Source organism: Orbilia oligospora (genome assembly GCF_000225545.1).
Source record: "Orbilia oligospora ATCC 24927 unplaced genomic scaffold scaffold00079, whole genome shotgun sequence".
NCBI classification, from domain to species: domain Eukaryota; kingdom Fungi; phylum Ascomycota; class Orbiliomycetes; order Orbiliales; family Orbiliaceae; genus Orbilia; species Orbilia oligospora.
Genome location: NW_011645636.1, coordinates 788,636 through 926,333, shown reverse-complemented (window position 1 = coordinate 926,333; position 137,698 = coordinate 788,636). Strand labels below are relative to the sequence as shown.

Below are 137,698 nucleotides of genomic sequence, written 5' to 3'. Positions count from 1 at the left end.
CTTCTCGGGCCTGCCTGATGCTCGCCAGATAGGACTGCTCGAATCTGAGGTCGGGAAGAGGGGGCAACGGACGATGTCGGAGAGATCGGTGGGTTTCGTGACCGGAGGAGTATAGGACTGAAGAGGATATCGAAGCTACTTCATCGGCCTCATCATCTTCCTCCTGATCGAGTTCATCGTGGAGCTCTCTTTCGTCGTCTTCCTCGGCTTCGACGGCGGAGTATTCGCTGTCGGTTAGAACCGTTTTCGAATCGGCAGCCGTGGATGGGGCAATTGCAGTTTCCGGCGTGTCGCCTTCTCGGATATGACCATCTATTAAAGCAGATTCAACTGCTAGGAAAGGGATATCAGACATCTTGGAAGATGTGACGGATGTTGGAAGGATAAAAGACGTGGTTATAACGAGCCGTGACTGTAGCCGGTGTGAGGTGGTGCAAGTGGTGTGGTTGGAAGGATGACGTTGGGAAAGCTTAAGCTGAGTTTCGGCTAATTCAAAACACCCCAAAGCTCTTCTTCTTCTCTCATACACTTAGGTTCAAAAACTTCAACCTTCTACAAGAACAACCTCTCGCGATTGTCACGACTATCACGATGACAAAATTCCGGCCTTGTATCGATATCCACGCTGGCGTGGTAAAGCAGATTGTAGGAGGCACATTATCAGACAAGGGCGATGCCGCTGCATCGTTAGTAACAAATCACACATCGGCGCACCCACCATCATATTTTTCGACCCTCTACAGAGAAAATGGGCTTACTGGGGCGCATGTTATCATGCTCGGCCCAAACTGTGAAATTGCTGCAAGAGAAGCATTGGATGCTTGGCCAGGTGGATTACAGGTCGGTGGAGGCATAAATATCAAGAATGCACAGCAATGGCTCGATTGGGGCGCGGAGAAGGTAGTGTGAGTTTCGTCGATTATTTTACTACTTTGATACATAAAAGTTGACCTGACAAAATGATATAGGTGGTCGTTACTTCGTATCTATTCCCGGATGCAAAATTCTCATTGGAAAGGCTGCAAGAGCTATCTTCCACTGTTGGCAAAGATAAGCTGGTGGTTGATGTGAGCTGTCGTCGGAGAGATGATAGGTGGTTCGTGGCTACCAATAAGTGGCAGACAATCACAGATACGGAGGTTACCAAAGGTACTTTACTCAAAGATTACGGTTACAATGGTGTAATAATTACTAAACTATTACTAGATACGTTGGACATGTTGTCAGAGTACTGTGCTGAGTTCTTGATTCACGCTGCAGATGTGGAAGGCCTCTGCAGAGGGATTGATGAAGAATTGGTGAAGGCTTTAGGCAACTGGAGTACAATTCCAACAACATATGCCGGGGGTGGGAAGGATATTGCAGACCTTACACTTGTGAAGGAGTTGAGTGCGGGGAAGGTTGATCTTACCTTTGGCAGTGCATTGGATATATTTGGAGGTGATAAGGTCAAGTTTGAGGATTGTGTCAAGTGGAGTTAGAGGTGCAGAAAGCCATCTCCGGGTCGTTAACGTTATAACACGATGACCGAAGACGGCTGAGAAGTAGATGGTGTAGTAAACTGCATAACACGGGAGGAGGCGGCAGGTGAATTTGCAAGCAGATATGGAGTCCAGGGAGGACGCAATACGGCCGTGAGATTCCGTGATGGTTCTTAGGACACTGATCCGAAAGGGCCCATGGCCATGGGTATCCAACAGAGCAGGGGACGAGGGGTAAAATTTTAGCGGCTACCTGCTCGTTTCGGAGCTAGATAGACAGATGTAGTAAACCCGGATATTTCCAGACAGAGAGAGGTGAAGTGAGGGTGTGTGTATAAGATATAAGATATCTTCCCATGCACGTAGAATGCACGCAGCCCGTATCTAACTGCATGAACAAAGGGTTATAAAAACTTCCCCAACGGCAAACCCCAGATCTAGACTACCTTCAAACATGCACCTACATGACTCTTTCGCATCCATTTTATTCCACGACCGAAATACCGGAAAAAGCCCGGTCGCCCGAGCGCCTCCTCGAGTTTGGCAAATAGTTCGCCCAGCCCGATATCGATACGATAGACTTTTGATTCCCATGATACTTTACGTAAGACGGTGGTACGATGGCCTCGTTGAGGCTTCACACGCCTTCGATGGTCTAGCCCTGTCCAGGCTAGCTTTCCCCACAGGTAGAGCTCCGGCATTGTGACTGGTTATCAGCGGCTTGCATGCATATGGCTGTCGCACATCGATTGGGTAATTGGGACACTTAGCTACTTCCTCTATCTCTGATTTACGCGATTCGGACGAGCCCCGGGACGATAACTAAGATTAAGTAAAAAGAATGTTGTTCTAAACCAGTTGGCAACCCTTTTAATTAAATTAAGTTAAGGTGAAGCTTATAAAAAAAGTGTCCGTCGTTTAACGTCCTCGGTGCGAAGTCGATAGCTTAGCTAGCTAGCTCGCAACGGTAAGCTTTTTGGTGCATGAATTGGCCCGCCGCACGTTTATGATAGTATACGTTGTATATATAAGATAACTTAGCTTCCCCGCAAAAATACAACAGACTTTGTACTTGTCCTCAAACCCTCCAAAACCTCCTCGTGGTCCATCGCAAGACTCATCTCCACTCTTATAAAAAAACATCCAATTGATACCCTTCCAAGATGCTATCCACTCTTCGCGGCTCCACCAGGGCCTTATCTCGCAAGGTTTCCATCCCAGTTACCACTAAAATCCAACAGGCTCGTCCAATTCACAACACAGTTCACAAGCATGCCGTCGCTGCAGCTGCTAAGGTCGCCGTCGACTCGGTCTCTTCATACGAGCCGTTCTTCCCAAATGAACCTACAAAGCCAAGTGTTAAGACCGAGATTCCCGGTCCGAAGTCTAAGGTTGCAATCACCGAGCTAGACGAGGTCTTTGATACTCGTAGCTTGAATATGATCTGTAACTATGAGAACAGCATTGGTAATTAGTATGTCGAGTCTATCAGATACGAGCTATACATAAACTTCATACTCAGACATACTAAAAGGAGATCTTATACATAGTGTCTCTGACCACGATCATAATGTCCTTCTCGACGTCTATGCCCAAATCGCCTCTATCCCAATCGGCTACAACAACCCCGCCCTCTCTGCCGTCGCTTCCTCTCCAGAAATGCTTACAGCCCTCATCAACCGCCCAGCACTCGGAAACTTCCCTCCAGCATCATGGACAAATACTCTCAAATCTGGAATTCTCTCGGTTGCTCCTAAGGGCCTGAACCAGGTTTTCACCGGCATGTCCGGCTCCGATGCCAACGAATGTGCCTACAAAGCCGCGTTTATGTACCACCGCCGCAGGGAGCGTGGCGAAGGTGCTCCATTCACCGAAGAGGAATTGAACTCTGCGATGAATAACCAAAAACCAGGTAGTCCTGAGTTAGCCATCATGTCGTTCAAAAAGGGATTCCACGGACGTCTATTTGGTTCATTGTCGACTACTCGTTCCAAGCCGATCCATAAAATCGATATTCCAAGTTTCAATTGGCCGCAGGCTCGGTTCCCACAATTGAAGTATCCGTTGGAAGAATTTGTGGCTGAGAATCAAGCCGAGGAGGCGGCTTGTATCGCAGAGGTTGAGGAGGTCCTTACGAAATGGCATTGTCCGGTTTCTGCGGTTGTTATCGAACCGATTCAGAGTGAAGGAGGAGATTTCCATGCTAGTCCGAAGTTCTTCCAGGATTTGAGGGCTGTTACACAGAAGCATAATGTTCTATTGATCGTCGATGAAGTTCAGACAGGTTAGTCTATGATATTCACGCTTCTTGCTTCTTAAAGTATGCGGAGAGTGTGTGTGTAAAACTAACAGGTATTCAAAAATCCCAAAAGGTGTCGGCGCAACCGGCAAGTTCTGGGCACACGACCACTGGAATCTCCAGAGCCCACCAGATATCGTTACCTTCTCCAAGAAGGCCCAAACAGCCGGTTATTACTTCGGAAATCCCCAGTTGAGACCAAACATGGCCTACCGACAGTTCAACACGTATGCATCTCACTACACCCCATATTCAGCAGAACAAAACTAATAGAGATCTCTAATACAGCTGGATGGGAGACCCAGCCCGCGTCCTCCTCTTCAACACCATCATCAAGGAAGTCGAAAGACTAAACCTCGTCCAAAACACCGCCGAAACTGGTGAATACCTTTACAACGGTCTAGCAGAGCTATCAAAGAGATACCCCGGTGAAATCCAAAACCTAAGAGGAAAGGGACAAGGGTAAGCAAACATCCAACTTAAAGACACAATACCTTTACTCAAATATGCTAAAATTATACAATGCAGCACATTTATCGCCTGGGACTCTCCACAGCGCGACGCATTCTTGAAGAAGATGAAGACCGTCGGTGTTAATATCGGTGGATCAGGCGAGAGTGCTGTCAGACTAAGACCGATGTTGATTTTCCAGAAGCATCATGGTAAGATCCTTTCCCCCTCTCTTCTTGAAGCTTGAAGTCATAATTGGATTATATACTGACATATGTGGATATAGCCGATATCTTGCTGGAATCGATTGAGAAAATTATTAAGGCGTAAAACCATAGACGGTGTGGCGATAGAATGGGCGTAGTTACCGGTGTATTTGTAGTTAAAAGTGCTTTGCTTACCTCGGAATGGATCGTTAAACGTAAAGTAATGTGAATCAGGCTTTATTTCTTCAGACCGGTATCATTGAACGTAGAATTGGACCATGTTGTATATATCGGTGCCCACATGTATAAGTAGGAAACATGAATTGATGAAGTCAATGAGCCAAACACTAGCACTGCCATCTAACCAGAATCAAAGGGAACCCCTTCGAGAATGCTACGATTAGGTACTTCTCTAAAAGCCAAAAACCAAAAAACCCGATCGCAAAGGTGCAGAACCACGCCCAAAATAAAAAACCAATAAGCTAACGTATCACCAGAGCGATGTATATAAATGCCCAAACTACAATATTCATATAAATCTCTCCTCTAGTCTCGGGGTCATCCAAATCCATACCCTCCACCCGAAAAAGTCAGCAGTATAGTCGCCAACAATACACTATTACCCAGTATCGATACGGATATTCCCCCTCTTCCTCATCCCCTCCGAAAGGGAACCCCGGTTTAGTCTTGTTTCGCTCTTCTCCTATTCCTCCTCATATTCCACAATTCATATGCGCTCGCTTCACCGCCACCATCTTCTCCTCGTCTTCTACTCCGAATTCTCCGATTACTAGTCCCACTAGCAGTAGCGGCCGTAGGATCGCTATCCACCGTTACCCCTCCAAACCCACGATCAAAACTTCTCCCACTACGACTCCAACCGTCATCCGTATCGATACCGGCTTCCTATAGCGCTATTCCTGGCTGGCGGGTATGTAACCAAGCCTGGCATCCACAGAACAGGAAGAAGAGCTAGATGGGATCAAGAAGAAAAAACAGAAATATTAGCCACCATTTCACAGTATTTAGGAGATTACGTATACTTGTGAAGGATAAAACATACAGCATAAACCCCAACAGCAGTAAATATTGTGCCTGCAGCGACCTGCGGATTCGGTGGGTCATCGGTCGTGCCAGCTACTACTTCATGCTCGGCTTTAAACAGCGCACCGATGACACTAAGGATGATGACAGCAAAGAGAGAAATAACGGTACTACAAATTCCAACATTTTGCTAGTTAGTATAGAGCTCCTACATCCAAAATCGCGGTAAACGAAGGTTTTTTTTTTTTTTTTTTTTTTTTTAAAAAAAAAAAAGAGTTGGAAAGTATGGTGGAGAATTGTAGGCGATCTGGCGAACTTAGGAATTCACGGAGGAGAGGGGTTCAAGGAAATAAAGTACCAGCTCCAGGCATTACCGGCAGATATTACCGGCTTCATCGTAAATGTGGATGTGAATGTAGTTTGGTATGTACGGGGTGTAGAAGATGTAGGGAGGTAAAAGTCCGCCGGTTTGATGTATTGGATTCGGAAGACCTTAGAAGTACCGATTTCGCGATGAGTAGGTATCAGGGGTCTTTCTATTCGTCGTTTCCTTTCGGAGGATATATACGTCCTGTTGTTTTTCGAAGCGTATACAACCAATTGGTCGAGGCTCCTGGTTGAAGAATTAGGAAATATGGAATTTCAATCTCGATAGCCGATCGATTGTGTGAAGATATGTATGAGATGAGGTTGAATGGCTGGGGATAATTGATGAGGACCAGTGTTGTGCTAACTATGCCGTAGGAACGCGCGCAAAAGCCATGATGACGACGTGCAACACATTTTCGGGCGATCCGCGAAATCCAACGGACAACTCAGTCTCGTAGCCAGTTGTCCACATTTTACAGATTTCTTTCATCTACGATTTCTACGTTTGATTTACGCTAGCATGCATAATAGATGAATGTTGTGTATCCATTTATATAGAACTATGTAAAGGAAATAAACTTAAAGAAAAGTAACCTATATCACATAAAAGAAAAAAAGTATAAAGTGAAGAACGAATGTAAAGAAGAAAAAAGGGGAAAAAGAATTCCATCTAGAGAAAGTATAAAAAGGGGGATAAGAAGAAATAACGGGTCCATGAGAAGAGTAAGAAAACGAAAAAAAGAACAAGCCGCATCCCAAAGTACTCATGATAAAAAGATGTGCTTGTCATGACAAAAGTAACCAGTATAATAAGAAATGCGAAAAAAGAATGGAGCAACTGGAAAAGGACAAGGAAATGGTATCAATGTAAGGGTTGACAATGATGAGAGATGATGGCGATGATGATAGTAATGGAATGGTCGCACAAATGCACCGAAAGATTTTCCTTCACCCAAAAGAAAAAAAAGTGATGACAAAAGATACTTTGACCATGGCGAAAAAAAGAGATATATAAAACTAAGAAAACCCCGAGGAATAATAGATGTTGCCTTCGCCTCCCAAAAAAAGAATTAACGGAAATAAAAAATAAAAATAAAAAAGGTGGTGCGCGAAACAAACTCATGAAGATAAAGAAAGGTCCGTGAACATCGTGATAGTAAATACAAACTTGTGCAAAATGGCGGATGCTTTTAAGTCTTCCATTTTAACTTTTTCTTTTCCCTTGTCGGATTTGTTTTACATCTGGGGTATCAGTTGCGCCATGTTAAGATTCAGAGACTGAGAAGAGTGCAAGTATTGGTCGAGAGGCTCAGAGGATTCATCGAGTGGTCCAATGCCGTCTTCCTCATTGTCTTCACCTTCGCCGCTAAGAGCGTCATAGGGCTCAACTGGGCCACCGTTCTCTGATCGTTCGTGGGTACGACGATGTCTGGAATACAGGTTAGTGTTGAAATTAACACAATGAGTACATGAGAATGTTACATACTGTGTGAGATTATCAGATCGCGAGAAAGCCTTGTTGCAGTGAGGGCAGACATATGGTCTTTCCTGAGTGTGAGTTCGAACGTGTCTCTTAAGATGTTCTAAACGCTTGAAGGTACGACCGCAGGATGGGATTGGGCACGAGTGCGACTTTTGCGGGTACGGCGACGGTTCGTAGGTGGCGGATCGGGCTCTTCGCATAACACTAATGTTGGGTCGGCTGAAAGAAGTGGCATCGAGCCCAACGCTTACGCCGCGGGGCATGGCCATGATTCCGTGTTGTTCTTGGAGGTACATAAGAGCATTGGGTGGAGCTGGGCTTCCTTCAAGCATGGACATTGGGGTGGCATGTCTAGAATGATGTTCGTAGTAGTCTCTCGGCTGCGGGGTACTCTGTTGCGGCTGTATCGACAGCGGGACGCCCTGGCTGTGGTCTTCTTGCGTTTCGTCAGCCTCAAGTGTGATTGTTTCAGTCGCAGCACGGGGTCGAGCTTCTGGACTAGCTTTTTTTGTGACTTCGTTTGACAAAGCACTCAAAGCAGCAGGGGTGGCGGAGGAACGCCTCCTACGTTGCTTGTAGGTAGGGGAACCCTCGATGACCGAGAAAACATTGTTGGCATAGCGAGGTGTAGCAGAAAACGCAGCGGCAACACCAGAAACAGTTGGAAGAGGCAACTGACCCATACCAGACATTGCGTTCTGACCGGTAGGATCGAGAGGTCCGTACATACCAGCAGCAGTCTCTGCGGACAAATATTGAGGTTCCGATACATTCACGAGTTGTTGGGGTGGGGTCACGGGTTCGTAGGAGACACCGCGCGCGCTGTAGTCTTCCACGGCGGACGATGCGAAGGAGGGAGCGGGTGAGTATTCGAGGTATTGAGGAACGGAGCTACCTCGCATAACTGCGCGATGGCCTGTGTTCATTGGCGGAGTCATGTGGTGAGGGTTCATCTGGTGGTTCATCTGGTGGTTCATTTGATGGTTGATTTGGTGGTTGATTTGGTGATTCATCTGGTGGCCCATCTGGTGGTTCATTTGGTTCATTGGATTCATCTGGATGGTTTGTCCGTCGTAGGTGACAAGATCTTCGTGCTTCTTCATTGGCATACCCATGTGGTATTCTTCTGGGAGAACCGGCATGACTTGATGGGGAATCATCGGTGGTGGCATGGTATCCATTGCGCGAACGACGGGGGAGATGGTGGCCGAGAATGGGATGGCGTGAGGATTAAATGAAGATGAATTAGTTTGCTGTGCCTTGGTGAGCTGTTCAAAAAGTGACTGCGAAGAGTCGTATTCGAAAGAAAGGGCAGGTTCTGCAACTGCAACCGTAGTAGCTTCTTGACCCATCTTCTCTCTCTTGAGATCTCTCTCAAGAGCATCAAGGAATAGACGATCATGAGGAACACTGTACCAGTAGAAGACCTTCTGCTTCTTCTGTGTCCTGATGCAGTTGTTCTTGTAGAGGAAGTCCAAGAATGGACTTTTGGGCTCCTCTAGCGAGGCATCTGTACCAGCCTTCAGATTCCGAAGGTCGGAGAAGATACCTTCTTCGAATTTCTTAGAGTTCTTGACAGGTCTTCCGAAAGCCTGGAATCTGAAGGATAGACACCTTACAATGTCGGTTCCCGAGATGTGGAAGAGATTGTTCCTAGATTGCATCACCAGTTAGCAACTAATCTAATCTAGGATTTCAAACTGATTTCCCCGCCGGATCGCGTGTAAGATACGTACCATAGAACGCAAGAAACGTATTCTCCGGTTGGAAGCAAGAACCTGCGGATATAGCTATCTTGGCCCCAGTCAACTGGCGCCGATATTAAAAAGTATTTCACTATACAAGTAAAAAATAAAAAAAGTCAGCGAACTGTCCAGATGGTTTTTTTTTTCCCGTAGTATAAAAGGTAATCGCTGTACATACAGTTGTCAACTTGCTGTAACTGGATCTGAGCATCATGTGGCAGTGCTTGCTGTGCTTCCGAGGAAAGCATAAAGGTCTCAGGCTTCTGAGGAGCCGAGAGGGCGTTGTGTGAATACATATTTGTGTGTGAAAGTGTGCGACCTCGAGTGGCCGGCTCTTCTATCTGTCGAATGGAATAATTAAAAGGAAATTAAAGGCCGTCGTCTTTCCGGTCTGTCGCCTTGGATCAAATCAATCAAGGAGATCTTGCTCACTGTCCCTATCAAGGGATTCTTTGTATGGTAGGAAATGTCGCACTGTAATCCAGACAGCGAGTATGTAAATTGAAGTGTTCGTAATTCGAATTTCGAGATATGAGCGGGACGATTGTCAGGTAGGCACGGGATGTTCTCGTGGGGTAGTTAAACCAGTCGGTATGCTCTTTGACCGCAAGCAGGAAGCGAAGAATGCGAAGTCTCGGGAATGTACAAACGCAGGCTGGCGATTCTCAAACGTCAAGAAGAATCGGGGAGGTGCGGGTAAAGAAATATAGATAAAGAAGAGATATATATGTTCCTGAAAGAGTGTGACTTGTTCTTTTCTAGATTCTTGTCGAGGGAAAAGAGTGTGAGGATATGTAAAAAAATAATAATAAGTTTCTCCTCTCTTTGTGACGGATGTTGAACGGGGGGGAATGAATAGGTCCAGAAATAGGTTTACTGTCTTTGTCGCAGGCTCGAACCTTTCTTATTCTTCTCTCTCGAGAAAGATTGGTGTCAGCTGATGATGAGGATGGTAAAATAAACTGGAAGACCCAGGCGATATCTCGATCGCGCTATTCTAATTCAACAAAAGATGCGGTTGATACACAAGAGGGGACGGAAGGCCAGCTCCCTTAACAAAAGGGCTTCTGAGGAATGTTGATTCTTTTTGTCGGAACGACGATGATATCAATCAGCTTTGTACACAAAGGCCTTGCCTCTGTTAGTACCCAAGGAGCGATGTGACGATATCTGCGACGTTGAAAGAAAGCAACGAAGCCTTTGATAGGACGGAAAGGAATGAAACAACTAAAAAGAGAAACGAGTGGAGGAGGGAGGAACGAGAACGAAGACGACGACAGACGACGGCAACACACAACAACGCTGAAGAAGAGAAGAAGAAGAAGAGAAGAGAAGAAAAAAAAAGAAGGGAAAGGAAGAGGTTGATATGATGGGGGGATGTGATGATTTTTAGGGGATCTGGACTTGCAGATTGCGATATTGCTCTTTCGAGGGTTATAGAGTAGTGGTAGTAAGAGGTATGTAATAATGTATGTGGTAGTGCGGCCTGCGCTGGGGCTTCGTCCCACTTTCCACAATCCAAATGAAAAACGAAAATGAACACCCGCAAAGCAATATTAACGTTTGTTAACTAACACTAACAAAGACCCGCCAGGAAATATGCCTGTAAGGTAGGATATGTGGGTGTGTGTCTGGGTCTTGGGAGCGAGGGAAAAGTAGAAGAGCGCCCGAGACAGACAACAGCTTGGGGACCGCGGACCAGGCAGGCCCTTCAGAGGATAACAGGTGCAAACAATTGGTCAACTGGCGTTTCGAGGAAAGGGATCCAGCCAATCCAATCCAATCCAAGCGGAGGGTAGGAGGGGTATTGGGGAAATTGTACGTGGGAAGGGAAAAAAAGAAGAGGTACGACACGGAAAAGGAGGGGAAGTGGGTATGGGTTAATTTGATATTACCACTGACTAGCCCGGCATCAATCTGCTAATAATGCAGTGTAATATTTGGGAAATAAGAAAGAGCTGCTCACTCACTCGACTAGTCTCTACTTTCCCCTTCTTCAGGCCGTGTCCTTTTAGTCGCCTGCTGCAAGACTGACTGTGTAATAGGTACTGGGGGGAAAGAAGAAGGGGCCGCCGAAGAACTCGCTGCTTGTAATGCTTGTAATGCTTGCCCGCTCGCTGGGAAACGAGTGCAAGCAAGCAAGCAAGGCGAGGGGCCTGCCTGTCGACCTGTTCCAAAGCGTTTGCTTTTTCTTAAGGGGTTTCATGAAGCTCTGCTTCAGAAAGGCAAGAAAAGCAAAGAACGAGGCCAGCAAAAATGGGACTAGTGAGAGTGGGGAAAAAAGGAAAACTTTCGAGTGGACATTGCATCTCTGCTGGATGGACCAGCCAGAATCAAGAAAGCTCAAGCGTTCTTTTGCGAAATGAAAAACCCGAGCAATGACCAAGCAGAGAATTAGTCCTCTGTGAATAATATGTGTGTGTGTGTGTGTGTGTATTTTTGGTATTTCTTGGATGGGATGGAGCGCTGCTGCCTGCACTTTGCAGCTTGTGCTGTGCTCAAGGGCCTTTTCCCCCCCAGTACAGCAGACCTTGGGGAAGATATTTGCCATGAAGACACATATTGGTAAAATGTCTTTCACTCCGTTATCGTGGCCAAATCCCCAGTTGGATATGTTCTGTAAGCGCAAAGAGATTCGATAGACGACAACAGAAATGTAAATGATGGCAAGAATGTGTGTGCGTGCGTGCATGTGTGTGTATTATTAGAACGTTGGTCCAACCGGCCATATCAGCCCGACGAATAAGGTCGAGAAAATAAACACCACAGCATTGCTCTGCTCTAGATCTGCCCTGCACCGTATGTACCATACATACATAGTACGGTAGGTATATACCTTGCATACTATGTATATACTTTGGGTGCATTGCGATACTAAATTGAATTGTTCTATGCGCCCGCGTAAAACCCTCGGCCAAGGCAAAGGTAAGATGCGTTGAGCCACACAGAGCAAAGCATGCTAATGGGCTCTGAATGAATGAATGGCCACGAATGACCATGAATGGATGAACCAGGCTTACCCCTCCCACACCACACCCTCGGTCCAGTCCAGGCCATGGCAAAAGCAGGGTAAAAAATGGAAACAAGGAAGAGGAAAGGAAGGGAAAAAGTTGCCAGGTGGGAGGGAATTCTAAAACGAAACAAAGCTCAAGCAAGAAACACCTGGTCGAAACTCATCTGGCGGTCGTCTCAGAAAATGCACCTCAACCTTCAAAAGTTGAGTCGGAACGTTGAAAATAAACGGGAGCTAAACATTCGCGATATAAAAACGAAAAAAATACAAATTGAAAGGGTTTTTCTTTCTTTGAGACTTACCTTTTTGATGGCTCCGAGTTTTTGATATGATGATGCTTTTATGATTGCAACGTTCCGCTTCGGCGATGGCGGCTGGTATTTAAAGACGCAGTAAAAAGAATTATTCCGTGAGAAAACGACAGATAGAAAGAAAGAGTCGCACAAGCTAGGAAAGCGTAGCAGGCTCGTATTCAATGCTCTTGTAAAATGTAAGTTTCAAGTCCATCTTCTGCTTCTTATTTCTCTTGTCTGTACCCATTGGAACTCGGGGGAAAGGACCTTACCTGTTGAAGCAAATTATATTATTCGTATTACTCCCGTGGAGTTTCGATGGCCAGCAAATCCAGAAACGTCCGATGGAGGGTTGGGTGGAGAAGTGGGTGAGGATTCAATGAGCGAGGGGGGGTAGTAGTAGTGTACGATCTTTTCAGCTAAGGGAACTGTTATATATACTCAAGAAGTATGTATCAAGTATGTATGCATGTAAGTAAGTATTTATTGCCTAGCTAGCTGATTAGCTGGTTAGCTCTATTGTCTGTAGTGTATACGTAGACGTTATGCGGAAGGTGCGTCTGATGTGTGATGTGTGATGTCTGGTGTTTGATGTTTGATGTTTGATGTTTTAACGATGGTGCACAGGAGAGAGAGCAATAAATCGAAATCCAAAAAAGGATGGGCGGGCGGGAGGAGGAAGAATAAGAGGAGGAAGAAATATACCAAAGAACGGTGAACGGTGACTGAGCGACCGGGCCCGTTGGTTGGTTGGCTGGTTGCTTGGTTAGTCCGGTTCGTAGTCTGGTATCTGGTTAGGCTGGTAGACGGGCTTAGCGAGAACTGAGTCCTTCGGGCTGCCAGGTACAGCGAGGAAGTAAGTACCTACTATTATAGTATACACTAGGTACTCGAGCTAGTACTATTGTATGTAAGTACTTATGGTAGAGATAGAAATAGAAATAAAAATAGTAGTAGAAGTAGAATCAGAAGTAGGATATAGGTTAAATTCTGGATTTAAATCCGATCTTGATGTATACCAACTAGCAAGACCAGCCAGCTAAAATGAATGACTAGTGCAAAAGGGAATGGAACGAGATATCCTGGAAAACAAATTTGTGAATCAGGGCATGGCACCAGCGGATGGCTGGCTGACTATCTATAAATCTATCTGATTACTTACTTACCGACTTACATACAAACCTGTGTATACATCTACCCCTCTGGTTAAAAATGGACATCCCCGGGTGTAGAGCGGTACCCTCTGGAAACATTTTTTAATTTTTCCTTATCAAGCTCAGGGAAGAGCTCCAAAGGTAGACGATAGATGCAGCCGCTATAGATCTAACTCTCCGCGTCTACATACCTCATTTTTTTGAGATAAATTGCATTATTACCTACAAAGCATGTATGCAAGTAAATATATTTGCATTTCTTTCTTCTAGAAGCTCTTCTCGAGGTCCTGTTTCAGCCTTAGTTCATGCTCTGATGAAGTGAATGTTGGCCTATGTGCTCCGTACAGTGTTTTTTTTATATAACTTTGCCCCCCCCATATTTCCCTGGAAAGATTGCTCCGAAGACCGTTTTGGAGATTCTATCCGTTCGGGTTGAGCCATTCGAATTCGTCGATGCTGAACTAGCTTCTTTCACGCTAAAAGCAGGGAAGCATCGTATCTTCAGCCTCAATTTACTCAACTTTTCGAACACACAAGCCACTCTACTAACTGTATTAGGGGTTAGTGTATTCATTAGCCACACTTACTTACCCATATTGGTCCTTAGTGCATCGCTTCTGCAGGTTAATAGACAAGGTCGGTAAGGCCGCAAAAACTCGAAGGCAATGCAACAGATGTTGGATATCAGTGACCCAGCCGTCGAATAAACCATACAATCGATTAGTATTCAGTCGGAACGTTCGCGTTCTCCTCGGATCTTCGTCATCGACAACTTAAAGAGGTCTCGGTAATGTACCTGTTAATCCATGCACATACCTTAATTTGGGTGCGGGATCATGCGGGTAGACAAGAGGGCAGATGACGCTTTGCATCTTTGCTCTCGACGAGTTTCAAGGTTTGATGAAACACACAGAGCAAATTTGCACAATGAAGTTGGCCAGCCTTCAGCTCAACTTTTCTTTCCGTTTCCCAACGGTATCGGCTGGTAAAATCGTAATTAACTATCATGTGCGTGAGTTCTAATGCAGCCATGGAGGTGTGGTTTTTTTTTTTTTTTTCAGTCAGTCAAGCATATCGCTTGTTTCCTCAAAAAGTTTGTCAAGGGGGGTGGAGCACGATCCAAAGTAGCCACCGCCAGCAGAGAGGGAGGTCAGCACCTGTCATGCATTCACCTTTTTCACCTTGAGTAAACGGACCTGAAGGACTCTGAAGTCTAGTCGACATACACTGAGTCCCCAAAATTCGAGGCTAGTAAACATGTTTTGGCCTGGGCACCTAAAGTCTAAAAGTCGATTTTTGACTAACATCAAATTAAACGTAGATGCCCTGAGGCTCCCATGTTTAAATATAAACCCATATGATAAAACACGCCTGAAATTCGAATTTTGGCTGGTCAATGCTGTTTAAGCACAAACCTCTAACATGGCTCCAAGACAGTCCATAGATCTGATTTACCCATCGCGCGATTGTTTCTATAGACGCAGGCAGCTAGTTACCGGCAATAAAACGTGGGACGGCATACGAACGGGGAGCTCACGGCTGAAGAGGGCATTATCTAGGGAAGGAGCTGGAGCTAGGCAATAATGTGGTCAGATGGCAATTTGGTATATACACAGTACTCGAGCTCGCTTGTACTGGCCATTCGGGAGGCTTCAGGCTGATAGGGAAAACCTTTATCGAGTTAGAACGAATATGATGCCGGCGAGTAGGCAGAGGTGATTTCGCCATCCACTGCTTCGTCCCAATTGAGATAAGTGATAGGATGGCTATTACGGTGCATGACGTCTAGGCCGGCTTTCTCGTGAGTTCTACGCCAACGGTCAATATTATGATATTCACACCCTCAGAAAAATGTTTCACTAATAATGTGATAGCAATCTTGGGGTTTTCCGATCCGCGATAGGTATGGTATATTCATTTTTAAGAATTCGTTATTGATAAAGAACATTGAATCTTTCATTTAATATTTCTGAACGCGGTAATAATAGGTCAGATGCAGACATATTTTGATACAGGCGCACGGTCTGGGTCTACAGCTAATTCATAGCTGAGATGTTTGGTGGTCAAGGCTGTGGAAGTTTTCCATGAAGTACGTAGCGAGTACGCCCAAGCTTTCTTGACGTCTCCAAAAGACGTCCGAACATCATTTAAGCCTGCACCGTTGTCTGAACCATGTTAATTTCTCTCAAACAAAGGCCTTCTTTTGTAGTAAATGTTTCAGCCTTTCGATCGAAACGTGAATCCCGTATATAGCCCCAAAGAGTCAAATGTGGCCGAGATTTTCAACCACGTGCCCCAGGATTTAATTCGTCTGCACAGACGGGAATCCGGCTAATATCAACTTACTGCAGCCCGCGGCCTGCATGGACGGCAGAGCGTAAACTCCATAGATTTTCCATAAGACTCTCGAAGCCAGCATGATCGCGCGATTTTGTCGTATATCCACATATTTGAAACATGCCTGTAAATGTATGTCAACGCCCACTCAAGATCCATTGTTGCAATGTGGATTACCATAGATGTATACAGGTACATAGTACATACACACATACATACTTGCTAATGCACTGCCTTCCTTATTCTACTAACACTCGGTTGTGGAAACATGCTTTTGGACCACTATCGATAGACGATCTTTAAATTAAGAAACCGGTTGGCGTCCCGCATCGTATTTCTCTATCAATTCCCCCGTTTGTGATTAGAATCGACAGTGGTTCGCCGGTGGCAACCCTTGACCAACGCCTTATTCCCAACCTGGCAGTTGTCGAATGTATCAGAATATCTGCCATGTGCGCCTCTGCTTCAGGTTCTCAGGAATACATCTGCGACAGCCGAATTATGCGAGATTATGGTTTTTTGATTCTTCATAAAAGGAATCCTGCTGGGCAGTTCGTTGACACCCGAAGGTATCAGAGTTTAATAATATCCTTAACTATTCGGATAACCTTTCTCGAACTGGAACAAGTATGCAAGCCCGACGTATGCCGGTGATAATATTGCGACAGACTTCAATTGCTCAAGCCAGCTTCGCCCGTGTTTTTGATGCCTGGCCGTTATTAGTGCTACAATTGGGCTTTTTAGAACCGTCGCTTTGTCTTCTCGGATCAGTCAAGTTATACATGCCGGTTGCTATAGATCATTGTTTTTTTCTTCCTATTTTTATCTTTAAAAGAACGCTGAAACGATGCTTGATCACTGACCGAAGGAATTTATATGAGCCGCACAAGGTGTAACTTGAGGCTTCGCGAACCCTTTTTCCGTTTAGTCACTGGATTCAACCTGCCACCCTAAGAAAGAAAAAAAAGTCGAACCTTTAATTTTAAAAAGTCACCGATTTCGGTCTGCTCCGCCGCTTTTGATCAGCGACCGACATTGCATTCTCTGCAATAACGAAGCTTACAGCGTCATGTAATGATACTTTGTCAATTAAGATCACGAGAGTTGGTAGTTTTAAACCCCCTTTTTTTTTGCAGCGGCAATCCAATTCCCTGTCCTCGATTATAATAAACATGTTTATCATGGGTAATAGTATCGTAGGCAGAATTCCCCGACCAAAACGGGTTCACGAAAACTCCGAAATTAAATTTCCCAACCCACGCAAACTTTAGAACCTTGCACCCTTTCCCGTGTTTACGAGATATCTTCAATTGATTTTTGGGGGGAGCTCACGGGGCACGGAAAGCTCCACTCCCTCCCCAGAGGACAGAATTGATTTTTTTTGAACTATTGTTCGCATTATCAACGAGCGACAGTTTTGTAATCTGTAACAAGCGCCAAGGGGGCCGGCCTTGCATGTAAACGACTATTACGTTTCAGAATCACACTTCGTCAGGACAACAACCACAGTGGGGTCTATTGATCTATGTAATTCTCAATACTTTCATCATTGTGGCGGACGTTTAACATAACGGAACATTTTCTTTTAAACGTTTTATCTCCACAAAATGTGGAAATTCTCATGGGGTTATCTCGTCATGAATGACAATCGATCTAGAATTCATGCCCAACCTCACGGATTGGACGCTGGACTTCCTACACTTATTGAATGTGAAACGTGAATACCAAAAAACTAACATGCCTATTCCTCGGCGGAACGAGCATTAAAGACCTATTAATCGACTAAGCTAGTATTCAAAAAAATCTTGACTTACAAACCAGAGAGTCCTTGTTCGGTAACAAGTCGGAGTTTCCTCGTTCGTAAAGTCTCCTTGCGTTGCCTCACTCAGTTTACAACCATCATCCATGTAGAAGTCCCATGATAGTTTTAATCAACCTGTGACTTCTAACAGAATAGTCCAGTCATATAAGCTTCGGTACCGAATGCATGGCTTGCCAACCTTCTTTTTGGCCACCGACCCCACTTCTTCCAAGCCCCCTAAACGTCAAGTGTATCATGTTTCTTCGGCTGGGCGTTTGAAACATCCAAAAGGCTTTTTTTCAATATCTTCGACAAGAAATAATCGAGCCGCTTTAGTTATCGTGTATCAACGGTGTTATTTTTCTACGATTGGTCGAATATTCGCATCGTTGGGCAAAAACGGCCGAGTTCTAGCCACAATACACCCCACATGCATGGCTCTCCCTGGTGAAGTTCCAACGGCTCATGGTGCTTGTCAACTAGTCTGTACAACGTAGGCGCGCCGTTTTGATTAAATTAAAACTAAAGGGTGACATTATACATTCGTCTTGCCGTGATAATGCCCATTGTTAACGGCTATTGGGTACTTTGTTCTACAAACCCGTCCACTCGTTCATGCAGGAAGCGCTTAAGTGATAAACATCGTTAATCGACGAATTGCCTTCTAAAGAGCCTTTGCAGGCCTGGTCTACGTATCTGAACGGGGTTCTTATCTGGTGGTTTCTATGGGGAGTCGACCAATAGAAGGTACCCCGCATATGGAGACAGACTGTGGAAGATACTAGAGGTACATACGTGTCGACATATCTATGCTCGCGCCCGGTATATCGATCCTCCTCCTCAGCGCGCGTTTCTAGCTTTTAGTCTTTTGAACGTCAATCTATTTAGGCGAGCGCTGCCAGTTTCAAAAATATTAATATTTGATCACCTGCTATGGTAAAACCGGGCAATCGACGATGTTTCCCCAGGGCACAAGGCAACCAAAAAGATCTAAGAACCGTGGAGAGACCTTTTTGCGAGATGCCAGTCATTCTCATAAATCTGTAACATCTCGCTTGAACTCCAGAAAAGACTATCATGAAACCTCGCTTTTCCAGGGAAGGAACAAAAATACTAGGGCCAACGAACGAGCGGGGACGTTAGAAAACTCCTATTATACCGACATTCGGGGAAATATTCGTAACGGGAAGAAATAAAATCATTGCGACTTGGACTGTGGAGAATCCGGCGTGCAGAGAGAAAGGGAAAAAAAGCTTGGACAACGAAGCATAAAAATCTTGAAACACCAAAGCTACCCACTCGTATCCCGCCCTCAACAGAAGTTCTTGAAACAAACCCAAGATAGGTCAATGCCGTGTCTCAACCGTCCCTATTAAGGTTGAATCGCGGTTGAGGCATTTCCTCTTTCGTGAGGGAACTCCGTCCGCAAGACCAAGAATCTTTTGAGTTTCCAGTTTCTATTCGGCGTAAGCTCTCCCGGCCCAGCTTTTCGGATTTAGCCTTTTGCAAAAGGGTCTTCTTTGTAATGCTGACACCTTCGAGACCCATTATCCGCCTCGACCTCAGGTTCGTTTCAGACATCTTATGTTTTAGATGTATTCCATAGATAGCAGCAATGTTCTCGTTGCCACGTCCTTCTGAGGAATCCATACATAGCAAGCCATTTGAGTCTTTACTAGAAGGTAGACTCATGACGTTGCATTCTTTGTATATGATACACATATGGTAACGAACATCTTAGCCAGCTTCGCCAATACTCGGAAGCTAGGCCCACCCCATCAGGAATAGATTGACCGCTTGAAGGGTCGCTCTGGACGGGTTCGCTTGTGTCCGATCAGATATGATCCAACTAAGGCGTTGACGAATCATGCCTTTATCCACCTGCTGATTCGAGTTTGCAGATTTGGGTGTGAGACGACCTTGGTAGAGATATATGAATATTAGCTATACAGTTCTAGAATACCAGAAAGGGGGGTGTGTTACAGAAAGAAGGGATCTTGTGCAACATACCATGATCATCAAATAGCTGACATATTAATGCAAGCGTGATACCAACCGACACGTTGTTCCCCGTTTGGCACGCAATGATAAGCGGTCGTGATGAGTCCGACGTAAGAAGCTCCCCCGCCCAACCCACCACTTCCACAAGTTTGGTTCGAAGCTGCTTGCTTCCTACCTTATTTGGAGGAATATACGTTCGATATTCAGGGCACCAACTTTTGTTGGCTTCTGCACGTCCTTCCAGAAACACACCGGATTCGTAACAAACTATAGCTGCTGCGACGGGTGTTTGAGCTTTCCTCAAAGCTTCGTATGTTACAAGATCGCATATCGCAAGTTTCTTGTGAACTTTGCTGAGGATAGATAGTCCCGTGAGATCGGTGGCGGGTGGGTTATTGCTATTGCTTCCCCCGGATTTGACAATTTCGTCGATAAGTTCCGGTAACTCAGCTTCTGGGGTCTGCAGCAACCTTTCTCGATTTCCCCAGTAGGTAACTGGTAGTAATCCTCTAGCCCACCCTTCATGATCATCCCCTGCACCTTGTATATATACGAAATTCTGCCCGAGCGCTCCCGAATCTCTTGGTTGTAACTCTTCTTTGAGATACCTGGATGCTGATAAGAGATAAACAGGGTTATATTCTTCCCCGATATATTTTATATCTGCAACATCTGTTTCCCGAGTAATCCAAACCGGTTTCATGGGTTTTCGTAACTGCGCTGCAAGCTTCTGCGTGTCGAGCTGCAGCTCTCGCAATTGTTTCGAAAACCCATCAATCAACTTTGAGATCTGTGCCCTTTCTGACGCGGAAACAGCGTTCTCTGGTAACTCGACTTTTGCGCCTTCCTCGGAGCTACCAGGGAAAAGCACGGAGTTCATAACTGCACACCAGATTGGAACAGTTTTACTCAGTGCGTCGGGAATAGATTTTCCTCTCCTTGTGCTGTCGACGATTATACAACCTCTGTTTTGTCCAATAAGCTCCAGAATCCCGAGATTTAGTCTTCTCAGACTAAAACTCCAACATCCAAAATGTCCGTCTGTGGATTTGAAGTAGCATGATCCTGCTTTCTGAGACGGCGGGACATACCAGCTTCCACATCGTTCATTCGCTACTATGGGAAGCCCTAGTGTCGAAGCAACAGATTGAACAAAGAGAGAATCCGAGTTAATAGAATGCAAACGATTTGAGATCGATAAGCGTGTGAATTTGCGGATTGTATTTGCGATCGAATTTATAGAAGGGTTAAAGAAATCATCCGAAATTTCTTCGGGCTGTAAATCTTGAATAGAGTTTACGTCCGTCTCTTCTTGGGAAGTTGAACCATGCTTTAAGGAATCGGTCTCTACGTCGTTGGCACCGGATTCCGGCAGGTTTGTTGGATTTTCCTCGTCGCTGTCATATTCAGAGGAAGAATCTTCGGCGGGTCTGCGAAAGAACGACATCCTTGTTGTATTTCCTGGAATTATGGTTCCACAAGAGGCTTAATCCGGCTTGTGAAAGGACTTCAGGTATTGGTCGAGTTCGTTTATGTCTCCAGGCTCTTTCAGTGTAACTAGCTTTACCAGAATTGAGATTCCTTGACTTTTTGATTGATGAAAGCCGTCTTTCGTTCGATTAACTAGTTAACCGGCGCGGCTACTATGCTTGTAGGTAAATGTAAAGAATATGTTCAAAAGCAAAGGAAAGTAACTAACGGTTAAAGAAATTATAAGCTTTTTAGTCAGGACTGTTGTATTTCTTAATTTATGGCGTTGGAGAAAGATCGGCTTTTGAGAAAAGAAAAGATCTGCGGGACCATCGTTGTGCCACCAACACAAAGAAAAGAGTTGAAAGATCGCCCATGCCTTTTCACCATCGACAACATTGCACCAAATCTATTCATCGTGATTGTGAGGTCAATATTTGACCAAATGAGCTAGTTTTGGGATCAATCGAACGGCGAAGATGATATCTACATTTAGTGAACTATGCTTGAGGACGGCTAGAATTTTGAAAATGAAAATAATCACGTGCATCGAAGGTGGAAATACCACACCAAATTAATCGCTTTTGTGTTGTGGGTTGGTCTCGTATTGTGGGTCATTAGCTGTTCTTTTTGCTGATATATGCAATAATGAAATTGAATTGTCACGGTAGAAACCGACGATGAGTTAGAGCTCATGTGTGAATATAATCCTTTTTTCTGGACAATAGGAGAAAAAACATGCACCCATTTAATATATTCCTCAAAAATACCATTGTTTTTTTTGTCTCACACCCAGCCCCATCCAGGAGAACTCTAGGGTGACACCTATGTTTTTAAGATTATATTTCTTACATATTCGTTCATTTGGTTACCCAGTTCTCTTTATATTATTATATTCATTCCCATTCGTGTCCGCTACTTGGGGATGTATTGTTAACGGCTGCTAAGCCGCTTAGGCTATACGTCAGACTAGTCATTGGATAATTGATATGTCGAGGATCTATACCCCCAAACTAAGCTTTTGTACAATGTATACAACAAGGTCTCCGAGCCTGTTCAATACGTTTTTGGGACATCTTCGTTGATATTTATGTCGTTGGTGTCATTGAACAGACTCTAATTGTATTTGAATGTTAAATTGGTAAATTCCGACATCTTAGGGTCCTTCTAATAGTTTTAACCGACGATATACTACTAATACGATGATCGATCATACAAACCGACGCCGCCATCTAGTACTCACTTGTTATTCCTTGGTTCTGGGATTATCGCGGCAATATATATTTATTCGACATCCAAAAAATCCTATTGTTTGTTTCTTGGGATCTCCTAGAAGTGTTCTGGATCATATAATGGGATGTAGCTACCGTTGAATGATTGTGCATATCCATATGTTCTGTTCCGGAATGCAAGGGGCTAGTTCCATTGTATAATATTATATATACGCCAATGTTGCTAAACGGTAAGATCGTCGAGGATGTAAGATTAATGCAAAAAGTTCATAACCTTGAGGTTTTATGGTAGCGATGCATTTGAGGGTAGCGACGGGTTGAAGTAGATTAGGGCTGGGGTTGTACCATGAAGTTAGGAAAAACGTCAATGATATGTATGGAGGGCTCATAAACATGTTGATATGGCCCCGCCGTTTGCACAACTAGTGTATCAGTATTAATATATTATGCGCCATTTTGCCCATGGGAGGTAGGTTTTATCGACGGAATGAATTTTCGGGCGACATCGGCAGGGATAGTTTTAAAGGGGGGCCTGGAAAAGTACCATGATGTCTGGGAAAGAGACCACATGATGTCAGTGTTTATTCGAAGAGTCGGAATATTCATAAATAGGTTGTCAGTGTGATATTGAGAAGTTCATGACCAGCCCTAATATTCTCGTATTGAATACCATGGTATCTTCGATGGTTCACCGCACCTTCTTTGAAGGCGTAAGGGTTCGAATATATAATCAATCCATTGTTACGACGTTTCGAGGCGTTCTTCTCTCCAGAAGGGCTCTTTTCTGAAGAATTTATCTCGGCGCACGGGCTCAACTAATTGATATATCTGGAAGGCTTTCTGTAGCAATGCCCAGTCTAAATCATCATCCGGGATTGGTTTGATATGCAAGTCCAATTGCAATATCCACCCAAGAATTTTTTAGGGTGGGGGTGGGTACGAGACAAGTCCAATATTCTAAAGTAGTATAGTTCTATAAAACTAGTCAAGCTAAAAGCACTTCTGTTAAAAGCATTTGTATATATGTCTTTATTCAGCATGTAACAAGGCTGACTCAGAATTAAGTTATGACTAAGATGAGCGGGTGCCCATCGTTTTGGGTCTCTGTCGTAGTTAACCAGCTTTGATATATTTATACATGTACATGTATTGAATGCGCAGCTATTTCATCGCAGGAATTCACAAATGGGGAGGTGTGCATGTGTGTACACGTGTGTAACCCCGATAACTATATCAGATCTTACTAGCATATAGACTTAAAAAATGGGTTTGATAGGTAGTCGTCGTCTAAACGTTTCGGTTATGCGGATGTTAGCGAAGACGAAGTCTCGAGCACTCAAGCGGATATCAATGTATGACTACAGCGCCTTTAAATCATGAAACGTGGTTTGCGAATCTAGCATTTTGCTCGCAGATTTGTAATATATTATGTGAATATATACTAATTAAACATATTTAAACACCACCGGTGCACCCATTCGTGAATTTTAATGGTCCTATAAACATGTCGACTCGCACCAATCATATAAGGTTTCTTCATCAGTTCATATTTCCTTTGTTGCCATATTTCGCGCAAAGGGTATTGTAATTGATATCCATGCATCCATCGTGTAACGGGCTGATTCGATGTATACGTATACGTAGTTTTATATCATTGTACATTTGTATTTTTACCAAAAGGTAGAGCGCCCATGCGGGGAGTTCTCGGTTAGAGACTAGACTCTATATATATCATGCGACCGAAGTCGTCCCGATCCACGTATTTTCTCTATACAAATAAGGTTATTTCTGGTGCAAACATCTCCAGAATGTCCATTTGGCGGGTTGGGAGGTCGAAATAGATATATGTCTATACTAATGTGAGAATTAGCATCAGGATTGCATACTGCGTGAGGCTGATATGGACTTTCACTATATAATACATTACTCGAGGAAGGAGATGGTATCTTGTATTAATATATATAGACTCTGGAATGGTCATAATTAATCTCGAGAAAGAAAACATATCGTCCCATTTTGCTTTTTTCTTTTTCTTTTATCTTTCTAGAAGTGATCATTTTATAAACGTGTTTTCAATTTTGTTTCGATACTAGTTTATAGCTGGTTTGGTCACCATTCTAACTGTGTTTCCAATATTCCAGCTTTGATTAAAGTTCGCACGTCCATAATATTGGTATCTGCGTAGGGTTTTCACGACTATTTATATAGAATCTAGTATTTTAAAATTAAGATGCCGACATGATAAATCTAGAAACGCACATTCCTCGATCTCGTTTTCCGTAAACACGAATAGGTTGCTAAGACTTATATGTCATCTGTACGCCGAAGACTGGGGGGAGGTAAAATCATATATTAGTATCGTGTTTCGTGATAACATGACTTTTGTTGAGTCTCCGTCTAAATAATATCATGTTCTTGTCTTTACTTGTCTCGAATATATATGTCCTGGTACTTTAAGCCAGTAAGTCAAATTTAGGTCCAATCGTATATCCTGATAACAAGAACCATCAATTCGACGTGTACGATGTCAGGGTCTTTGGGGGGGGGTTAATTATCAGCTTGATATATCTACGACAGCGGCAGCGAGGAAGAAAGGGTTCGGTGAATCATGAGAAGTTTTCCGAGAAGATATATTACTATATATTGTGATGTAACTCTAGTGTATCACATACCTTGTGTGTATGTATATGGCGCAAGTTTCTAACAGAAGCAAAATATATATAGCTACAATAATCATATTCTGAGACCATCTCTCTTATGATATTTTTGACTCATATTTACTAACACCAATTTCAAATTTGGTAGCCATGATACGGGTAACAACTAGCAACGTATTAAAATCGATAATGTACTGACAGAAATATGGTTGCTGCATTGATTTTGGCGACACATGTATCGTTTACCTATTCTTGGTGTGATCTTGATTACTCTATTTGGGAACGATGCCGGTCATATAGAAACAGTTTATAATTTAGTCTATTGAGCCCAACGATTCATGAAGGGGTTTCAGTTCTTCTTGTTATCTAGGCCTAATGTTTAGGCCATAGCCCCTTGTTCCAATTTGACGGATAGTCAGCTATGGTGGTTGTAATAATACTCCTGTTTAACGAGGCACCCCGTGGATTCTTATAGGTAAATATATATAAGAATACGGCGGCAAAGACACTTCTCGCCGAACCTGCGGTACATCGGTTTTTGGATGTCGTAGCTTCATAATGAAACCCCTTTCGCTTTGGTTCTATCGATATTGACCAACGAGGTACATTAATTGAAATCGAGACCGAAAGCGAGGTGAAGTTTCGAAGAAGGCACTGATATATATCTGATAAATTAAGCAAGCACAACATTTTATGGTAGTGCGGAACTCAAACCGCAATGTATTCCTACCCATGACCTGGTAAGACTCACCAGGCGGGTTTATTCTGTATATACTGGGAGGATCTTTCGACTTCGACGATTTCAGTTCCAAATAGTTAAGGTTACTATATATATGTACCTTTTTTTGATTAATAGGAGACCAGCTGCAGTGAAAATGTCGCTTTACCCGATTTTTCACGTACGTATGCTCGATATGACGGGATCAAACTTGATGTCGGTTTCCCAGCCGAGGGAGAAGAATATCATTATTTTCGACGGCGACCTTGTATCGATAGTCAACAGAGAGACGGGTCTAGCGGTTGCATACGTTTTCTTGTCAAAGATGTTAGTAAGGAAATACATATCTGGTATTTCGAACGCTTATGTTTTGATTGCTGTATTAGCCCAAAGGAATTACTTAGTATATATGTTTAAGGTCATGGAAATGAGACATTCCCTCTCAATATACAAATTAATAGATATAGTTAATATGGTAATCAATGGGCCACTAGGCGGTTAAAACCTCCTTTATATATTACCGTTATAGAGTAATAAATAGGGTAATCGATATCCACGGTGGGATTTAACATATACCCTGCTGTTTTTTTTTAGGGTTTATATCCATCGTCAGTCATCAGAAACACTAGGAGAGCTAGCTCCAGAACATGAAGTTCGATCTTAGGTATCGAAAAAAAGAAGTGGAGTTTGGGTTTCCCATTCAACTATTCCTATGTCGATGATTAAATAAGACATCGTTTTCAATTTTTTGTTCATTGCATTTCATCCGGATTAAACAATTTTCATTCATGAGGTGCACTGCGAGTTCGAAGGTGCATGTGTATAAATGTGATTTCCTGAGACATTTTCTTCGGGGTTTGACTTTATTAATATTCCCAGGTTTTAGGCCTAGCGATAGAATAATATTGATGTATCGCCAACCTCATAAGCAGAATGTGGTGCATGATATCCTTCTTAATTCCCGCCTAGGGGGTATGTATATGAGCTGGATGTATATATCCTACCATGAATTCTTGGCTAGATCTAGATCTAGAAGCTTCAGTATGCTAATATATGTATTCTATTATACATAATATGACGGCAACATACTCATAAGCGTATCATCCAATATATGCAAGCTTAAGCTTCAGAGGATGCCTATATATACACATACCGCAGCTTCTCCATCTGTGAGCAGTTTGTCGGAATTGAACTCTTGGGTATACTATATGGTAACCAATGTGTCATGTCATCTGATTAACCCAGGTCCAGTATATAGTAGCTAGCCTTAGAAGGAAGTACCCCTCTATATGCATGTATATAAAATTAATATCCGGTTGGATCATATTGTGATCGGCGAATAGCTTGAATTCAATGCCAACCTTATATATTTCCGACCGGTTCTTTGACATATGTATTGAAATCGAAACGGCTGTTCATTGGGTGTTAAACGAGAACTTGTCTGTCACTGTAAGGATGGCATCAACCTCCCTACGGTATCCCCCAAGTTACATTTTTGACTTTTTGGTAGCTTGGTAATGAAGTCTAGCTTATATATTATAGCGTCGGGAACCACCATCGTTTTCACCCTTCTTCCGTTTGATGGTGTTACACCCAGTGCTAAATATTGGAGGGTATAGTACTATGTATATATTATGTAGTCGACTAGCTCAGCTCCCGGTTTCATTAACGGTGCTTACGTTTGAATCCGCACTACTTGGTTCTAATGATCTGATCATTATTTTTGTACTGAAAGTAGTTTGTGCTTGTGATGAAATGCTCCAATCGTCTTTTCTCTCACTCAAATGTATTGCCAGTGGGTGAGGTAAACCGTCATCTGGAATCTTAACCTAGCTCCACCTAGAAAATTATATTTCATGAACTTCTAGATATTCGATATCGACTGCCAAAATGAGCCATTTGTGCTGTACGATCGAAAATATTAGTACTCATAAGAATACCATAATCTCATATATTCTAGACCTTCAAACCACCCTAATAATAAACATTCACTAAAAGGGTATATACTTATTTCAATTAATTCATCCACACTTTGGAATCCCCCCTAAAAATGTGTATAGAAAATGTAGAACCTCCACGGGATACACGCATTCTGCCCTTTATGCCTCCTATATATATATCTCCTGCTCCGTCATGACATTCGGTTAGCCTTTCTTTGTAAACGTATTCAACGAATGAAAGTATATTCTTCTTCAGGGGTATAGATATATATATTCGCGGTAGAAACGGAGCCATTTTTCTCAAGGAACATTTCTACCCGTGGCTTATATATGGTTTCATGTTGTTTGAGAAGCTAAACTTATAAGGCTGTACGCCATACTAAACCCTTCCTTCTTTCCACTATATGGCTATAGGTGGTCCGTAGAGATGTGTTCGATAACGAAATCTTCATCTAAGTCGCTTTCTTCGTTGCTAGATTCATTATTGTGTATTCAGCAGTCTTAGAGGATGGTGGGTATATAAAAGTTCGTCTTGGTGGCATTTCGGATGCTTGACTTCGAAATCTTACATAAAAATTGGTATTTCGGAAAATGTTACGGCTCATAGCCTGTAGAGGTTAGTTTATAGAGTAGGGGTGAAGGGGGGAGGAAGATGCATCTACGAGGGAGGAAGTGAAGGAAGAGAAGGAGGGAAGAAAGATGTTGAATGTTGAATGTGAATCTGTATTATTAAAATACATAAAAGAAGAAGAATTCAGACCACATGTGTGGAAGCTAGTAGCCTAGTATAGAAAGCCCTTATATCCACTCTAAGAACTGAAAGAAAAAAAAAAGAAAACGAGAAGAAAAAAAGGCGCCTGGTTATGCCCAGAAAGCTACAGAATCCTCCATTCCTTTCCACCTAGATGCATTTCTTTTTTATCTTCCTTCTCTTTCTTTCTTTCACTTTTTCATTATCATTATTCGGATTTTTTTGTTAGAAATGCTGGCTTCTTTACCACCCACGACCTTGAAGCTTCTGGGATTCCGGAAGGGATGAGACGGAAACACCGACCATGGCTTCTCCAAGGCCCTCAGAGACTTCAGCTAGAATCTGCGGGTTGTTGTAGTGCGTAACAGCCTATCACACGCTCAATCAGTAAACGCTCCATATAATTTCCCTCCCAAAATCAAATCCCTTATTTAAAAGGAAACGAGTAGAGAGTAAAAAAAAATGAACAATCATCTCCAAATCATCTTACCTGAACAATAGCCTTAGCCCTCTTTGCTGGGTCTCCACTTCTGAAGATACCACTTCCAACAAAGACACCATCACAGCCTAGCTGCATCATCAAAGCAGCGTCGGCTGGGGTAGCGACACCTCCAGCTGCGAAGTTGACGACTGGAAGACGACCAAGCTGGGCGGTTTTCTTGAGGAGGTCATAGGGAGCTCCGATTTCCTTGGCCATGACGTAGAGTTCTTCGTCCGAAAGGTTCTGGGCCTTCTTGATCTCGGAATTGAGAGTGCGCATGTGCTTTACCGCTTCGACGACGTCGCCGGTTCCGGCTTCACCTTTGGTACGGACTATTTTACTCCGTTAGTACGTCACACCTTCCCCAAATCTAGCCTCTTTGCTTCTATTGGGTAAAAAGTAGGAGGAATTGAAACATACTCATAGCAGCACCCTCGCTGATTCTTCTTAAAGCCTCACCAAGATTTCTGCATCCACAGACGAATGGAGCCTTGTAGCCATGTTTGGTGACATGGTGGACATTGTCTGCTGGGGTCAAGACCTCGGACTCGTCGATGAAATCAATTCCAATGGCATCGAGGATTTGACATTCGACAAAGTGACCAATACGAGCCTTGGCCATGACTGGGATTGTGACGGCTGCTTTGATACGCTTGATCATCCCTGGGTCAGACATACGGGAGACACCGCCCTCGATACGAATATCGGCTGGGATACGTTCCAATGCCCTATGAAGATGTTAGGTTTTTCCTTGATAAGAACGGTATTGGTGTTTAAATTTTCATTTGGGAGGGTAGGGACGTACATGACGGCCGAGGCACCGGCTTCTTCGGCGATGCGAGCTTGCTCTTCGGTTGTGACGTCCATGATGACACCGCCTGGGAGACTGTTAGTTATTCCATGGCAGTAGGGGAGGTGATTATGAAGAAGATGGTGGTTTAGATGCAGATGACGGTGGAGAGGGGCTGGTAGAGGATAGAGGGGACCTTACCTTTCAGCATACGAGCGAGAGCATCCTTGTTGGCGAAGGAGGTCGCATCTTGAGCAGTGGAGCCATTGGCGCCGTTGAGAGAGACGTGGGTCTCGACTGGAAGTTCGGTGGCCATTGTGATTGAAGGTTTTGATGAAGTGATGATGTACGAGAGAGTTGGTAGATGGTAGGTGGTAGGTGGGTTGGTGGTGGGTGGTAGGAAGAAAGGATAGAGTTTTTATTCTTTCCTTCGAGAAGGTTGTTAGCTTAGCTGGACGTTGCAGAGTTTTTGAGAGCGAAGAAAAAAAGGATGAATGGAAGGCAAGAAAAGAAAGAAGGAAGAAAAGATTGGGATGGAATCGATCACGCCACCGCTATCCAGCAGCAGAGGAGCATGCAGATGGAGATGCCAATTGGAGGAGGGAGCTAGAAGGGGGGGGTTATAATTACAGGAGGTTAGATTGGTGGTTGATGTTCGTGGGGTGGTCGTGAGTGAGTGAGTGCGGTGGATGAGGGATGAAAAGGACTGGTCGTGAAGTTAAGATATTTTTATACTCCGAGATAGCCTATTAATATTGCCCCTCGATCTATCAATCAATCGATGCAATCAATCAATCAATAAGTCAATCGATATCTATAAAATCCGGGGAATCCACTGTGACTCAGCAATACATCCGGTTCCGCAATCTAGTACTATATATTATAAATTCAAAATCTGGATAATAGTGAAGGATCCCTCCTTCTTATAGTCAAGTACCGTTATCTACTAGTTTTTTCCCCCCTTCTCGAACGTCGCATCTACCCGCCCCCCATGTATAAGCTCCCATAGTAATAATTTTTTTTTTTTACTCGATGAGGGCCGATGCTATATTGGACCAATGGCGCATTAGTCCAGAAAAAAAAAACCACCCCACCATGGCATGGCGGGGTCTTGTATTACCTAACGCTAAGCAGTGCTAACTCGAGCCACCCGACGGGGAATGTTTGCCTAGAAGTTTCTTTTCTTTTGGAACTCGAACAAAAAGATTTGGACTCACACAGGGTCTTAGCCGTCGATTGCCGGGTCGCAGCGATGTCGGGCACCTACATACAATAGCTAGTACTGCTCGTGCGCCCGTTTATTAACTTTCTTCACCATTCGGGGGAGCTCGAAGCCGCGGCTATTAATCTATCATATTATATCTTCTCATATCACATACATAGTACCTGTATCGTGGCAAGCTAAGTGTTGAGCTCAACTGTTTGTCATGTAAGTTACTTGAAGCAGTAGCACTAGTTAAAAGATTCTGTCTCGTGATTGGCGGCAGTGGATGGAAAGATCGGACGGAACCCGGGGAGTGGGTTTGGCCGGGTTCTGACTGGCCCATATGAATAGACGGACAGTGGTCGATATCTCGTAATATATATCACTTAGGTACTCCAACCGGTCTAGGGATGGATAATCGATCGAGTTGATCTAGCTCAAATAGGTTCATGTCGAATTTTATAAAGTGAACGGGAGGAAGAGAAAAGGGAAACTGCTGGTCATGGTCATGGTCATGGTCATGGTCATAATTAAATGGGTATCTAAATTATAAAGTAACAGACGAAAGGAAGGAGAAGCAACGGTGAAGAACATATAAAAAAAGGAAACAATTTGAAGTTTAAAATATTATCATTTCCTTATCGTGCCATATCAATTTTTCGTTTCCCCGTTGACTCCTAAAAAAACAAAAAGACAAAGACGACACACGAATAACAGTAAAAAGAGACAATTAGTAAGAAATAAACCCAGCCGGTTGATGCCCCTTTCCCCGTTCCCTAGAGTCCTGAGAAAAAAAGAAAGAAAAAAAAGAAGATACTGAGAAAGAGATAGTCCTTCGCCCGGAAGGTTATATCATCGCAGAAGAGGTGGTAATCGTTCTTGTTTTTGTTGGCGGAGGAAATGACTTAAAATGGAGAGTCATCGTCGGTTCGCTTCTTGGGAATTCTATTCTCCTGACCAGCGACCTGGGCGAATGCAGACTTGAGCAGCGTAGGCTTGGTTCTGTAGTACCAACTGTTAGCATTTCGTGTCACATAGAGGTTACTTAAGGAGCGTGAAAAGGAACGTACTTTCCAAACTGCTTCTTCTTCTGAGCAGCCAGCTTCTGCGAGCAAGGACTCATCATGTTATCAGTTGGCGAAGAGAATTTTTCGGCATTGGCCGCACTACAGACACTAAATTAGCCAATCCTTCTTTTGAATATATATATTTTTTATCACAACAAAGAAGGAACATACTGGTCAGCTAGCTTCTGCTGGAGCAGCTTTCGTTGGGCTTCAAGGTTATCTGCCGGTGTTCCTGCTAGCTGGTGGAGAGGTTCGACAACAGCTAGAGGAGATGCCTCTGATGTGCTTGGGATGAATGTGGATGGTTCGTCGATATCCATAGATGATGACATGTTTGTGTCTGCTGGGATTTCAGAAAGTGGTGTAGACATCTTGTAATTTTTTATTTTTTATTTCTCTGAATGGACTGCCTTTGTTTGAAATGGTATTGTATTGTATTGTAATGTATTGTTCAAGTATGGTATCGTAGGATATTGAGATGGAGATTGATTGATTGGATGTGGAGCGTGGAGTGAGGATGAAGATGGAAGACGAGCTTATAAATGATATTTCTCCGTTGGATGAGAAGACAAAATGACAGTGTCAACAAGAGAAAGAGAGAAAGAAAAAAAAGTTAGACGGTTTCCAAACCAACACGGACAGGGAAGCAGGGAGCTGCCTTGTAGCTACCTGGTAGATGATTCAGTATCTAGGGAAGCTGGGTTGAGGATGTGTATACACAGTGAGTGTGGTGGGTGTTGGTTGGCTGGCTGGGGGATCGTTGGCAGGGCAACCCTCAACGACTTTCTTTCCCTTCTGTTCTTTTTTCGGAGGTGGGACTGACTGGTCCTGTTCTGTACCTACATACTACTTGACATACATCATCTTTCCTCATACATAATCTCTCTATGTCGTCAAGGATCCACACCTTAACGGAGATGCCTCGGCTCTTTCTTTTTTATATTTTACTACACTATCTTTCGGAAGTTAATATATTGTTTATTGGTTACTGACTACTAAACCTTTAGGTCGGAAGTTCTTCCGTAGTTACGTTCTGCTTCACTATGATAGTTACTGCTACTAGAGCATGACCGACCCACCGACCGCGGAAGGGCCCTTGTTGCTACCGATGCGATGAGCTGCTGCTACTCACAATTATGTTACCCTTATACGACAGCTGTAGTAATACGGCTGTTCCCGGTGCATATGTGCATATTATATCGTTCGGCATCACCCATCCTTGAGCGTTGAACCGCTGGGCAACCACTTTACCGGCTAGCACGGCTGCTACTCAGTTGCCGACCGATGGGTATAGCTCCCCGTGAGCCCGTCTGGGCCAGCAGCTTGGAACTGTATAGGTCCTTTTTGTCGCATACGGGATGCCTTATACTCTTCACCTCGGGTTTTCAACTAGGTCCTTAACACCAGCTAGAAACGGCCTTGTTTCTAGGCCACTCAAGCCATCTTCGAAGTGTTTGGCGACCGGGGCTATTCCAAGCCGATGATTCGACAGTTGAATACTCGGACACTTGCGCGGGAATCTAATACGATAGCGATGTATTTAACATTCACGTTCGCATTCACGTTCACGTTCACGTACATATACATACGCCTACCACCTGTTCAACCGAAACTACGTTGTGTGTCTAGTATGACACTGGCTTTATTGCTGTCGATACTTGGTCTTGGTGCGAAGGATATTTGAAAGGACAAAAATCAAGAGATTCATCTGGACCGAAAGTCACCTAAGTCATAGACCGAGGGCGCGGACAGCTGTTATATCGTATCGATATCTATCCTATTGGCGCTGGGGTAGGATGAGGAGAAGGAGACCATCCGTATGCTCTCTGCACCCCGCTCTCAAAGACTAACCGACCTTTTTATCTGACAGTATCTTGATGATGAATCTCTTGTTGATCTATTGTATTATATCCTACAGATTATTCAATATATATTCTTTCATTCATTCTTTATAAAATCTTAGATGACCGACCGTGGTGGTTTTATTGATATCATGTAATCAACCAGCCAAGTCGACAGATATTGGGGGCACAAAGACAGGACAAAAGACGAGGTGTTGTGCTGCAGGTCGGTCAGGCAAGGGATCTGCCAGCCGGGGGCTTGGCATTAATCGTGGGCAAAAAAGTTGAAGCGAAAGCCCGCGCGAGATTCGATTTCCCATTCGAACGAACATTTCGTTTTTTTTGCTCTTCCCTTCGAACCAACCACCACACCCACCACATCATACTCACATACACAGGCTCTCCGCTGACATCGTCAACCTCCATACAGGTCCTCGTAACGGAGAAAAATAGGAGGAGAAGGAGGATCAGCTCGTCACCATTAGGGACTTGAGCTTCATTCTGGTTGAGAACGGGTCCGGTTGAGGTTAGTTGATTCGATTCGATTTGATTGTTAGGGGGGAGGAACATGTTTGTTCTGCTTTCTTGTGCTCGTTCGGGTGGCTAACAAAAGAGTTTCGGCGCAGTTCAGTTGTTTTTCTAAACCCCATTCCGAGCAAAAACAGACCTGCCAAAAGGCCGGCTGCTTGCTTCTCCCCGCTCGCTATCTTTGAATATTTTGAAATCGCGTCTAGAAAAAAAAAAGTCTCGTTCAGTCTTGGTTCTGGTCTGGTCTGGTCTCGGAAGGGTCCCCACCCTCAGGATCGATCCTTTATCTGGAGATAAATACTATTATCAATCGAACCAAAGCACAGACAGAAAGAAACAGAGTAAAAAGGGTGTGCTATAGCCGATTGCTGGTAGAGAACTTGATCGCTCTTTGTAGCCTCTTATTCTTCCACTGTCCGTCCATCCATCCATCCTTTAGTCCATCTGTCTCTCCATCGAGAGAGGGAGAGAGACAGAGTGAGGGAGAGGGAAAGAGAGACTCGTCGACTGATTTCGAGGTTTCGCCCTCCTGGTGTGGATTTTTCTTCTTAATTGTGCGGCATTCGCTACTCTTACTATCTCTCTTTCCGTTCTCTTATAATTTATCTTTTGGTTCCCTCGCCTCTTCTTTTTCTCTTGCTTCAATTCTGAATCTCTGGTGAGGACATCGTCGTTATTCTGGTTAACCTTGGGGGATATTTATCTCACCCTAAAAAAAGTCTCGCACACTCTCTTCAGCCTTTCCCCCTGCCCTTCGTTTCCCGCGAAAAACTTATCCGCCGTGCACGTCCACTACCATCGTATCCAACCTCCACTCGATTATCACAATAGGCCCATCTGCTAGACGGAGAGCTTCTGAAGAGGTGGATGCCAATATTTTGCTCTAAATCTTTGGTTTCGTGTTGCAATGAATGGATTCTCCCGGGGATTTGGTCTAGTGAACAACCTCCCCTAACGTCTGCTACTCTCCCTCTTTCATCTCACTTCTCACGCTTCTCGCCCACCCACCCACGCCTAAACACACCGCACAAAAAATTTTAAATCCAGCAACGACTCTTCCCACGACTTTTCCTCCACCTCCCATCTGCTCCAAACAAACAAACAACCACTACCTTTACATCTTACCTCCCATCACCATCATCACCATCATCATCATCACCGCTACAAACAAAACTAGAACCATCATCGACATCAGACACCATCAGATTTAACGCGCTACCAGAGTCTGCTGCTGCTTTCGACACCCTTCAATCACCTCCCCATTGATAGTGTCTCCTCTCTTGAGACTTTGCTTTAGATATCTTTATCCTGATTCTCCCATCGCATTGTTGCTCTGTTCCTTATCGTGGACTCGTCACGTAACGAACTTATTCTTTCTTCTCTCACCACTTTGCTCTCCCCAATACGAATACGTACATCTCTATCCCCATAATGACCTCTACGGAGGTCGTCCTGCCGAGTGGCTCGGCTTCCATCCCCATAACCACCTCCCAACCTCACACTATTCTAAAGAAAGGAGAATCGCCTCCTCCTCCATCTTCCTCCACACTCACACCTACACCCACACAGACAGAAGATAATGGTGAGAGCACCTCAAACGGCTTCAAGATGGAGGAATCCTCATCGCCTCTCTCCAATCCGTCACCACAGGAGGTTCCTCCTTCTACTAACCCTTCGTCTCCCCGAGACGCCAAACCCGATGTTCCCGACAACTCGGAAGGATTAAAGATGGAGCGATCCGAGTCATCTAGCACACCTCAGCCGCCGACACGCGGTGGTAGGAAACCGAAGAAAGCACGGCATATTGTGCTATACAACGACCTCCCTGACAAAACGGAGGAGGCCCAGGCTAAATTCCAGTTGATGGAGTACTGTACCTATCAGCCAAAGTCGCTAGCTGACTCGGGACAGGAAGAAGAATTAATGTCCTGCGATTGTCGTCCTGAATATGGTAAGTCCGAGATCTTTTCAAAGCTTTCTACCTCTGTTGCGACTGGCTAGGCGTGACCATAGTGCTGACGATGATTTCTCCTTACCAGATGATGGCGTGAACCATGCTTGTTCGCAAAACTGCATCAACGCCGAGACATTTGTGGAATGTGTTGACGGAGACTCTAACTGCGGCGGTCAATGTCAGAACCAGCGTTTCCAGAAAAGAGAATATGCCAACGTCTCGGTCATCCAAACGGAAATGAAGGGGTATGGCCTCCGGGCCAATACTTCCATGGAACCCGGGACCTTTATCTACGAATATGTCGGCGAAGTCATCGGCGAATCTCAATTTCGTAAACGTCGGGAACTGTACGGAAAGGAAGATATCAAACATTTCTACTTTATGAGCATTAAAGTCGGCGAATACATTGATGCGACGAAGAGAGGATGCTTGGCCAGGTTTTGCAATCACTCGTGTAACCCGAACTCCATGGTCGAGAAATGGGTTGTTGGCGGGAAGCTCCGAATGGGTATCTTTGCGAAGGTCAAGATCGAGGCTGGCGAGGAATTGACATTTGATTACAACGTTGACCGGTATGGTGCCGACCCCCAGAAGTGCTTCTGCGGAGAGCCGAATTGCATTGGGTACATTGGTGGGAAAACACAGACAGAAGCATCCACTAAGCTTCCAACGCTATACCTCGAGGCGCTCGGTCTTGACGACGACGACGCCTGGCTCACGGCTACTTCTCGAAAAGCACAGAAAAAGAAGAGGAATGACGATGGAGATTACATCTACAAGGCGAAGATCAGGGAGCTATCCCATGATGGTGTCCCCAAGGTCATGGGTACCCTCATGCAAGCGAGCAAACAATGGATCGTGGTTAAGTTACTCGATCGTATTGAAGCTGCTCAGGACCCGAAGGTCCTGCCGAGGGTACTCGAAATGCACGGTTACAAGATCTTCAACAAACTTCTAGGAGACTGGAGAACTGTCACAGAAGTTGTCCTTCCGATCTTGCAAATCATGCACAAATGGCCACGAATCACGAAGAACAAGATTAGCTCATCCAAGATTGAGGGCACGGTCAAAGAACTCGCGGAATCATCGTCACACCCGAAGGTTAAGGAACTTGCGGCGGAATTGGCAGAGTCATGGGGTGCTTTGGAGATGGGTTACAGAATCCCACGACGACAAAAGGATTCGAATGATTCGCCTAACCCTGAATTTGAAAGACGAAATCGCCGACGTAGTAGGTCGCGATCTCGATCGCCACCAGAGCAGGAGAAACCTGTCAACATTCCTACAGGACCGAGAAACTCCAAACCCCAGTTCATCCCGAAACCACGGTCATTCCCGAAGGATGCGCCAAAGGGACCTCGAATTCCGAATGTTCCTCTGCCGCCTGAGTGGAAGGTGTACAAGAACCCGAACGGCAAGACATACTATCACAATACGATCACCAATGCAACCCAATGGGACCACCCGGGCAAGAATACTCCCCCAACGCCATCCGCCCGAGCTCCAATTGTGCAGAAAAAGGATCCCAGGGTCACCGGCATTATCCAATCTATTGAGGATGAGGTTGTCAGAGAGACGGAAGAACGGAGGTTAATGAGAATAGCAGCTGCCCAACAGCAACAGCAACAGCCACCTACTCCGGAGGAACCCGTTGAGTCGGAGGAGGAGAGAGCCAAAAAGCTCCTCCATCATGAGAGGCGCGTCAAATTTGCGGTAAGTGAGGCGGTTTGTCCCTTCTTAGGGAATTTCGGCTAATGGAGTCTTAGTATTATACTATTGTCAAAGAGACGACAGCCATCTTCCTCCCGAAGATGGGGAAAGCTGAGATTAAAAAGCGGAATGAGGAGGTAGGTCAAATAGTTCCCGTTTGATGCTGTAAACAGTTGCTGATGCGAAAATCTAGATTACACGCCTATGTGCTCGGAAAGATATGAAGAAGACAGGGCTTAAGACGCCTATCGAACTCAGTAGTGAGAAACATAGGCAGATTCGAAAGTTCACGCAGGACTACATGCGCTCCCTGTGGAAGAAAATGAAGGCACACTACATAGCTAAGAAGGCTAAAGAGGCCGCCGCTAAGGGATCCAAGCTAGAGGGCGGGGCTGATAAGGACGCCACTGAATTGGACGCCGATAAAGAAATTGCGTCCGAATATCCTGGATTCGACCCCGACGCTGAATTCGACGCTGAGGCAGCCGTTGACGTCGATGAGACTCTGGCCGCCAAAGATGACGAGCCATCCCTTGAGCCTAGCCCCAACACAGGGCCCCTTTCGCCAAAGAGGAAACGTTCCGACAGTGAAGATGACGAGATCATCGCCAACGGAGCAGGCTCGCCGAAGCGCGGTCGCTTTAACGAGACGATCGTGCTTAGTAGTGCGCAACCGCCTCCACCGCCCCCTGGCTCTCCACCTCCTGTTACTCCGCTTCCGGCCTCCCCGACTGGTTCTACTCCGGTATCTGAATCCCGTTCCCCAAGACACAAGCGGGATGAAGATGAAGAACCGGTATCCATTGCCGATGAGAAACAGCCGCGCAAAAGAGCTCGTTCCATCCCTAAGAGCAGGTCGCCGTCCCCCCGGCCTGTTTCCAATCCGGCTGTCCAAACTACGGCATAGCCATCTTATCCTACGACTCTACGATGTACCGAGCGCCTGAGTGTTCGGAATGCCTTACGCCTTTGTTGTCTCCTGTGTTAATATATTATTCGACACATCACATTCCAGCTGAGAATTCGTCCCCACGATCGGATGAATAACAGCACCATTTTATTACACCGCGTATTACTCAAAATCTTTTTGTTTGTTTTAGCAGAGATACCATATGACATCCTCACCGATTCGGCGTTCTACGGAGCTGTTTTTGTCTTTCTATTTTTCTTATCAGCTTTTTGGCCGTTTCTAATTTCGAACCCTTTTTTTTTTTTTTTACTAAACAAGCAGCATCATGAACTGGAGTCTTTACCGCTTTTTAGGCGCCTCTTTTATTTTAAAAAACTGTTCATGACGGGGTTTCGGGGGCCTGTTATGCCCTTTCTTTATACGAAGCCCAGGCATAGCTAGAGGTGTCAGCCGTCTTTTTACTACTATTACTTTTTCTTAGTGTGTATTTTCTATTTTCTCTATTTTCTCTTCACCTGCTACATCCATCGTCTCTCTTTTTTGAAGACGAATAGGTAGATTTCCCCGACTACTCTCTGAAATATAGGAGGTAGTACTGCCCTAACTTTTACATTTTTCATAACTTCACTTTTACTTTTCTCTAATTAACAAGTCTACCTGTGTATAACCTTAACTTCACGAGAGAGATGAGAAGTTGTTTCTTCCTCTTCCTCTTCTCTATTATATCGATAATAAAGGATGATGTTTCAGAGCTTTATCCTAATTTTATATTTTTAAAGTGCACTTTTTATTGTTCATTGGGCCTTTTAGCCCATCCCGTTGCTTGTGTTCTTTTGATTTTGATGTTTTTATTCCCTCCACCCACCTAACCCATTTTCTTTGATGTTAAGATTGATGGGGGGTGGATGAAGGGATGGAGGGGGGTTATCGGGAAATAAGTGTATTGCTTAATTAGTATAGTAGATATCAAAGATGGGATGGAAAAAAAAGGTAAATATTGGTGTGGATATGGATATGGATATGGAATATAAATAAGATCCTTGATATGATGGCCAACTAGCTTTCTTCTCATTGTGTAGCCTTGTATAATAGACCTACCCAAGTAAATAACCCCCCCAATCTCCCCTAACTAATACGCAAACTCAACAACAACCCTCCAGGGACTCCCATCATCCATCGTCCTTTCCGCAGTCGGAATCCTTTCTCTAAATATCTTTAACACGGTATTTGCCACGAACACAGTCCCCAGGTCGTGTAAGATCTTGGATACGGTAGCTGATGTGTAAATTGTGAGGGTTTTTAAGTGTTCTAGGATTGTGGATTTTAGGTATGCTAAAAACCGCCAGTTTAGGGATTTTCGACGGGTGTCTATCTTTTTGAGGGTTAGGGAGGTTAGGGTTGGGAAGGAGGCTAGGAGGGGGAGGAGGAGCTGTGGGTTTGGTGTTTGTGTTAGTATGGTATGCATATATATGTGTTATTAAATGAGGGGTGGAGAGTATAAACGTACGGTCTCGATATTTAATTCATATGTTTCCAATACCTCAAGGTGAGATATTGATTTATAACTTGTTGGGGAGATATACTGCGGGAATAACCGCGGACATCCCTCCGTTACCGATAATCTTAGGGATTGTAATGATGGTAATATAAGTTTTGAAGACGTCCCCGTTATGACTGTTTGTTGAGGGTTTATGGGTATTGTGTGACCCGTTACTATGAATGATAAAGCTTTTATGGTGGATAAAGTCTTTGAAGGGAATATGATGGGGAGGGAAGATAGGAGCCATATCGGAGTTATAGGGCTTGGAGGTGCACGATGCCAGCGGGGGAGGTTTGATGGGTTGAAGGGGGTGAGGTGGAGGTCTAAGGATAGAGATTCTAGGGATGCTAGGGTTTGGGCTGCGGGTGATATTAGGGATTGGAGATGGGATTGGGATTCTGTGAATGTTTCTTGAGAGCGGAGGACTGTGAGGGTTAAGGAAAGGTGTTTTAGGGATGGTGAGGTGGTTAGGATTGTGGAGATTATGGAGATTAAGGTGGGGATTGGGAGGGGGGTTTGGAGGGTGTCAGTTAGAGAGAGGGTGGTTAGGGTGGGAAAATGGGGGGTTAAGGAGGTGATTAAGTCTGGGAGGGAGGTTGTGAATTTGTAAGGACCTTGGTAAGGGGGGGTGCTGGTTAGGAAGGTGCCGCGGGTGGTTTTTAGGGAGAGGAATCTTGGTTGGGAGGTATGTTAGCTATGTTTATTTCGGGCATGTTTATAGATACTTATAGATATATTTTTAAGCGTTTCTAGATGAAGAATTGGGGCTTAACATACTTAACCTCCTTCCCATGACTCTTATAAGCTTCCAAAGTCATCCATGCATTCGCAAGCATATCGTTGATCGTTTCGTTACTAAATCGAGGTAAAGTGATGACATGCCCCACTCCTTTTTGTAATTCTCGACGGTGGAGCTGTATATCACAGTTTGAGTATAGGTATTTTAATACTACGGCGTAGAAACGACGACAGACTGAGGCTAGTCTGGCTACGTCCCGGGGTTTGAAGGAACGAGAGGAGAGGACTTGGGTTAGGATTTGGAAGAGGAGTTCGGTTGGGAGGTGGGTTATTGTAGTAGACATTTTTTCAAAAAAAGAAATAGTTATTTAGATATTTGTATCTGTAAAAAAAATAGCCAATATCATTCCCAGGAAGGAAGATAGCTTTTGGCTTTTTGATAGAGAAATAATTGTAAATTAGGCTCGAGATAAAGTTGTAAGCATTGAGGATGGAGTTTGTGGTATTTTGGGAAATTCTGTGTTGTCGATGTTATCTGTGGTTACACCATGAAACCAGTTGGTAGTTTTATTTGTATTTGTAGATTACTAGGTGATACATTTCATTATATATATGGCATGGACTTGGGCTAGCTTCTGAAAGAGCCTCGGGATCAATATTATTATCTAACGTTATATGCAAGTTGTCGTTGGTCTGTAAGGTTTCGAGATGCCCCGCATTCGATCTGAAGCGATTTGCAAGGCAGAGAGATTTCGGAGCTGAGGAAATGCGGCATGCGAGGCTGTGATATCGCGGGTGCGTTTTTGGCCCACAGATAAGGGCCTTGGTATATCGCAGCATTGTATTCTTGTCGCACACCTTTTACGACTAACGACTTCATTACAAACGGTCGATTTTTTTTTAAAAGACTAGTCACAGGTATCCTTTACATCCCTTCATTCGTAAAAAATATTGTGCAATGTAAACCCCAACCGAAAGTTTGTTCCACAACCTCACATTCCTTGTTGAACACGAAAGCCAGTTTGATGGTCTCCGGTAGCATCGCCTTTAATCTTCGGAGATTATCGAATGATTGGCCGATATGTGATGCGATCTTTTCTACCATCGTCCTAACGGTTAAGTCGGGTGTTAAGTTTAATCTTTTGACGATAAAGGATGAGGGGGTGATATAGCCGTTAGCTTCGGTGAATGGGAATACCATTCCGATACTTGCAAGCGGAGATTCATATTTCCCGTCTTGTTCCAAGAAACAGGTTAAGAAGATATCGTTCCCGAAGAACCAGCCCGGCACGTCGTTTTGATGTCTTTCATCGGGACCGAATTTTTCATCTATTCTTTTTAAACGATATTGGACAGGTTCTTCTAGAAAAGGCGATAGAACTTTTTCGTCGAGGAATTTACATTCTGTTATATAAGGTGGCCCATCATTTAACATTTCTTCTCGCCATTCGTGAGTCTTTTTGTACCCGATTTCTCCGTACGGACCTACTTCGTAGTGGGTAACCCCCCACCCATTGGTCTGGACTACACATCGGAAATAGAATTCGGGGTATTGATTGGCTATGACGGGTCCTCCGAGGATTTGATGGATTGGAGGAATGTCATTGTACCTGCTTAGAGGGTAGCGAGTTTTTAGACATTGTTTTGAAGAGAGGATTTCTTGCCAGAGCGGGTGGGTTAGACTGGCTGATGCTTGGTCGAAGATTGGGAGGAATAGGAGGATTTTAGTTTGGAGGTCGGTTGGGAGAGATAATATTTTGGGGGAGTCAAGGTTAGAGGGCATTTTGTGTCGTTATTGGAGAGAGGGGTTGGTAGTTAAGTGGTAGATTGGTATGCATGCACGCTACTACTCTATGTAAGAGTTAATGAAATAACCTCGAGACTAGTGAATGAATGTCGAGGTTTATAATGATTTATCGAGGGGTATATATAATCTTAATCTGTATGTTGAAGGATAGATATAGCTATTGGCGATGCCAAGCATAAAGTGGAACCAACGGATTAGGCCAGGTCTGCTCTAATAGGTTTCTTATAGTTAGCTGGTGCTGCCGTGTCACACGCTGGAACATTATAAGGTGGGGCAAGGCTAGTAAAAATGGGCCCACCCTTAGCTTGGGTGCTTACCTGAACCACAGCTGGGAGCTTCTAAATTTATAAAAACCGGTGATCTAAAGCTGAAGCTTAACTCGTTGAACCCGTGAAGTGTCCCTGGGATGAGCTTTAACCCCGAGATCTTGAAATTCCACACTTCTTCCCCAGTCTTCCCCAAACCTCTCCAAGAAGTTGTCTCGTGGTTCATTTTCCAGGAACACGGAGTATAATATTACGGTTTTTATATTCATGATTAATGAAGCGATCTCAGGCATTAGATACTCGTTGAGTTTTAGGTCTTGGGGTTCCCTCTGGTTGAGGCGCAGAGTGTGGATATTTGGGAACATGCTTATAAGGATCTTTATCTATAATTTTCGAAGAGAGATTAGCCGGTGTGTCCTATTGCGAAACTAGGGCTCACAAGTATACGTATTTAGATCAACCACCAAGCTGATGGTACATAGGGGGAACATACAAATTGAATCTCACATTTAAACTGATCGGCGCCTGCAGAGTGGCGTTGGCCGTTAATATCTTCAAGATCCAATTCCTCAAGGCTTTTCCTATCAACGTTCGTAAATGCTAGGAAGACAAAAGGACTTTCTTTCTCAGCCGAAATTTTTAGATGACGAATCGCAGGTAGCTTAATTCTTCGGTTCAACCGATTGTGTTTCTCGACGAAGGCTACTTGCCTCACTGCGACATATTCTTCAATATCTTCGGCATCACCAGCATATATCCAGTTATTCGTAGGGTATTTGCGTGAGACGTTGAAATCAAGGCTTTTAAGCGTGTTTCCTTCGATTGGAAGGAGATATGCTAAGGCGTCGAGCAGCCATATTCCATGAAACGGTCGGATTCCGTATAGGCGTTGAACAAGGTGGACCTGTAAAGTCAAGGTTTGCAGCTTTACGGGAGAATTAGACATGGGGAGCATAGCCTCTATTTTTTTTGTCGTTAACGGTGGAAGAGCCAAATCCACCGCTAATTGGATTTTTAAGTGCTTTAGACTATGGCACGAAGATAGAATGTTAACGAGGGAGGGAAGAAGGCAATCGGGGTTGAACGAAGATTCCGCACGGTTAAGACTTTCGGAATAGGTATCTTGGAACTCGATATTTGTCAGGTTCGGGAAAAGCTCTGTGAATTGAATGGAAAATGCAGGTGTACATGGGCCGGTGGTGAGGTATTCATCTCTTGTGGGACGGTTGATTTCCGGGCCCCTTGGGCCTAGTGGGGTATCAATCGTAGAAAGAAGTTTTTCGAGGTGGGTAAATTTTAAATGACTAGAATTTTAAGTCATAAGGATCAAGTGAGCATTCGGCCTTCTTACATTCCAATCAAGCTAACAGTAGTATTGGGAATATACGCTGACGTCGAGAAAACTGCCAAAACATACTTGATACTCTCTCCATAGCCTCTGTGCAACTCCAATATATTTCTAGTAGTATTTGAAGATTTCAGGCCCTGGTATACCCCAAAGTGTAAAAAGCCAATAACATATCCTTCGAAGACAGCATGCGGATAGTAAGTATCGGTATCTAGCTTGTAGGTATACAGCCCGACATGACAGCGCAAACACCGAAAGCGGGTGATTATGGCATGGAAATGTCGGCAAGCAAGACTTAACCTGAGGGCTTCACATAAGTTAAATTGGTTATGGGTACGTGAGTACCTGTACATCAAGTTATAACCGAAAATTTGGGTGAGAATTTCTGTGGGAAGAGTAGAAAGATATAGGACTGTGCTAGATGTGTCATGCCTCCTTCTGCCGCGTCTGGGAGCGAGACTGGAAGTGTCTGTAATCGTAGGTTGTTCCGGGATTGAGGTGCACATTCTGCAATGCAATATTTTATGAAGCTCTGGTGAGAGTGTCCAATGTGTGGTATTTTTGATCGTTGGGTGTTGTCTCGTCGGTGGCTCGTGGATTCGAATGTAATATAGCTGCTATCTAGGTAGGTAGGTAGCTACCAAGTACATATGTAATAGGTACTCAAGATTGAATAAAGGCAAGAGTGGTGTTTAAGGGGACCTTTGGGGGCGGAATCTTGGTCCTATAGTAAACGCATGTATATATTTTTCTGATTGCTGAAGATTTACTATTGCATCTCCAACCAATCGCTGGTGCGATGCAGGCTGTTGGCCAGGCTTACCTGTGCAAGCTACTTGGGACTAGCTGGGAAACCGGTAGGCCTATAGGCCAGCATTTAAGCTACAAGCCGATAAAACGGAGAGCTTTGCCACGCACCTACAGAGGCTCCTCAAACTTTAGGATTTGTAAAAGTAATTTTCCCCCTCAAAAGGATTTAATGATAACATACACCTAGAGATTGTCACCACTAAGAGTTTCTGTGTAGTCTAGAACTAATGTCCACTAGTGCGGCTTTCGCTCCTGAGTTTATAATTGAACAATTTAGATATAGTCTAAGATTTATAAGTCTATCCGGTATATCCAAGGTTAAAACCTGAATACAACTCTCCAAGGCGCCGCAGTTATCTGAAACTCGCTTCGCTCATACACCAGTTTCTTCATGCTCTCCATGAACTCGGGACCTAAATCTTTCTCTATTTGCTCTCTAGTCGATTTCGTGTATGCGGTTACAGTTTTGAGTGTATATATCTCCCGTTTTATGTCGCGTATGAAGTGCCAGTTCACGCCCTCCCACAGTACGTCTAGTTTCATGATATTTATGGTCTTAAGGCGGGGGAACCGGGTGGTTAGAAAATTTATCAGCTATATATAATCAAATATTTTGTTAGTTTGGGTGGTTAAACAGTTAAAGAAATTACATTGGGTATCTATGGGTCTTACCTCTTCACGGGACACATGCGCCGCGTCTCTGATCTCCATTTCTTCAACATTTTCAAAACTCTCGCTGCTAAGGAACTCAGTGAGTATCGCGACGTTGTCCCCACGCGTTGAGAATTTGAGGCATCGGAGATTAGAAAAGTGGAATTTGCGATTTAGGGGGTTTAGGGATGTCGATTCATGAGAAGTTGTTGATATCGGGTCCGTGTATAAATTTCTGGGGTCAGGGCGTCCGGAAACTGTGAATGTGAAACTATTTATGGTGCCGAAAGAAGGCTGCAATAGCGGTGGTAGGGTCGAAAGAAGCCAATTGCCTATACCGAGGTCTTTGAATATCTGGGTGCCGACGGATAAATCAATGCTTACGGCCTGAAGCCTTGCAGCTGTGGCTGGAGGTGGTGGTTGTTCGTCTAAATATTTTTGCGACTCTACAAAGGTCTTTAACACTTCGGAATTTGAATGTGCAATATGTAAGTAGAGGTTTAGATTTTTTAGACCGGGTAAGGTGTTCAGAATGTTTTCGAGAGATCCGAGCATGTATTCTGCGGGTAGGGGGTCGTCGACCCGGTCATTTAGAGTGATGGTTTTGAGGTTTGGGAAAGCTGTCACGAAAGGTTGCGTGAACATTTGGCGGCCACCATCTCGGGACATGGAATCGAAATAACAGAAACCGAGGTCTCCAATGTATTTTGTTTCCCTTCGCATGGTTAAGATCCTACACAAAGCTGTTAGAATTCTTAAGTTATATTCAAAAGCAGGAAATAAAATGGTTCCTACTTAACATGTTTTCCATGGGCCTTGTAATTCTCAAATCTTTTTGAGGCAATTTTGTATCCAGTTCGAACATCGTCTCCAAACCCACGGAATTTGATAAGGCAGCTAGGGAGATCTCTCATCCAATAACACTGAAGTTGAATGTAACAGTGAGAGTACAAATGCCAAATCACGATATCATAAAATCGCCGGCAGACTGGGGCTAGCCGAACGGCGACCTGGGACTTGGATGTTTGGAAGCCGGGGCGAAGAGCTTCGTAAATGATTTTCGATAGGATTTCGTTTGGAAGAGTGAGGATCCCAGAGGTATTTTCGAAGTTTAACGTTTCCATTTTCGACATCAATCTTAATCAAGACGATTGCTTTGCCCAGTTAATCATTGATTTAATCCGAAATTAGTGTTTTCTGGCTGGTGCGCTGCTTGTAGCTTACCTTATCTGCTCTGTGTAACGCTGGTAGTATACAATGTTGGATTTCGAACGAGACTGTGTTGTCTGCCCGAATTTACGAGACCAGACCAGCTTACTTCTCTTGACCAGTTGCTCCAGCTTCGGGATGCTGACTTGTAGCTTTAGCAGAAGTTGGTATCGTTATACAGTCTATAGGTCTAAATGTACCTGAGAAATTACTTTTTGGAAGTTTCGAGAGGTAGTTCAATTTCTTGGAAGCTCTCGATGCATGCCAGGCTAGGCTATAGGTGTCATGAGCTTATGAGTTGGACTGAAGCTGTTTGATTGATCCTTCTCTGAGCTGGGCTCGATTTTATATATTCCATAAACTTGCAATCACCTAGAAAAATTTTGCGCTTTTGTCAGCGCCTAGGACTCGAGGCTGGAGTCTCCCCTCTTTTTTTTATTTTTTAATTAGTCACATACAATGCACGTGTGCGCAAAATGCTGACATGTAAGAAGTATCTATCGGACTGCCGATGTGGGTCTCAATACTGTAATAATATATACTATCCCCGTCGAGAACGAATTGGGAATCCAGTTCACGGAAAATTAGGAGGGATGCCAATCTGGCCAAGATTCACGGCAACCAACGGCCCATCTGGAGCTTACCTATGTATGAGTCTACCATCAATTAGCTTCCTTTCTATACCATTGGTTATATATAGTACCTAATAATATAATTAATGATACATTTATAAGTATCCGGCGATGAGACTTGCGGGTGATTTCTGATAGGTTAACGGGCTATGAGTAGAGTACATGTATATTGAATACCAGAACATTACGCCGTAAAGATCCAATACATGTATAAATATTGCGATCAGCTGGAGAAAATCAGTCGATTGAAGAGTATTAATTAGGTTAATTGAAGGTCATCGATTGGGGGGCACTGTACTGGCTGCAAAGTATCAGCCTGAGATTTTGAAATAATTTCAGACATGGCCTAGCTACACATATAAATATTTCTCTCTTCCCAATGCTATTATAAATTTATGTATATAGTCTTAGTGGCATAGATACAGCATCCGCTATACCTCTTGATAGTGTGATGTCTTGTATTTTACAATGGCAATAATGTCAAATTCAGTCTTTACGAGAAATGCATTGATGGGAGATCTAGAGTCTTGCGATGCTATTGAATGTAGATATCACTGGTGTATATCTGTAGATCATGATTTAGGCATTAGCATTTACCTCGGCCTCGAATCTACAAACTACACTTCCAAAGTATCATAAACTGTCTCAAAAAACTTTCTCTCCACACCGAAACTTCATCTCTAACCCACTACCCTTCAAATCTTTTGCCTCGTCCTAAAGAACTATATCACAATGCCATTACTAAGCTTGCCAAACGAGCTTTTGGAGGAAATCATTAAATATGCTCTTCACGATGACTTCGACTGCAAGAAAGTAGCTGCATTGAACCTAGTCTGCAAGCTCTTTCGTACCTTGACTATGAAAAATCTCTACAAGGAATGTCACATCCGATTCCACCAGGACCCTGCGTACCGAAACGAAGGGACATTTGGCCATGCTGCGATGTTCCATCGTTTTGGCGACGATCCAATCACGGGATTGAAAACAGCAAGACACAAGAACCAGCTGTTCAAAGAATATGGGGACTATGTTAAGTAAGTTCCCCTGAATCAAATCCTACGCTACTTCTCTATGGCGGGGTTTCAAGCCAAGCATCAATATGTATAGAATGATATTGAATCGAATGTACTAATTGCGGGTTTATCTATAAAGAGATCTCACCATCGCTCATTCAACCAATGCACGTATCGGAGGCCACCCAATTAATGCATGCAATTTGAACTACTCAGTTTTGGCAACTGTCTACTTGCCTACCATCTTAACTCCACTACTCGAATCTTTCACCAGTCTTACAAATCTCAAGTTTTCGACATCTGCGGTACAGCCTTCCACGCTCAAATCCCACGAAATGTTCTCAGTTATCGGTGACATTTTCAAGTTGTGTCATTCTCTCAAAGATCTGTCATTAGACTTGGACATTGATGAGTTTGCACCATACCAATTGAAACGGATGGTTCAAACCCCAGAAGATATTGACATTGAGACAAACGCCACTCTACCGTCGCTCCGAAACCTTAATCTAAAATTCCTTATTTCAACTAAAGATAGGGACGATCGTTATACAGAGAAAACTGGAGTCTGGATATTGACCTGGATGGCCATTCTAATGCCATTGTCCCACAGAATAGAGAAGTTCAAATACACCCACTATGAATACGTCAAACCATGGGGTCCCAATACCGTTACAGCTAGAAGTGTCCCAGAGGACATCAAAACGATCAACAAAATCGGTGTCAAACTCGCCCTCCCGAACTTGAGATTCCTGGCTCTCGACATGTTACCCCAAAACCGAAGAATGATCGAAGAGTACTTCTTACTGGGCAAAACTAACGTTGAAACATTGACACTCTCATTAACACAGAACTACACAGCTCAAGACGTAAGTATTTTCATATGGTCAAATATATTTTCAAAAGCTATTTTGCAATCACAATACTTCTATGCATATATTAAATGGGATATCACACTTAGATATATGCCATTGTATATCAGTATCCCAATTTGAAAACGCTCGAAATCAGGGATACTAAGGTGGGCAGCGACAAAGCGACGAGAAACGGAGTGACCTGGGAGTTTGTCACCAACACCAAGCGATTGTTTAGAAAATTGGTAGCCCTCGTTTTATATACGAACCAGACAGGAAGGGAGGTAAACGAGGCAATTGGGGAGGATTTTCGGAAAATCCACATCAAATCACTTAGATACTGGAAACGTGGCCAGCGTCTTCCGCATGAAGCTGAATTCAGGCTAGTCGTCAATTTTCATTAATTAGATATAATGCGGAATATAGGAATTTCAAACGAATGGAGATGAATGAGATTCTGTGACTTAGTAATGACATTGGCTGCCAGACGATCGATTTGAATGCCATATATATAAATACTGTTGTATTTTTGATGAGAAGTGCGTTGTTGAGCTATCCATTTTGGGAAGTACAACATGACAACCCTATCTTGGCGCTCCCAAGTGTTACCTGTTCGCGCCGTATTCTGGATATCTACTGCCATTTGCAAATATATATTTCCAAGTCCCAGAGCATAATTATTTCGCATAGTCTTTACGAATACCATCAGCGTAACGTCTACGCATGATTCGCTTTATTCCTTACCAGACCAATATCTCGTTATCTTGAATCGAACAACAGTGCCAATGCGATGCAACGTGAGTGGCAGCACCGAGAAGGCCGGCGCGGCCGGCCCACTATCGTGCATACTAGATTAGTCCAAAGGGTCTTCAGCCGCAAGCCACCAAATTGTCCGAGTGCGATATGTAGGTAACACGAAAATGAACAAGTTTCGGAGCCGACGTGTGCTCAGCCTTATAAAAAGCTTAAACGAGGGCGTCCTGGAATTTCGAAGGGTTGGCGTTTTTTCCTCTTTCCCCTTGGCCTTAATTGTCGTGATTCATTGGCTTTTTGGCTTTGAATCTTCTATAGATCTATCAATATTAATATTTTGATTATCCAAGGGATCATTCGTTTTCAAAATGCGGCTCTTCCTGTCTACTATCCTCCCTCTCTTCCTATTTCTCCTTTCGTTCGCAGATGCCAATGCTGTCCCCGGAGCCCCTAAACGTAGTAACTACTCAAAAACCCTAACGGTTACTAAAATCCTCCAGCTCCTGAAATGCCACCGCGCGTCGGCGTCGTTGTTTTGCTCGACCTATTTGCATTACAATGAGAGAACAACCAGGACGATTACAAAGACGTCGACGAAGACTAGAAATATAGGTAGGACGACGACTATTACGAAGACAATTACGAAGTCGGTTGTGGATTGTACTGTTACCGAGCCTTATTTTTATGATACTACGACGTTGTTCGTTGGGCCTGCTTCTACTCGTATGTATTCCATATTGTCCTTTTTTTGTTTTGAATGAGTGAGGAATTGACCGATACTAACTGATTTGTGTATTAATTTAGTCACCGAACTTCAGGTTGTGTCTACTGCGGTGTATGTTCTTCTCCCTTCACTCCTTGTCACAGTATATACCTAGGTATCTTTACATAGTCTAGACCTTTACTAAAATTTCTGAATAACAGTTCTCTCATCTTCGGGGGTCCCATAATTTCCGCAGAAGACAAGAAAAAAGTGAAAAGAAATCTAAAATACCCAAAACCAACCCTCTCCCACGCGTACCCATCTTCTCTGTCTAAGGCATGCTCCTCCCTCATCGGCCGCCCACCCCCTCGAAAGACAACCACCATAACAGTCAACAAATATATCAGCAAAATCACCACATATACAAGATTCAAAACCCAAGCTGTCACCGTATCTTCCTGCACGGACACCCAATTTTCATTGTTACTGGCCACGGAAACAGCTCCTTCCACTACAATTTTTAGCGAAGGGTTTAAAACCGTGACGGTGGCAACGCTTACTGAGACTATCGAATATTTCTGCTGGCCGTTGGGATTTGGATGTGCTGCTGTGCCGACGCCTTGTTGTCCGGGGGCTTGTGAGAGGGTTTCGGGTAGGGGGAATATTTGCGTGCCTACTGATCCAGCGGAGAAGGAGGCTTTTATCAGCAGTTTGCTGGCTGATAATTAGTTTCAATTCGATTGATTGGATTTTATAGAACGAGGATGTAGTTACGACGGCTACAGCGCCTTTCAAGGGGTATATATTAGGCGATTTAAGGATATAATGACCTAATTTATTATTAATTCATTGGACAATTATGCAACTGTACGGAGAGGCCCACGGTAGCGAGACTTTTTATATAATTATTACCATATCCAAACTACTTAAATACTTGTTTGGATATATATTAGGGGTAATTGTTGCCTAAGCTCAGGGTCGCACGAGAACTGACATTGTTCTTCGTCAATGCATGGTCATATGAACAGAAATGTGACCCTCTCGGTCCCGGATCTATGTATGAAATACCTAGCCAGGGTACCGGTGTATCAGGGACTATTATGATACTAGTAAACGCATCAATGGGTCGAGTGGTAGTACATTTAGTAAGATTGTGTCCGTTACAGCAAGGATCGGAATTCTCCGAGTTTGATCGAATACTAATGTGTATAGATTGGAAGTTGATAAATATAACTGCATCGGCGGTACTCATGTAGCTATAGTGCTCTTACTGTAGCACGGTGGTACTTAATATTAGGTTGGGTTTCCCTGGTTCGGAGATATATATTAATATGTATTATTGAGTACTTACACAATCAAAACGCCGAACTAACCTGTGCCTTCTGGACATTGCCCTTTGTAACTATCGTGATATCGGATACATATATACATATCCTAGAGAAAGCCATATACAACCCGCCCTACATAGTATACTCGAGCACAAGTACTCGATGTGACTGTGTTGCGGGCGACTTTGTAGCCGAAGTGAACTAAATATCCGGCACGAGGCTGCCCCGAAGACGTTTGAAACCGAGAGAAACAAGAAATTTAAATGGAAGTAAGCCGAACATGACGCTGGTCATCTGCGTACCTGCAGATTTGACGTATGAGGATTCAACAACAGAACTCGAGAGTGTATATATATATTTGGACTCGATCCATATGATGGGATATAAAAGGCTCATCGTTCCAGACTGCTTCTCTCGATCTTATATGATACTTGTTATAGCTTATCAGCGGGTATTAATTAATATTATTGTCTTGCAGCGGCATTTAACATATTCGACAGGGAACAACTCATCGCCGACACAGAACTTACATACCCGCAGATACGTGTTCCATCGTGCAGCTGCAGCATCGTCATCACCACCTCTATTTACATATCAGGATTTAATATCTGAAATCCTTTACCCGTGGTAGCTGCTGATTTTCTTATCTGGTTCTTGGTATCAAGCTCTAATTTAGACGGGCGGTGTGTATAAAAGAGCGGAAGGGTCCCCCGCGTGTGACCGAACGAGATAGCTTGGAAGTTAGCCCTGTCCTGTCCTGCCAGCCTGCTGCAGGCTGTTTGAGCAACCCACCCTTTCTTTCCTTATTTCTTCCTCTCTTTCTTCCTCTCCTGCCTTTCATCCCTCTGTCTCTGTCTCCTTCTTGCTCATCACGACAAAAGAAACCGGTTGGGAGAGACTGCAGGTGGTTTTTGTTTCTTCTCACGAATAACTAAGTACCTTCATCATCACATCGAAGTTCCGACTCGGCGACTGGCAAAATCCGGGGAGGGCTACTTGGGTTTCTGGGGTTGAAAAGTTAAGGAGCTCAGTCTGTCAGGCTAGCGTACGTCATAGAACAAACATGGCGACAAGAACGGATTCGGTCCCTCGGACCCCAAAAGAAGGTAGCTATTCACACGACCACAAAAATGAACCCCTTCTTGAGATATCATATATTCTAACAGGGAAGAAATAATAATGGTGTAGTTGGTGAACACTCCCGTCTTCTCTCTCCCGCTGCCAGCGAACGTCGATATGGCCGTTCCCTCACTATCCCCGAGGTCTCCAACCGTCGCCAACGAAGCTCCGTTTCCTCGTCCATGTCCCGTCGGTCCATGCGCGTTACACGTAGTTCCTGGTTCCTGATGCTATTAACCCTTAGCATCGGAGGTTTACAAATCGCCTGGTCGGTGGAATTGTCAAATGGTTCGCCATATTTGCTGTCCCTGGGAATTTCCAAGTCAATGTTGGCGTTAGTATGGGTTGCTGGGCCTGTTTCTGGAGCTTTAGTGCAGCCGTACGTTGGTATTCGGTCGGATAATTGTAGGATCCCTTGGGGAAAGCGAAAACCTTTCATGATTGGGGGTGGTGCGGCTACGATTGTTTCTTTGTTGATACTTGGATGGACGAAGGAGATTTGTGCGTGGATTGTGCCTAAGGGGAGCGATGCACTGCCGAAGGTTACGATCGGGTTGGCTGTATTGATGATTTATGTGCTAGATTTTGCCATAAATACAGGTACTTTCATCAAGTCACTATAAGTTATCGTGGGTGGGCGACTAATCAAAGGGGATGGCAATATAGTGCAAGCTGGTATTCGTGCATTCATCGTCGATAATGCACCACCTCATCAACAAGATGCAGCGAACGCATGGGCGGGACGGATGACGGGTATTGGAAATGTATTGGGTTATCTATCTGGTTATGTGAACCTACCGGAGATCATGCCGTGGTTCGGAAACACACAGTTCAAGGTCCTCTGCGTGATTGCATCCTTCGCACTAGGTGGTACCTTGGCTCTGAGCTGCGGGTTAATTATGGAACGAGATCCTAATGAGGATGGGTATGTCATTTATTCACTTTCCATACGGGATTGTTCGTTGGCTAACAGAGTGTAGGCCGGTTGATGAGAAGAAGAACAGTGTACTTGCGTTCTTCGGCCAAGTGCTTCATTCCGCAAAACGGTTGCCGCCACAGGTTAGAAAAGTTTGCGATACGCAGTTCTTTGCGTGGATTGGGTGGTTTCCGTTTTTGTTTTACAGTACTACGTATATTGGTGAGATTTGTAAGTATCTTTTCATTCGCTCTCTAGAAGTATGTGAGGACCGAAGCTAACGGCTTATATCTAGACGTCCGACCGTACTACGCAGCAAATCCAAACCTTGACCCCAAGGAAGAAGCCAAGCTCTGGGAGGAGGCCACACGAGTTGGGACCTTTGCTCTTCTTGTCTTTGCAGTCGTTGCACTCGTCTCCAATACCATTCTTCCAGTATTTATTCAGCCAGCTTTTAACCCGGCAAACGCAGAAGAAACCCCTGCAAAAGATCACCTAACCTTCCTCCGGATCCCTGGACTAACACTACGAAGACTCTGGTGTATATCACATATCATCTTTGCAGCCAGCATGTTGAGCACATTCTTTGTGAAAAACACCTGGGGTGCGACTGCACTGATTGCTGCTTGCGGTGTCCCCTGGGCTATAACCCTCTGGGCACCTTTCGCTCTAATCTCCTCAGACATCTCTAAGCGGGATGCCATCAAACGCGGAGTCCTCCGTAGTGCGACACCATCCATCCGATCTGGTGTACATGGAGATTATGAAGCAAGAGATGACTATGTAGATCAGGCGGGAATTATCCTAGGGCTTCACAATTTCTCGGTTGCGGCGCCACAGGTTATTGCGACAGTTTTGAGTAGCATTATATTCAAGGCGTTGCAGAAGCCGAGAGGGGCGGAAGGGGATGAGAGCATGGCCTGGGTTATGAGGTTTGGAGGAGTTGCGACGATCTTTGCGGCTGTGATGACTTTAAGACTGGCCGAAGAGGTGGATGAAGGATTGGAATTTGTGGATAGCGAGGAAGAAGAGGAAGAGGAAGATATCTGAGGTGTACATGGTATAGTATGATATGGTATCAAAACATGAGATGGAGGGGAATTGGGTACCCGTCGGGTTTGGCGATGTTACCGACTTCCTTAAACTTAACTTACTCAAAACATTTACCATTTCCTAAGTTAACTACTCAGTTATTTACTTGCATATATATGTTATACCGTCTATTGTTACATTGCGGGAGAATTGAAGGGTTTAAGATCGGATATACAGGTTTGTCGGTTTGGGCCGGTTGGAGTTTTTGTTAGCCTTGAAACACTACATGCGTTCACTCTATGTACTCTTTTACTACTACTATTGCGGCTTCTATTACTATTGGCTACCTAAATGCATTAAGTGTTTTTACCTCGAGATCCATTATTTGGTTTCATATTTCTGACAGGCTTGTATTTTAATGGCCCAAGTAAACGGTCGTGAAAATGGCGAGGTGATAAGATATTTTCGTAGATACAAGTTAGTAGCACTATATCGTGATTCGAGAATGACATACCAAAAAAGCACTCGGATCCATTTCACCCGTGCGGGTACGAGATACCTCTTCTATCGTGATACAGCAGTCCCAGCATATGTATAGTATCACTTATTATATATCTTCGAATGCAAAAGGCTGTCCGGGGTTATAATTAGCTTGCGCAATCAACCAAACGTAAACGTCGCCCGCCGCGTCGGCCAACATCCGCCAACACAACGTTTCCTTTACATAACACCTTTGCCAAAAACAACCTCCTGATCAGGACTCCAAGCTGCTTCGGATTCCCACCACTTATAACTCTCGATAACCAACGGCCATTCCATTCCACCCCTCTACCCCGCCGGATACAGCTATCAACCCCGTTTCGTTCGATGTTGACGATATAAACGAATCTTGTCGGCTACTCATTTTTTTCCCCGGTCTTTATATAATCCTGACGGCTCGGTGTTTCTAACGGTTTATTACGGCACAATAGCCGTGATCAGTGCTTTTTTGCGATGGGAGGGGCGGCCGAGACGTTAATTCTCGATATCCTACGTACGTAAGCACGGTACGGAATTTTTGATCTGGATATCAAAGTAGGTTGGACTAATTTTTATTTATCTGCGCGCATAGGGAAACGACAGGAAGAAGAACCGGATCAAAATGGTATTTACATTTCCTCCTCTACTCCCAAAATCCATCCACATACGTCATATCACCAAAACTAACAATTTCTTTTTTCCAACAAAAATATAGAAGGAACTAGTCCCGGACAATCTGAAATCAGTACATCATGGGCGCTCTTCATTCTCGTTGCTCTCCTGCTCGTGGCACTCTTTACGTCGTATTACCTCCAGTTGAAGAAGATTCAAGCGGTCCATGAAACTGTTATCAGTATATTCGCTGGGATGTTTGTGGGATTGATTATTAGGCTTAGTCCTGCGACGAATATTCAGAATACGGTGACTTTCGATCAGAAGTTCTTTTTCAATTTGATCTTGCCGCCGATTATTATGAACAGTGGGTACGAGTTGCATCAGGTGGGTTCTCTCTCTCTCTCTTTCTCTTTCAGAATTTTTGTATAGAGCTTGTGGTGGGAGATGCTAATGATGGGGGCATTGAAAAGGCGAACTTTTTCCGGAATTTAGGGACGATATTAACATTTGCGCTGGCGGGAACGTTCTTGTCGGCTGTTACACTCGGGTAGCTATCCTCGTCGATTTCTCCGGGTTTTAGGCGAAACCGTCCTAGCTAACTTTATATTAACCTAACTAGTATAATCCTCTACGTCTGGGCCTGGCTCGCTATCTCAATCGAAGGTCTCTCCGTCTCCTTTGTCGACGCAATCGCTGTGGGCGCTACTCTATCCGCCACCGACCCGGTCACCATTCTAGCTATCTTCAACACCTATAAAGTCGATCCAAAGCTGTACACGATCATCTTCGGCGAATCGATCCTAAACGATGCCGTCGCTATCGTTATGTTCGAAACCGCACAAGCGTTTCACGAAGAAAGTGCAGCTGCGAAGGTCAATCCGTTCAGCTTTATTAAAGGTGTTGGATGGTTCTTTATGATTTTCTTCTTCTCGCTTCTTATAGGGATCTTGGTCGGTGTGGGGACAGCATTGTTATTGAAATATACGTATATCCGACGATTTCCAAAGACCGAAACGTGTTTTATTCTCCTTGTCGCGTATGGGACCTATCTTTTCTCCACGGGGATCCACGCATCCGGTATCGTTTCGTTGTTATTCTGTGGGATAACATTGAAACATTACGCTTATTACAATATGTCACGAAGGACGCAGCTTGCGACGAAATACTTGTTCCAGGCGTTAGCCCAATTGGCCGAGAACTTTGTGTTTATTTACCTGGGGATCAGTCTTTTCACCGAATCGCATCAAGTGTGGAATCCGTTGTTTATTATCGTTACTTCCGTGGGAATCTGTGCGGCAAGATGGGTTGCTGTTTTCCCGTTGAGTAAGGGGATTAATTGGGTGATACGGTATAGAGCTTCGAGAAGGGGAAGGAATTCTTCGACGGTACCGGATGAGTTGCCTTATGCTTACCAGATGATGTTGTTCTGGGCGGGACTCAGGGGCGCTGTTGGGGTAGCTTTAGCGTCAGGGTTTCAAGGAGATAATGGCAACGCGCTTAGAGCTACGGTTCTTGTGGTGGTGGTTTTGACGGTGATTGTGTTTGGAGGGACGACGGCTAAGATGTTGGAGATTTTGGGGATTAGGACTGGAGTGGTGGAGGAGATTGATAGTGATGATGAGTTTGATATTCAGAATTCGAGTAGTTACTGGAAATACCAGAATGGAGGGGAGAGAGGGGAAAGAGGGGAAAGAGGGGGGAGTGGGGAAAGGAGTAGAGGGGTGCCGTTGGCGAACGTGGATCCGAGTGCTGATAGAGACGGTGGGAGGGGTAATGGAAGTGCGTTTGGAAGGGATGCTAGGAGTGTTTATGGAGCTGGTGGAAGTTCTGGAAGAACGGGGTCGAGAAGGGATTTGGGGAAAAGATCGAGGGATGGGAGTCAAGTTGATTTACTTTATGGGCATGGTGGTGGTGAGGAAGATGGGTATGATAGTGATATGAGTGATCTACCACCCATGGCGGCGAGGAGGGGGAGTAAAGCTTCTTCGCCGAATAATTTGGCGACACCGGTTGAAGGGGGTAGTAGGAGTTTGAGTCCTAGAGTTGGGGCTGGAGAGGGCAGCAGTACGACTGGAGGAGGCGGAGCGATGGTTAATCCGGTCAGTGCGCTTAGTCAGTTGGTCAGAGGGACTGTGGAGGATCAAGCAGAGTGGTTTAGACAGTTGGATGAAGGGTATATTAAGCCGCATTTGTTATTGGATAGTTCGAAGGGACATGATGGGGGCGGACCTGTTTAAAAGAACGACTTTTATGAGGAATTTGATAATGAGTCTTGAAGACCGGTTGCATGGGTATGAAACTACTATTCATCCGGTTTTGATTGTTTTGGTTTTTTTTGTTTGATTTGGATCTGGTATTCGGGATGTGTATTATCCTTTTCTTTTTTTTTTCTTTTCTCTTTTTATCATCATTGTTATGCATTTTATTCATGCATCGGTGGATAATTCTCTTTTTAGTTGTTATTCATGTTTATAGATTTGGATATTCTTTGTACATGCTTTTTATTTTTTTCTTCTCTTGCATTTCATTTCATTTTCATGAAGTAGTGCATCGGAGGCGGAGAATCATTGATCTAATAGAATAATATTCCAATTTGTTAGTTAGTAATCCTTGCATGCTACATAGTGCTTAGTGTATATAATTCACGAATCACGGAATTTATGAGGGTCATAAGTAGATTTAAAGATGATGACAGGCGTGAGCCCCAGGTTTGATTTTTTCTAGTTGTATATATAGTACATGAATCCTCTACCCTTCTAAATATCGTACAATCCCCATCCCACCAATACAACCCCTAGAAATGAATGCTTTTTTTTGTAGATTTTTAAACGCCCCGTTCATGAAGATAACTCCGTCCATATGCTTTTTTTTTGGTTTGTCGTATAGTACACCAAAGATTCCTCCTCCGTAATATTATCGTACACTTCTTTCCAAATTGACTCCCTGAGCCCATCTTGTGCATAAATGCTTCCTCAAAATCGTAGTAAACCCGGTTATCGTAAATAATAGCTAGCATCCATCGTCTCTATCGGTCGATAGTCGAGGCCATATGGAAATCTAGGCCTTAACACCTCCCATAACATTCCCGATAGCATCACCAATAGTAGCAACAACGCCACCATCCTGTCTGGCGCTCTCGACCTTAGCGGCACCGGATTCGGTCACAACGGTCACAACGCCGTTTTTGACGCCATCACCGATTTTTTGGCATTGTTCGGCTTGGAAGGCGCAGGCTACTCCAACGGCGGTGATGACTCCGGCTGTGATTCCGCCGTCTGGGATTGGAGCGGCGGTGATGAGGGTGGTGGAGGCGAGGAGGGAGAAGAGGATTGTGGTGAATTGCATTTTGAAGGGTGGTTTTTTTTGGTGGATACCGGTGTGGTTTTTTGGGGTTGAGAGAGAGTGGATGGTGAATCGAAGGATTCTGAAAGAGTGTATTTGAGGAAGTGAGTGAGTGAGTGAGTGTGGTGGAGATGATCGGTGGTGATGATGGTGGAGAGAAGTGGGATTGGAGTGGGTGGAGGGGAGATATTTATACATAATTGTTGAGGTTATGACGATAGTATAGGATACCGTTCCTTCTGTATTCTCGACTCTTTCTGGAAGGTCTCATTTTCTCATCTTCTTCATCTTCAGCTCCGCATGTTTTGGTTCAATTCTACGGAGTAATGGGGAAGGAAAAAAATCCTAACACTTCAATGTTTTTTTCATTTCCTCCGTCAAATTACGGAGAATATTGTTTTGACAAGAGAGATCAGAAACTTCGAAGCTTCCTTTCGAGTTTCTAGAAGTGTCATGGTGCGCCGTACTGAAAAAAACGTGGATGAGGGATACCGGTAACCGGCAGGCTGCCACGCGAGCTCTCTACCGAATTTTTTAAGCGGAGAGCGCCCTTTGTCGGATTCCATTTCTAGAAGGATGGGACAAGTTAGGTATCCGACATTGTGCATTATTCGGGAGAAACATCTTTGTCTTTTTTCTCCCTTTCCCTGGATTTTTACCTGTTCATGGTTTAACCTGGAGAAAACATCATTGGATGATTTGAAGCTGGAGGGATTGTAGAATTTTCTGTCTCCGCAGGTCTGTTTTACATGGAAATCTGTACGGCAGAGGAATGGAAAAGAGCTAGGTAGTTCTTGATCAGTGGTGTTGAAAATTTGTGGTTTTTGTTGCATTTTTTTAAGTAGTCTAAACCGTATTGGGCTTAGATACTTGCCGGAAAGGGTAGGTATGCAGGGTCTCGGCAAGTGTCAAGGGGCTGAAAGGTGCGATCCGGGGTTGTGGCGGAGGGTTTTTTGTGGAACAAGCGAATTTGGGATCTGGTACCTGGCCGGGCCTGACATTAAACCTTGCCCTTAATTGGACTAAGTACTCCATGTATGACGTCTGGGGGCGAGACTGAGCTGAACTTGTTGAAGTTTTTAGCTTTTATGGGTTCTTGAGCTCCGCGAGGTGGTGAAGTAAGGGACTGAACTGCATGTTATTGGTGGGAAAGGGAAATTAATGAAGGTTCGAAGGGCACAGTATCTTATTGATTTGAGGATAGTTATTAATGTAGTATCTCGCACGCGAGGGCACATTAATCTTCGCAATTTTTTTTAACTCGATGCGTTACGTAGGTTTCAATTAACTTCCAGAGCTCGAGAGGTTTGCTAGCATAGTGCATGCATTATGGTTGTACTGGTGGAAGTGCAGTATTTCAACAGAAAACTTACAACCCTTGAACTCCTCCAATTAATATATTTTCAATGGAAGATATTAAACTGCCAGTTAGTCCCGTTACAAGGAACCCTTGAGGACAGTGTGATTTTGAAAGTTATACTATTTATTATTATTATAAATATTTTCTAAGACTACATATCTCCTTCTGACACATTATCATATTACCACAGCTCGTCGATGCTCTCGGAAGCTTTAAGGGGAACAAGAACGGAAAAGAAAAGAAAAACAAAAAAGTAGTATAGAAGGATAGAAGACCCATAGGAGACTTTGTGTAGGCCTTAAAGGGCCAAGATGTATGTGCGTATTCGTAACCAAAACTTCAAATAGTGCATGTCTTTCGCAATTCGACTAGTCGCCAAGGTCTCCAAACTCGTTTGTTGAATTATATATCTATCAGTTGATAAATAAAGGATATCGTAAATAAAGGAAATCATTCTTGTTGGTTGATTTTTATCTTGAGAATTGGAGAAAGTCCGTTTTGGAGGCGATTGCGTTCTCCTAATACCATAAAAATGGCTAGGATGATTAACCGGCAAGTGTATCAGCCAGAGCGACGGGCACAGCACCGTTTTGCTCAACGGTCTTCTCCCTCTGGGCGCCAATGTCCTCGATCGCTTGTTTACCCGCGTCACCAACCGCTTTACATTCTTCAGGTAGCGCAGCACAGGCCAGTCCAGCGACTGTCGCTGCGGCTCCGAGCTGGGGTTCCGGTACCGGAGCAGCAGCGATGAAAGCGGTGAAAGAGAGAAGGGAGAGGATGATGGTGAATTGCATTTTGAGAGTTCTGTGGCGTTGAGATACCTCGGTTCTAGAGTATTCTAAGGAAGAGAAGAAAGTGGTGGGATTGAAAGTAGTGGTTTCGGGGTATAATATAGATGGGAGACTGAGCGGACGAGCACTTGACCAAATGATTGTAGTAAATAGGTGACTATGATTTTGATGATTGTGATGATAGTAGGGGAAAATATTCTACAGAAGGGCAGAGAAGAGATATTTATACACCATTAGTACATTCGAGACCAGGAAGGTATTAGATAAGGTAACGAGAATACTATCCTTGTTGATGCCCTGACTGCGAAGCTTAAACTATCATGATCGTTTCTCCCCTTTCCTCTCTCGAGGTCTCTAGAAAGAATTAGGCAGACAATGGTTATTGTATTTCCCAATCTACAAGCTCGCATCGCCTCGAAAGCAGGTGTGCAGGAGGTCATTGATCGCCCCGTTGCAATTTCGATATATATACATATTATATGTACGTACAAAAAACCTCTTCCTAACACTCGGCTGTCCCCGTCTGGCAGCCTTACCCGATATGAGATCCTTCCCGATTCTTAAACGAGGGATCTCTTTTGCGGGATCTAGGTAGTTCCCGAAGTCAGGGGAGACATTTGAGAGGTCGCCCTACCAAACCTTACATTGCATGATATTGCCGATATGTGTTACGTAAGCCGGCACCCATAAAGATTCTTCGAAAACCAACTGGAAAGAAAGCGGCAAACCAAAAGTTCTTTCTAAGTTCGAGGAAGTTTTGTAGGTAGCAGAATAGAAGTCAAAGGCTCCGCGTAGACTTTGAGCGCTATATACAGGTCATTTGGATCGTTGTGAACAATAGTGATCTATAAACTTCTAAAGCACGGCGGATAGCATCAATTTTCGTCTTTTAGACTAGCATTAATTATTCTTGTAGGGGCGTAGAGAATAAGCCAATCTATATACACATATGCACTTAAAACTACCGCTAGATTTATAGATAACGAGCGGAACTTATGGGATAATTATCACCACAATCTTTTTGTCATTTATTTGTCACCTTGGCTGTATGTCTGGGCTCTCTGTTATTTTGAAGGTTATGGACCAGCTTGAACTCCGCTGCACGTCTAGGACACCTAATTTCTATTTTTTTGAATTCTCCTTGGAAATTTGTGGTTTATACAAAAGTATGGTTTCGTTGTTTTGTCGTGTTTCTGTAGAAGGCACAAACTACATGTACACGACTCATATACTTAAGAAGTCTATATGCTCATGAGCTCACCGGAGATGAGATAGGATACTTCATGGCTTCTAGATGAGACCATTGAGATCACTGCTATACTATAATACGTTAAGATTTTAGGAAGAATTAGAGCCAAAAAGTGGGTGAAATAAGTCACATATAGGTGGTATGCTACAGTTGTATTTGCGTTCAAATATCGATAGCATAGGATAGTTTACTCCGCGTGTGCCAGGGTAAGACCACTTTAGACTGTGAATTGGTGAAACGGAGCCAACATCACTTAGCTATAGATGTAGAATTCTGTAATTGGTTTCTTTTGGAGAGTTTGGTAGTGTATAGTTCACCCCCCACAGATAACATTAGATTCAATTATAAAATTAAAGTACATCATATCTTTCCCAAAGAGTCCTCCAGATTTTATTATCTCAGGATGGAGGTTATATCGGCTTCATTGAGATACAGATAATTCCAATTGATAAAGAAAGACAACAAGAAGTAGAAAGGAAAAAAAGGATAAGGGTTGAGTAAAGAAACGATAAAACTATTAAATAGTTTAATGAGTTTGAAAGGACTGTATCAGAGTAAAGAGATCCTGATCCAAGGCTCGTGGCTTTTCCAAAAAGGGCCTCGGGGCCCTTTATTCCTTCTTCCAGCCTCCAGGGAAGAATCCACCTTTGCCAGTTCCGACGCTCCAACCACCATCGTCCTTAGCAGCGTCCCATTGGCGATGGCCAGACTCTTTGACACCCTCTTTGACCCCATCGCCAACCTTTTGGCATTGTTCGGCTTGGAAGGCGCAGCCTACTCCAACGACGGCTCCAGCTATAGCCCCAACAACAGGTTCGGGAACTGGGGCAGCAGCAATGAGAGTAGTAGAAGCGAAGATGGAAAGAATGATAGTAGTGAACTGCATTTTGAAAGATGGAATAGTCTTTTTTGGTGAGATACGAAGGAGTGTAAGGTGTAATTTAAATTTTCTTAAAGAAAGATAGTGGTAGAATCAAGAAGATTATTTGATTTTGTAAATGAGTGTAGGAAAGTTGGTTTGTGAGGTGGTGATGATTATGAAAAGAGCAGACTTATGATGGGATAGAGCGACGTATTTATAGACTGTTCGAACTGCCTGTTCTAGTAGTATATCAAAAACTATGAGCTGAAATTGGGGTGATGATATTATCTTCAGCGCCCTTACTCAAGGATATTATCTTTTCTATTCTATAGATGCTAACTTGAAATTTTGGAAGCAGGTTTAGGCGGCCTCTTAGATGTGGAAGAGCGAGGGGTTCTATAATGCATCGTTGTCTCTTACCCCCCTCGGGTTTGCAGAGGAGCTGGTGTGACTGGGGACGTATATCCAAACCCTTTCAAGACTTGAAGCCCTTCAATCTACTGGTTCATTCTAATTTCCACTATGTACCTAGGTACTTGATTACAGAAGAAAGTATCAATTGAGATTCGTTACTCCCTACGAATCAACGGAAGCCATGAGTTCTTGGGTCCGCCGCACTCCCTGCTATCAACTATGCCGCTTTCGGACATCTTTATACTTCGAATTCTTAAAAACACAAGGTTTTATCTTTGTACAGTAAGACGTCGACAATACAAATTCACCGGCTAGATATAGGATAGATATCGTGTGTTCGGGGAGATGCCCAGCGCAATAATTGTGATACATTGAATATCATATAACCAAACCCGGCCTTGAAAGTACGGGTAGGATATCATGTTCACATATGAATATGCGCATACCGAGTGGCCTCTCTATTTGGACCAACTGCATCTCGACCTCTCCTGGGCTTAGGATATCGGATCTCGTGTTGTACGAGCTTTAAGGTGTAGGCTACCCATGATACCTCCCGAGTCCGTTATAAATCTCTCAAGGAGAGCCCTCTAAGCTCCCTCGGCAATCTGATTCGATGGCAGTTAAGGAAGCTTTTCCCGACCGTATCGCAGCAAGGAGGGCCTTGAAGAATTGTCCCTGACGCCATGCATCGCACTCGGGGATATATATCGAAAGTCATAAGTTCGGATTTTTCCGTCGTTAACGTTCTGCTAATGTTTATTCAAAAGTGAGAAACAGTAAGAATAACAATATAGGATATTCTTTTATATGATCAATCAGAAGCTAGATTCTGGACTCCTAAACAAAAATCTGCCTCTATTCCACACCAAAATTAATATGCAAGAAAGTCAACGTCTTTCGTAGCCTCGATATCACGACTTCAGGGTAAAGTTTGGTTGTTTTGTTGTATTTTTTTTGATTTCTAGAGGGCTAAACTGGATGAGGTTTAGGTACCTACGGAAAAGGGTATGCAAGGGGGAGGCGGTCCGTAGCGAGGATCTTGTGGAACGAGCGATCGATTGGCTCAAGCCTTGCGCTGTAGGTTAAATTTACCTTAATGACTCTGCAACAAAGAAGCCAGGGACGGGGTTCATGGGTCTAATAGTTACAGAGGGAACCAATGAAGATATGTCATCTATGGAGAGGATCGGGGCATCGTGATCAAAATCGTTTTTGCAAAGGGCCTGGACAGAGCACATTTAGTGATATCACAAAACGGCCTGGCGAATTTACAATCAATCACAAAAGGGCCACAAGTTCTAGAAGTACCCTAGTACCCAATATTAATTTCTAAAGGCTAGTATCAGTGTAATCTATCCTTGAATCGCTCTTAGGTCTCTTCACTGGTAGGAAGATCTGAGAATCAAGCACACAAGATTATATCTAGAGCCGTGTTTCCCGTCAATGTCAACGGCATGTTCCGTTCGGTGCCCAACCTCGTTTTTATGACTTATCACGAAAGACTTCGCTGCCCTCCTAGCAAACTTAACTTGGAGGCCGGCCCAGGCGAAGATTTTACTAACCAATAATTTGATTTGCAGTTAGCTTTACATTTAACTTTTGCAGGGATCCAGCCTTTAGCCAATCTTCCAACTAGGAGATGATGCAGCTCTCAATATTAACATCTACTGATATATGTATACAACCCGATTTGACCCACCCCCAATGCATCAACCACTTTCCTTTCGGGTGGGTTTATAATTTAATGATTGGGATCCGAACTCTAGTTAATCCCGGGCCCATTATATATTATAAATGGTGTCTATGAAAACTCTGGAGCTTAATTTCACATCTAACTCTCAAGCTTGCTGTGTATACATGTACAAGAAGTTTTCCAAGTTCCTTGGGCTTTTAATACTCCGTACTTGAACTTTGACTGACCTAAAGAAGTGCTACAAAACTCGTCGCAGTCTTGGCACGCTCGATAAGCGAAGAAATTTTGAGGATGTATGTCGGGAATAATCAATAGACTCAAAATCATTAAATGATTGGTCGGGTGTTGGGCGCGTATTGCAAGGATTCAACCCTCAAAGTGCCGGCTTTGCGGCATGGTGGGGTAACCATAAGGCTCACGGTTTTGAGAGACGTAATATATATATGTATCTTGGGCTGAGACCCAACCGTCCAAGGACAGTTGTATACCTACAGCAAGTAGTTAACTGTAGCGAAAGATTTTCGCTGGCTCTATCGCGACATATCGAGTCGAACTTGTGGGGCCGCGGTGCGCGGCCTAGTTAATACTATACTATACAAGCACTTATATCAAGTGAACGATCAACCGGGGTTTCACTATATATAGCGGGCTAGTAGAAATGGCTTCGAAAGAGTATAACTCCTATGGCGACATTGCCGGCGACACCATTTTCATCGGCGATCAGAGTTTCCAAGCGGAAACCATTCATTTCGGTTCCTCAAGTAGGTTCAAGGCTCGACATTAATGCATTGCACTTCAAGCCCGAAAACTTGTCGTACCCAAGCTTAGAGACCCCGCAACCCGATAGTATAGAAGATTGATACTAACCATTTTTCCATGGATCCACCGAAACTTTTATAAAAATGTATAGACAAGAACAAATATCTAGAAGATCTATACTCCGCTGGGTGCGACCCATCCGCAATAAAGGAGCGATTAGCGGATGAAGCAGACCTTATCAACGAATCCTTAGCCTGGATTTTTCAGAATGAAACATTCAAGAGCTGGCTTGGGGGCGAGAGCCATCAGATCTTGCGTATCACTGCTGGGCCCGGAAAGGGGAAAACAATGACAATGATCGGAATAATCAACCACCTGGAGACTGCCATAACACCGGCGGTAGAATGCGAGATGTCTTACTTCCTATGCCTCGGGGAAGACGTCCGTCTTAGTAGCCCTGCGGAAATCATGAAGGCCTTGTTACATCAAATACTTACGAGGAAGTCAAACAAATACCTCAGACACCATCTTAGCGAGCCATACGACAAAAAGGGTTCCAAGATGTTTGAAGGTGCAAATGCGTATATATTCTTACGGAAGATCTTAATGGATATAATAATTGATAGTCACGCCGACAAATTTTATTTCCTCATCGACGGTCTGGACGAGTGTAAAAACCTCGACATCTTGCTGGAATTCATCAAAAACACAACTACATCTAGCAATAAGGTTTACTGGCTAGTAGCTAGTCGCAATTTGCCTCGTATTGAGGGGTTCTTTGACAACTTTGAACAAAAAGGCTACCCACAGCTCATAATCAGGTTCGAGGATTGTGATGAAGAAATAAACTTCGGTATAACGAAATACATTTTACGGGATGTGAACGCGTTAGACGATTACTACGACGAGGAGAGCAGGAACCGAATTTTCGAAGCTCTAAGCAACAGATCTAACGGAACATATTTGTGGATAAGATTTGCTTGTAAAGCACTAAAACTAAAACCAACTACTAGCATGGAGGAACTTGACAAAATCCCTACTGAACTAGCCAAGATATATGACAAAATAGTGGAAACCTTGAGCGGTGATAAAGATTGGGAGATCATGCTGTTAATCATTCATACAGCCACAGCGGCCTTACGCCCATTGAGACTAGACGAGATGATGGCCCTGATCAAATACGACTCAACAGTACTTGAGATTTCGGTATCAGGAATGCTGAGATTGATCAAAAGGCTCATTCAATGCAGCTCTTTTCTGACACTTCGGGATGGGTCGATACACTTTATACATCATACTGCGAGAGAACACTTTGAAAACCGATCTGAGGTACTATCAAGACACAAAATTCTCTACCAAAAATGTCTCCAGGTATTCCAGGAAAAGTTGGCGAACGGAATGGGTAGTGGAACTAGGGAGCCAGTAGGCTATCTGGAGTACGCTTGCTGTTATTGGGGCAGCCATTTTCTTCTGTATTTGAGATATAACACAGATAACTGGGGCGATGCCGAAAAAAAGGCAGCAAGGGAGCAGATATCAGTATTTCTCTGCCGCGATCTCCTCAACTGGGCCACAGCTCTTGGTGGGATTAAAAAGGTTGCGAAAGGGGTAGCTCAGCTGGCTGAATTTGAGGAGAACAGTTATTTTAACTTGGTAAGCACTTGCTTGTAAATGCATGGAAAGCTATAGTATTTTCCTACCTAGATCCACATCGATGAAGATGGTCCGAGCAGGGCTCGCAGAGACTAGATTCAACTGATCCTGACGCATCGATATTAAAAAGTTGACCGGGCATGACTTCTTACTAACCTTGGCCACCCAACCAGAAACTCGAAGATGCTGGTCTTACAAACAGAATATTGGAGGCTCGGGAATTCCTATCAGACCAACGATCACTTCTCGAGGAGGACCCCCTCTATATACACTCAGGTATTCTATTTAGCCCTGCAAACGGTGCAATCAAAGCAGCATATAAATCCAAGATCCCATCATGGGTCAAAAAGGAGCCTCGCACGACCTACTATCGGGACCAGTGTTTTCGCGTTTTCGAAGGATTCGAACTCGGCGTTGGAATGATCTCTCGATCTCCTGATGCATTGGCTCTTTCTCTCAATGCTGAAACCGTTGCAGTTGGGTTCAACGGATCGAAAAAACTGGATGACGAGGGGGGGTTTCTTCGCGAGACCATCCAAATATGGGATGTAGCTTTCGGGGCTTGTATGCTCTCAATCCAGTTCAGAGGTGATGAAATTGCTCACCGTTTACCAAGACAAGACTCCGATTTGCTCTTCAAAGGCATCGGTTTCACAGAGGATAGAAAAAAACTTGTCGTAATATCCAGGCAGTCTGATGAATCGACTGGCGAGCGTTACGAAGACATCTTTTCCCGGTTTGAAGTTGCTACTGGGAACCTGGAAATTTTATTTGCATTTCCAGCTGACAAAAAGCTTAAGACTCCAGAAAATAGATTAGGGGCTAAGCGGAGAAGTGCAACTCCTGCTTCTTTACTTCTGTCTCCGAATTGTCAGTACTGCGTGGGGTTCGACGCTGAGGGTCGAGACATTTTTATTTTCAAAACGGACGCCGAATTGAACCCGAATCCAATCTATCTTTCCCATGAACATCCTAATCGTATCGAACAAATTGTTTTTTCTCCAAATAGCGAGGTTTTCGCAACCATATCGAAGAATTTCGATGACCATAGCGAGAAAGCTCTTTCCCACTGCTCGAAGCTCTGCGCCGAAGTGCGAATTTGGGACGTACAGACGGCAGCTTTGAGACATACTATCAGACCCTTCTCGCGATACTACCTTCACATCTTATATCGTGTCTCTAAAACCAAGGTTTCGATGCATTTCTCTCAGGATGGAGGCCTTCTAGCGATTTTAGCCGCTAATAGTACGTTTGAGGAAGGGCGAGTTAACATGATCGAGATGTGGAAACCTTCTAGTGGCGAGTTTGTAGGTCCTATTTGCTTCAATGCAATAGTAGAAGAAGATAGTTTTTCTTTTCTGCGAAGCAACAGTATTTTCGTCTGTACGACGAGATCAAAAAACGGCAGGGTGCCCAAAACATGGATTTTTAATATTTGCACCGATGGTGAAAGCGGTGCTACCACTCTGCACGTGCATCAAGCCGTTCCGCAACGAACTTTTGCCGCACGGCTTTCCGACAACCATATTTTATGCCAATCGAAATCATACGATCAGGATTCTCAGAAGGAATCGAGCCATCGGTGGCTCATTTGGGACCTTGAAAATGATAATACTATCCATTGGACGATACCAGCAACAAGCCATCGATTGTTTGCTTTATCTGAAGCCAAAAATATTTTGGCAATAGCTTCTCAGAGTGGGCTTAGTCTATGGAATACGAAAGACTATCCCAAACCAATATCCTCAACCAGCACACGATGGGAATCAAAAACATACGATCCTCTAACTGATCTCTTTCAAAATCGATTGCCAAGTCCACGTCATATGGAAGAATACATACCCGTCTTCGAACCTGGCCCTGACGGAATCAATCAGAAAGGGACTAATGCTAGCCCTCTCGGTCTTAGAACCAACTTAATCAATTTAGATCTTTTTATTTTTAAGATCGGGGTGGCAGAATTTCTCCGCTGGCCAATAGTACAAATTTGCAACAAAATGATTTCTGAATATATCACCGGTAGCAAAAACGATACTCTTTTCGGAAAGCACGGTGCGATAGTCTCTGCGCACAATATCTCAAACGATCGGACCATAGCGGTCACAGCGGGAGAAGACATATGGATATGGGGCGTAGAGAATCAGGAACTCCAGCAAATTATACATCTCGAGGGCGACCGGTACGACAAGTTAAGCCAGCGGGCTACTTGTATTTCATTCTCTCGGGACGATCAGCTTTTGTTCGCGTGGTCTGAGGCTGTGAGTAAGTTTACAGGCAAATGCACACAAAACTTACATATTTATGACCTCCGTGAAACGCCAAGGGAGCCATCCGAGTCATGTCAGGGATGGCATTTCGAAATGCACGGTTATAATTCCCCTGTTACGGTAATGGCCATCTCACCAGACAATTCAACTATTATGTGCATGTATACAGAGGCGGGATCGGGGCCTGATTATGTCACTACCATTGGTAGCATCCGTCTGGAAAAGCTAGAATCACGCACACCCTCTCTATGGCGATACCTCCCTATCCAAACCTTCCAAAAGACCAGGATTATATTAAGTTTCGCCCATGACGTTTTTAGAATGTCATTAAAGCAGCGAGAGGCCCCCTTCGTCTTATGCCCGGGCTCTACAAAGGGAGTAGTGACTGCTTCATATTCTGAGGACGGTAGACTCTTGGCGTTTGCCGATGACGCCTGGGTATATTTATATGACGCGGAGGAAAATTTAATTTCTGGGGTCAGGGTCGGGGCTGATCTGAAAATTCATCGACTATCGATTTGTTCGGGAAATAGGTGCTTGAATGTGGGATATGTTAAATTTGGGCCCGCGGACCCGGGGAACAAGAGGATCCCGACACCGAGGAATGAGCAATATCCGATCCAGCGCTCGAGTTCTCCCTTGCGAGGGCTGCAGTTAAGAAAGTATCCTTTCAAGAGGGATATCGACGCGGTTTGCGATGACTCCCCGTTTCTTTACTTCCACGATCATTGGCTTTGGTTCGGCAGTCACAAAATTTTTTGGATTCCTCGCCCATATCGATCTGAAAAGTATTCTTGCACGTCGGATGGTCTTGTAACCGTAGGCTGTCCTAATGGGAATGTTTACCGCTTACAGTTGGATCTAAAGGCACTCGCTGCAGAACTACAGACGGGCAGGAGTGAGCTGAGGAAAGATTGGTTCTGCATCTGTCGACTACAAGAAAAAGAGAGAGCTGCCCCTAATACTGGTCTCATTGGTGGCAGAAGCCACGAAGTACACCCTGATACTGATTTTTTAAATGATTCCGATTATTATTTTTGCCGGCAAATGGAGTCAAAGATGAATTCGCGTGAGTTCTTAGCTTATGGCATGCCTGGAGAAAGGAGATACTTTCTGCAATTGCAGGGCAATATACTCTCTGATAACTACTTTCAATCTTAAGCACGGACCACGGCATGCTTACGATACAAACAACTACAGCGTAATGGTGGTATATTTAGATTTCAGCCTGGAGTACCGTTCAAGCTACTGCTTCGTGGCTTCGACCTTACGTAAAGTTAAATGAGATTAACAACGGCGAACCGTGGCGTTACTAGGATACCAGTATATATATGTGTACATGAATGCGCATTGGACATAATCGAAATAATTCTGTAAATAAGCTATTCAGACGGTAGTCCTAGAGCTATGCGCCCGTAAACTTGGATCAAACAATCCTGTGTATCTGGACAAAAAAGAACGTCATTTGTCCAGCTGTCGAGTATTAATATTGAGACTGGCCCATCCTAGTCTCGTTCCCAAGCCCAGGCCACATGCTCGAAACAGTACCAGCCATTGGAATACAACAAAAACTGCGTTGAAGTGTGATATTTCCAAAAACGGCCGAGCCGGTGTTACTTTCGATCAATTTGGCCCAGTTTAAGCCGACGGCGACTCCGTACCGAGGGGACGTACGTGAACATACATTCCCCAGGCTTCCGCCCCTCCCAAAAGAGACGTTAAAACGACGTGACGGTGGCCCGAGAATAGGTTAAATTATTAAATACTCCTTGCAAGTCCCGTCCCCGGATTTCACGTTCTCGATTTTGGTAACCTTCACGCCAATTCTTAAACTCGGCAGCTCGGTTGTTGAGATATAGTGTTAACTTAACCAAGGTTTGCGGGGACCCCCAATCAAGAGATCTTAATTAAAGACGCCGCAGTTTCCTGTTCTGGGGAGATATTTCTTGTTACATTTTTCTTTCTCTCTTTCCTAAGTTTCTTGATTATTGTATTTTTTCATACATCCTTATTATATTACCCTATATCACTTTTTTTTGCCATCGTTGTTTTGAAAGTGATCAGTTACAATGCCATACGAGATCCCAGCTATCGTTCAGGACCGCGTGTCCCCCCGTGCTAGGGAGTACCTCAAGAAGGTGAGTTCTACTTGTCGTATATCAACGATCATGATGTACAGGGATAGCTAACAGTAAGATGTATCCAGATCGAACACTTCGTCGAAACCGAATGTATCCCCGCCGACGAAGTCTACGAAGCCCAAGTCTCCAAAGAACCATCCCTCCGATGGAAATCATACCCACCAATCATCGATGAGCTCAAAAAGAAAGCACGAGCCCAGGGACTCTGGAATCTCTTCCTTTCCAAGACCCACTATTCTCAGGGAGCTGGGTTCACAAATCTCGAGTATGGCCTTATGGCTGAGATCTTGGGACGTTCTCATACTGGCTCTGAAGCTATGAATTGTTCTGCCCCTGATACGGGGAATATGGAGGTTCTGGCGAAGTATGGAAATGATGCGCAGAAGAAGCAGTGGCTTGAGCCTTTACTTGATGGAAAGATTAGAAGTGCATTTTTGATGACGGAGAGGTATGCGGCGAGTTCGGATGCTAAGAATATTGATATGAAGATGAGGATTGAGGGGGATACTATTGTTCTTAATGGAACTGTAAGTCATACTACTATCTTATCTGGAAAATTTATGGAAGTACTAACAGACGGCGATATATAGAAATGGTGGTCCTCCGGTGCCTGTGATCCCCGCTGTGCGGTTTATATCACCATGACCAAGACTGAGAATAACATCTCGACCGATGCATTCAAGCAACAATCCGTCGTTATTGTTCCAGCAAATACCCCCGGCATCACTGTTCTCCGCCCTCTCCACGTCTACGGATACGATGGTACTTACTCCCTTTCACATATCACAATAATATATTATGACATAATGCTAACAAATACCCCACAGACGCCCCACACGGCCACGCCGAAGTCCGCTTCGTCAACGTCCGTATCCCCAAATCCAACCTCGTCCTCGGCGAAGGCCGTGGTTTCGAAATCATCCAAGGTCGTTTGGGACCCGGTCGTATCCACCACTGCATGCGATCGATCGGTGCCGCCGAACGAGGACTAGACTACATGATCGCCCGAGTCAACGACCCCAGCCGTCGTACCTTCGGAAAACTCATCAGCGAACACGGAACAATCCGTACTTGGATCGCAGAATCTCGTATTCAAATCGATAGCTGTCGATTACTTGTCCTTAACGCTGCGGATAAGATTGATAGAAATGATGCCAAGGCTGCTTTGAAGGAGATCGCTATGGCGAAGATTGTAGTTCCTAGAACTGTTATTGATGTTTTGGATAAGGCTATTCAGGCTCACGGTGCCGGTGGTATCTGCCAGGATTTCCCGTTGGCGAGGATGTGGGCCGGTATTAGGACTTTGAGGATAGCTGATGGACCTGATGAGGTTCATCTTGCTCAGATGGGTAGGAATGAGAATAAGAGGGCGGCGGAGATTGTTAAGAGACATGAAGCACAGGAGAAGAGGAGAGAAGAGCTTTTCAGATTATATAAGATCGAAGGACGGTCGCAGTTGTAGATACAAACTACCTGCCATTCCCTTCGGTTTCCTATTTATTATATTTAAGTATTTTTTTTTAGTATTACACGATAGCTTGATAATAAAAAGGCTATCAAATTTGTCTGTATCATAGCAATCAATTAATTTCCCAACGGAGCGCAATCCAGTGCAATCATATCTGTATTTTGAAGCCGTAAAGTTTGGGGGTTGTGAAGCTTAAGCTATGCAGGCAAGTCTGCATTACCATGGCCTGGTGGAGCTGAGCTACCCCAGTCCAACTAGCCCCCAAACCCGCGTGGCCGTTTTAACCCGTCGCAACTTTTCCATTCGCCGACCCAAATTCAGCCGAACAAAATTTCTTTTCAAACAAACCACCACAAATATCATCGTCATCGTCACCATCACGACCATCAACCCCACCATCAATCAATCGCAAATATGCCGAAACGAAAGCGCTCCTCTCCATCCGACGCATCTGAGGCGGCGACGGCGGGTACATCTAAACCCTCAAATCAAGATGCCATAAATGCCATCTTCCGTGCAAACTTCGAATCCAAATTCGGGGCCATAAACATCGCTCCAGTCGCTCCAAAAGCTTCAGATACAGATGATACCTCATCATCATCATCGAAGAAGAGGAGGAACACTGGTAGTAAGCAGGATACAACAAATAATTCCTCCGAGGATGACAACGAAGATGACGACGACGACGACGAAAATGATTCAGACAACGATTCAGATTTAAACCTCGAAGGCAGCGACTCAGAAGCTCTCTCAGACGACGAGGATAACGATAACGACGATAACAATAACAAAGTAGAAGTAATAACCTACGACTTCTCCCGCCGCGGCCCCCCACCAACCGCAAAACCCTCCCACCGCTCCTTCATGTCCTCAAAACCGCCTTCCTCCACAGAATCATCATCAACCCGCCCGCAACCTTCCTCAAAACTCTCCAAATCCGAAGAAGCAGCCGAAGCCCTAAACCTCAAGAACGACGTCGCCCTGCGAAACCTCCTCGCCGAATCCCATCTTTTAGACTCAACCCTCTCCCACTCCACTGCCAAAAATCGTCATAAAGCGATTGAACAAAGAATCATAGCGCTTGGTGGTCAACCTCTAAAGCAAAAGGGAAATGTACCGATGGTCATACAGAAGGGTATGAAAGCCAAACAGAGGTTAACAGCGGAGAAGATTAAGAGAGAGGCGAAGGAGAATGGTGTGATAACGGATAAGGAGAGTAAACGGGCGAAGGAACGGAGGAAGAATACGGAACGACAGACCAGGAGGAAAGGTGAAGGGAGGGACGCGGGTGTGGGTCATTCTAAGATAGGGAAGTTTAGAGGTGGAGAGCTGAGGTTAAGCAGAAGGGACGTGGCGTCGATGAGGGCTTAATCATATTCACCTATATGCTCTAATGAGAGGATGGTATAAATAGAGAGGTACGGAGTGATGGCATTGAGTATTTTAAAAGCGACTTAAGCATTTATTACGTTTTTGATGTATATATCAGGTATATAGCTATTCTCATATAGATCTAGATTTACAAGATCCAGATCTAATACCCTAGAGCCTCCGAATCTTCAATTGATCGAGTCAAGAAAGCCGTAATACTTGCAACTGAAGGTATCTCCTAAAATTTTAAAACCTAGCCGGCTAAACACCCTTGTTAAAGGATAGCATCTCAAGTAAACTTGGCAGACTCGAGCTAACCAGATAAAGATCAAGAGATCTGTGTGTAACATCCTCAATCACAGTGGCTTGCATTGCATGCTTCTTCGTCTATGCAATGTGACTCCACAAGCCAGCTCAAGTACGTAAAAACTTTGCTCTGAATTCGCGAATCATTCTCAACCAAATTGCAAATCGCAAATTGCCCATGACACCCATCTGGCCAAAGGATTCATCCATTCAGAGATTTGAAACTTTTTCATAGACTAGCAAGCTTGGTAATTATAACATATCTCATAATCCACACCGCCGAACTATGCCATAAAAGAAACACCCACATACAAAGCATGCATGCGTATGCAAACAAAAACGAGTGTCCGTGTACAAAAAAGAACACACCCAAACGAAACGCCGCTGAAGATATTCCATATCAATACATATCTCATAAAAAGAACACAAGTCCTACTAAAGTACCTTCCTTTCTTTGTTCAATCATCAACAGTATTCGTACGTCTCTTTACCCTCGCCGACTTGAAATGCATCTTCCCATCCTTCAGATCCGTGGGATCAACTCCCTTCTCCAACGCCGCCACCAATTTCGCTTTCCTTCCCGTCAAAGCCTTTGTGTTCCCGCTAGCATGTTCCGTTCTCCCAGCTGCTACGTAGTGATAAGGAGTTTTGATATGCCCCCCAGCACCCATCGATTTGAAGAACTGCTTATCCAAGTTCTTCGATTTCGTACCCTTTTCTGCTGCAGGATTTAGTGGTACCATTTCATCGTCTAGAGATAATGTGGTAGTTGATAGGCTTCCGTCTTCGTTTAATTCCGATATCGAAGGCGATGCAGCGGCGGCAATTATCGCTTCCTTTCGTCGGGCGGGGAGTCTTTCAATATCGTACAATTCTTTATTGAACTCTGTCCCATCGATTTCTGGATCGGCGGGTGGCGGATGGCAGAATAGTAGTTTGCCGTTGACGTAGTCCTTGAGGATGAACCTTGCAGCACGGGATTCGTCCCAATTCCTTCCAGTACCGGTCTTTGTGAAACCTCTGGCTCGGGCGTATGCCATCAACATTTCTGCAGCGGTGGGGATACCGGTTCCACCTTCTTCTGGTGGTCGGACATTGATGTTTATACCGTAAAGACCTTCAAGATAGTGTTTTGGAATTCGTTGGGCGACTAATCCTGCCGGTCCTGTGAATTCTCGAAGTTGGTCGATGGGTAAGACGCCGTTACAAACTAAGTCTGCCTTTGTGGTTGCGAAATTTGGGAACACGAGACCTGGGCAATCGACCAGCATGACGGAAGGAGAAAGGTGGATTGTTTGGAAGTGCTTTGTTTTTCCAGGAGTGGAGGAGACGGAGACCTTTTTGGCACCGATAAGGGCGTTGATGGTGGAAGATTTACCGACATTGGGGTAGCCAACAAGTCCGACGTTGATTCTGCGGGATTGGGAGTCGGAGGCATCGGATGAAGTCGTGGCAGCAGCTGGAGCGTGAGAAAGGAAGATGGCTTCGAGTTCGTCGACAGTTATGATGCGGGTCCTAGGGTCCTCATCGACAACCGACATTTTCTGAGCAATGGCGACGAGGGATAGTTCTTCGTCTTCCTCAGCTCCATCTCCCAATACTTCCTTCTCTTTCTCCTGCCTCCCCTCCTCCTCCTCGCTCGATTCTTTCAGGTCCTCTGGTCCCTGTGGTAGCCTCTCTTGATCATCCTCCTCCTCATCTTCATAATCATCCTCACTATCCCCCTCCTCGTTGCTCTCCTTCGCCAACGCCGCCGAAAAGAATTTATAATCAACCCCTTCCTTATCAAAGTAGTCCGCCCACTGCAACCTCTGCTTCTGGGTCATCATATCCGCCTTATTAACCAACAATAAGTTCTTCTTATCATCATCAATCTCCTTCACATAATTTTCCAAATCCTCGCTTCTAAAATGTAACGGATTCCTAGCATCCACAATCTGCACCACCAAATCCGAACGTTCGATAACCCTCCACAGTTGCCTCCAAACCTCCAAATTCCGTTCAAATGGCGTAAGCAACAAATCATTATTCTCCGCCAATTCCGCCAACCCTCTCCTCCAATCTAGGAATGAATCTTTTTCCATTCTTTCAAGTTCTGCTGGGGTGGTACTTTCATCCCAATCTGGTCTTCTTGGGACGGTGAGTTTACCGGCATTAGCTTTATGTTTACTAAGCTTTTTCTTTTCTTCGTCGGCAGATAGTAGGTAAGGGTTTATCTGATCGCTATGGATGATTTTAATATTCATCTTTTCGGCCGTAAAGTCGGTGTCGGCGAGTTCGGCGGTGGAGAGGAATTCATCGAGGGCCTGTTGTTCGGTTATACTGCGCATTTTGACCCAGTCGGCTTCTTTATGGGTAGTTGTATACTATATTCCATACCATCATCCCCCCATTATGAATAGATTAGCAAATCTGTATCTCGCAGAAATATCGATTAAGTAGTAATAGTAATAATATCAGGGATAATTAGAAGAAGAAGAAGGTGGGAATATACCCTTTCACTGCCATCTCCATTCCTTCGTCGAGACCTAGCACCACCGCCACGGGAGGTTCTTGCCCCGCCAAACTTGTCGTTCATGAGGGTACGGCCCAAGCCCTCCATATTTTTGGCCTTTGGTAGACCCATCTTGACAAAAAGAAAAAGAAAATCCCCCGAGTACTATATTAATTTCCTTTGATATTAGGGTACTAACAAACCGATGAAAAAAAAAGGTATCGTTGGTAGCTTGATAATAACCGATGGTTGTGGTGGGGTGAGAAGAAGAGAAAGAAGAAGAGGTTCAGTTTATATGACGCAGAAAACAAAAAAAAAGTGGTGGCCCCGCAGAGTTTTTTTTTTTTTTTGCCCCGGCCAAGTGCGATTTCTAAGCTGGTTTCGACTCACAAATTCATCTCTCAAGACTTTCAACCTCAACCACTTACTCCACATATTGCTAATTACCAAGCAATCAACCCCATCGGACAAGGATAGTTCGCAATCATCGAGCTCGATAGTATCATATCCCCGTTATATCCGTCTTTTTTAAAGCTATACTTGCTATTCTTCAAGCTCCGTTGAGCTCTAAACAGTAAACCGTCAAAATGCCAAAGAAGAGATGGATGTAAGTGACCCGACTATAATATACATTTCCCGCCCACAAATCGATACAAACGGATAGCTGATGGTAATTGAAAAAAATGAAATAGTGACAAAAAATCCGCCCAAACATTCACTTTAGTCCATCGTTCCCAACAAGATCCCTTAATCCACGATGCCGACGCTTCGCAGATGGTCTTCAAGGAGATCGCTACTCCAAACGTCCCACTCCAACCAGTTCCACAATCATCACAACCCAGCACTTCCAAGTACAGGGGTGGTAGTTCGAACTTTTCTTCCGCTTCGTCAACTATTTCCACCGGTAGCAAGATAAAGAATATTTCGGATTTAGAGTCAGAATATGGATTTTCATCTAGAGCGAACGAAGGTGAAGCAGCGCTTTATGGAATCTACTATGATGATACGGAGTACGATTACATGCAGCATATGCGAGATATTGGTGCTTCCTCAGAAGCGGTATTTATCCCCGCTGAAACTCAAACAAAGCAGAAGAATAAAAAAGGGAAGGCACCAATAATCCCGGAGGAAGATGAAGAGGAGTTTAATGAAAAACATAAGGGGAAGAAAACATTAGAAGAGCTTTTGGAAGAAGATACGAATGCCAAGAATGGCGGACAGACCAAGAGGGTTCAGCTGCCGGAGGAAGTTCTACCTAGTGGCGGGTTTTTGAAGAGGAATTATCAGGATCAACAAGATGTGCCTGATGCCATTGCGGGGTTTAAACCGGATTTGGATCCAAGGTTGAGAGAAGTACTTGAGGCCTTGGAAGATGAAGCGTATGTTGAAGAGGAAGAGGATTTCTTTTCAGAGATCGCAAAGAGTGGAACGGTTGAGGAATTCGAGTTTGAAAGAAGTGCAGACTTCTTCGATGACGATGAGGGAGATGATGGGTGGGAGAGCGATGTTACCGAGAAAGCCTACCAGATCTCATCGACCAATGCTGCTAGAAGGGAAGTCGAAGTTGGCGACCTACCGGACCCAGAGATGGTGGGTGCTGACGAGACGGCAGTCGGAGCAGCAGAAGATAATGAAGATTGGCAAAGAGAGTTTGCAAAGTTCAAGAAAGATAAGAAGAAGCCGGCTTTCAGAGATGAAGGATTATCCAGCGTCGGTGGGAAGACAACAAGTACCGCCATGTCATTCGGAGGCGACGACCTAGCGTCGCTGGTTAGCTCATTTAACAACAGAAAACTCAAGAAGAAGGGTGTGCCCAGTTCGGCGAGGAGCATGACGTCTAGTTATTCTATGTCTAGTTCCGCATTGTTCAGAACAGAGGGCTTGACAACACTGGACGATCGGTTCGATAGAATTGAAGAAGAGTACGCAAGAGATGAAGAGGAAGACGATATGGTTTCACAATCTTCTGTCCTCTCGAACGCACCAGAAAGGCAGGACTTCAACAATATCCTCGACGAGTTCTTGGATAGCTACTCTACCGCTGGTAAGCGGAATCAAATAGTAAGAAGAGGGAAACAAGAGTCAGGAATGGAGCAGCTCGACGATATCGTAAGTTATCCCTTTTTCCCATTTACATATATTGGTGGACAGATGACTAACACCATTTGCGCACAAATAGAGGAAAGGACTGGGCAAGCCAAGACTCACATCTAGGTCCTAGTATCTACAAAATATCATTCTTCGATGATGACAGAAGTATAACGATTTTGGTTACGTGGTTGGGAAGGCGTATAAGGCGGGCAACTTGAGATACCATCTTTTCACCAAAAGTTCAGATGTAGCATTTATTTACTAGAATCCGATTGATAACCTACAAAATAAACAAGAAAAAAAAAGAGATCCTCCATTCATAACTGCTATACTAGACTAACTAGACTCTTTACCCCGGGTATCTCCGCATACACCTCATCGATATTGTAATCTTAAAATCAAGAACTAGTAGGTAAAACATATCGATCATCAAAAAGGAAATCAAAGACGTTAACTTCAAATCAAAAGTCGTGAACCAATTGCAAAAACGAGAAACGGAAAATGAAATATCATCCCACTCCCCTTAAACTTGTCCTTTAATACCTATATTTCCACTCATAATAATCGTCCAAACCAACATGTCTCATCCTATCCGTACTCTCCTCAATACTAATTGCAGCTTCCAACCCCCTCTTGTGAGCCTGAATATACTCCATCTCACTCTTAAACTCCCTTTCCTTAGCCGCCCGTTCATAATGTGCCTCCATATCCTTCAACTCCTGTTCCGCAACCAACAATTCCATTCTTTCCCTCTCTTCTCGAATCCTCTCCTTTTCACGTTGGAGATCCATTGCTGATTTTCTTGATGATGAATGTTGTTGTTGTGGTGGTGGGGAGAAGTATGTTGGCGAGGGTTTCAGATTGTAGATATCCCTATCCCTATCTCTATCCCGTTCTCGCTCCCGTTCTCGCTCTCTAAGCCTTTCTCTTTCTCTTTCGATTTTTTCCCTCTCTCTTATGCTTTCCCTCTCTCTTTCTCTATCCCTCTCCCTTCGCGGAGGGCTACTAGCCGGCGGCTTCATATACCCTCCCCTTTCCCTTCTAGGACTCTCAGGCGATGGCGACCGTCTATAACTCTTACTACTATAATCACTCCTATACCTCGAATACTCCGAAACCGGCGGCTGTTCATAAGCCGGCATACCCACACCACCTCTAGAAATATTCTCAGAACCCATCGAAGGAGCATATATCTTTGAAGAACTACCGAGTCCGCCGGCTGAACCGGCTCCATGGCTAGGTTTTCTCTTTGTTTCGGGTTGTGGTGGTATTGGTTGTTGAGGCTTTTGCGCTGCGCCGGAGGGTACTGCTGCGGATGCGGATGCGGATGCAGATGATGTTGGGGGTATTTCTTTGAATGAACGGATTTGACGGGCGAGACGGTCAAGTGGGATTTGGAGCTCTGATGCTAGATCTCGAAAGTTCCTTTCTACTTGTTTACGGTCGTCGATTGGCATTACGGGACGAGAGGTGCCGGGGACTAGGAGGCGGTATTTTTCTGTGATTGCGAAGAGGATGTTATGCGGCTATAACAATTGTCAGTCAGCGTACTTCGTTTTTATATATAAGATCCCTTTTTTTGATTAAAAGAGAAGATAAAGGAAGTATTATTATACGAACCCTATAGTCCCCCCTCGCGGCCCTCTCCAAGTAATTGACAAGAACGAATTTAATAAACCCGTTCCTGGTTAACATCGGCACAGTAGGTTTTCGATACGTCTTGAACGGATTATCCGTCACCGGCTGGACGATGACATATTGACATTCCATCGCATCGTAGATTTGCGGTAACACCCAGTCGATATTCTTCACAATGTGGCTGATATAATCTATATCCCTCTCAAAAGAAACGATATTAACTTTAATAATAAATCTAGGGGAGAGTTTCATAAAAGAGGTAAGAGAATACTAACCACCCTCCTTATCCGTCAAATCATCTTCATCTCTAAACACCACCCCATTCTCTTCAAACATACATCCCAAAAGTTTCATAAGTGTTATGTACCCCTTATAGGCTTTTTCGAAGGAATCGTGAAGCACATAAAGCGCTTCTAGGAATTCGAGGGCTGCGTCTGCTCCGGCGGAGAGATTGAAGGATTGGTAGCGTGCCATGATTCCATGATCGCCTGGGTCGGTTGGGTAATCGTCTACTTTTGGTGGCATCTTTCCTTCTTTCTTTATTTTACTTCCTTTTTATTTTATTTTTCTATTTTATTTAGTTTTTTTTTGCAAATTTGGTGTTTCTGTTCGAAGAGGAAGCGGTGAGGATCCGGATGAAAGAGAGAAAGCTTTCGGGTTGGGAATCTGCGTTGGCAAACGTGGTATTTCCCAGTGCTGTCTTCCCCTCGCTCGCCGGTGTCAATCGAATCGAATCACCGCCCTTGTTAAACGTCCTTAAGGAGCACAGTACAGCAGCAGGTAACCCAAACCACCGGGTACAATCCAAGCAACCGGCAAAAACAGATGTCCTTCTTCTCTAAAAAAGCCGATATCTATGTATATAAAAAAGAACCTTACTGACGAAACGTCCCGGGTCAGACGAAAAAAAAGAACTCAAAAGCTCGAGAGCTATACAATGAGAATAAAGGGTGGTGTCCTACCCTCGGAAAGAAAAACAAGAGGGAGAAACGCGAAAAGAAAAGATGGGGATTGAAAAGAAAAGAAAAGAAGAAAAAAATCCCGAACCTTAGCTGGCAAAATGTCCAAAAGTGCAGGAAAAGGCCTCAGTTAATTCCTATGCATTAAGAGGTATGGATGTATGGAGGTACTAACATCAGCAAGCTATCCGGCCATAGATATTACTGGGGTGGAGGGGGGGTTAGGTATATTAATATATGAGCTCGAGGGCTCATGTGGCCCCGCTGCGCCGCATGGTGGTTCATTCTAGCACTAATGGTTCCCCACCCTTTGTGGCGTCGAGGCTTGATCGATTGAGAGACCTGGCTCCATTCGGAAACTCCACGAGGTTTGTATTCCACGACTTCGATTGCATACATTTGTTTCGGGTGGAATTTGAATTGAATTGGGGGTTTTATCCGTCATTCGAGGATTCCGCTCGATATTCTCAAAGCTCGGAGAGCCACTATCATACAAGAAACGAACATCAAGTTTTCCAAAGTAAAAGAAAGGTTAGGTTGTAGTTAGTTAGTACACAAGCATTAGGAATACATCCAGTATAGCAGAAGTCTAAGTAGTTTTGGTCAGTATCATTCTTTTTTGTTCCCTGTAACCTCTTCATCTAGAACTCTTGAAAAGAAAAGAAAAAACTGAATCTGAAGAACCAACATACTTCGGAATGAAGCAGGGGCAGAAGTAGAAGGAGAGAAAACGAAAAACAAAAGAAACCCGATCCGAATACAAAAGTAAAATATCAACCAACGGCCAGTATTTCGTCTAGTAAAATACATGCATTGACGAGCGTAAAACAAAAAAAAACCAGAACGTAAGAAAACAAAAGGACATAGTAAAGGGCCCCAACATAAGGAGAAAGAGCCATGATGATATCGAAAAACAATAAAGCCGTATAAAGTGGAGAATAAGAAAAGCTTCACGGTATCCGGAGTGAAGCAGATTCAACGACAAAATCACATTACATCCCCATCTCGACATCCTCGTCAAGCGCACTCCCACTCACCCCGTCCGCCATTTCCATCCTCTCCTTTGCTGACTTCCTCCTATGGGATCTCGACGGCCCACCGGATTTCCCGCCACGTCCTCCTCTCTTACCACCTCTTGCACTGGTCGCGGCAGCAGAAACAGCGGGGGCGGGCGTGCTAGCTTCTGAGGGCTTGTTACTGTTATCATCAAAGTGCCCTTCGCCTATTTCAACCTCGTTAGCCTCTTCTCCTAGCCTAAATAAATATTTTCGCAACTCACCTTCGTGATACATCTCTTCCAAGCTCTCCAGCCCCGCCTTCTTTCTCTTCGCCCCCTTTCTTCCTTTACCCTTCGCCGCGTCTTCCGCCTCTCTTTGCTTCGCCCGGGCGTCCATCTGTTGCTCCAGAGTTTTTCCATCGCCGTCTTCATCATCCAGCAGCAACATCGCCATTTCCCTACTTCCTTTATTGAAGTCGACATTCTTGTATTCCCCTTCGCCACCACCGACGACAACTTTCTGCACCTCGGCCTTCTGTTTAGCCCTCAACAAAATCCTTTCTTCGACAGTGCCACGTGTAATAAGCCTATAAACGTGAACTTGCTTCGTCTGACCAAGACGATGCGCACGATCCATGGCTTGACTGTCAATCGTAGGATTCCAATCAGAGTCGTAGAAAATGACTGTATCTGCAGCCGTCAAGTTGATGCCCAAACCACCGGCACGAGTCGATAACAAGAAGATAAACAGCTCCGGCTTTGTTTGCCAGTCTGCCACCATGTCTCTTCGATCTTCCAGTTTCGAGGAACCATCCAATCGCAAATACTTGTACTGTCGATAAGAGAGATACTCCTCCATTAAGTCAATCATCCTGGTCATCTGGAAGTAAAGCAACACACGATGCCCACCGGCCTTGAGTTGCTTGAGTAGCGAATCCAATCTCGCGAGCTTGCCGGATTCTGCCACAAATCTACGCATCGAAGGAACTTGAATAGACGTAAAGCCTCCGATCGCAGAATCCGGTTCTGGCAACAGTTTACGAGTGGGGAAGTCGGAAATCTCAACCTTATCCTCAACCAAACGATCCTCCTCGATAGTTAACGGTGGAAATAGGAGCCTCCTGACCCGCGGGTTGAACAAAAAGTCGTCGCTCTCAGCCGAAACAGCTAGGGAGGAGCAACTGATCGTGATTGGTGGGGCTGTCGCCTTCGGAATGAGCATTGGTTCTAACCGATTGAGTTGCTCGTTCTCGAATGCGTTCCGCGAGATATTCTTCAAGGATCGAAGAGTAAACGAATCCTGCGGCTCAGGTTGATCCAGCTTTTGTTTTGCTGTGTTGATCAATAACATCATTCGGATCGGAACCCATTTCTCCTCAGACTCCAGGAATGGTTCGTAATCCAGGCGGTTCTCGGCAAAGACCTGCACGGCTCGGTCGATTATCGGTGAGTGGAAAGCCCGCGAGGCCTCCGCCGGTGAAGTGTCAATGAATCTCAAAAACCCAAAGGTTGACTTCTCCTGCGCGTAATTCCTCACTAGGTACCGCGGATTCCATATATTAAACAGACTCTCGCTCGAATCCATCCACTTCTTCCGAAAACCGAACTTAGACTTCTCACCCGGGATATCCAGCCTTCCATCCCTCGCCACTAACCTTGGTAGTTCGTAGTCAATCAAGTTTCGTACGCCATATGGTACCTCCACATTGTGTCCCTCTCTCAAGAATGAAACCGTCTCCGGCCATCTCGAGAAGGCCATGGGGCTTGCTACATCCGCCCTTTCAAACAGATCCGGATGATTACACACTTTCCTGAACTGCATCACCAAGTTCATAAGGCTCTGAGATCCTTCGTCTCCCATCACAGCCTTGTCTATTATATCGGCCATGTTGATTTTGTTTCTGAGAGCACGGTAAATAGATCGCTGACGGTAAGTGAGTTCGCAGTAAACATCCTCCTCAATCTTGTCGCCCAGTTCGCTTTGCACGTGCTTCTTGATACGTCTCAACATGAAAGGTTTTAGAATCATGTGCAATCTCCTCAGCTGCGCTTCGTTGAGTTGCGTGTTGCTCTGCGCGTGGCTTTCAATATCCTTTGAGAACCATTCGCTAAATTCGTCGTGGGAATCGAAAAGCGTCGGCATAATGAAATGCAATAGAGCCCACAATTCTTGCATGTTGTTCTGAATTGGTGTACCAGTAAGTAGCAATCGGTTTCGGCAGCTAAACCCCAAAAGCGACTTCCATCTCGCCGAGTTTGAACTTTTGATGGCCTGGGCCTCGTCCAAAATCATATATTGCCATTTGATGCGTTGGAAGTATTGAGAGTCAAGGACTACTATCTGGTACGACGTAACCAAAACGTGAAATGGCGCCTCCCTGTTGTACGTCAGATGCTTCCGGTCCCAAAACTTTCGAAGGATCTTCCGATCTTTGGTGCTACCCCAGTACGGCAAAACCTTAAGGTCTGGTACGAATTTGGCAATTTCTTGCTGCCAGTTATGCAGAGTGGAGGCCGGAGCGATGACTAAAAATGGTCCCCAGATGTTGTGATATTCTGCAAGATATGCCATGACAGATATCGATTGTACTGTTTTTCCGAGACCCATCTCATCGGCGAGAATACCATTGATACCTTGTTCGTAGAGGTTCACCAGCCAGTTCAAGCCTTTAAGCTGATATTCCTTGAGTTGGCAGGTGAGTGATTTGGGCTGATCGATGTAGATATCCCCCAAACTGGTTGGGTTCTGGAAGTTCATCTCGTCAGAGTCGAGATTCACGTTGTTCAGAGCAGTTGCATCGCTTTCACCATTAAATTCTTGTGCCCTCTTACGTGCCGCCTCCACAGCAAGATGGGCGTTCGTCGTAGCTGCTGCTTTCAGGTCGGCATCATCCGCCTCGTCGAAATCAAGATCTTCTATCCTCGTAACTTCCTCGCCGAGCTCGCCATCATCGACATGTGCTACAGGGGCCGCTGTTGAAGGTTGTGCGGGTGGAGCACCAGTAACCTTGTCTGTGGACCTCTCGACTTCGTCTGTCTTGATCTTCTTCCCGATAAAGTGAGAGTATAATTCGGTTTGCGAAATCAAGAAATTGAGTTTCCTGGCTTGTCTGCGGGATTCCCTCTCTTCTTCTTCCTTCTTCGCTCGGTCCAGGGCCTCCCTCTCAGCACGACGCCTCATGTCTCTCTCTTCTCTCTCATTTCGCTTCCAGAAAGCCGTCATCTCACGCATGCTCTTCTTGGCCCGCGCCTGGACATCTTTCGTGTTCTTCGTCGTTCGTAGCTGCCATCTTCGAGCTTCCTTCGACGCCAAAAGTGACGTCTTCTTGTGGTTTGACTGTTTGATGGAAAATGTATATTGTTGGTGCTTCGAGAGTTTCGGGATATCACGGCGCGCAAGGTCTCGCCAAATTTGTTCGTACATAGTATTGTATGCCTTCGAGGAATTCGGGAGGATCGGCTCCGGCGTGGGTTCGCGAACGGGCTCTGGAGGTGGTGGTGGTCGGGCTTCCACATCGGCCTTGAGCAGGTTAAGTTCTTTTGGATCATCAGTGCGTCTTTTGGGCTTCCCGGGCTTCTTCTTGACCTTCTTGACTTCTTCTTCAACCTGTGCCTCAGAGTCGACATCGTCATACCCTCTAAATGTGAGCGTCCTCTCAATAGGCAACAGCTTGCCAGCCTTCTTGGCCTCTTCCATAAGTACTCGCTGTCGTTCTGCATTCTCAGCTGCGTCCTTGGCCGCCTGCTCAGCTTTAGCACGGTGTTCCGAAGCTGCCTTCGCTCGTCGTCGGATCCGTTGCATCTCCTTCTTACGCTCTTTCTCCTCGAAATCTTCCCGTCGGAGAATCTCCTGGTAGGCTGCATCATGGAAGTGCTGTTCGCCACGGATTCGTCCTGTAACGGCGGCCGCAGAAACAACTTCCTCTACTCGTTTGCTAAAGTTCAGTCTTCGGTGTTTGCACTGTCGGTCATCCGTTCGGTTGGCTTGGAGCTTTCTCTTGCGTATTTTGGCCAGATAGAATTCTCTCTTTTGAGCGTAAAGGTCAGTATCCTTGGAGATGTCATCCTCAGCATCGACAGCATCAAAGTCAACGATTGGGTGCGGGTTCTTGTTGGAATTCTTGTCGGTCCTGAGAGGTTTGACCGGTGTGTCTTCATCGATATCCATCTTAGACCTGTCGGGAGAGTGATGTCGGGTTTGACGGGTGCTGGTTGGAGAGTTCATGTTGACTTGGACGCCTTCGACTGGTTGCTTTCGAACGTATTTGCGCTTCGGGCGTGGTGTCGGCTCCGATGGTGTTGCTGGAGTAGCAACCGTTGCTGCGGCAGCAATTGGCTGTGATTGTGGTTGTGCAACGGGGGTAGGAGCAGGTTCCTTAGGAGTTGGGGCGGGTGGTGGAGTTGGATCCCGGGGTTCTACTGGTGCAGGTGTCGGGACAACGGGCTTCGAGAGAGGCGGAGAAGGTTCAGACGCGACAGGATCAGGGGGCAGAGCGACTGGAACTGAAGGTGGTGGTGGTGGTAGTGGTGGCGGTGGTGAATGTCGCGGTTGAGCGGTTGGTGGACGTTCTTCGGATCCAGAGAGCAGAGCTGATATGGACATGGCGGACTTCTTAGCCGAACCTGGTGTAGACTGTCACACCACACAAAGTCAGTAAAAGGGTAAAATTACGACGTGATATACGCGATATTTGTAGGCGAAGATGCGATGGAGTAACATACGGAGGCAATAGGAGGCGATGAGGCCATCACGGGAGGGCGGTAAGGTGGACTCTGAAACTCGGGACCACGCGGCGGATAGTTCGCATCCATGGAATGAACAGAAACCCTTCTAGGGCCACCATTAACGGACGTCGGAGACATCTGCCGTTTTACATCGCCATGGGGGGTTCTGTACTCTGTTGGTGATCTGGGAGCCTGAGGCGGCGTCCGTGGTCTATCTTGTGGTCCCTCGGTATGCATAGGCTGTCGGGACTAAACAAGGTGCAAAAAAGACGGAAAGGAATAGCAAGGGTTAGCAACGATCAATGGTCAATTGAGCAAAGCGGAGATAGTATTATTATGTCCGTTGATGTCGATGAAAGGTGAAAATAATAATCGCGACAAAATTGTTTGCTAAAAATTTTCAAGCAACTGTGTAGACATGGACACTTTACCTGTTGAGTTGGTGACGTAAGGGAAGGGTAGCGGGAAGAAGTTTGGTTCCAATCTCGTGGTGTCTCCCTTCCACCAACGGGATCGTAGTAGTTATTGTTACGTGTAGGAGCAGGATTGTAGGGTCCCGGAGAGGGAGGTGGAGGCGAATAGTAAGGTCGCGATGGTTGGTGAGACTGAATGGGACTCTGTAATTGGTTGTAGCGAGACGACGAGGATGAAGTTGATGTCGAAGTTGCTGGAGGAGGCTGTTGTGGTTGGTGATGTTGATGGTGAGGTTGATGATGATGGGAAGATTGAGGTTGTCGGGAGTCGTAGTATTGGCTATTGGAAGAAGGATAAGAGGGAGGAGGAGGAGCGTGTGCTGGCGGAGGAGGAGAATGGCCGCCTTGGTGGTGAGAAGAGAGCGAGCGAGAATGAGAGTGAGAGTGGGCGTGGGAGTGGGAGTGTGGATGGTAGTTGATGTTGTTGTTGGATAACCCACCGTTACCGCTACCACTGGCACTACCACCACCACCACTACCAGCACTATTACTACTAACACTACTGCCACCACCGCCACTGGCAGCGCTATACGATGGATTCGAAGGTGGCGGATAGCCAGGAGCCAGCTGTTGTTGATGCTGTTGCTGGTGCTGTTGGTGTTGATGGTGTTGATGTTGATTCTGATGAGGTTGATGATGATGTTGATTCTGGTGATGATGATTATGATGCTGTGATGGTGGGTAAGGGCTGTTATGATGGGAGTTAGAAGTGGTGGAGGAAGAGGAAGAAGGATGAGGCGGATGATGACCGCCAGGAGGATGAGGAGGATGAGGAGGAGGGTGATGATAGGGCGACGGTTCCATGGCTGCTGCTGCTGCGGTTGGGCTCCCGTCGAATGGAATTTCTGACCAGCCTGACGCCTTGATTTCCCTCTCTCTTCCTCTCTCTTCCTTCCTGTCTGTCTGTCTATCTGTCTATCAACTATTTATCTCCGGCTGTCTCGCCTATTGGCTGCGGTTTGGTGAGGTTAGGTCAAGCACCTAAGTCCTAAAGTAAGCAAAAGCCGCGGTGTCTTTCCTTCTCCAATCGAGCCCGATGAGGCTCTTTCGGTTCGGTGATGATATTATTAATATGTCTGTATCTGTTATAGGGATGTCTGTGATCAAAATAACGTGGCGACGACGACGATGATGATGATGATGACGATGATGATGAAACCCGATGTTAAGAAGAAGAAAAGAAAGAAAGAAAAAGTAAGTCAGCAGGAATCGACGGATCTCGACCTGGCCGGTTTTGTTCTTCGTTAACTCTTCCTCTAGTCCGTCGCTTGATGGTCGTTAAGCTTTTTTCCTCTCCCCGCGATATCAAATATCAACTATCAAATAGTATCGAATTGAGACAATTGGATATTATAGGACGGTACAGGTCAAAAAGGACATGCAATGGCATGCGCCAGTTCGCTCCAAATCAAGGTCCGGTCCAAATAATCCCGCCAATCTTGCAATGTTCGTCCAATTCGAATTCGCAAACACGTCGGATATCTCTCCGATCGATTAGCTTTTTGCAGTCGTAGGGGTGTCGACTACCAAGAACACCGAACACGCATCGTTGCAATCAAAAAAATGCCCTTGTTGAAATCTCGTTCGCTCGTCAGTCGATCGTTGATACCGTTGGCTGCTTATTTTTTACGAATGAATACGGTGATTCGATTGTATCCTCTTGAGTAAGTTATAATAACAGATACTCAAGAGGCAGGCAAGTAGAAGTTGAGCAAGTAATCAAAGTCGAGCGCTGTCGCTTTTCGGGCGGCTGAAAGACCGCGGTAAACGTGACCAGGTGTCCGTGCCAGGCTTAGGCCTAACCAGGTACCAGTTTCCAATTTCGCTCCAATCCCCGGAATATCCGTTCAAGACTAGACCTTTCGATTGCAATGATACACTTGCACTCTCCGAGGGTAGAAAACGACAGAATCCAGAAAGATGTGTGTGAGGATGAAAGGTGGTTCGATCAGACAAAAGGAAAGAAGTAAAAAAAAGAGAAAAAGAAGAAGTGAGCAATAGAGCAGTATATACACCGGATCAGAAAAAACAGAAACCACCTGGTAGCCCCAAGCCAGGTGTGAGACAGTTAAAATCGGGGTGCAGGACAGTTTGAACCTCCAATGCAGCTTGCTGCAGACAGGTGGGTATCAACCAGAGGCGCGATTTATTGGTCGAATGAATGCGTGATGACGAAAAAGAACGGTTAGTCTCTGTACTAGCAAGCTCCTTTTGCTTTGCTTTAAATTATAATTTTAGCTCACAATCTTTCCTCCCCGTCAACCTTCTACGGATTCCTTCCGGGGTGATGTTGGCGATGTGGGACAAACACTTATCGATCGAAGAAAAGTTGCGAAGGTTAACAGTAATGGTAGAGGTAGATTGGGAATGGATAAAATGCTCAAAACGGAATCTACGATGTTCTAACATGTGGACATGTTATCATGTTTCGGATTCATTTATTCATGCGTTCAGCTGATGCAAACCGAACTTCGTTGATTACGATCCCCCTCTGACAATTTGCGATAGCGGAGAGCGTCGGTAGGAGGGAATAAAGAAATCCTCCTTCTCCTTCCCTCTCGTTCTCTCACCCTCTCGTGTGCACAACATGGATGCCAGCAGCAGTAGCGCATGGACATGGGCTGCTTACAAGCATTTGTGCATGTTACCCAGGTATCCCACCAGATGGGACGGACAGGCTTGATTCGACCGCCTCCTTCTCCTCCTCCTCATGATATTACGGAAAAAACAAAATTCCTCTACTCTAAACGGTCGGTTCACAAAAAATGAGAATTGTGAGCCAGCTAATAGAGATTCCGGGCGCATGCATGTTATGCACCGTAACTATTCAAGTCCCCAAGAGACAGTTTAATTAAAAACGGCACATGGAGTATCAGATGCTGTGCGAGAGATATAGCTTCTACCGATGCAGGTTTTCATGCCAGATGGTCATCGGCCGGGTCTCCCCATCCTGCTTCCTTTTTCTTTCTTTCCTCACATTTTCCCTCCAGGTACACATACATAAATTCGAACCCGCTAGCGTGGAACTGTGGCAGTCTAAGCTAAGCATGGGGTAATGGAAAACGGAAGTGCGAAGAAAAAAATGATAAAAAATGCAAAACACCCACACCTCGAGCTCGCTCGCCAGCTGAATTCGAGGTGGAGGAGGGTGTGGTTTGACCCAGCAGCTCGTCTCTGCTACCCGTCAAACCTTGCCCTGTTGGGTTGCTTCCCTTTCGGCAAGCCCTCTTTTTCGCCCGTCCGTTTTTAACGTTGACATGCAGATTTGCATGCTCGGTCCCTGAATTAAGCTGGGGCCCGCTGATTATATCATCACCATCGGCTTCATCCCGTGTGGCCACAAAATTCATCGTCGAACCCGAGACGGTGTGCTATGCTTGTTGTCAACGCCCACTACGTAGTATAGATGTTAGCTATCTCCATCAAAAGCGAGGCTCGCTTCCAACAATCCGCGAAACATCGCGATTGGGCGAAGGAAACACCCACCCCAGCGTCCCCTCGTTTTTTTGGTGTGGTTGCGAAATTTAAGATTGATCACGATTGCGCTATCTTACAAAAGATTCGGGTGTGTGTGGAAGACGAAAGCTGGGAAACGTAGGCAAAAAGCAAACCCCAAAAAAACAAAAATAGGGAAGTCCAGAAAGCCTTGAGCTAGAGAAAAGGAAAGGAAAAAAAAACATGTCTGAACCCACACAATAGAAAACGGAGATGTCGGATTTTCCTGCGCATACAGACGGCCGCGTCGACGGTTCCGGAGAATCAATGCAATTAAACTGAGGGTGGAAGGAAAACTCAACTATCGATTTAAAGATACATCTTAGATTTTGCCGAAAGGGGGCTCCGCAGCTGGTATTCCCGTTTCAACGCCTTCTTCCCTTAAACCCCCACCACTAGGATAACTTCCAAGGTTTTTAACGAGGCTTCTCGTTCACCGGTGATGCTTTTGTGGACGCCATTATTTTGGATGAACAAGGGTCCCTTCACGGGTCATCTCCATTCGAACGAACGCGGATGACCTTGTGCCATGCCCATCATGTACATATCTCGTATTCAGTTGGCGAAAAGGGGCAATCGGGATATCTCCAACGCGACTTCGTCATCATTATTTCAGCTCGACGGAGCTTTCCTTGTATCTGTGTTCGCATTCGGGCCAACGACTTTCAACAGCCGAACGTTAACCCTGGATCTCGAGATCAAATCTCTGCAATACCGTCACGTGACCAAGATACCAAAGACTGCTGTCTGGTTACTGGTCACGTGCATCCAAACCCAGCATTTCTAGAACAAAATGCTATCAATGAGCCAATAGATGGGGCTCTCGGAGGGCTGCCAACTATGAGGGCTCATTTGATCCTAGCTGTCGGTGGGTATCAGACACAATTTGCACTGGACAATGCGGCAGGAGTAGCTTTTCAACAACCGCTACCCTGAAGCAGGTCATCGATGTCCGAGAGAATAGGAGTATACACTCATAAAAAGCGAAATAAATGTGTCTACCAGTACCGTTGATCGAATATTCCCTGTTATTCTTTTCATTAGTGAATGTAAATGTTTGTGAGGGATGTAGGAAGGAGACAGAACAGTGTTAGGTATCATCTTGTGATCTCGAAGGACCTGAAAGTAGAAGCTCACCAATATCCCCCCGCTTCAATGGCAGACCAGGGCGTCTTCCAGATCATATATACAATTCCGAAGAGAAATAATAGTCTGCTAGCATTCTAATTACCAGGTTACTCTACACAGAGCATGAATTGGATGTTCAGAATATGTGTGTTGTTTTTGTTGTGAAATTGGGGGGTTGTAGACGTCGACAAACGGCCGTGTTTATATTCACAAGCATCCTCCAATGAAGGTCCTCTTTTTTTACCCTTCCTTCCTTCCTCGTTGTTTCTTTTCTACCTCACCCTCCATCGTCTCTGCATCACCATTCTTCAAGATCTAAGCAAGCAAGCAATCGACCAACCAACCGACGAACGAGGAAGTTCTCTCCTCACTATTCTCCTCGATCGTTCAATCAAGTCCTTCTACAACTTGATTCTCATTCTTCTCTTCTACTGTTCCTTCAAGCCATCTTCTCTTCGTAGAGATTACTTTCCTGTTGCTTAGTACGCGTCTCGTTGCAACTCCAATAGTTTTTATCAACCGCCGCTGCAACGATAATTTCACCTTCTACGACCTACACATCAAGTCGACGCTTTCGAGATTTTGAAGACCCTTCTCCTAGTCTACCGAAGTATCTTGCTATTCCTTCCTTCTCAGCCCTTATCAATCTTCATTGTTGCATCGGCTAGCTTTCAGTTTGTGCACACTGAAAATTTGATACGCGTCGTTGCAAAGGATTCTTTACAACCAGCCCTTTCTTCCTCATATCGATCTCGAACAACAACCAATTCTTTCTCTCTTCAACAGCAAAGTCTTGATTGTTAAAATAAATCACCGTTTCTGCTTGCTATTTTGCCATCTTGCCATCTCTTCATTGTTCTCAACGATTCAGGTTTGCAGTCTTCTAGCAACCACCCTCCCGATTTACTCACAACAATAACGAAACAGCAAATTTCGTTACACTGCACGATAAGTACCTTCTATTACTTACTATCACAAAGACTTGAAACGTATCTACAGCTTCAACAAGCAGTATTTATTGTCATTCCCTCCGCTAGCAACAGTTTTAACATCACGCTGCAAGCATTCTCAAGACAAGAATCCCAAACCTGTTCCCCCACCAAGATTTCATTAACAGAACCTTGAATCCGAAGCTGTCTTCAGAATGGATCATTCTAAAGAACTACGAAAGTCTCCAGAGCAGGCTGATAGCTCCATTGCACCCGAAATAAAAGACTGGCAGACCCCGGCTAGAATAGAAAGTGGAAGTGAAGAACCACAATCTATTTCACCGATGGCATCAGAAAGCCACCCTAAGACGCTACTGAGATCACCTCAGATTGAAAAAAAACCTTCATCGCCAACATTTACAGATACCACTCCGATAGGGTCGGAGTACTCCATCGACGCCGAAGCACCTCCTCGAGGGCTAGGTTTCCGAGACAAGCTAAAGTGGGCGCAAGAAACCCAGCCTACCGAAGATTTGAAGAAGGAAGCAGCAAATTCACCGAACCAGCCTAGTCCCAAGTCGTCAGCATCTACGATTCCAAGTCCTGTCAATTCAGAGTATTCAGTTGATGATCAAACTGTCCCGCAAGGGTTGGCTCTAAAAGACAGACTCCAATGGGCTAAAGCAAACCCGTCTAATGCAGAGAGGAAGAAAAGAAAGCGATCCTCGAACCCCGTACCTCCGAGGTCGCCACCGCCCCAGCCATCTCCAGACCCAAGATGGTATCAACAGGCCCAAGACGATATGCTGCATAGGGACCCGAACTCACCAGAGCACCCAGCCTCGTTGAGTTTTTCAGAAGCCATGTATGCGCCTTTGAGAGCCAATCGAAATACAGGGACAGACAGTGGACGTACGACACCGCACATGTTGCGGATCCCACCCGAAGAGCCGCCATATGTTCAATTAGAGGATGACTACACCCCAGTCAAGATAGGTCAGCGTTCCTCGCCCCAATGGACACTCTCTGAGTTGCCAGAAGAAAGGCCGGTTTCCCCTCTTCCGTTCACCATATATGTCGACGAACCGACACCCACTCCTCGCAAGAGGAAGCGGGAGTTGATCGAAGATGTTGTGGAGGGTGGAGAGGGGGAATCCAGCCCGGAGTCACCAGTTGTTGAAGACGCAGAAGTACCCAGACCACTCGGGCATGGATTGCCCGTTATTATCCATACAGAAGACCCCAGCCCTCGCCCAAGAAAGAGATATCGTGGTGTAACTCCTACGCTTTCCGATTGTTCGAGTCCACCAACGCCAATATTTTGCCCGTCACCAGCTGATGGGGAGACTGAGGAAGAGAGAGATGAGGAGAGGAAGGAGAAAGAAGACGGGGTTAATCCGGCCATTGTGCAGTCGGATGCCCAGGGGAGTTTGGCCATTGTGCAGTCAAACCCTCACCCAAGCCGCCCACGTACTTACGGCGAAATCCGTTCGAGACGCTCGGTCATTGCGCAATCGAGCTCTCACTCCGAAGCCCTCGAGAGCACGGGATCAGTTTCGGGTAAGCCGGCCATTGTGCTGTCGGATACCCGACCCCAGCAGGAGGGGGTTCTAGGAGAGGATGTAGCCAGGGAAGCTCGAGTAACGCCTCCACCAGTCATTGAGGACTCACCGAGGCCGAAATCAGAACCATCTCGCGGAAGGTCCGCATGTCCGACGCCAAGACGATTACCATGGCCCAAGAGACACATCTTGGATCTACCGCCGTATATTACGGCGGACAGAAACACAGATGAAGCTCTCCGACAACGACGTTTAGGAACGTCGTTTGGTAGACGCTTGCTAGGTGCTAAGAGTTCGAGCACCGAGGTTGAGAGGAAGCCTTTGAGTATCCTCAAGCTGTTCGAGATTCCTGAGCTTTTTGCCAGGATCTCCAACAAGCTGAGTGAGAAAGATTGCCTGAATCTTACTTCGACATGCAAGGCTCTGAGGGAGAAGAAAGAACAAGTTTGGGACATCAATGCGCATATGGCGCATTTCTTAGAGAGGCCCACGGAATTCAGGTCGCTGATGGCTACGCACGGCGCCGTTGTTAGTGGCAGCGACGCCCTGCAGTTCCTATCACGCGAACGCTTCGAGAACAGTGACTTAGACGTTTACGTCGAAGTCGGGGGGTTGAGGGGGTTCAAGGAGCACCTGGAGGAAGTGGAGGGTTACGCGTGGGTGCCATACCAATGGCAATCCGGCGGCATCGAGGAAGCGATGGTCGACCGGATTTTTGACACCAAGGACTTCCAGAAGTTGGAGCAGGCCGGTAGATTGTCTAAGGGGAGCAACTTGGGGTACCTAGCCCGGTATGAAATGAAGACGTTGGAGGGCGTCTTCCTCTTTCAGAAAGGCAAAGCTGAAGACCAGTCATTACGACAAGTCCAGCTGATCGTTACCCATGGGCCCCCAATGTATGCGATCCTTTCAGACTTCTATGCGACCCACCTCTTCAACGTGTACGATTACAAGGGCGCATACAGTATATTTCCCCATGGGACCTTTGTAGAGCGGAGGGGCTACAAAACCCAGGCCATGACGGCCAAATTAGTCCGCTGTTGCGGTAAGTACGCACAGCGAGGATATGACATCCTCGACTACACCGAATGGGACGAGAAGAGCACGGGGGAAGGGAGGTTTGGCGATGTGGTGCTCGAGGTCAAGGACGACCGAGAGATCCGTCGTTCCCGACGTGTCGGGGACCGTTTCTCTTGGTGTCTTAACCTAGACACCACGGGGGTCGATGTTCCAGAACATCCCCCCAGTTCCCTGCTCGAGTACGCAACATTCGGAATGGGGTATAATGATAAGAGGAGGAACATGTATGGGGAGGTTCGGGATGTGGTGACCCCATACATGAAGGTACAATGCGCACCAATGAGGTCGGAGCTTGTGGCGGGGGACTTGGTTGTTGATACCTTGGGAGGGGAGTGGGAGGAGTTTTTGTCCGAGACGTTGCGGATGGTCATGAGGAGGGGCACCCAGGTGGGATATAGGGCGGATATCCCCCTGTGGTATGACATGTTCCAAGCACGTCGTGGGGAGGTGGAGGGGTTGAGGAAGGAGGCGAAGGAGGCGAAGGGGGTGTTGAGGCGGGTGAAGGAAAGGTTACGGAGTGTCCTCTGGCGGTGGGGGTTGTAGAGGACGGGGAGTGGTGGTGGTGGTGGTGGTGTGGTTGGGGTGGGCTCCTAGTCCAATGAAGAGGTCTGAGCAGTTTGGGTTTTGTCATGCAGAAACAAGCCTGTGCTGTGATTTCCCTCTGAGGATACGGTAACCTCTGTCATTGCGCAATAGAGGGCTGTTGGAGTTTTGTAGAGTTCCCTGGTCCAGTGAAGAGTTTAGGGCGGTCAAGCTTGTCATTGTGCTATAAGCGACCGTTCCGGCTTGGAGGACAACAGTTAGTCTGTCATTGTGCTATAGACTGCTGTTTTTCATTTCTAGTTCGACCTGTCATTGCGCTATAGGCGGCTACGGAATCTAACAGGGTGTGGGTATTGTAACGGCGATCTGAAGTTTACGAAAGGGTGCGAGGAAAGTTTTGACCTGCATCGAAGATGATACCTTGATCGTAGTTACTTAGCGTAGCTTGCAATCTCGGTGAGTCCTCTGCGGTCACTAGCTAAGAGGTGGAATTAGAGTATTAGTGTTAGCATCAAAGTGTTCTTCGTTGAGGGCGATGACTCGAGTATGCAGTTATTTAGCATAACTGAACTCCTGGCTGAGTCTTCCGTAGTTCACTTTTGATAGATAAGTTGAGAGATAGTAATAAAGAGCCTGGTTGTGATAACCAGAACTGTTCTAGTCTCCGTTCACATATTCTTTATAATCCAAGTTCATAGAGTATGCCTTTTCTAAAGCATTTCCAACTCGTGACAACAGTTTTAAAGTTATAATTAACGAAGAATGGTAACTTTTGAGACTAACTAGCTCTAAATACTAAAGCTACATATAGCTAATTGGTCTAGTTCCAAGATAGCTAATTAATCTATGAAACAAGATCATAAGCTTAAGCCCTCATCAAGTACTAAAGATGTTTAATTTTATATCAATCAAACCCCTAAAACATAGATGCCTAACATATAAACCGATACACACCAAAATAACACCAAATAAAGATGATAAAAAAATAAACAAATAAAAAATAAAAACCTCAAAGATTAAGTCAAGAAGCAGTGAGATAAAACTTAAGAACTCCCCGTCACCGTAACCGGACAAATAACAATAGCCGGCGTACTCATAGTCACAGCCGGCTCCCAGACCTCCTGATAACACACCGTCTGCACCGTAGTCTGCGAAATAACAACCGAACCAACCGTATTACTAACCACACTCAAACTCGTGATCGTTAAAGTCTCAATCCTATTCCCTTCCAACATCGTATCACAAAAGCTTGTAAAATAAGCCGGAGAAGCCTCGACTGCCGAAAACCATTCTGTCGGGGTGGGGACTACTGTTATATCTTCGTAATTGTTAGTAGTGGTGGTGGCTGGTGTGGAAATAGTCGTTGTTCCCGCAACGGCGGTGGTGTTTCTGGGAAGAATAAAGCGGTGGTGGGAGTTTATGCTTTCTCTATCGGAACGGATTGCACCGCTACCGGAGGTTGTGGAGGAGAGGACGCCGGAGACGGAAATGGAGGTTATGCTTGGGACTACTTTGTAGATTGTGGGGGTACAGTCTTGGGTTGTGATGGCGGAGATTGTAGATGCGAGGTAAGAATAACACCAACATGCGGTAGCGAAGGAGTTCATGACACCGGTGGTTGAGTATGCTAGTGTATAGTTTAGTGCGTTACATCCGATGATATTGGGAGAAAGAGCTGTAGCTGTGACAGTGGGGAGTTCTGTGGTTGTTATTGTGGTGCTGATGATGGTTGTTGATGGGGTTGGGGCGTTTGTGTTTAAGCTTAGACTTGCGGTTACGCAGTTTAAATTGGAGTTTTGTTGGATGTAGGTATCTGGGTCGTAAGCTAGGATGAGGGAGTGATTATCTGTGTCCGTGGAGTTTGGGGGGCAGACGAGGAATGTTGGGATGTTGATGCCGGCGGGGATGATGGTTTCGCCTTCGACTATGGCTTCGAAGTTATCGCCGTTGGAGATTTGGCGACGTCTGCCAGCTGAAGATGAGGAGGAGAGGCTATTAGGCGAGTCTACGACTGCGATCTTCAGGTAATTTCCTGAAACTTCGGAGGAAAGAAGGCCGCTATCATTGTGATAATGGTAGTAAGGAGGATCCGTAGTTGCATCGACATATGCATATCCATTCTCATCTTCTTCGATATAATACTCCGCCTCCGTGTCTGGGCTGTTCGAGGTATCAAAGTCGACTTGAATCGGGAAAGAAGTCCAAGTTGTCTCTGTCGGCGTAGGAGTAATACTAGCCACCGATGAAGAAGAAGTGGTGATATAATTTGATGTATGCGAAGATACGGCTGTAGACACCGGGACCGACGTAACCGGTAATAGTAGAACTGAGGCGCAAAATTCGGGGTCGACTACACTAGATGTCTCGTTGCTTTGTAGGAATCCCTCGACGTTGTACGCAGCCTCCAATTGCCATGCCTTGACACCTAAGTCCGGGATAACGAACTTGCACCCCATGAAACCAAGATCGGTGACATTATTATCTTGGTCGATGATTTGGAGCGGAGAAGTAGGACTTCTCGGGTCCCCGTGCCATCTAGTAAATATATTCGCACCGACTGGAGCTTCTCTGTTTCCAGCTATGATAGTATCATAACCATTGTTATCTTGATCGGGATCTATTCTCAACATTCGCTTTACGTTTGATGTTTGTATATCAAGCGGAGCAATCCCAAGCCTGAAACCAGTGTTATCAAAAATAAGATTTCCATCAGAGTCAATATACCACCCGGGAATATGAGGACCCGGGTAAAGGACGACATATTCACCAGCAATGGCAAGATATTGCGTTTCAGTCAGTTCCACAACTTCCTGTAAAGTCTGGACTTCAATTGCAAAAGGTCCTTGCAAGGTTGCAGTAGAAGTTGGTAACGGCGCTGGCACAAAATCATGATATCATTTGTCAGATCTAAACCCTTTAAAGAAACCAGCCTAGGAGTTGTAAACCGTAAGAATAAATACCTGTAGTCATAGAACCCATAGAGAACATCGATCTGGAAACATCTACACAAAGTTCCAAAGATTGTGGACCACATTGTCTCTCCCGTGCACCGTACATCGTAACTACGGGATAGACCCACGTAGTTTCGGTGATAGTCTCTGTAATTCCAATCCTTGAATGGTTAAAGCTATGTGCAAGATCTGTGTCCTGCGAAAGAACAGTCTGGCCTATCAGGCCGACATAAAGAAGTGTTAAACTCGCCGAGGGCCGCATTTTGCTGTTGATTCGATTGTTGGTAGGTGGATATATTGGATGCAAAAGGCGAGTGTCGAATGAGTGGTATAAACTTAGTATTAAGTCGACAATGCAATTTCAAGGCTATTCCATCAAGCAGGCACATCTAAGTCAGCGGAGGGGACTAGGGCATAATACCTATCCCACTTCCACCCGAAGTTAAAAAAGGCCACAATGACTCTTAACTCATGCATAACCTCATATCTATCTATATCTTGCCTCGTCGCCAGAACACCCTTCTCGACTGCGAGCTATATAGCGCTATCTCGACAGCTAAATCAGTGGTGTTGCAACGCGGGTTCCATTGTTGTATTTCTTAAGGGTCGTGGTTTTGCCTTTTTGGGAGTTCTTGGCGAGGCTGCGAAGTTTGATTGGCTGTGCTCTTGTCGAGATTGGTTGGTCCATGGTTCGAAAATCGTGAAGAGATCCTGATACGCCATGAGAATTGAGAAGGATTAGCCATGTTTTATAATTTTTTTAACTATGTAGGATACGGAGATCTGACACTCGATGCTAAAAGCTCTAGTGGCTACAGTATTATCGGAGGCCCCTTCATCAACAATCCCGCCTTCTCTGCATCGGTTTGTCAAGCTGATAGACTCAATTCTTACTTTTGCACTAGAGAATTGCATTAATTATTCTCACTAATCAAATTACATGGCTATCTAAGCAGGTTAAATTCTTATTTGGTTCTCTTGACATTCAATTATGTGTCGGATTTATTAATACGTACTGACATTTTCAGTCACGTATAGTGATAGGTATCTAAACACGACACTAGCGATTATGTAACACACTAAATATAAATAGTAATGTACTCACAAACTTCTCATATCAATAGAATTCCAATCCATCAATGTCCAATCAAAGTCTTCCGCTTGAAAATCTATCGATCCTCCTTGCCCATCATACCCCGAACCGCTATTCATATTCCCCACTGCCGGCGTGAGAAAGTCATCAATATTCATCATCCCCAATTTTCCAAGTTGCTCATTATTCCCCTCTTTCCCAGAATTAGAAGTCATCTCTGCTATTTTTTCTCGAATACCAACAAGAATCCCAGGTAATGGCTCTGGAGATCTACCTTCTTCCTGAATAAACTTTTCTCTTGCTTCCCATGCCTGCAAGACAATCGTTGAAAAAAGAACAAGCAAGGGTCCATATAACTTCATTGCACCGTTCATTCTTGCTTCATAGCTCTCACTCATGACTTCCCAAGCCCTTTCGGCGTGACTTTCTCCTGGACGCTTTTTTAAATTCTGAAGAATGTGGATGTATGCCGGGAACGGGAAGTGGAAATTGATAAACCATCGATAACATTTGATCAACGGGGAGCTCATAAGCTTTGTATCGCATTCGAGCATTCTGAGTGCATGTGAGACTGCAATACTTCGGTGGAGATCTGATTGTTGCTCTGTGACCGAGTATTTTGCGTAATGTTCGATCAAATGGCTTTTTGCGATAGCTGCACGAGCTACCCAGATTGTTATTAACTGTGATGGAATTTCTGGGTTACAGAAGGCTAGGTATTTATCCTCGATGATTTTCTCGAGGGTTGATACTTCCCCGCCATTGGGGAGTGAGGCACTTGGCATATCTTTCATCATTTTATGTAGATGCGCATTTGTAAATTCCAGTTGAAAAGAGCTATACCGTACGAAATCTGCGATCTCGCTACGAACAACTGTGAATAGGGCTTCGGTCGGTCGATTGTGGATTGTGGGCGGTGTTTTCATCTCCGGTTGGATTTCAAAATCGTTTGTATTGGTGGGAGGTTTACAGTCCCATATTGGAGAGAGGAATGTGGTTTTGTGATCGATTGTTTCGCAGACACGGTGGTCAAGCATTACTAGCGACCACCAGAGTCTTCGACCCATTTCGGCGTGTAGAGTGGAGTGTTTGGCGTATGTTGACTCATTATGGAGGCCCATTCTATGTGCTGCGCGAATGGCTATTGCGAATAAGGATGATAGGGATCGTGGATCCGTTTCAGGTTTGACAGAGACCTATAGCCAAAGAGTTAGAATTTCGAGGCATACATATATATGAATCACATAGAACTAACCAAATAAAGGAACAATGCCGTCAAGCAGTCGCGATCAGTCGTCCGTAAGAACTCGCATTTCAAGAGAGCTTGTCGACAAGGGAACTGATAACTTCTCGAAAGATCATTCTTCGAGAATCCAAATAATACAGGACATTCCTCTTCGGTAAGGCTGGATATCGCCACACAATAGATACTAAACATCAATGCCTCTAACGCGGGATTAACACCCGATAGGTCTCCGACAGCATCAATAATCCTTGTTTGTAATGTCGGAGTATGAGTAACTTTGAGCATAGGATCTACGTTTCCCAGATAGATTTGCCAAAGTTTGAAGATGTGTGGCTGGGTGGGGTGTAATGTCGAGATGTCGACATTTGGGTTTAAGGAACCGAATAGTAGAGGGTCGTTACTTTCGATTTCATACATATAATCCCACGCTTTCCTGATGACGCCGCCGTGGACGTCTCCTCCGTCTTGGAAGAGACCTTCATCATTTTCTTCTTCGTCAGAGCTTTCTTCTAATGACTAAGTATTTAGACATATATAACATTAGTTGGGTGCCGGAGTTCTACAAGGCTAGGGAATGGGTACCTACACTTTGCCCCATGGCACGCCAAATATTACTATGGGAAACTCAAAATATCAGTTCTCGATCGCACTTTAGCTAGGAGTAAGAAGGTATTGAGAAGACAATACTATCCATACACCAAAAATATCAATACACAGTGCACATGTACATACCTTGGCTTACTCCCAGCAGACCCTTTAGCATCCGGCGACCCATACCCCTCCTCACTTGGAGAAGCATGATCAGTCTGAGGCGTATGCATCTGCTCCACCACAGGACTTCCATGGCCATGCAAAGGCTCAAATTTAATATTATGCTGGCTCAAAAGACTTTCGTAGTACCTAACCCGATCCAACAACTCCCGTTCGGGAAACCTGCGGCGCCGCTGACGTTGCACAAGTCCTGCAGGTACACATTGTGAGCCGACTCGCCTACAATGCGAACATGGGAATTTGCGGTCGCATTTGACTTTGCGCTGTTGACAGAGGGTACAGGCGAGTACCCGCTGAGGTTTCACAGCTGCGGATGTCTCTGGTGTTGACATTGCGCTCTCTTTTTTGGATGAGATCGATATAATTATATGATAGCTATGATTGATTTATGAGTTCGATTATACAATAGACCGTGGTTTTTTAAAATTTTCCGTGAAGTTGTCGAAGCTCGAAGCTCGAAGCTATGTCGGGTGTTCGAGGGATCCTGCCAAGACTTTCGGGGTTTTCTATTTCCCGACGTTGGTGTGTGGTTAAAGTTTGGGCTCGAGATGTTCAGCGGGCTTCACTAAAACCCGAGGGGCGGGCAATCCAAATTATGTATAAAGATAGCGATAGATATCAAAATATCCAGGAAATTAACTAGAGCCTTTGTTGAGATCGATATATATCTTTATAAATTCACAGTTGAAAAATCCTCAAACCTTCATAAAAGGGTGTATATACTACGACAGTCTACTTCACAATTACTATACCTACAAGACATACTTCATATCTATTAGAGTTTATTATATTTTCTAAGATCCCTTTGGGATATATTCAAAATGGCATCCTCAAAGCCTCCAGCTTCACAAGTTTCTGATTCGACATTAATGGATACAGCAAATACCGCTACAAAAATCGCGGACGAAAAACTCGAAATACCTGACCATGAAGATAACCCTCAAGAAAAGGAGTCAAAAGCAAAGACAATCCTTGTTTTCATTTCGGTGTTTCTAAGCATGTTTCTAGTCGCATTGGATAGAACCATCATTTCAACGGTATGTTAGCAACATAAATTTTAAAATCTACAGTAGAATTTACTGTAAAAGCATATTAACTAACAATTATGATAAACTTAGGCAATACCCCAAATCACAGACGAATTCAACTCCATAACCGACGTTGGTTGGTACGGAAGTGCATACCTACTGACATGCTGCGCTTTCCAACTACTCCTCGGAAAAGTCTACACTCTATACCCGATTAAATTCGTCCTGATCGGTAACATCCTACTCTTCGAAATCGGCTCAGCAATTTGCGGAGCGGCGCCAAATTCTTCTAGTTTCATAGTTGGAAGAGCGATATCTGGAATCGGAGCTGCTGGAATATTCGCAGGAACGGTAAGTCTTCATCCTCCTAAAACCAGTCCCTAGCGTTCATGTAAGCTAATTCATTAATACCTACTTAGGTCGTATGCATCGTACACATAGTCCCTCTCCACAAACGTCCACAATTCCAAGGCCTTTTCGGTGGGCTGTTTGGTCTGGCTTCGATCATTGGACCAATCGTTGGTGGGGCGTTTACTTCACATGTATCATGGAGATGGTGCTTTTATATCAACCTTCCCCTCGGTGGGGTATCGCTTCTTGTGATATTCTTTTGGCTTCATATTCCGGAGCAGGAGACTATGAAGCATCCGTGGGCAGAGAAGTTGCTTCAACTTGATGTTGTTGGTACTACGATGCTAGTCCCCGGAGTGGTTTGTCTTGTGTTAGCCATGCAATGGGGTGGACAGAAATACGATGTAAGTTTCGTTTGCTATATTTACTTACTTATAAACTGAGAAGTCTTACTAACAAAGAATAAATAGTGGAACAATGGACGAATTATAGTTTTACTCGTCCTCATGTCGGTTCTTCTTGCCGGGTTCGCTGCGGTGCAAGTACTAATCCCCAAAACTGCCACTCTACCAATCCGCATTTTCAAACAGAGAAGCGTCGTCTCGGGTTTCTGGCAGACGCTATGCATCGGATCTAGCATGTACGTTTATAGTAAGTTAAAACCCATTCAATATTGTAAAATAATTTTCACTTTACGTCTTCTGACTAATCATCTAACAAATTAGTTTACTTCCTCCCACTCTGGTTTCAAACAATCAAGGGAGTCTCCGCCGTCGACTCCGGCATCCGTATCCTTCCATTCATGTTATCAATGGTAGTCGGTTCAATGATTGGTGGCGCCGTAACAACACGAGTAGGGTACTATACCCCCTTCGCCATCGTCGGTTCCTCTATCATGTCCGTTGGTGGTGGTCTCCTCACAACTCTCCAAATCGATAGCGGACCGAGTCAATGGATTGGCTACCAGGTAGTCTACGGCCTGGGTATGGGACTATGTTTCCAAGTACCAAACCTAGCGGCACAAACAGTACTACCGAAACAAGATGTTCCAATAGGAATAGCACTCATGTTCTTTGGACAACTGTTGGGAGCGGCGATTTTTGTGGCTGTTGGAGAGAATGTACTTGGGAATCAACTAGTGAATCGGTTGAGTGGGGTACAAGGGATTGATAGAACATTGATTACGGAGGGAGGAGCCACGACCCTTTTGAGCGGATTGGATGCGGAGCTCCGAGAAATTGTGCTTGTTGCGTATAGCGAGGCTTTGAGGAAGGTATTTCAAGTTGGGTTGATAGTTACATGCCTCGCTGTCATTGGGGCTGCGACATTAGAATGGAGGAGTATACTGAAAGAGCAAGCTCAGAGAGACAAGGACGCCCAAAAGGAAGCAGAGGACCAAAAAGCCTAGGTTGTGGATGATTATAGATACTATGGATACATATATCATCCATGGATGGGACAAGTTGGTATAGAACCAACATAATTAGAATAGTCATTTTACGTACACTAATATACTCTGCTTTGGCTGTGCTAATGGTAGGTAGTAATGTTAATAGGATTGTTTTCGTTTTAATTAGATTTTAGAAAAAATAATGTATATAGCATAGATCTCCCGGTATGCCTGTAAATACTTAAGTACATAATTGATAAACACCACTGTCACCGAAATTTAATACTAGAGCAGTGCCACCTTGATATCATGGGCATTCGGTCTCTGAATTCTAGCTCCGCCTACCTGTTCATCCAGCTGAGGAGCATTACATAGGATAACACAGATGGACTTTCATCAAATCATCCGGTTTCATGGTGTAGTTGGTTATCACGCGACCTTAACACGGTCGAGGTCTTGAGTTCGATCCTCAATGAAATCATTCTTTTTGCCGATTTTTAGGTTGGCCGAACACCTCTATTTTTTTGATATTTTCTCTTATAGAAACACCATACATTTGAACCAATAACAGGCCTACATAGAGGCTTCTTATTCTATCTATCTCCTAGAGAATATCCCCCAAAAATAACTTTTGGGACGGGTGACGTCGCCCTCATAGCAGGATCTACTGAGGTCTGACGAGACTAAACCATGTGAACGGACCATGTGTTGCGTGTGGTATAAACAACCACGTCTCCTGAAATTAATATTAACACCCAATTTCAGCTCTCGCAGCTCAGCTTTATCTGCGACAAGACATCCCAAACTTTTTGTAGAACGTTAACTTTACTCCGCATCTTTGTAAGACGATACACATAGTATATAGCAGTCTTGAAAAGATGGAACCAATCGATGAAACCCCAGAGAATACATTACCTACCGAAGCTGAAGCTACTGCTACCCAATCTCCAGCTGTAAAACCCGAAGAAGATACGTCCATCCCAGTAACCACAAACGCGCCGCCACCTGCTTCTTCTTCCAACCCGGAAATCGATTATGTCGCCTGGGATGCCGCCATAGTCGCCGCAATAACATCCCTCCCAGAAGCCGACCTAAAATCACGGTCTCAGCAATTTCTCTCAAAACATCCAACCGCATTATCCACATTCCGGTCTACACTATCATCTACTCCCCTAGCAATCCCACTTGCACCATTCCAACAACATCCAACTTTTCTACTTCGCTTCCTTCTCGCCGAATGGCGTGACGAAGAACTCAAACAATTCCGCACCGATCTATCCCTTATTATCTCAAAATCCTTGGAACGGGTTATCGCTACTCAAAAATGGAGGTCCGGCGATGACGAGTGCTGGAAGTTGTTTCAACATAAGGATATGGACGATCTCTACGACAACTTCACCCATCCCGAGGAAAAGGAGGAGTTTATACACAAATGGTTCTTCCAGGGTTTCTACGGTGTCGATAAATCAGGCCATCCGGTTCATTACGAATTACTCCCAAGTAGTTATCATGAGGAATACATGACACCCTTAATAATCCGACGAATCCTGAATAACGAAAAAACACTAAGGGAACGAGTACTCCGTTACAATCCACCGTTGGGGACAGCGACACAAGAACAATTGTCGAATCCGAAGTTGGGAGTAACCTGGATTCTCGATGCTCGCAAGATATCCATGTGGGTTGTTCCGCAGGTTTATAAGACTATGACGGGTATGATTTCTTACTCGAATAAATACACTTCGGCGCATTATCCGGAACAGGGGTATAGAGCGTATGTGGTGAATTTGGGAAGTGTTTTGGTGAGTTTGTATAATGTTGCGATGAAGATTATGCCGGCACAGACGCAGAGGACGACGAATTGTTATGGCGGGAGGGATGTTTTGGATGAAGTTGTGGATGGGGATTTGCCTGGGATGTTCGGGAAGGGGGGTCACAAGAATGTAGAGGGATTGAGCGATGATGAGAAGAGAAGACAGTGGGAGATGGGAGATGCGGGTCCGTGGGTCGAAGTCGAGGCTTAGGAGGCTACAAAGTCGACGACCTGAATGATTCTGGATCTTCTTTTAGTAATGGCAGGTGGCTCGCGTGTGTTTTCGGATCGAGGAACTAGCGTCAAAACTACTCTGCTACAAGGTATTAATATTCATAGCTAGAAATTCCTCCAGGAGCACAGTTTCGCTTTCAACATCTCATAATTTATCATTTTAATGCTTCCTTGTACAAAAAAACCCATATTTTTCTAATAAAATATATTCGAAATATCCATAACTCTACCACCCTTTTAACTCTAGTTCTAATAGCTTTTAAGTTTATTCGATAAGAGAAACTACCAACTTCTAATCCAATACATAAACACAAATAGATAAAGGACTTAATATATTTAATTGTGCGGTATTAAGTTTATGAAATCCGTCACTCACCCAATAGGGACTCTTCAGATAGGGAAGCGATAATGTGTTGAAATGTTGTATTCTTATATAAGCTCTACCCCGTTGCCTGGGAGCGAAACAACGTTACCAGACCCAAGTCAATCCCAGCGCAGCCCAACCTCATCTCTAGCCGTCTACCTACTTAAGTACTTACTTAAGTACTTTTATAGCTGAGAACGAATATAAAGTACTTAAGTAGTATATATGGAATGCGAAACAGTCGATAATGACATAACACCATGGCCAAACCTCACAGGTCACAATATCGAACCACCGTCGTTGATTCCTAGGCCGAATTTTAATCATGTCGAATCGAAACAGGTGTCGCCGTCCACGATGACTCCTTTGCTGCTACCCAAAGAGGAAGGCTAGAGTCAAGGTCACCGCAAAAGAGGAGACGGATAGAAGATCATTCGGCCAGCAGTCGAAGCTCAAGTTCAGCAAGCTCATCAAAATCGGAATCGGACGCGATATCAAGCGTAGGTGTCAAGACACAATCCAGAAGAACAACAAATAATAGTTGCTGGTTATGCGGGAACTCTAAGAGTACACTTGATGTGGCTTATGTGATACCGAAATCGAATAAAGAGGTATTTTGATTCATAAATTTATTATCCCCAAATCTATTGTTTCTAAAAACTAATTGTCGGCGCCTACCTAGTTTGAATCGGATTACGAGCGGGGGTATTTTCCGTTCGCAAGCTTATCAAGCCTTGAGAATTCCATCCCTCTTTGTAAACTTTGCCATGATGCATTCGATCGAGATCCTCCTTTCTTTTCTGTTGTTCCAACAGATTTACAGTATTTCATCGATTTCGAGGAAGAGGACTTTAAACGAAGGAAGGGACTGCTAGAATCCTCGGCTGGGATGACTATCCCGCCCAGTACTTTGCGGCGTATAGTCCCAACTGGAGAAATGTATCAGAGACACATGGAGCTGCTGGAAGAAGCGGATGCAAAAAGTCAACCACATAATTATGAAAAGGAGCCAATGGATGAGCCCGCCAAATATGTGGGAGGACCATACGACGTCTATTTAAGGGTAAACTATTTCCCTTTCATAGACATCCCGCCTGGAAAGCTTTTGCATGCACAACATCGACAATGGCACGGCAGTCCCACCGCCATGATCATGCACGCTATGCGAAATTTGACCCGCGGTGACGGTTGGATGACGATGAGCCGGCTGATCAAAAGACAACTCGACGAGCTCCAGTATCTGTGGTCCAGGGAACCAGAAGCCAAGGCCTCATCTTTACCGATGATATCTAACCCGAGTTCTACATCTTCGCCTCGGACAACAGACAAACCGGCATCCGGCCAAAAATCAGGCCCAGAGGATGTACGTAAGGAAACAAGCCACCGCGAGGTTTCTTGGCAGTGGGGTCCAGCATCATCTTCAAATGATGCGATTTTATTGCTAAGTAACGTCGAAGAGCGATGCAGAGTCCGCAGAGAATCTCAATCAAGTAGAGACTAAGTGCCAACGAGGAAATTTATCTTTCTTACAGACAAGGGAAAGTATAGCTCGTTAACCGCATAAGAAGGGCCAGTGAGATGCAATACCATTTATACTAGACAAAACTTTCTAGGTTATGGCATCAGAGGTGCCCCAAAAGGGCATCCAAATCTTGACTACAGAATATAAATGTTAGCCCTCGTATATAAAGCTACCAAAGGAGAAAGGTTTATTAGAATACATTTCCTTTGAAGGAACTATGAGACAATAAACTTGGAAATTCTAGTTTGGAACCCTAAGATCTAGAGGCCTCTAAACGAAGCAACCGAGGTACATCGGATCGGTATCCTTTATGTAAAAGAAGTTTTAAAAATAGCTTGAAGCTTGGGATTTAAGTAATATATTTAAATCTTGCGACCGAGTTAGCTTTTACGTACTTGGATATATCGTTTTTCCGGCAGCTTGTGTCCGGACGTACACGTGCTTAATCGCGAGCATTAGATTGGTCGGAAAACCCACTGAAACATAATTTAACGAGGGACGACAGGGGATAGCTAACCAAGAATACTGAATTATCGAGCTATCAAACCGCTGCTCCTCCAGGAACTTTCGGTGATTAATCAATCGATTTCGGGATATCTTCAATAAAGCTGTTAACTAACATCCCTACGCATATGCAGCTAAACTCAAATCATTTCTAGCTGCGGTGTGTATAAGGCCCGAGAATGGTCAATCGCTGGATATGTATCCACTTGGGAACAATCATTCGTCAATGTTATACCGACTGTAACCACCTCTAAAGCTCAAATAATTATATAATCTCTGGTCTGTAGAATCGCGGTTGCCAAGAATAAATCATAGAAAAAGTCCTTCAGATCCCTCAGCTATGCATGTTTCAACCCAAAAAGCGATCTGTCAAGATGCATAATCCATATGCATATATGTGCTATAGCTATAGCGAACGGGTACGTACAGTGGCTTGGGGCTGACTATGATATCCTGCAAGTACCTTGACTCGACATCGGACCCGATCGAAACCCACCCCCTTCTTAGCTTATTCGCAATCATCAATGCAACTTCAGACGAGTTTTCCTGCTGGTAGAACCCGCTTTCGAATTTCGCCTATCTCTTTGTAGTTTATTTTGAGCACAAGTCGTTAGGCAGGCGACCCTCCTTCCCGGGTGGCCTGAAGCAGTAGCGATCCGGACGACGACTGCCTAAGACTATCAACCAAACGGTTTGCCCCGCCGCTTAAATTCCGACCACCACGAGCGCTGTGCTGTGCTGTGCACCGCCCTATTAGGTTACAATACGTGATATATTATCAGGGTCTTGCGATTAATATGGTAAATAACTACCGAAAAATCGAAAATCACATTCAAAGGACTACCCAGTCCTGCTGAGTTCATAATCCATTGATATCAAGTTATTTGGAAGTCATTCGGGCCCGTTAATCCCTCGAACCGTAGCACGGGCACGTTGCAGTGGCCATATCCCCATCCATCAAGCTCGTATACCAGGCACATAGTTTAGGCGAATAAACATGGAGGCTAAACAGAGCCCCCATCCCAAAAAAAAAGATAGGGCGGAAGACCAGGTGGTTCCACATGCAATATGTGCGTGGTTCTAACTAACTAAGGAACGTTACTACCTGCAAGTACTCGTTCCTGTAGGGAATAGGTCTTTTTCTTCGCCTTGATGTTTCCCACAATATGAGGTTTTAAAGGGAACCTGGTAGGTATTGTGGCGGCTCTACACGGACAGCTGTGGAGCCTTTTTTTCTGGACGCATACTACCCAAGCTCCTAGCGCTCATGACCATTGATCGTGCGAGTCCCGAGTTAATCCTGGAACAATGGTGGAATGGTGGGTTATTAATTATATAAGAATCATGATGGGTCCCGACATGACATATCGTTACTAGAAGAATATTCCAAGATATCTTGTTCATGCAGTCAACATAAAATATAATTCTTGGATCGGTACGTCGCTGTTCGGAGTACCAGACATATACACTAGCGCCTAATAGACTATCCTCGCACCAAAAACCGCATTGAAAAGAAATATCGACATCTACGTCTGCACAATTATACTGTTCTTTTTCGAAAACATTTTTTTCCATATAAAAGAAAAAACAAAATAAAATAAAGATAGAAAGATAGAAAGAAAGAAAGAGAGTATACCCAAAGTGGTCTGCTTCAAAAATGCCACCAATACAACACACATTCGGTACAACAGGCAACGTGCCTTCGCACCCCGGCGCCGGTATCACCCAAACGCCCCAAAACGGCCCTCTCCAAACCAACAATCCTTACTTCTCCCAACCCACACCATCACCATCAACATTACCAGTACCTCCTCCTCCACCACCACCTCCTTCTTCGGAAACAAACAAAGCAGAAGAACAACAGCAGTATACATCATCATCATCACCATCATCATTCCCAATTGCAGTTTCTTCAAGTCACAATTACGCTCACGAGAGTACATACCCCCAAGTATTATCGACATATGCTCACGAGAGTACATATCCCCAACCAGCGCCACATACTACATATGCACAAAATCCATATAACAATTACAATGACGCCGCTCAGCTGCCTCAGGAGCCAATACCGGCGTATACACGAGACGGACAGAATGATCCACCAGATTTATTGGCCGCGAGGAGGGAATATATAGATGTTGAGACACAAATTCAAAACGAGACAACTGAGTTAAAGTACGAGATTCACCCATAACCCCCCAATATAAGGCATATAATACATATATGCCCAAGAAGTATATTCACATAACTAACATTTCTTTTTTTTTTTAAAAAAAAAACAGCCACCGTCTAACCAACCCCTCTGAAAACTCCACAATAATAATATCACTCCAAAACTCAATTCGAAAACTCTACATCCGTCAGGGAGCACTAATGCAACGAATCCAAGACCTCCAAGACCCCAATTCATACGCCTTTCGACAATCCCAAGCCATGACGACGACAGCAAATTATCCGAATAACCAAACCCCACTGATATATGACGGCAATGAGCAAGAAAGAGAAGCAGACAGAAATCGTGCTCTCGCGTTGGCTAACTATACAGTTAAGCCCAGGCAGAAGCTTACAGGCTGTATTTGTCTTTTTATATTGATTATTATTGTGGCGTTTGTTATTATAGCGTTGGTGGTGAGTAATAAGAAGAAGCAGAGATAAAAGTCTGTGGCTTCCATTTGGGTTTTATGTTTGTGTATACATATTTCATTTATCTCGAGCTCATGTACAGGTGTCTTTTTCTGGGTCTGTGGGATATATCTCTTTTATTAGGGCCGGTTTGTATCCAATTGGAACCTTTAACATCTTATATTTTAATTAATACTATTCCCTCGATGGAGTAAACATCATATCATTACTATTTACCTAGCCAATCACCGCATCTAGACATTTAAACTCATGCAAGTGCTTCAAGCATTTGGGCGACTTCTTTTGACTATTGAGTGCCCCGGCCGTCATTACCGACCAACTCCTCAAACATAATTAATCAGCAGCCAACAGGTACCCAACTTCATAGCTAGATAAAATTTACTCCTAAATACTAATTCACTTGCGCAGCAATTAATTCTGGCTTACGAGATAAGTTCAATCAGTTGTTGAAGGAGGCTCCTTTGAATCCTTTTTTTTTCTCAATATAACATGCATGTACATGCATACATCTCTCCCCACACCTGGTCTCGAGGCTAATGGCCACACAATTGTGTTGGCGCTTAAAATATCCAACCCAATACTTCCTGCAACTTCGCATGCATAGACCAATATATATCCAAGGCAAACAAAAGGTAGGCTCAGAAGGCAGACTCCCCAATTCCCCGCCCTAAACAAGATCGAGATAGATATTTACTAGTTATAAGCCTCGATAGCAAACTCCAATATCGATCTATCCAATTAAGTACGTAAGTATTTCTGGCTAGAAATTCGAGAACTTCATCTTCTACCCCATAGCTTATAACGTTTGGTTTGAGATCTCTCCCTTCCTGGTTTTTTACCTGGGGCTTCACTAATAATACTACTGTTTGGGCTAGATCTAGGATTGACAACTATATGTAAGGCAGTGACTAGAGTATAAGAACCTGCCATTTTGAGCCTCAGGTCAATTGATCAACCGTATGGCTGAAAAAGTACCTCGACCAAGCCAAGGCAGAGGTGAACGTCCCCCAGACTACCTCAACAGGAACGATATGGTGGTACAGAACCGGACGGGCTACATAGCCATGGGTACTTCCAAGCCAGGATCATCGAAAGCCGAGGGTGAAAACTATCGGAAGCATGAAATCTCCAGCTAGCTGTAATTGTGAATATTACAGTGCACGAGGTATGTAATTTTCGAATTCGGAGATGTGAAAAAAGAATTTTCCAGGGAGATATAACATTGCATTAATATTGGGTTTGCTTGATGCCCTCGAATTAATTGTGGCGCAGTTCCTCTCATTACCACTTATCTAAGTATTTCTTAGAAAAACATTCAGTATCACAGCTTCATCTCACGCGCGCCATGCAGGCGCGCGCGTATAAGTATGATGCATGGCCAAAATACCGAAGCTTAGCTATATACATATATCCAAAATCACCCCGAAAGGTTTTAACAGTGGATATCCCTAGTTTAACAATTTGAACCTAATGAAAGTCATATCAGGAGTTCGGAGTAACTAATTGAGCATCACCAAGAATGTTGTTATCGCGTAAGTCCCGAGCCCCGCCGTATACGACAGGCAATGCGGATACTAAGCTAAATATCCTTCTAAACATGAACAGGCCCTATTCTGATAATAAATATTTTGTCCCTTGTCACGGCCAAAACAATACCAATAGAAGAATACAAAATTGGATGGATTTCAGCACTCCCGATTGAATTCGCAGCGGCACGAGCTGTCCTCGACGAGGAATATGAAGCACCAGAGCCTTATACTCGTCTTCGAGACGACAATGCCTACGTTTTCGGTCGAATAGGAAGCCACAATACCATCATTGCTTGCCTCCCAGCTGGCAGATACGGAACCGCCTCGGCCGCAGCCGTTGCAAGTCAAATGTATAACACATTCCCCGGTATAAAACTTAGTCTCATGGTTGGAGTCGGCGGCGGGGCACCGAGTGGAAGAAATGATATTCGGTTAGGCGACGTTATTGTTGGTCTGCCCACGCGAGACTCTAGCGGGGTTGTTCAGTATGATTTAGGGAAGACAGTGTCAGAGGGAAGATTTATCAAAACTGGGGCATTGAACGGGCCGCCTTTATCGGCCCTGAAAGGATGGCGGATGCTGTTCAGAGGATTACGGAGAAAGACGATAGATTTTCCTATCCGGGAAAAGGGCAAGATAGGCTTTTTAGGCCCGAATACGAGCATATCGATGGCAAACTAGATTGTGTAGACCATTGCGATTTCGGGAGTCTGGTTCATCGAGACCTTAGAGCGCACGAATATCCGCTTATCCATTATGGCATAATAGCATCTGCAAATCAGGTTTGCTCACACGCCCAAGAGCTTTGTTGTTTTCACTTAATTATACCATAGAGACCCTGATGTCTAACTTGAGAAAAAAATTAGGTTATGAAGCACGCAACTACCAGAGATAGAATTGCCAACGAAACCGGAGCAATTTGTTTTGAAATGGAAGCAGGAGGCCTGATGAATCTTTCCCCAACTCTAGTAGTTCGTGGGATCTGTGACTATTCGGACAGCCACAAAAATAAAATATGGCAACCATATGCGGCCCTGACGGCAGCGGTCTATGCTAAAGAGCTGCTCAAGGCATTACACAGTCGGGCACTGCTATCCACAGCCGAGTATAGTCAGAGCAAGGAGGGTGATAGGCTCGGAATCAACTACTCCATACCATTTAAAATCACCATACCAAGGCTCAAATCATTCGTCGGAAGAAACGACACAATTCTAGCTATATATAACTACTACTCGAGCTGTAAAATTCTGAACGGACAATCCTCTACGCCTTGCCTGTTTGCTATCACCGGCCTCGGAGGGGCCGGGAAAACACAAATTGCATTAGAATACGCTTACCGATATAAAAAAGACTTCACATCGATCTTTTGGATACATGCTGAGAGTGAGGGTAGCATCCAAAGATCCATCCTCACTGCCATGCAACAAATTGTTGATGAACAAGCAAAATACGCATTTCCTGGAAGAAATCCAAACTGTAGTCTAATAAGCGATGTTCTTAAGATGCCACGGCTTATAGATGAAGACTGTATTATTCAAGCACCCAACAGCAAAGATCAAGTTAAACTAAAGAATGCCTTTATCAGCTGGCTCGAATCGCATCCACACAACAGTCACGAATGGCTTCTTGTTTTAGACAATGCCGATGACTTGGAGGCTGTGAACTTAGAGGATTACTTACCGAAACTAGGATGGGGCTCAATCTTGATCACAAGTCGTCGACAGGAATTCGGGCCTGAAATCGAGCAAGTGAACCTCCAAGGCCTCGAACCAAGATTTGCAAGCCAGTTACTATTACAAGTACTCGGTATCGACAAAGTAAATGAAGGTAGACAACACTCCTGCACTTGCTCAAAGATAGGCCTCAAAGGAACTGGATGTTGACAATTTTTTCTTCGATCGCTATTAGTTCTCGAAGCAGATTCCATAGCTCTCGTTGAGGAGTTAGGGCTAATACCTCTTGCCATCGCCCAGGCTGGATACTTCATAAGGAAAGAGAAGATTCACATCAAAGAATACATACGGTTCCATTCGAATTTATTTATGGAAGTCCACTCTCAAAAGCCGCGCGTAGGTTGGAACTACGGGATTAGTACCGTGGCGACGACTTGGGAAGCGTCTTTCAGAGCCGTCGAAAAACATGACAAAAATGCTGCTCGCATGCTATTGGCATGCTCTTTTCTCGACCCTTCCAGGATCCAAGAAGTGATATTCTTAGATCCTGCCCCGGATATCGAGACCAAACTACAAGGTGCGTCAGTTTCCGCCATACGTACTAAATTATGATATTTAATTTGGGTTGTTATATCTAACTTTCCGGCAGTCAAAAGTAGAATCAGGGTTTTGCAATCGTATTCACTAATTCAGAGGCTAGACTCTGGTTCGTTCGCAATCCATCCCTTGGTCCACGCTTGGGCGAGAGGACGGCTCAGTGAGCCTGAACATCTTCAAGTGATAATTCAAGCTATGAATATTGTTGGGAACTTCGCCAGACGTGAAATGTTGTTACCCGAAAACCATATGGCACATTTCGCCCCCCACCTTGAGTATCTCTCTCGCCATTTAAAACTGAGGTTGACTCAAATTTTTTCCCTACCCGATCCAATAACAGAGCCGCAAAATCTCCTCATTGAAATTTTTTTGAGGACTAGAGAGGCCCTCCAACCGTACGGAAGAGTTAAAGAGGCTAAATTTTGGCGACGACAAGCAGCCAGAGCGGCGTTAATATTGATTTTACGGGACGGGAATATTTCGAGATTTTTCGATTTCGAGAACAGTGCAGACGTTTTCTCGCGACAAGGCCGGGTCCTGGAAGCAAAAGCTCGTTATGGAATCGCCACATATGGGTACATCATGACCGCAGCATTGCATATAAGAAAGGGATTTTCTTTTCTCTATGAAGCGCTTATTTGTTTCAAATGCTCAACCAAGCTATACATACTACAGATTCGTGAGAGGGTTTCGCTTCCGATATGTGTTACTGCCCTCAGAGTTGATGAAGATGAGGTGTTTGATGCTGAACAGCTCGAAGGGGAGATTCGCGAAAGCTCTAATCGGGCCGCAATGTTTCCAAGGGGGGCAGATTCATACCCGGAAGAAACCCTATACCACAAAGCTAGCAGATATATTTTTGGAGATTTCGATCTTAAGGGTCGATTGGAATCCGATATCAGTTCCTCTACCGATGATCTTGAAAGTTACTTGGATTTCGCTGAGGGGGAGGGTTGGGAGACAAAGACATTTAAATTGATATCAAGCATCTATATGCCCCGTTCTTTCCCAGAAAAAAAGGTCGGGTTGTTTGAACCTACAAGCCCTAAGCAGGGCAAGTATTTTGAAGGCCACAGTTTCCAAAAAACAGTAGTTCAAAAGCAGTTGGTTATTCCTGATAAATTCTGTTTAACAAGATCCAACATACTAAAACATGTTTTTGCTTCCCTTTTATCCTTCTTATCCACGCTTGCAAGATCCCTACCCGAGGCAATAATTATTCACATGGATCTATTCCGTGGGGGAGTAGGCGTAAGACGCTTATTAACTAAAATATTCATGTACTCGTTGGGCTTGTTCTTCTTATCTTTAAAGAGAGTAAGTCCTACCGGCTATGATATGCTCCTAAGATGGGTAGCCATCAAGGTTTACGTACCATACTTAAAGTTAAAACTGTATATATTAAAGAGGCGTTCGTCGAAACAAGCGCAGAAGGACTAAATTAGTTCACATTTTTTGTATAGATATCCACGTACTTGCATACCTTAAAATTTGTTCCAGGTTTGAGAAGGCTAGCTGTTCATGAATTCATCGAAGTCTCTCGCATCGTTATAAGATAACTAATAACATATTCTATATCTAGTGGTGTAGTTCTTAACTCGCACCCGCCTTGCCTCCAGACCAGTGCAGTTCTATATATATATATGTCTATATTTTTTAACAAATGAACTTTAAGTCGGTATTTCAAGATGACAAGAATAACACTACGAGGATATTTTCTACTAAAACCCTACCGTGTATATAGGTATATATAGAATTCTAGAAAGTAACCCGCTTGTGCCAAATCGCGAGGTAATAGACTGCAGGTATGCCGGCGGTTTTTGGTTCCATTTTGTTGTCTCGTTGCGCATGTGCATGTACCCGGTATGATAAGTGGGTAACCGTCACCAGCAGGGGGGTACAATAGCTGAGAATCTCGATACCAGCGGCACAGAGTACTCAAATTGAGCATAAGTGGGATGCCGATGCCTACAGGCAGTGGTCGGGATTATAATCTTTCAAGGGCAGGTGAGATTCCTAGAGATGCTAGTATCAGGATCGTAAGAATATTTTAGGAGGGCGTCAAAATATTGGGTGTATGCGGAGGCTTCCTGAGGCAATTGGGAAGGTTTAAATTGTGTAATTCGAAAGACAACATATATATCTTCGGTTTGTTTCCAGACTGTGTCATGTATATAAATCGATAGTTTCCCATAATATTGTTCCCTAAACTACATATTCGTGATATCGTGATGGTCTGGAGACAATATGGGTGCGAGTTCATACTGGTGATATTATCACTTGGTTCGGTAGTAAGTATAGGCCCCACCCACGAGACAAGGCTGCATCAAATCGTGGCTATTGTTCCTGTCCAGTTAGCATTTTTAAGCCAGTTTTCCCTGCCAAAAATCGACATGCACCACCCGAGCCCAAATTGAGGTATTCCCAGTCCAACTATACGAAGCCTCAAGTTTGGAAGCTGGGGAGCTCCAAGCAAAGCAAGGGACTTCTAAAAACACCCGGAACAATCCCCAAAAAGTGTTTATTGGAACTTCTAAAACATCGCCTCATCCATAGCTCAAGGGATCATTCATTTATTCTCGAAGCTCTGCACAGTGAGGTGATAGCTAATTTTGGAAACCCTCGCGCTTGCATGATCCCGCCCGTGCAGTGCTCTACTGGTTTTATAAAAGTATGTTTTTTTGCACTGCCTGGCTTGGGACTGTCTTGAGTGGCCCATGCCCCCCAGTCTAGTCTAGTCCAGGCCGGGAATGGAGGCCAAGGGCACCTTGTTTTGGTGAAACTGTCCCGAATACCGACCGCAGCAAGCACAAATTCGGCTTTTCCTTGGTCACTCGACTCTTCAAAGCTTCATGAATCCACCAGGTCACGATCTCAGATACCTACTAAACCAGCGATTCTCGTAGTATTCAAGTCCATTTTCTTTCACAAAACAAAAATATAATACGTAAACACCCCTCATGAGCCATATCCAGATCCGGTATCAAGAACCAGAGAGGAATTGAATAGCCTTGGCTTTTCGTCCGACCGGCCGGGTGATACCATCTTGCAAGCAATTCCCCAAGCTTTCTGTTCCACATAACAGGCCAGTGAAAAACGTAACGAACAAATAGCAATGATTCCTGCCCTGCATATTCTATTCTGGGGTTAGTCAGGTAGTTAATTTAGTCGCGGCGGCGGGCACCTTTTTTCCCCCCCAAAGCTCCACACTGGTTGCCTTTAAAGGCACCGCTTTCCTCACTACTTCCCCATTCTCTTTGCGGCTCTTTGATTCTATACTTCCTTCTCGATTTCTACCCTTGTGCTGCTGCGGGCACATCATGCTTCATATACCATAGCCGTGCTATTGGTACCGGAATCGGAGTTTCGTTTCCTCGTCCGATATATCGAAATCGCAGCCTATTTTCCGCCACCTCTTCGGATTCGTCTTTCCCGCGAGCTGCTGTTGTCGCCTGCCCGCCCCTCGTTATCAGGATAGAAACTTAACGATATAAGCCCCGCGCACGCGCACGCTCCCCCACAATATATACATACCTCCCCAAGCCATGGCCGCAAACATTGCAGACACCGCCGAATCGGCCCCCTTTATCGTCCCGGACGAAAAACGATATTTCCGCGAACTGATGGAAATCTCGGACATTCGAAGAAAGCTCGAACATCTCAACCTCTTTATTCAGTCCGAAGAATCCACAACCAATAACAACTACAGCAGCGGTATCCCGGACTCCGCATTCGCAAACCCGGCATTTAACAATGCTGCTGCATCGTCAGATTCGATTGCTTCTTCGATAAATAACCTCACGTTACACGAGAAAAAGGAGTTGAAAGCGGACTTGGATTTGAGGTTAAGTCAGTTGTTGACTATTGTAACAAAGGATAAGAAGAATCCGGCGGTCATTGAGGAGGAACAGTTGGCGAGGGAGATCGAAGCTCAAAGAAAAGAAGATGAAGAGTTAGACCGACAATATCATAGAGGGATGAAGTGGACGATTGGGATTGCCATTGGGTTTGGGTTGATGTGCATTATGATCCCGGCCACTGCCTTGCTGTTAGTACAGAAAGGAGTTATTTGAAGATTTATACTGCCCATTCTGTGAAATTTGAACCTTGGATTCAAAGAAACAAGGGTCCGAAGTCAGAAATATCAGTAAGATATCGATATATCCCTAGAGTGGTGAGAACCATGATCCCGAGATCAGAATTGCAGATGACCCTAAAACCTCAAACTGCTTACCCCCGCCGGATTTCCAAAGCGGAATTATTTCAGCACGAGAAAATTACGGTCTGAATTTGGGGAAATAGTGGAAGATCGCAGCCATGTTCCAAACGGACAAATTACTTCCACGGTATCTCGACATATCTTGAGTAATCTTTCAAGGTTCCATCTGAGCATTCGATTTATTTGTATGATCGTATTCGGGCGTTTTCTTATGTTTGGTATCGTTTTATATGTATTATAAAGGACGCACGATTTATGGACGGTTGACCACTTTGGTTTGCTTTTGAACAACGATGTTTTCTTGAAGAGGCTGAAGCAGTAACAAACAAGCTTAAAGTTTGAACCCGTTTTCGAACCTATGAATTCGTGGTTTCAGTTATCAAGCACCCTCATTAGTTCACTGCTTACCTAGGTTAGGTAGCCAGCCCCGAGGGTTGTATCTGAAGGCACTTGGTTACACAAAGAATTTGTAGGCAAGTTTAATCTCATGCACGAATCGACTATCAAATTTTCGCTAGTCTCGAAATTTTGAACGCCTAACTTTCGAATCAATATAATTCGGGCATGATTAGATCGACTGCTATGTCTCCCGCGTACGTACTTTTCAACGTTCAAAGCTCGAATAATAATGGTTTGCCCTGAAAGTCAGCACCAAGTAAACGTACCAGATATATATCGATATATAGGTGGGGTACTCCACAGATCCTTCAAACCCGCATCGAATTTATACCATCCTCCGATTCCTCGGGAATAATTTAATTAAAATAAATTCCCTTTCCATAGTTTATAGCGTGTGGTTTTGACTTGTGCCTAGGGTTTTTTAAAGTCGAGAAGGCTAACGGTTTTGAAGCTTTTGATCCACCGTCGATAGTCTACTATCCTGGTCCCTTCATTAGCAATATCTAGACGTATAATCCATCAAACATACCCTCTCAATTCAACCATTGTAGAATAGTATTCCCAAAACAATATTTCGGAAAACCGCCGCTGTAATACTTTGAATTGGATTGGTGATACTCCTGACACTGTGGGGAGCGCTGGGGGTGTTCTAAGAGGAGGGCTTCTTAACGCCGTCTCATACGTCAAATCCCCCAAGTGTGACGGAAGCCCTTTCCCCTCCGGCCCACATATTTTATTTCTCTTTCTCATTGCTTAGGGCAAGCTCACCACCAAGTTGGCCGACCTCATCCATCAAAATCATTCCTTCATCATCATCAACATCATCATCACCAATCCACCAAATCACATACCAAGCTACCAAGGCTTGGGGTACTTCTTGAGCTTGTACCTCCTTGATCCATTCATTCCAATCATTCTCTTTAGACCTGTCGATTCTATTTTCATATCCTCTAAGCTCCAGTTTCTTGTCTGTGGGGCTCTCTTATCCCTTCATCACTTCTCAAGCGTCCAAAAACGTCAGCTCCAATATCCTAACCCACCATGGAGCAATCACTTCAAACCCAAGAGCCCTGTCCACTCACCCTAGAGACCATGCCTCCAGAGATCAGAAATCAGATCTATGGCTGCCTTCTCGATAGTAGGGCTTGTGATAAGTCGATGGATACCAATGGTAAAAGTAAACCCCACTTCCACACCAGCATTCTCTATGTCAACAAGAAGACATACAAGGAGGCGCATGGTATTCTGTATGGATCCAGCGGCCCCATTGTCACCGTCACCTTCTACATGGATGGTATTGAAGCTGCTCTCAAGCGAGGTTTGGTTTCTTTCCACACGAGCAGGTATACCAGGTCGATAGCTGGGCGACAGCTTCACATCATTGTCAAACCAACGTTTGTGTCATTTACCAAACGAGAACCTTTCGTCTTCGTTCTCGTTGGGATGGAGGATATCAAGAGCTTCTATCGTTTCCTCAAATTCCTCAGTAAGTAGCAATTCCTAAGCATCAAAGGTTACAATCCAGAAACTTACCGGCGTGCCGCTCATAGACTGGGGCGAAAACGATGGCCGTGGTATCAGCTATGAGTTCAATTTTGAACCGTACCACAACGTTTTCGAAGATGCTCCTTCCACTTCAGATGCGTCTTCTCAGGTCCATAAAGATCTGGTCGAGGCATTTTGTGGACTTCGTGCCTCTTTTCAAACTTGCACTTCTAAGGGCCTCGCTAATTCCAATCTTGAGGCATTCTTCGTCGGGAAGCTCAATGACCGGGTTATTTGGCTCCAAGGCGAAATTTTGGAACTATGGATGAACAGTTTTGAGCTCTATCAGAAGGCCTGTCAGCTGTCAGTAGAAGGATCATTCGATGCGGCTCTCAGCCACTATGGATACATCATATCCTCGTACACCAACTGCATCGAAACAAATCCGCTGCTTCAGAGTCCAGATGCTTCTTTGGATGGTTCCATTGTTAGTCGCCTCATAACCCTCATCACTGCAGCACAAGCAAGCCGTTCGATGCTATACGTCCTTGGTTCGTTCAGTGATAAGTACAAGGACAGCATGAAAGCAAAGGTCAACTTAGCAGAGTTAGAAAAGATCCTCGAAGGGAACGAAGCAATGGTTGCCGGGTTCGGGGGCGCTGTGTCCTTGTTAATGGTTCCGAAGATGGTCAATTCAGCTGTCTGGCAGACTATTGCTGTGCTTCGTATGATTTGCGGGGACACGTCGGATAATATCGCCAATGCATGGCATTACGCAGCTGGGTTGGTAGATGACGAGGAGGAGAAAGCTAAGCTCCAAGGGTTGAAAGAACATGCCTTAGCAAGTGGCTCCCCGCATCTCAGGCTCGCAACACGCATCGAAGTACGTTGCCTATCCTGTCCTATCCTCATCCCAATTATGTTAACATACACTGATTTAAGCATTGATAAACAAATCAACAGATCGCCAAGATGTACATGCAGGATCTCCCTTTCCCAGTAAGGCCGTACGAGAAACACAAACCTGTCAAGAGTACCAGTGTTGTCAATGAACGGTACATTCTTCACAAGTTGAAATACACCGGCCCACTTTACCGCCAAGACATTCGAATGGGTGTAGGGAAGCGCAAGCTTCCTGACTCCGACGAGACTGTCAGATACGGTGACCGGGTCGACGGAAACCACTGCTGGCAGGTTCTGAATGATGTCAGGACACAAGTCTTGAGGTTTAGAGGAAGCTACGATTTCTCGGTTTGGGTTGGCCCAGAAAACTTTTACTTCAAAGGAAGCAACTCTAATATGCGTGACATGGGAATTCCAAGCCGAGAATTCGACCCTGGCTATCCGTTTGAGACTATTCGTTTCCCCTTTTGAAACGTATGATGTCTCTTGTTGTCTGTGATTTTATGTTCACCATGAGGGGCATGGATGATCTGTCTTTTTTAAAAACTCTTTACCTTATTTTTTCTACCAGGGCTTTTGACATAGGGTGTCACTCATGGGTCTGTTAACACGTTAGTGCCTGGATTCATGCAGTTGCAGCACGATTTTCCATGACCGGCCTGGGGTTCTGGCGTTGATGCTGGGGGGGTAAATCGAATGTTAACTAAGGGGTTTTACGTTGTACTTTTAAAATTCTAATGCAAGATATTCTATGCGCTATGCGCATCAAAAGCATCGATCCTACGTTTATCGTGCTAGCTACAGGTCTACAATCGTCGATACCGCGTTGCTTATGTGGTGTTTTGACAAAATTTCCCTTTTTGGAACCATCTATTGCCAAAAGTTCCTATATTGATTGACTTGAAGATGCACTAACTTAAAAGGTATTGTTTTTGTCAGATTGGTATGCATCTGACCGGAATACCTCCTGGCCACATATATAGCACAATTCCAACTGAGAACTGTCAAATATTATTAATTCCAAGAAGCCATGTAATTATTCATTATCCACTATAGCACTACACGAATGATTTGCATAAATATGTGTTAACATGTTTGGCGCACTCCATACATCAAGCTATCGAATGCAACATCGATACCCACAAGCCTAAGAATGTAAGATACATATATGATAGTCGGTAAATAATGGGTATTTAGTTTCGAGTATTCAATTGGAAGGAAACGCTCAAAGTCACTGAGTCGGATACAGTTTCTCAATACAGAACTACGAGTCCACGATAATGTCTTTGGTGTTGTGAGCGCGATAGGGATAGTCCATATACAAGGCGAAACCCGAGGAATGGTGAGCCGACCGTCGTCCTCTAGCTTCGAATAAATAAAACTTCTGTTTCTGATCTGGAACTTAGTACGCGGCCCAGCCAGTTTGGTTTCAAACTATCTTGTCTTCTTTGTAGCATGATAGTGATATTTTCCTCAGTAGAGCTCTGAGTTGTATAGTTCCACGCAGAGCTCCACACGATAGACTCATTTTTGCTTGGAGCATAACCATATGGTGTCCTTCAGTCATTCTATATCGTCGAATATATCTTCCCTTCAAGCATGCATGAAATATATGTTGCTGGTACCCATTGCAGGGTTCAAGGCACTAACTATGCTGGCGTTGCAGGGGTTATTAGACAGATCGCCATGTTGGACAGCTAAGTTGAATCCAGCGATATCGATGATTCAGCCTCGAAATTGTAAACGGTTTCCCCAGCCTCGTCAAAGGATCCCAACTAGCTGCAGCGATATGTATGTATCTGCATAACTTTTTCACTTCAACCCCGCTGAAAACAAATACCTCGTATTTTGTGAGCCAATTGGCAAGATTCCTAACATATGCTCAATGTTGGCCAAAAAAACTACCACCCAAGCAGAGGCGTACCGATACTCTTCGGAATTCGGCAAACCTCGAAGTAGTTGCCCGAGTCAGCGGCTGGCTTCGTTTCGGATAGATTCTCTTCGGATCTTTCCGGATAAAGATTCGAGTGCAGACCGGCCAAGCTTGGCATACGAACGATCCAAAGACTGCAGGCAGGCATGGACTACGAATCCTCGTAGGCTTGGCTGGCGTGACGCTTTGAAGAAACTTGCTCGAAATCCGGGGAGTTCAGTTCTTTGAAGGGCTGTAATTATGTATAACCGCCCATGCTACCTAGTTAGCTAGCATCGCCAACTAATAGGCTGCACCAGTTGGGAACCAAACTTGTTACTTCGTGTTAAATTAGTATTATCTCTGAGAAGAAAGATGGTCTATTTCCGGTGGAGGGCGCTTCATCTGATCCCATCCGGACGGTACTGTGTAAACTTTGCTTGGGCGTGTGGTACACTCCGGTGATGTCTGCCCCGCCGTTACCTGTTGTGTGCTAGTTGTCACTCCACCTACTCGTTACCTCCCCAAAGGAGCATCTTTAGCTGCTGGCTGCATATAGCCATGGCCTGGACGAGAGGGAAGCTTGTCGATTTTCGTTTTGCGTCAACGGTTAGCTGGCGTGCGTGTGTCACGGGGGCGCATAGAAGAAGAAGAAGTCGCTGTGGAGTTCCGAATTTATTGCTGGCCGCCCTTCTTTAGGCCTTTCAAAATCGGCCCCTCATCACCATCTCTAAAAAAGTATCACCACCACTTCCAACATTCCTGCTTGGTCATCACCACGACTTTTCAACTTCACCACTACCACCTCCCATTCTTTCTTTCGAGTTAACCGGGCCTCTCGAAGTCTTCATCGTTGTCAAACACAGGGACCTCCGTACTTGCACAAGCACCTGATCACATAACTTAGTTCAGTACATGCTGTGTGCCACAGCTCTACATACCCAGGCGATTCCACTGTGGTGATAGCCTTCCCCTTGTCCTCATCGCGGCAAAACGTCAGTGCTGAAAGTGCTCGTCCGACACTCCGACCTCACCACCACCGACTTCATTGCCGCATCTGCTTCGAACGACTCCGTACACAGCTTCCACGTGCTAGTTCTTCGTGCAGTACACGGCTGTCGTCCATGAAAGGTTTGTTCACTGCCAATCTTTAATTCCGTTGCCTTTGAACAACCGCAATTTCGCTTCATTTCCACGCCCAGCCCGACCCACGATATCTTACGCAGACTTCCCAGGGTCCTTTCCCCATAGAAACCTCCTCCTAACTAAGCCTCATTCTTTCTCTCTTTCTCCCTCTCTCTTTAAAACTCTCGATTATGATGAGCCTTATTCACAGCCTTACCCCACTAAAGCACGAAGCTGGCCTTTCGTACTTCTATTTTTGTCCTTTTATTTGAAGTCGAGGTGTTCAATGCTAATGCGAGATATTTCATATATCTGTCGTCTGCAGGACAATCTTGAGCAGGATATCTTGCAAACAAGGACTTAACCGGAATATCATTTGTCGGTGTCGACAACGCTTTAAATTCTAGAATTGAAGTCTGCAACCAACGATTAGGCAGTGGAGGGCACCTGCCGTCTCGAATCCGACGATGCCATTCCCTCTCCTTAAGCTTCTCTTCCTCCTGGTCTCTCTCGCCGTCCTTTTACTCGTCCTCCTCTACGTCTCCCTATCTGTGAATTTTCCATTATCGGCGAGCCCTTCCTTCTTCCCGACTTCAGCAATAATATCCCTGGCGGAGGATAATTCGACATTTTTCTTATCAAAACCAGCGGCTTTTGGACCACTACTGCCAAAGAAGGGGTTGACTGGAGAGTTGCTAGTCTTGCCGGACTCCGAGCTAGCGTGTGACGATGCTTCTCGGGATGGGTTTACATGGCGAGACGAGAAAGATATTCTGATTGGAAAGGAGATTGATGAAAAAACCGATGATCACATTGGAGTCAAGCGTGTCAAGGTACATGCTGACCTCGAGACGCTACAGGAGAGCGCTGAGATCAGTGGCAAGATAGTGCTGGTTGTTAGAGGAGGCTGTGGATTTTACGATAAAGTACTATGGAGTCAGAGGAGAGGTGCAATAGCTGTCATTGTCGGGGATAATGAAGCTCATCGGCCTCTGCTAACCATGTACGCGAAAGGTAGTTCCGTGTAGATTTCCCCAAATGATTGATTTCAGAGTTCGCAAGCTAACAACATTGATAGGGGATACATCTAATATCTCTATCCCCGCAATATTCACATCATATACCACAGCTCACCTTCTTACATCTCTATTGCCAAAACAACCACCAAAATTATCAAGTAGCAGTTCGTATCGACAAAGGCCTGTATATTCTCCAGTTTCCACACCCAAGCCAGAACGGGGAGGATTGTCATCCTACTTCAATAGATACAAGCCAGAAGATCGATCGTCTCGGGATTACACACCATACACTGTAGAGGAAACTGAATCAATAATTGAAAGCCCAGAACTCGACGATCCCGAGCAGATATACGATGAAATTACTCCGCCCGAGAAGCCAGCAGGTGGTGAGAATACTCCCCTCGGGCCACACGATGAGCAAGGTAATAGTGTCACTGATGGGTCTGTGGCCTTAGAAGGGTTTGGTTGGCTTGGGCAGAACGATGGTGAACCAGGCGGGGAACCCGACAAACCGGACATGTCTCACGGACTATGGATCACATTAACACCGACAAGACTCAGTAGTTCTCCGTTTGTCGATACATTGCTTGTGCTAGTCGTTAGCCCTGTGATCACACTGACAGTTGTTTATACAATGCTGTTGCTGCGGTCTCGGTACAGGCGGCGAAGATGGAGGGCACCGAAGAGCATTGTTGATCAACTTCCCGTGCATACATATCAACCACCATCGGACCCACCATCTCCATCTGCCCCGCAGAATATTCCTTCTTCGCCGGAAATTAATAAGCCACAAAATAGCGAAAAACTTACGCCCGGATCACTGGTGGTTTCGTCATTCCCAGATACAAACCAAGCTTCTACCGCCTCTAGTTCTCACTTCCCACAACTATCTCGAGTTTCTTCAGCCCCGCCGCCAACGATCGCTGGCTCCCCGAGCGCAAAGCAAAAAGCAAAGTCACCATATTCACGACGGAATATGCGAATCCTGCCTGGGTTCAAATACTTCCCACCATCCCCGGAATGTGTCGTGTGCTTGGAAGAATATGTAGAAGGTGTAAGCCAGGTCATGAGGTTGCCTTGTGGTCACGAATTTCATGTAAACTGCATCACACCTTGGTTAACGACCCGAAGACGAACCTGCCCTGTCTGCAAATGCGATGTTGTCAAGGCGCTGGGTGGTGGTAACGGGTATAGTACTACCAATGGTGGCGATGAGGAGAATCAGGCGGAGGAGAGCGATAGGCCAATTGGTGGAGTGGAAGGAAGAGGGGGCAGAGGAGCAGATCTTTGGTGGAGAACACTGCTAAGGGCTTTTGGAGTGGATATCAATAGGCCTGATGGTGACGTTGGCGAAACAACGCCATTAATTCATGATGAGGATGAGAGGAGGAGGGATTGAGCACCATATCTCCCTTTTTAATTCTTTCATTTCCTTTTTGGTATTGGGATCGTTGGGGTTTCTACATGAGGAGTGGGAACGAGGTTTATCGACGCTCTTAGCTGTCCAAAGGCCTAGGTATTCGCCTTTTTGTTGTTTTCTTTTCATTTTTATCATCATAGCCAGGATTGTAAGGGAAACCAGCGGCAAATGATTGCTAGCGAGAATTTGGGATTTGGGATTTGGGAATCGGACGGCTTTCTCTCGTTTTTTATCATCTCCTCTTCATGGCTGTTTGATATTTTTTTCTTCTTCCAAGCGTGTTATTGATTCCTACTTCTATTTTTTATATCACGGGAGCAAGTACGGCTATACACCTTAGCTAGGAAAGCTAGCCAGTGGGAATCTTTTCTGTCCGTGTGTGGTGTTTGGTCTTTGGGGGTGTGCCTTTTTTTTACCTGGCATGTGTAGCCTTGTAATATGTATGAGCGAAAGAATAGGCTTTTTTTTTGGATAGTCATATCGAATCCAGATGGATTGATGAGTGTGTCGATAAGTCATCTTGGCCGATTAGACGTAATTTCGAATCTCACTTAGTAGCGGTTTCATATATCTGCAGGTGACTTCATCTTCCATGGATATGTCCGTATACCAAGGCCCCACAACCAATTTCTCGACGGAACCGACATGATCTAGAGCTTGTTCGACTAGTTTCTTGGGAATAAGGTTATTGAGCCTTCTAATCGGTTTGTCACCTCCATGGATGACCCCTAGGCCGTTGTATACTTTAATCTTTGAGGTTTTTTTAGTCATGAAGGTCCGAAGCCATTGCATCGGACTAAGCTAACTAGATGCAACAAAGCCTCATCAAACCAAAATTTAGAAGGAAATTCGATGTATGTTTCGAGAATAATACTTATGTAATATCCTCGGATATTTTCCTCTCTGGTATTTCATATGATCCGGTGTATTTAGCCGCCAGAACGGAGTGGTAGTGATCCCGGGGAGGAAAGACGTTCATAGCCCTAATCTAGCTGTTGGAATCTGGATGTTGAACGACGGAAGGATGTGTTGCGAAGGGATATACAGGACAGTTGTATATGCATGTGAGCGGTGCAATAGTGACGTTCTGCTGTCGTAACGAAAGGGTGACGTCAAAACTCCGATTTATAAATTGGATGATCGTTAGCTATAGGAGTTCCGTTTTGTGCGATGGGACCGAGATGGGCATGTTCTTCTTGGATTCTGGATTGATTCTAGAATTCTTCCCTTTTTGAACTACTTGGAAATGTTTAATGGTAAAAAGATGTTATACATCTCAAACGACGATATTATCAAGACTTGAACATCGATATCGATATATCGAAGTACTTTGTCTTTTACGAATTTATCGGACACTTACGCCAATAACATCTCTCAAAAATGTCTTCTACACCAGGTCTTGTGGGTTATTCCCAAGACCCGTCTGGCACACCAGACCAATCCGAAGAAGCAGCTGCAAAAGAAGAATTCGAATCCATCAAGCCTCGTGCCGAAGAACTTGCAAACGATGCCCGAAAAAACGCTTCAAAGAGCGTAAGAAATGCATCTAACGCAGAGTATGGACCAAACCAACGAAGCGACGCTTTCAAACGTGGAGAAAAGATTGGAATTGATGTTGGGACTGAGAATTCAGCTGGAGGAACGGTAAGAGAACTCTGCACGCACCCATTGTCGATTAATAGGGGGATAAGGTACTGATATTGAGGATTGGTTATTGTTTTTTTTGTAGACTGCCGTTCCGGAGCCGGCGGATCGCACCGATAGCGAAAAGAGCAAGAGGTCCGAGAAGGTTGGGAGGGAAGTACCAGCGAGTATCAATCCTCACTCTAAGGAACCGAATCCTGGTGATTATTATGGGTCTACTGGTGGATACTAAGGAGGTTGTATTTTAAAATGTGAACTGCATGCATACTGCTCATGGTATGTACTCCTACTGCGATGGATCTGTAGGGCCTCCTGGATCCTTTGGGGGTTCTAGTAGAAGAATATCAAAGCGTACTTGTACAACTCCGGCTGAAGTTCCAAGTATTGCATTACGCTGTTGAATATAGCGTAATCCCGTCCGTGCTTCGTCTTTTTATGTATGTAAGATCCTTTACGGAGAAAAATTAATATACGAAATCTGTCGAAACCTTGAGAATCAAGATTTGAAATATGCTATGGGTGCTCCTCCTTTTGTTCAGCTCCTCCTAAAGCTAGCGTTTTAGTTCAAGTCCCCCTCGTTCCTTGCATCAAGCTCCTATCGTGACATTGAGACGCATACAAGAGTGGGTACTGTCCGTCTGTCCGTCCGACCTCGGGAACCAGCTGTTTTGAAGCTTTCGTCGGCCTGCGCGCTCGGTTCTCTCACCGCTCTGTTCACAAGCTCCTGAGACACGGAAAACAACCCTGAGCCGAAAACCACATGGCAGATTAACTCAAACGTCTTCGACAACATCGGGTCAAAATCTTCAGGAATTATGTTATTTTGGTATGACGGAAATGCAAATCGTATTGTACTTTTCGTATGTAGACGCCGTTTCCGCAATAGCAAAAGTACTTGCTAGTTTGAACCTTCCTTGATTTCTCTTGCATAATCGTTATAGCTACTGATATAGACTTTTTCATTCATTCTCTTTTACTATCCCAGCTGAAATTCTTGAGAGAAGTAACTCGCTTGGCATTGTCGAATGAGGACTAATTACTTTGAGTGAGGTTTCTCCAGGATCATGCCTGCTCTCTCCCATCCCGCGTGCCAGAACATCGGCTTCTTTGGATAAACAGGGATAGACCCGATAACAACTTTAATCTCGCGGCTTCTGATCGACATATTTTAAAAGTCACGAAGGGAGGGGGGGGTACGTATCAATAAGCTGAGGGCTCGAGGGTTTTTCTCTCCTGCTCGCTTTTCAAGATGTACAATGTTACCTCATAGAAAGCTGATGATATTGCAGGCGTGTACCACCTACAAAACAGCTAATTTGAACAAAACGTGTGACATCCCAAATTTTTTTTCTGTTGCGTCAAAGCTGGTGCAGATGTGGCTTTTACAAGGGGGGTTCCTATTGGTGAGTTTTAAAATGAAGAAGCGTGGTTGTCGTACGTAACAGCTGAAGAGGGAAGAGGCAACATGAAACGTATCTTTTTGGGGTCTGATGCCAACGGCTTGAGTTACAATACTTCACCATTCCAATCTTACTAACGTATGCAGGCGGATAGCACACACAATGAGAGCGGGCTGCAGATGGTCTTCCCCTCATGCACCGTCGATCATGGCGTCGTCCTTTGACGCTTGGTGTCCGTGTGCTCGCAGAAACTAGACTATGCTCACCTTAGTGCGTATAGAAACCAAGGCCAATTGAGTCAGCCATCGAAAGCTTAGGACGGCTCCACAATCCTCCCCTTTGAAACCGACCGAAAGAAAAAAATTTGTTAGCAGAACTCGGCGGGTTTTGACGTTGATATTGCGACAAGGTGAGTGATGTGGCTGGGAGGAGAACTCAGGTCCACATCTTTGCATTGTCCTGATAAACCCAAGAACTCTCTTTTCTTGAGTCTGCTTTGAATGCTTTTAGTAAGATGTCAGTCACATGAATCTCTTATGCAAGCGAAATCAAGGGTGGAATTTCTCTAACTTGTCGTCTTTTTTGCCATCAAGGATATTTTGATTAGCCACGGAGCGCCGAAACCACTAGCCCGACCACAGAGTCTGATCAAGCAGCGTTTCGGCGTAACGATTTTCCTGTGTGCATGGAAGTGGCAGGCATGCATCGGGGCCCATGGAAAATTACATACAGCAAATGAAGATTTTTAATTCGAGCTGTCAAAGCGAGGGGAAAGCAAAAGAAAAACGTGGGAAGATGATCCCCTTAGCATGCGGGAACTATAGACGACTTGCAGCCCCCAAGAGCAGAATCAGACCTCTCACAGACCCGCGTGATCCTTCTTGCACAAAATGTTACTCTGCATCCTCTTCAAAGTCTCTGCGCAGGCAGGGTAAAATGGACGGCGCATTCACCAATCAGATTGCGCCCAGGTACTCCACAAAAACGTCTTTCAGGGATCAAAACCAACTTCGGTTGGTCGGCCAAAACCAACTGATTTTCTGGAGACCCCAGGGACAGAGAGCAAGCACGCTAGTTTTTTTCGCCTAGAACAATACAAAGTTCAATGCGGGGAACAGGTACTGCGGCCACACAAGCTGCTATGTTTCGAAAGTACCGTACCAGCCAGGATAGCATTGCAAAAGCCGGGACCAGAAATATTCCAGTTCTTGGATGTCGGACACGGCACATGTTCATGGAAGGATTGCCGCGACCCAGAACTTGGGCAAATTGGCAGAGTCCCCTCTTCCATTAAACTATCCAAGCCGTCAGGGAACTTGCGTCTCAAGGGAGGAGGGTACAAGAACAAGATCTTTGTTCGGGTTTTGATCTTGCAATGCAAGCTTGAGCGCTGACCTCCTCGTCCTGTCCTATTTATCCATAACGGTCCCCAAGTCACTCCCATTCAACTGTTCTCGCCAATCTGCAAGTCTTGCAAGGTCCCTGGCAAGCCCTCATATCGAATCAACCAAATCCCCAAAAGTCACTTGAGAAGTCACTTGCCTTGGACCTATTTCGAATATTTCCCACACTAGCTTCGACGACTGTGGCCGCAAGCTAGCAGCGACGCCTCGACGCCAGAACCACCTGGATTTTTTTATATTAGAAGTCCGGACCCCAGACTTTTTTTCTCCAGTTCCGCCCCACACATACGCCGACGTTAACGTTGATTGCTGCTTGTGACTCCACCCGGCATCTGTCTTGCAAAAACTTGCTGGCATTTTGGAACTCTTTTCCTTCTTAGCCCTTCTCCTCGGCCCTGGGCATCGGCTCCAAGTAAGTACTTCCATGTAGTGTACCTATCCCTTGCAATTTTCCAAAGAAGACCCATAAACAAGACAGCGATGGAGTATATCTGTTCCCGCACTCCACGTTTCTTTTCCCTCCTTCCCTTTACTCCATCATCCTACTCCGGGCCCCATATAAAAAATCTCGTTTAGAACTGAAACTTACCATTGAATTCTTTCTTCCCTCGTATAAAGTGTTCGATAAAGTGGAGAAAGAAAACTCTCTAAAGCGACTATTTGGCAAGTCGCGGAAAGGTTCCAACACACCTTCATCATCGCCCACAGTGGAAAAGCATCAACCGTCGCTGGCGGCATTCCCACAGCCGCCGAGTAACAACTACCTCAACAGTTTCGACAGATCGAGTCGAGGAAGTGTCGCAATGTCAGATCAATCGCAGAGACGGGATACAATCCCAAGTCCTACAAATATTGGGAGAGTCATATCTACAAACATGAGTTCGACAGAAAGTCAAAGAGTGAGTATTCTAAATATCCACCAATTTGAATAATATCATGAGATTCAAACTAACAAATAATCTTTTAGGATGTCTTTGTGATGCCTCCTCCAAATCCTCAACCAATCAAGAGGCCTATCGGCGAGAAAATGTGAGTTATTACATGATAAATCCCCAATATCATAGTAATACATTTACTAATCACATATCTTTTCCAGTGTACGATGGCTCAAGTACGGCCCAGTCGACTGATTGTCTGGACAATCATCCACATCATAATACGAAATATCCCACTTTTCATTCCCTTTTTCTTATTTCCATAGGCGTTCCGCGTACGGGTTCGGACTTTTCCTTCCAGTTTTTACAGCGTGTTCATATATCAGCAAGGCCACACTGAAACATTGCGATCCAGTCGAAGCAATCGCACACATCATTCCTATCGGTTTTTTCCAACCATTTTGTCGAAATTAAGGAGGTTATTTTTGTTATAATATCTTTCCTGTAGGACCAGGACACAAACACACACAACTCTATTCTCTTATCCTTCCGTAGGATCTACATCACTCGCAGTATCAGGAGCTAGGATATATCCGATATCTAGATCTTTATTTCTTTCTTATCTATCTATCTATATCTATCTATCCTTAGCGCGCTTTAGCGAAGTCCAACTGGTCTCATATATTCTCTTTAGCCTTATTTAATTCATGAAAACGGTGACTATCCTTCTTTTTCGAGTTCACCAACGACAACCTTGTATTCATTTTGTGTATCTAATACCAACAGACACTTTTGGGCTGCTGCTGCTGTCCCACCATCACAATTATTTCCTTCACTGAACTCTCAAACGTATCTGTATATCTGGCAAAATTCAAACAGGTCAGAACACCCCCTGAGTTAGGAAACCTAACCATTTGTTCCATACATTTCATACCAACAGACATTATAATATAGCTGCACAGACCGCCTGTTCCTCTGCACACAAACCTTGTGGGGGGAAAAGAACCCACCCCCAAAAAAATTCCACAAAGGAAATATTTTTCCCTTTTCCAAAGAGTGTGGGAGATGTAAAACGAAATGTCTGTGGCTATATCACAACTTCTTATACATACAAGTGCCACAGCTATACAGCTGCGCTTAAACTCCTCCCGCAAAGAGAGAGAAAAGGGAAGAAAAAAAAAGGAAAGAGCAGTGCAAGCCCGAGTACATAGAGCATCCGCATGAGCGGAAGGGTCCGTACTGAAGATAGAAACTGTCACGGACAAGTCCCGATAATATATGTACATGTTTATGCATGTTTGCAGCTTGCTTTACAGATTGTTGCGGTTCAGCTACCCGGCCGTGCTTGCAAGCTTGCTGTGCCCGCCCACCACTTTGATCTTGCATTATTCTCGTACTTACGTGGAAGAAGATTAGAAGGAAGAGGAAAAAAAAAAAAAAATCCGATAAAGCAGCATGACATCGATCTCTATCGATCATAGCGCCCGGACACGCGCGGTAACTGAATATCACTTTCCCACTTGGCGGGGGGAACAGTTTATCTGCAGCTGTAAATACGATCTACTTCTAAATATTCTCTTTTTCTTCGTTTTTTTTTAAAACTGGGAAAGATTCCT

At 44.7% G+C, this 137,698-nt stretch overlaps 39 protein-coding genes across 39 annotated transcripts in view; 21 read left to right on the top strand and 18 right to left on the bottom strand.

Annotated features, from left to right (window-relative positions):
- Positions 1-355, bottom strand: part of AOL_s00079g297 (uncharacterized protein) — a gene marked incomplete at both ends in the record, with an annotated part of 625 nt that extends 270 nt beyond the window's left edge. Inside the window, one exon of the mRNA XM_011124172.1 lies at positions 1-355. This exon is cut by the window's left edge and continues 162 nt beyond it. Within this exon, the coding sequence (XP_011122474.1) occupies positions 1-355 (355 nt within the window).
- Positions 356-591: 236 nt separating this feature from the next.
- On the top strand, positions 592-1,481 carry AOL_s00079g296 (uncharacterized protein; the record flags this gene model as incomplete). The annotated part of the gene is made up of 3 exons (XM_011124171.1): positions 592-900; positions 969-1,149; positions 1,207-1,481. The coding sequence occupies 3 exons, from the start codon at positions 592-594 to the stop codon at positions 1,479-1,481; spliced, it is 765 nt and encodes a 254-aa protein (XP_011122473.1).
- A 1,163-nt stretch (positions 1,482-2,644) lies between these two features.
- Positions 2,645-4,560, top strand: AOL_s00079g295 (uncharacterized protein; the record flags this gene model as incomplete). Its single annotated transcript, XM_011124170.1, has 6 exons — positions 2,645-2,955; positions 3,032-3,765; positions 3,854-4,007; positions 4,069-4,242; positions 4,309-4,442; positions 4,517-4,560. The coding sequence occupies 6 exons, from the start codon at positions 2,645-2,647 to the stop codon at positions 4,558-4,560; spliced, it is 1,551 nt and encodes a 516-aa protein (XP_011122472.1).
- A 2,525-nt stretch (positions 4,561-7,085) lies between these two features.
- AOL_s00079g294 (uncharacterized protein) lies at positions 7,086-9,373 on the bottom strand (the record flags this gene model as incomplete). The annotated part of the gene is made up of 4 exons (XM_011124169.1): positions 7,086-7,278; positions 7,336-8,985; positions 9,069-9,168; positions 9,256-9,373. The coding sequence occupies 4 exons, from the start codon at positions 9,371-9,373 to the stop codon at positions 7,086-7,088; spliced, it is 2,061 nt and encodes a 686-aa protein (XP_011122471.1).
- Positions 9,374-19,034: 9,661 nt separating this feature from the next.
- On the bottom strand, positions 19,035-19,367 carry AOL_s00079g293 (uncharacterized protein; the record flags this gene model as incomplete). The annotated part of the gene is made up of 1 exon (XM_011124168.1): positions 19,035-19,367. The coding sequence occupies one exon, from the start codon at positions 19,365-19,367 to the stop codon at positions 19,035-19,037; it is 333 nt and encodes a 110-aa protein (XP_011122470.1).
- Positions 19,368-19,439: 72 nt separating this feature from the next.
- On the bottom strand, positions 19,440-21,123 carry AOL_s00079g292 (uncharacterized protein; the record flags this gene model as incomplete). Its single annotated transcript, XM_011124167.1, has 2 exons — positions 19,440-19,594; positions 19,686-21,123. 2 exons carry the CDS (start codon positions 21,121-21,123, stop codon positions 19,440-19,442), a joined length of 1,593 nt encoding a protein of 530 aa, XP_011122469.1.
- A 7,564-nt stretch (positions 21,124-28,687) lies between these two features.
- AOL_s00079g291 (uncharacterized protein) lies at positions 28,688-30,031 on the bottom strand (the record flags this gene model as incomplete). The annotated part of the gene is made up of 5 exons (XM_011124166.1): positions 28,688-28,813; positions 28,935-29,257; positions 29,346-29,653; positions 29,731-29,803; positions 29,917-30,031. 5 exons carry the CDS (start codon positions 30,029-30,031, stop codon positions 28,688-28,690), a joined length of 945 nt encoding a protein of 314 aa, XP_011122468.1.
- Positions 30,032-31,824: 1,793 nt separating this feature from the next.
- Positions 31,825-32,357, bottom strand: AOL_s00079g290 (uncharacterized protein; the record flags this gene model as incomplete). The annotated part of the gene is made up of 3 exons (XM_011124165.1): positions 31,825-31,921; positions 31,990-32,085; positions 32,158-32,357. 3 exons carry the CDS (start codon positions 32,355-32,357, stop codon positions 31,825-31,827), a joined length of 393 nt encoding a protein of 130 aa, XP_011122467.1.
- A 3,429-nt stretch (positions 32,358-35,786) lies between these two features.
- AOL_s00079g289 (uncharacterized protein) lies at positions 35,787-38,926 on the top strand (the record flags this gene model as incomplete). Its single annotated transcript, XM_011124164.1, has 4 exons — positions 35,787-36,306; positions 36,395-38,022; positions 38,076-38,156; positions 38,213-38,926. 4 exons carry the CDS (start codon positions 35,787-35,789, stop codon positions 38,924-38,926), a joined length of 2,943 nt encoding a protein of 980 aa, XP_011122466.1.
- Positions 38,927-40,058: 1,132 nt separating this feature from the next.
- On the bottom strand, positions 40,059-41,305 carry AOL_s00079g288 (uncharacterized protein; the record flags this gene model as incomplete). Its single annotated transcript, XM_011124163.1, has 3 exons — positions 40,059-40,358; positions 40,437-41,142; positions 41,247-41,305. The coding sequence occupies 3 exons, from the start codon at positions 41,303-41,305 to the stop codon at positions 40,059-40,061; spliced, it is 1,065 nt and encodes a 354-aa protein (XP_011122465.1).
- An 827-nt stretch (positions 41,306-42,132) lies between these two features.
- AOL_s00079g287 (uncharacterized protein) lies at positions 42,133-42,990 on the bottom strand (the record flags this gene model as incomplete). Its single annotated transcript, XM_011124162.1, has 1 exon — positions 42,133-42,990. The coding sequence occupies one exon, from the start codon at positions 42,988-42,990 to the stop codon at positions 42,133-42,135; it is 858 nt and encodes a 285-aa protein (XP_011122464.1).
- A 385-nt stretch (positions 42,991-43,375) lies between these two features.
- Positions 43,376-44,713, bottom strand: AOL_s00079g286 (uncharacterized protein; the record flags this gene model as incomplete). The annotated part of the gene is made up of 3 exons (XM_011124161.1): positions 43,376-43,663; positions 43,774-44,528; positions 44,698-44,713. 3 exons carry the CDS (start codon positions 44,711-44,713, stop codon positions 43,376-43,378), a joined length of 1,059 nt encoding a protein of 352 aa, XP_011122463.1.
- A 1,043-nt stretch (positions 44,714-45,756) lies between these two features.
- On the bottom strand, positions 45,757-47,222 carry AOL_s00079g285 (uncharacterized protein; the record flags this gene model as incomplete). The annotated part of the gene is made up of 3 exons (XM_011124160.1): positions 45,757-46,032; positions 46,111-46,822; positions 46,885-47,222. The coding sequence occupies 3 exons, from the start codon at positions 47,220-47,222 to the stop codon at positions 45,757-45,759; spliced, it is 1,326 nt and encodes a 441-aa protein (XP_011122462.1).
- Positions 47,223-48,662: 1,440 nt separating this feature from the next.
- AOL_s00079g284 (uncharacterized protein) lies at positions 48,663-50,198 on the top strand (the record flags this gene model as incomplete). The annotated part of the gene is made up of 3 exons (XM_011124159.1): positions 48,663-48,964; positions 49,083-49,809; positions 49,902-50,198. The coding sequence occupies 3 exons, from the start codon at positions 48,663-48,665 to the stop codon at positions 50,196-50,198; spliced, it is 1,326 nt and encodes a 441-aa protein (XP_011122461.1).
- Positions 50,199-50,915: 717 nt separating this feature from the next.
- On the top strand, positions 50,916-51,979 carry AOL_s00079g283 (uncharacterized protein; the record flags this gene model as incomplete). The annotated part of the gene is made up of 3 exons (XM_011124158.1): positions 50,916-51,270; positions 51,352-51,382; positions 51,472-51,979. The coding sequence occupies 3 exons, from the start codon at positions 50,916-50,918 to the stop codon at positions 51,977-51,979; spliced, it is 894 nt and encodes a 297-aa protein (XP_011122460.1).
- Positions 51,980-53,641: 1,662 nt separating this feature from the next.
- Positions 53,642-55,663, top strand: AOL_s00079g282 (uncharacterized protein; the record flags this gene model as incomplete). Its single annotated transcript, XM_011124157.1, has 5 exons — positions 53,642-53,684; positions 53,767-54,297; positions 54,364-54,622; positions 54,678-54,844; positions 54,909-55,663. 5 exons carry the CDS (start codon positions 53,642-53,644, stop codon positions 55,661-55,663), a joined length of 1,755 nt encoding a protein of 584 aa, XP_011122459.1.
- Positions 55,664-56,638: 975 nt separating this feature from the next.
- On the top strand, positions 56,639-59,016 carry AOL_s00079g281 (uncharacterized protein; the record flags this gene model as incomplete). Its single annotated transcript, XM_011124156.1, has 5 exons — positions 56,639-56,678; positions 56,757-56,789; positions 56,880-57,163; positions 57,250-57,326; positions 57,399-59,016. The coding sequence occupies 5 exons, from the start codon at positions 56,639-56,641 to the stop codon at positions 59,014-59,016; spliced, it is 2,052 nt and encodes a 683-aa protein (XP_011122458.1).
- An 820-nt stretch (positions 59,017-59,836) lies between these two features.
- Positions 59,837-60,124, bottom strand: AOL_s00079g280 (uncharacterized protein; the record flags this gene model as incomplete). The annotated part of the gene is made up of 1 exon (XM_011124155.1): positions 59,837-60,124. The coding sequence occupies one exon, from the start codon at positions 60,122-60,124 to the stop codon at positions 59,837-59,839; it is 288 nt and encodes a 95-aa protein (XP_011122457.1).
- Positions 60,125-62,026: 1,902 nt separating this feature from the next.
- On the bottom strand, positions 62,027-62,275 carry AOL_s00079g279 (uncharacterized protein; the record flags this gene model as incomplete). The annotated part of the gene is made up of 1 exon (XM_011124154.1): positions 62,027-62,275. One exon carries the CDS (start codon positions 62,273-62,275, stop codon positions 62,027-62,029), a length of 249 nt encoding a protein of 82 aa, XP_011122456.1.
- Positions 62,276-64,131: 1,856 nt separating this feature from the next.
- AOL_s00079g278 (uncharacterized protein) lies at positions 64,132-64,407 on the bottom strand (the record flags this gene model as incomplete). The annotated part of the gene is made up of 1 exon (XM_011124153.1): positions 64,132-64,407. One exon carries the CDS (start codon positions 64,405-64,407, stop codon positions 64,132-64,134), a length of 276 nt encoding a protein of 91 aa, XP_011122455.1.
- A 2,741-nt stretch (positions 64,408-67,148) lies between these two features.
- Positions 67,149-72,330, top strand: AOL_s00079g277 (uncharacterized protein; the record flags this gene model as incomplete). Its single annotated transcript, XM_011124152.1, has 3 exons — positions 67,149-67,251; positions 67,401-68,902; positions 69,076-72,330. The coding sequence occupies 3 exons, from the start codon at positions 67,149-67,151 to the stop codon at positions 72,328-72,330; spliced, it is 4,860 nt and encodes a 1,619-aa protein (XP_011122454.1).
- A 908-nt stretch (positions 72,331-73,238) lies between these two features.
- AOL_s00079g276 (uncharacterized protein) lies at positions 73,239-74,772 on the top strand (the record flags this gene model as incomplete). Its single annotated transcript, XM_011124151.1, has 4 exons — positions 73,239-73,307; positions 73,376-73,837; positions 73,901-74,072; positions 74,138-74,772. The coding sequence occupies 4 exons, from the start codon at positions 73,239-73,241 to the stop codon at positions 74,770-74,772; spliced, it is 1,338 nt and encodes a 445-aa protein (XP_011122453.1).
- Positions 74,773-75,192: 420 nt separating this feature from the next.
- AOL_s00079g275 (uncharacterized protein) lies at positions 75,193-76,149 on the top strand (the record flags this gene model as incomplete). Its single annotated transcript, XM_011124150.1, has 1 exon — positions 75,193-76,149. The coding sequence occupies one exon, from the start codon at positions 75,193-75,195 to the stop codon at positions 76,147-76,149; it is 957 nt and encodes a 318-aa protein (XP_011122452.1).
- Positions 76,150-76,913: 764 nt separating this feature from the next.
- AOL_s00079g274 (uncharacterized protein) lies at positions 76,914-79,081 on the bottom strand (the record flags this gene model as incomplete). The annotated part of the gene is made up of 2 exons (XM_011124149.1): positions 76,914-78,821; positions 78,950-79,081. 2 exons carry the CDS (start codon positions 79,079-79,081, stop codon positions 76,914-76,916), a joined length of 2,040 nt encoding a protein of 679 aa, XP_011122451.1.
- Positions 79,082-79,536: 455 nt separating this feature from the next.
- AOL_s00079g273 (uncharacterized protein) lies at positions 79,537-81,170 on the top strand (the record flags this gene model as incomplete). The annotated part of the gene is made up of 3 exons (XM_011124148.1): positions 79,537-79,556; positions 79,642-81,058; positions 81,129-81,170. 3 exons carry the CDS (start codon positions 79,537-79,539, stop codon positions 81,168-81,170), a joined length of 1,479 nt encoding a protein of 492 aa, XP_011122450.1.
- Positions 81,171-81,576: 406 nt separating this feature from the next.
- Positions 81,577-83,203, bottom strand: AOL_s00079g272 (uncharacterized protein; the record flags this gene model as incomplete). Its single annotated transcript, XM_011124147.1, has 3 exons — positions 81,577-82,566; positions 82,661-82,869; positions 82,954-83,203. 3 exons carry the CDS (start codon positions 83,201-83,203, stop codon positions 81,577-81,579), a joined length of 1,449 nt encoding a protein of 482 aa, XP_011122449.1.
- A 1,426-nt stretch (positions 83,204-84,629) lies between these two features.
- On the bottom strand, positions 84,630-90,636 carry AOL_s00079g271 (uncharacterized protein; the record flags this gene model as incomplete). Its single annotated transcript, XM_011124146.1, has 4 exons — positions 84,630-84,859; positions 84,917-89,267; positions 89,357-89,608; positions 89,791-90,636. The coding sequence occupies 4 exons, from the start codon at positions 90,634-90,636 to the stop codon at positions 84,630-84,632; spliced, it is 5,679 nt and encodes a 1,892-aa protein (XP_011122448.1).
- Positions 90,637-95,599: 4,963 nt separating this feature from the next.
- AOL_s00079g270 (uncharacterized protein) lies at positions 95,600-98,569 on the top strand (the record flags this gene model as incomplete). The annotated part of the gene is made up of 1 exon (XM_011124145.1): positions 95,600-98,569. The coding sequence occupies one exon, from the start codon at positions 95,600-95,602 to the stop codon at positions 98,567-98,569; it is 2,970 nt and encodes a 989-aa protein (XP_011122447.1).
- Positions 98,570-99,612: 1,043 nt separating this feature from the next.
- On the bottom strand, positions 99,613-101,782 carry AOL_s00079g269 (uncharacterized protein; the record flags this gene model as incomplete). The annotated part of the gene is made up of 2 exons (XM_011124144.1): positions 99,613-101,444; positions 101,530-101,782. The coding sequence occupies 2 exons, from the start codon at positions 101,780-101,782 to the stop codon at positions 99,613-99,615; spliced, it is 2,085 nt and encodes a 694-aa protein (XP_011122446.1).
- Positions 101,783-102,621: 839 nt separating this feature from the next.
- On the bottom strand, positions 102,622-104,962 carry AOL_s00079g268 (uncharacterized protein; the record flags this gene model as incomplete). The annotated part of the gene is made up of 4 exons (XM_011124143.1): positions 102,622-103,809; positions 103,869-104,375; positions 104,446-104,473; positions 104,592-104,962. The coding sequence occupies 4 exons, from the start codon at positions 104,960-104,962 to the stop codon at positions 102,622-102,624; spliced, it is 2,094 nt and encodes a 697-aa protein (XP_011122445.1).
- Positions 104,963-105,451: 489 nt separating this feature from the next.
- On the top strand, positions 105,452-107,417 carry AOL_s00079g267 (uncharacterized protein; the record flags this gene model as incomplete). The annotated part of the gene is made up of 5 exons (XM_011124142.1): positions 105,452-105,667; positions 105,749-106,009; positions 106,078-106,413; positions 106,480-106,660; positions 106,735-107,417. The coding sequence occupies 5 exons, from the start codon at positions 105,452-105,454 to the stop codon at positions 107,415-107,417; spliced, it is 1,677 nt and encodes a 558-aa protein (XP_011122444.1).
- An 860-nt stretch (positions 107,418-108,277) lies between these two features.
- Positions 108,278-109,423, top strand: AOL_s00079g266 (uncharacterized protein; the record flags this gene model as incomplete). The annotated part of the gene is made up of 1 exon (XM_011124141.1): positions 108,278-109,423. One exon carries the CDS (start codon positions 108,278-108,280, stop codon positions 109,421-109,423), a length of 1,146 nt encoding a protein of 381 aa, XP_011122443.1.
- A 1,339-nt stretch (positions 109,424-110,762) lies between these two features.
- Positions 110,763-111,311, top strand: AOL_s00079g265 (uncharacterized protein; the record flags this gene model as incomplete). The annotated part of the gene is made up of 1 exon (XM_011124140.1): positions 110,763-111,311. The coding sequence occupies one exon, from the start codon at positions 110,763-110,765 to the stop codon at positions 111,309-111,311; it is 549 nt and encodes a 182-aa protein (XP_011122442.1).
- A 2,182-nt stretch (positions 111,312-113,493) lies between these two features.
- AOL_s00079g264 (uncharacterized protein) lies at positions 113,494-114,030 on the top strand (the record flags this gene model as incomplete). The annotated part of the gene is made up of 1 exon (XM_011124139.1): positions 113,494-114,030. The coding sequence occupies one exon, from the start codon at positions 113,494-113,496 to the stop codon at positions 114,028-114,030; it is 537 nt and encodes a 178-aa protein (XP_011122441.1).
- Positions 114,031-115,998: 1,968 nt separating this feature from the next.
- Positions 115,999-119,718, top strand: AOL_s00079g263 (uncharacterized protein; the record flags this gene model as incomplete). Its single annotated transcript, XM_011124138.1, has 6 exons — positions 115,999-116,011; positions 116,085-116,439; positions 116,505-116,790; positions 116,875-117,835; positions 117,917-118,258; positions 118,331-119,718. 6 exons carry the CDS (start codon positions 115,999-116,001, stop codon positions 119,716-119,718), a joined length of 3,345 nt encoding a protein of 1,114 aa, XP_011122440.1.
- Positions 119,719-121,823: 2,105 nt separating this feature from the next.
- On the top strand, positions 121,824-122,351 carry AOL_s00079g262 (uncharacterized protein; the record flags this gene model as incomplete). The annotated part of the gene is made up of 1 exon (XM_011124137.1): positions 121,824-122,351. One exon carries the CDS (start codon positions 121,824-121,826, stop codon positions 122,349-122,351), a length of 528 nt encoding a protein of 175 aa, XP_011122439.1.
- A 1,586-nt stretch (positions 122,352-123,937) lies between these two features.
- On the top strand, positions 123,938-125,755 carry AOL_s00079g261 (uncharacterized protein; the record flags this gene model as incomplete). Its single annotated transcript, XM_011124136.1, has 3 exons — positions 123,938-124,382; positions 124,447-125,264; positions 125,345-125,755. The coding sequence occupies 3 exons, from the start codon at positions 123,938-123,940 to the stop codon at positions 125,753-125,755; spliced, it is 1,674 nt and encodes a 557-aa protein (XP_011122438.1).
- A 3,033-nt stretch (positions 125,756-128,788) lies between these two features.
- AOL_s00079g260 (uncharacterized protein) lies at positions 128,789-130,739 on the top strand (the record flags this gene model as incomplete). The annotated part of the gene is made up of 2 exons (XM_011124135.1): positions 128,789-129,335; positions 129,400-130,739. The coding sequence occupies 2 exons, from the start codon at positions 128,789-128,791 to the stop codon at positions 130,737-130,739; spliced, it is 1,887 nt and encodes a 628-aa protein (XP_011122437.1).
- A 1,401-nt stretch (positions 130,740-132,140) lies between these two features.
- On the top strand, positions 132,141-132,636 carry AOL_s00079g259 (uncharacterized protein; the record flags this gene model as incomplete). Its single annotated transcript, XM_011124134.1, has 2 exons — positions 132,141-132,404; positions 132,490-132,636. The coding sequence occupies 2 exons, from the start codon at positions 132,141-132,143 to the stop codon at positions 132,634-132,636; spliced, it is 411 nt and encodes a 136-aa protein (XP_011122436.1).
- Between the last annotated feature and the right edge of the window lie 5,062 nt (positions 132,637-137,698).